This window comes from Ammospiza nelsoni, chromosome 3, assembly GCF_027579445.1.
Source record: "Ammospiza nelsoni isolate bAmmNel1 chromosome 3, bAmmNel1.pri, whole genome shotgun sequence".
In the NCBI taxonomy this organism is placed as follows: Eukaryota; Metazoa; Chordata; class Aves; order Passeriformes; family Passerellidae; genus Ammospiza; species Ammospiza nelsoni.
In genome coordinates, this window is record NC_080635.1 from 36,883,947 (window position 1) to 37,028,125 (window position 144,179).

Sequence of the window (144,179 nt, forward strand, 5' to 3'; positions counted from 1 at the left end):
GGTAATGAATACTTTTTAAAAGTTCAGATGAGATATGTTCTGATGTGACAAAAAAGGAGGAAAAAGAAGGAACAGAGCAACATATGCAAAATGGTCAGCAAATACTTATTTATGTACATCAGGAATGGCAATATATGTTCTACTAAATGGCTAAATTTTAGAAAAACTAACCTATTATGAGTGAGAAGACTGTACCTCAAATATTATAGCTGCATTTTACACATTTATTGGAGACCTACTTCCTCTTTTTCTACTCATTTATTCATCCTGGATACCATACAAAAAGAGATACAGTAATATTAATGTATAGTATTTTCCAAATGATTAATGAAGATTACTGTCAGCTTCTAGAAGAGCTGCCACAATACCAGAGAAGAGCTGTCCAGGGTTATTTGCCATTGGCCATGCTCTTCATTTTATATTCGCAAAGAGTGATTTGAATCACTCTTTCTTTTCCTGTGGTGCAGTGGCCTACACTTACTGTTACTGCTTCATAAAGTTGTGAGGAAGAGAAGAATTCCCTAGCCTCTGTTATCTTAGCACCTTTGAAATGTTGCTTTTTTTACCTCCACTTCACTGACTGCCCAGTGATTTTGTTCTTTGGGGTTTGGTGAAGCAAGAGCATAAGTTGGCCAAGTGGTCAGAGAGACCTGAGGGATGCAGAGCTGCTGGTGAGTGCAGAGAAGCAACCACAGTGCACACCAAGCATCGTGCCTGTGCCTGGATACCTGCTAGGAGCTGTGTAATCACTGCTGTTCTTTTGCCCTTCTCACCTGCAGACTGCAAGTCTGGTTTTAAATTGTAAACTGGAAAAGCTGTAAATATGCTGGGAGCCTTCTGAGGGACCCCCCTCCCGACAGTGAGGGCCTGTGCTTTAACTCAGCAAAATCCAAGAACAGAGTTTGAACATTTAGCTGGCATCTACCAGGGCCCCCCAAGCTTCCAAGGAGCTTGAAGTTTCTGGCACTGTAACTAAGGCGATGTAACCCTGAATATGATGGATCACAGAGACCAACTGGTTAGTGGGACATAACTTGGCTCAACTGACAGAGCCAAAGCAAGAAAAACTGATAGAATTCCTCAATATGAGCCTTGCATCTCCCCTCCTCTCACCCTTCGGTAGTCTTTTCTCATGACAATTGTGAGGCAAAAAATGAAGGATTTTCAGATGGACTTCTACACAGGTGCATCAAACGTGCTCCTTAGAATTGCAGAAGTTTGGTTGCACAGTCCTGCAAATTTTCATCCTGGTACACCAATGAGCCGGTTTTTCCTTGACAATTTCTCCCCTTTCCCCACTCCTCAAACAGCAAATCTGCTCCTGCTCAAAAATGGCACACAACACAATCGCTTCTCTCCCCAGCAGTACCAGAGACCTGGCACACAGAATTCAAGATCAGTTTGAAAATCCCGTAACAGCAGCTTTTACAAACAGCAGCTCACTGTTAAAAATATCATTATAATAAATCTATGCTAATATTAATTGCTTGGAGCTTACAAAATGTTTTTTTTACAGTAAGCAGGTTTTTTTGGTAGTCCACAAGATTATCTATAAAAGGCTTTAGGGAAAAAAATCCTGCAGCAGAAGATAAGTACTGCATCAATACAGCAGCATAGTTATCTTGTAAGGTGATATTAAATATGCTGGTTCAGATACCACAGTAGCACATTTCATATGGATAATTTTCTCACACTCTCAGAAAAAAGTTAAAGATGAAGGTTATTCTCTGAAAACTCCTGTGTCAGAAATTTTGATTATCTACTCACTATGCTAAAATCTTGAATCTGCACTACACAGCCCTGCAAAGACTTTCTTCCCCTTGAGCCATCTGGGAGAAGCTATCCTTAGATGCAAAGAAAGCGTATTGATTGTTCTTAGAGAAAAACACATGTATTCTTCAAATAATTCAGGGAAGCAAACTTAAGCACTAAATTTCAGTAAGTCTGTGGCAACTGATCTTTTACATAAGCAGTACCAATCAGCCCAGTGCCAGGGAGGAGCGCCCTAATTCCTGCCGGGGTACTCCTGCCCACATGCCTACTGCAGCTTCCAGATGTTTCCAGATGCTCCCAGAACTGAACTGTAAGGGTGAAACCCTACACGTGGGGGAACTGGCAGTGGTGAGGAATACAGCAAAATATTCCTTCTTTTTACTAAGGAATTATACTTAGCAACTATTTATTCACAGAAAATGTTACTTTAGTGGTTTTCCTTGAAAATAAAAAGCACAAAATCTCACAATAGGAATTTTAATTTTAATATTATCAAACTTGTGTTTGGACAGCTGCTGAAATTAACACGGGCATAGACCAAAGCACGATCCTGACCTGCTTGCCCTGAGCACCTCAGCCTGCACCTGCCCGGGATCCCAGAGGATTCTCCCCAGAGGATGTGCAGATATCTGAAGGGAGGGTGTCAAGAGAAGAAGCCAGGCTCTGCTCGGTGGGGTCCAGCAATGGGACAGGAGGCCGAGGGCAGAAACACAGAAGTTCGAGCTGAATGTGAGGAAGAACTTCTTTACTGTGTGACTGAGCACTGGAACAGATTGCCCAGAGAAGCTGTGGATTCTCCCCCACTGGAGATACTCCAGAACCGCCTGGATGCAATCCCGTGCCGTGTGCTCTGGGATGACCCTGCTTGAGCAGGGAGCTTGGACGATGGAGGCTGGACCACCTGACACCCCGTGTTCCCTTCTAACCTGACCCCTTCGGTGATTCTCCTCAGGGAACAGCCCAGGCAGATTCCATATGGATACGTACGCGTGCCTGCGCCCACCCCCGCTCCCTCACAAGCTGTGGCCGAGCGCTCAGTGCCAGCCCCGGGGGGCTCAGCGCCCTCCCAGGCCATGGCGGCGCCCGCGCTCCCCTCACGCCGACGGCTCGCGGCGGGGCGGGGCCAGCGCGCCCTCCCGGCGTGCCCCGCGCCGCTGTCATGGCGGCTCCCTGTGGCCGCTGCCCGCACATGGGCTGAGGGCTCGCACGGGCGGCGTGTGCGCTTCTGAGGGTGCCGGGGATCGCGGCCCCGAGCGCGGCGGTGCCGGGAAGCGGGGCGGGCCCGGGCGGCGGGACCATGCTGGCCCTGGAGCGCGCCCTGCTGAGGGGCTTCCTCAGCGCCGCGGAGTCCCTGGAGTGGAAGCAGGGCGAAGTCGCGGCCGCAGGTGAGGGGAGGTCCCGGCCCGGCCCGGGGAAGGTGCCCGCTCCTTGTGCTTGTCCGGAGCCACCGGACCGAGCCGGGGCTGCGGCTGGCGGTTCTCTCCCGCGGGCGTTTTCACCTGCGGCGCCTGTCAGAGCCTCGCCGAGCTCCCCGGGGCTCCTGCCCGCGCTGTGGCGGGGGGAGGCCGTGGGCTTGTCAGGCTGGAGGAGCTCCGGGCGCTGCGGGCAGGGCTGGGGCGGCAGCTGCGGCCGGGCCGCCGCACGGTTCCTTGGCCGCTCTCGGGGCCGCAGGCGCCCCGGCAGCCGCCTGATGCCGGCACTCGGGAGGCTTGGAAGCACGGAGGGGCTCCCTCCGGCCGCCTCCCGAGGGAAAGGCTCCTGCCTGCCTGCCTGTTGGAGCTTGGCAGTGAGGTGGAACACGCTCTTGGAGCAGAACGTGGGAAGGATAGTCTGGCACGAGCTGCCTTTTCTATATTTATTAGCTATTCGGTCACAGTTGCTTGAGGGATCAATGGAAAATAATCTGTCGAAGGGACTTGGTTAGACGCAGCTTTCCTGCGGGGGAGCGCAGCAGCTCTTAGAATGTAACCCTTGTCATGTAAAGGTGCTTCCATGTTTCAGGCAGACTGAAGTACTCAAGTCATGTGCCATGTTGTAGCATATTGAAAATCTCTTTTATCCTTACCTAAGCACTTACTGATTTTTGGAAAAGAGCCATACAGGACTAATTTCCTTATGTGACTTTTCAATTGACCTTTATTATTGTACTGTCCAGGCATGGTAGCTGATGTGACTGACATTTCTCACATCTGTCTTTTCAACAATGCTGTTTGTGGTATGGAGTTTTTCTGATTACTTTTTTTTTGGTCGGATTCTTTGTTAGCTTTGGTTTGTTTTGAGGAGCTTTTAAGTAGTATGCTGCTATAAGATGTGGGGAAAACTTGTTGAAGAAAGGCATCTTGCAGTGGAGATAGAAAATGGTGGGGTTTGTGATGATTCTTAGTCATCATTTACATGGACCTTTCCTATTGATGATCCTGAAAATGAATTTAAAAGTTGTGACCTTGAATTTGTATAGTGTCCTATAAAAAGCTGCACACAGAGTGAAAAGCAGATTTTACATGCGACAGTTATGTTACTGGAAAGAGAAGAACCTCAATATTCCTCATTCATCAACATGTCCTCACAGCCCATAGTTATTCTACAAACTACACCATTGCCTGTCTGGGCAACTATAATCCAATATAGAAAAGGTGTCATTTGGTGATAGAGTCTCTCCAAAGCACAGATTGGAGAAAAGCCTCTTGTTATTTCCATTCTCTGTGAGGGCATGATGTCAGCAGCATTGTGGTACCACTGTATATGTCCTTCCATGTACAGCTTAAAGTATTTTTAAATAATACACGACACACATTGTCTCTTACATCATTCAGTAGCTCATTGTGGAGAACTGAAGTAAGCTTCAGTCAGCAGCGTGGTGCAGGGACTTTAGAATGAGTGAGTCTCTGTCACCCATTACTACAGAGTCATCCATTGCTGTTATTGAAGGTGGTTCTGCCCTCTGTGTTCCTGTATTTGTAAAATTTAAAGTCCTTGTTTAGCTGGATGGGCTTGGGGTTGGTGTTCAATTCAGTTCTTTGCACAGCTGCTGCTTGTGTGGCTCCACAGCTGTGCCAGTGTTAAATTGGTTACCTGGCTGCTGATGTTAGTGCAGCTCAGGGAGCTGCAATCCCCAGCTGGAATCACGGATTGACAGTGAGGCACTTATCCTGTGCAGACCTCTGCATTTGCTCAGCTGAACCATCACCAACACCTACATCATCTGCTCAGAAACCAGTTAGTGCATCTGCATGAGCTGTGGCCACAGATGCAGGGTAGGCAGATAATGGTTTTGCTCAAGGATAGTAGGTTTTAACATAGCCAGGTTGTTCCAACAATTGCTGCATTGATTGCACTGTAGCATATCTGAAGATAACTTCTGTAAATAAAGTTGCAGCCTGGGTCAAGAACTTGATGAATCTGAAGCTGCTTAGAAATATATAGCATTTATTGACTTCCCTTTGTCTTGAAATCAGGCCTAAGAGACAGTCATGGGTCTAAATCCACCTTAGTAGTTACCCCTAAGGATCTGCTCCAAGTGCAGGCTTTTCGTTGAGGTAGTAGTGTTACCATAGGAGATAATTCTTTTGTAAAGATAAAATCTCTTTGCCCATTGCTTGTCAGTATTCCAAGCTTGTAAATGAAGGACTGAGCAGTGTCTGCAGTTTTGCATAAGGCTTTATTAACTGAACTCTGCAAATATTGAATCATTTTTATTTGTTGCATTTCCCCTAAGTAGATTCTCTGGTCTGTGACATTACTGTCTTATCTATAGCAGTTTACTGTTAATTTAAAATGTTTTGAAGGAAGAACATCCTACTGTTATAATTGAAGTATTTTAAAAGGCCATCCATTTGTTTTTCCTGAAATTTTGTTTTATCTTCATCTGCTCGTTTGTGTTTCACTGTAACTTTAATACAAATTATTTTGAATGAAGTGACACCTGCTAGTGCTGCTCTTGAGTTTCAGTGCAACTGCACTTTCCCTGCAATGGAAATGAAAATACATTCTTTAGTAGGGGAGTGGTAGATATTTTCATTTCAATATGTTCAATAGGTCTTGAAAGACAAAAATGTTTGAAAGTTTACACTGATTTCTGTGTTGTTTTTTTTTTTCTCTTCCAGAAAGTGGATCATTACTGCAGTTGATGTTTGATGGGAAATATGAGGCAATATTTTCAAATTCAGCCGTTCAGAATGTTTTCAGTGCATTTTCTGTGACAGAGGAGAACATTGACACTTACTTGGAGAAACAGATTCTGGCATACCTGGATTGTTCTGCAGAGGTTGATAACGTGGAAAGGTGGAAATTATTATTTATTATATGGAAGTCTAATAGAGGCTATGTTTGATTTTTACAAAAGGCATTTTAAAAATGTCGAATTTGTATAGGGCCTTCAAAATCCTTGTACTGACAGGAAAGCAGAAAACAAATTTCTTGTGTTATTCCCCCTGCTCCCTTGGGCATCTATTCATTACTGTCCAGTGAAAGAAACAATGATGTTGTGATACATTTTTTGTATCACAAATGATGTTTGTTGAAGACATTAGCTTTATTTACAGTGATTACCTCAGAAAGTTCTGATGTAAAGAAGTCACACATGTAAATTCATTTTGCCATATATCATCAAACAATTAACAATTTTCTCTCTGAAATGTTGTATTACATTTATGTGGTTCCCTGAAGTACTGTGTAATGTTACTGTGCAAGCAATGCCTGTATTTCTAAGTCTGACTTATATTGAGGTTGTCCTACTCTTCCTAATGTAAAAACCAGTAAGGTGTTACTCATGGATACTGTTCATCAATTAATTATTTTCTTCCCAAGACTTTCTCTGATACAGTCTCTCTTAATTGTACTCTATGTGTTAATTGTTGCTGTTAAAGAGTTTGCATTTACTGTTCACATTTTGCTATGTAAATAATGAACAGACTGAAATCTAGCATGCTAGGGATAGTAGAAGCAGAGAACTATACATGTGTTGTGTGTGTGTGTATATATATATATATGTACATATATAGTATTTTAAAAGGTGAAAAATTTCACCAAAAGATAAGAGAAGGTAAAGATTAAAGAATAAAAGTAAGAGGAAGGTAATTTTAACCAGTTAGTGTTGGCAGAATCCAAATATGTGTGTTTTGGTATGACACACATAAGCCTAAGAATTTTTGCTAAAATATCAGAGAAAAAAAAAGAGCTGGCATGTTTGAAAAACTGAGCTGAGATTTGTTCATGATCATGATGAGTTTTTGACACACTTTCTGGTGTGGTGCACAATACAATGCACTCCTGCTTTCTGAGTTAGTGTTCCGAGGTTTTTTCTGTGCGTGGTTTTTGTTGGGTGTTTCTTGTTTCTTTTTTTCACCTTACTTTGTTGTGCTGTTACTATTAAATATTAGCTGGATAATTTTTTTGATAATTCTAGATTCTGTTGTGGTAATTTGAATAATGTGATAAGGAGAGAAAAATAAGTCAGGACTTGAAACACACTCAATCCTGATCTTAATTATTGCTTCAAATATGTGTTGCTGCCTTTTCAAGCCATTCAGCTTCTTGAAAGTAATCACAATCTGTATCAGTGGAACTTTATAGTGCACTCCTGCTGCAGACAGCAAAGGAATTTGTTGCTTGGCTGCTTGCACTCTAGCTCTATGGTCTTTGTGGTTTTTCTTTGTTGCTCTACAGCTCTGGGCTATAATAGAAGCCCCCTTGCCAGAATATATGGAGGCAGATCTGCAATATTTAAGCATTTCAGAAGCAGACAGAGGATTTTCTGCCCAAAATGATAGCCTGAAGTTTTATTCAAAATGAAAGCAAAACCTGTCAGTGTCTGCCAGAAACACTACAAACTTTTGTTTGTAGCACCCAAGTGAATTTTTCTAGCTCCATTAGTAATAATTTAAGAGGTTTTGGGGGCTGAAGGAACTAAGTTGTGGCTTTCTCTTATACAAAAACTTCTACCGAAGTTGCTTGTCTGAAAGACAGGTAATTTCCTATTTTAGTGTACTATCTTGGTCCCGGGTGACTTTCTGCAGTGTGTTACATAGTTATTTTTCCTACCTGCAGACTCTGTGTCCTGTGAAGGCCTTATGGAAGGAACCTATGTAACCTTTGCATCCAGACTTTGCATTGCTTATGATGGAAAGGAGGGGGTTCTATATTTTTTAATGCCTAAAATATAATTTTCTTTTTCCACTGAGTGATTCAAAGGAAGTGCAGCAAACCTCTTAAGTTCTAGCCCAGAAAATTCAGTAAGACACTGTTTTTCTTGTGACTTTCTGTAGATGGGATAAGTAAAAATAATTTTTTTTCTTGAATTGAAAGTTATAATTCTGGGGATGTAAAAACATGGTAGGAGTCGAATTCAATCAGAAAGAGAAAGTTGGATAATGTGAATCTTACCCTTTTTTTGCACAATATAAACAGTGCAAAGTACAGTTTTGTAATAGTGTTAAAAGAACTCTTAAGGAGTTTTTTTTCTGAAGTTAAAACTGAGCAGCTTGAGGGCAAAACATCTCAAAATTTGTATCTAGATGGTAACTTCTTTGGAGAAGTTCTCTGTAACTTTTTCCACTTTCAAAGCCATGGTTCTAACGAAAATTACTTAGCAGCATTTTAAAAATTGGTGCAACTTTTCTACCCTTTTAACTGATTGCCTTCTTTTCCCTGCCCCAGACACATTGGCACTTTAATCCTTTATGTCCTAAAAAATAAGCATTCCTTGTAGTAAATGTGTTGAATAGGATTTTTTTTTTGTTTACTTTTTTCCTGCTATTGCTACTCACTTCAATGCTTAAAAGCTATTTTCTGCAGAAAATGTAGCTTCATGGCTGTGATTAATCAGCAAAATTTGGAGGATGAAGCCATAGGATATGTGTTAACCGTGCGGAAGGGGAATGTCTTTTTTGTTTTTTCCTGAGCTCCATAGGAGGAAGGTGCATTCCTTGCCTGGCATACAGTTTGGTTCAAAAGACTGGAAGGAAATAGTGTGTAGGTTCCAAAATCTAAAGGAACAAGGAAATGAGCTCTAACACTGTTTTTTGTTGAGCCTGTATTTGCTACTTCTACATATTCAACATATAAATGAATACTTGGAAAAAGAAGTCCATACTATAAAGCTTGTTATGGTTTCCCAAATTGAAGACTGAATGGTATTTCCCATGGAACATCTGATGGTTGGTTAACTGGTGTGCTGTATGGAATGAAAACTGAAAATGAAGACATCCTTGCTGTTTCTGCATCTTGCTTTGATGTTAATGAATTAAAAAATAGCAAAGTTAGACACTGACTACTTTTGGCTACTATTTTTCAATTTATGGCATCACTAAAAAGAGCAGAAACCTGTAACTTCTTAAGCAGAACCTGGCTATTGAATATTTTTTCTTTTATTTTGTTTGTAAATTCTAGCATTGTATGCACATCCATTTTTTTTTGGAAATACAAATGCACTATTGTTCTTTATTTTTGAACAGCATTTGATACAGCAATATGATTATTAAGCATGTGATTCTGTATCGTGAAGAATGATTTGACTCAGTGTAAACAGTGTTAAAAAAAGGCAGCACAACCCCCATTCACACAGAGAAAGGAAAAATGAGATGAATGTATACATATATCTAAAGATAAATGCAAAATAAATTATGTAGCTCGCCCTAGCAAGGGGGACATTGGCAGCAGTCTCTGTGTTGCTTTTCAGGCAGCCTTTGGGAGGTGAGCATCTGCATTGTGAGTGTGAAGGGCAGTTGGGGAGACAGAATGCATTCTCTAGGGAAAAAATACCAGGGGATAGGCAAGGGAGTTCAGCATTTGCAGGGATTACAGCTTGAAATTTGTTTTCTGATACAGAGTGAGTGATAAGGAGACTGGGAGTTGGTCACGAATCTGAAATGGGAAAAAAAATTAATTTGGTGATGACAAATTAAACAGTGGAAAAACGGTATCCCAGCCAAAGTGATGGATTTGGTTATCAGTTGTTCCAGAGGCATTCTGCATGGATAAAACTCTGTCTCTACAAGCAAGTTTGCTTTCCAGATAGATATCAGTAATGCTAAAATAAATAAATAAACTGTTACTAGTAGAAACAGTAAATTATAAAATAATGAAAATTATCTTCAAAAGACTGGAGTATCAAATCACAGTGCAGGGATGGTTGATTGTTCTGTGTTACCTTTCAGAAGCTTTGAAGTATAACTTATCATGGGAGAAAAATGAAGAAATTTATACCAGTGTTGATATTTCATGTGTAATGGTAATAATTTAGCATACAATAATTGTGAGTGCTTTGTATTCTTGATCTTGAGTTATTTGAAAGTTTAATGGTGATCTTGGTTATGTATTCATATATTCATATTTCCTAGCAGATAGTTACTGGCTGAATAATGACAGCCAGGAGATGTTACCTTGTCTTGTTCGACAGGAACTCTTTATGCCAGTCCTTTTTCTCTGAAATATGGTTTTGGGGTTTTTTTTTTGCTTTTTTTTGTTTTTTTTTAAATTTTCAGTTAAATGTTCCCCACCCCTGCTTTCCTATTGTTCTGCATCTTTTGTTGCATTCTTGCCCACAAGCTGCTTGTTTGTGTGTGGCTTTTCTATTTTACTTTTGTTTTTAAGGGGTTGTATAACACTTTATTTTTTTGCTTTGATTGGAGCACTCTTACATCTCTAAGTTTCTGTTCTTACAAAAAGAAAGGACTAGGTTTTTCTATTTCAATTATGCTCCTTAACATACCAGTGTTTATATCAAACCTGCACAATTAAAATGTAACTTTTTGTAGTTAGGAGACCCATTTTCTATGTGTTAATATAAGTCAATAAGGCTCTGAGCTATTAAGGTATCATAAAACAAACAAGAAGTTTGTGTATAAATCTCAAAAGTCTACACCTGTTAAATTAACCATTAAATTCAGAGAGATTGTGCCCTGCCTTCTGCAGACCACATAGATTATTTTCTAAAGAAATCATAGTAATGTAAAATGAGCTTAGTCTTGTAGTTAAAGAAAATTTTGCCATACCTAGTTTCAGAAATGAAGCAAAATCTCTTAATTTCATCTTTCAATAAATTATTATTATTTAAAATAAAGACCATTATGATGTTATTTACTGCCAAAGTATCTGAACCAACTTGGAGGGAGTATTCTAAATTTTTGATTTAATTTTTTTATTAGAGTGAGTGAAAATAAACAGTTATGACAAAACAAAAATAAATGTGCTCTTTTGGAACATATGCTAATGCAGTATTTTCTCTGTGAAAATGCTGGGAGTTAGATGTATAGTAAGAAACTATAACAACCATGCAATATGCAAATACTGGGTTATCTGCATCCTTTGCTAGTCTTCTGATCTCTGGTAGTTATGTACAGCCTTAAATTGTGAAATATATAAGCTCCACCTCCAAGATGTTGGGCATTAGTTTCAACCTTTATCAACAAACATGTTTCAAGGACTTTTAGTTTCCTATGTGCATTCTTGAATATTCCATTCATTGAACCCTCCTCATAGGAGAGTGATTTTTTTTGGGGGGGGGGGTTTGTTTATTTGTTGTTTTGGTTTTTTTTGTTTGTTTGTTTTGTTTTTTCGGTAAAGCTGAGGGTTTTGAGCTAGCACAAGATTTAATCAGGTCTTGTAGCTTTAAGTGAAAATGTAATATGTTGCTAATTGCTATTCTTATCTGTATTGCAGGCAGAGGCTGATGTTTCTGCTTGGTGTGGGGAGTTTGCAACTCTTCGTTCAAAGCAATTGGACTGGGCCTCCTGTTCAGTTAAAGCTTCAGGATTTTTTGCCACCTGCATTGTTACAGAAATTCTGTGAGGTGGGTTTGGATTTTTATAAGCTCTCCTTTTATTGTCACTGCTTTTCACAAGTAACCATAGCACTGTGTCAGAGAAGACACATCTGCAAGGTGGGGTGCTAGATGAATTGCCATAATCATCAATCCTACCAGCTGCTATTGCAGCATCTTCAGTTTTATCAGCAGTGTCCTAAAAGTAGTTACTGTTTCTGTACTTAGTTCCTGCTGGAAATGTTGGGTTTGGATGGAGAAGGTATCTTTAATATAGGCATTTACTCAAAGGGCATTTTCAATCAATAAACTTTTTTATGTGTTTATTTTGGGATACATTCTTAGCTGAATCGAAGAAAGATGTTTATAAATGGCTTAGAAATTTCCCCTCCTTAAGGAAAGGTAGAAGTTGCATATTTTGCAAATAGCAGAGTGTTTGGCAGATGGTAACAGTAGGTTTGTGCGCTCAGTATCCTGTTATGCTCCTGAATGCCAAGTGAGTGGAGATAATATTAGTACAAAAATGCTAATTTATATAGAGCTTTTGGAAAGAGAAGGGAATGTGGGAGATGAAACTGCAGCCTGTCAGTTTTATTTATTTTGTTATCGTTTTATGTGGATTACTAATCAACACCCTAACTTCTTTTAGTGAGATGTGTGTGTTATTCCTCATGGCAGTACCACAGTCCAGACTCTCCTCACATGGGATTTTAGCACTGCTTCTTGATTTTTCTCTTGGGGTTAAAGCTGTGGTAAAATACTGATTGCTGCATTGTGTCAGTGAAGAACATATCAGTAGTTTCTGTTAATGCTGAATCTATACATGAGTTTGAATTTAGAATTAGTGGGTTGGTTGGTTGAGGGGGAACTGGAGTTAGATGGCTACTGCAGGAAAAGGAAGAGTCAGTGATTAGAGGAGATGCCTTCAAGAAACATCAAGGAGATACAAAACTCTTGCAATAAGGGGGCAACAACATGGAACCTTTGCAATATAATGACAACAACAGTATGTATAGATAGGCTTATTTTTTGCATGATTTTTGATACTTGAAATTCAAATCTTGTCTTCTGACGACTAAATAAGTAACAGTGGAAACCAAGTGTACTAAACCTTTCGGGATGTGAAATGAGCAAAAGTTTTGAAGTGTGCTACCTCTGAAGGAAAAAGTAGTTCATTTTGCCTTTGTATATAGTAAAAATAATAAAACCTAATAATTTGTTCATTATATTAAATATTATGATATTCTTACAAATTTTGGTTTCTGTTTACTGGAGAACTCTGTATTCTATGTTAGTGTGTATGCACAGGTTGCAGTCTAATGCAGTCTGCAGCCCAAGATGATACTTATGGGATTGCTGTCACTGACAGAGTTCATAGACCTGGAAAATACAGTATTCATAATTTCTATTAACCATTTTATAGAATCATTAAATGTTTTGACTTGGATGGGACTTTAAAGATCACCCGGTTCCAAGCCCTTGGCCATGGGCAGGATTACCTTCCACTCGACCAGAGTTCCAGCCAATCTGGCCTTGCACACTTCCAGGGAAGGGGCATCCCCAGCTTCACTGGGCACCCTGTTCCAGTGCCACAGCACCCTCACAGCAAAGAATTTCCTTGCCTAAACCTACTCCCTGTGAGTTTTGAGCCACTCCCCCTTGTCCTGTCACTACATGCCCTCGTAAATAGTTGCTCCCTCTTGTAGGTCCCCTTCAGGTACTGGAGGGCCACAATTAGGTCACCCCAAATCCTTCCTTTTTTCCAGGCAATTTCATTTAATGTCTGGAAGAATGATATACAAATTCCCTGTTGAGTAAGGAAATACATGATCTCCTGTTTGGTTTCTGTTATGTTTCTGCAGTGGCTGGGAGTGTGATGCTTTGAAATGTGTTTGCTTATGCAGGGGTGGTATTGCAGAAACTACACTGGCAAGAGATTATAAGGGAAAATGGACTTTATTTCTAATGAGGGCTCCAGGAGACTTCCATATTGCTTCAAGGTTTAGCTATTTATGCATTCAGGCAGAAGTTTACCTTTATTTCTATTACTGTTATCTGTATTGTCTTCTGACTTGTTTGTGTTGATTTTTTTTTTCCTAAGGGCACTACACACTTACATGCTAAAATATAATATCCGGGTCTCTTCTTTATTAAAAGTCTTAATTCAGAAGGTTTTGAATTATGTTTTGAATTCTCTTTATGTACTTTTCATTCCAAGGATTCTTAGTATATGAGCACTCTGTAAAAATGAACATTCAATAGTGACATTTTTTGTTTCCTTTAATCCAACTTTCCTTTTGTGCATACACAGATGTTCAGAAAATGTGGGTTAAAAATGGAACTCTTAAGTTTCTCTGTCTGTTGTAACCTTCCATATTCTGTCATCAAGGCTGATACAATCCCTTTTTAAACAGATCATCAATTTTCTAGGTTTTCAAACTAAAATGATTTTTCCCGCATCAAGGTTAAAGAATTACATCTTCGTGTTACTTTTAGCGTGCTCTAAGTAATGTCACTAAATTTCACCTTTACAATGTCTCATTTATTTAATGAATATTTTAAAAACTCTTATTTTCAGAACACTTTATTGGATTAGTCTTTGTTTCCAGGGTATATAACTGCTGCCATTTCTGTCCTTGGAAATTTCACCTCTGGATCAGTGACATAGCTTCATTTTTGCTCCCAGATAACGTCTTTTCTTACAAGTGCAGTAAGGCTGCATGAGACTGCAGTTATTTTAGTGAAGAATAAATAAAATAACCTCTTTAAGATGAGTTGCTAGTGGGGCCTCTTGGATGTCTTCAATGAACAATATTAATGAGTATGTGTCTATTATTTCCCTTTCCTCCTTCAGTCTAGCCTTCTCTCTAAACTATGGTTATATTCATTTACTCTATTAAGATTTGGGTTCATGTCCTGCAGAACTCACTTGCAATTTTCAGAGTCCACACAAAAGTAGCATTTTACTTATTAGATGTATTTCAGTTTTCTAAAGTAACTGAGAGACTTTATCACACCACTGAATAGTCTGACCGATACCACGCTGCATTTTTTAATGAGTGAATGTGGTAAAAAAAGATGAAAAATACTGAATTCTAGTTAAGGTGGATTAGCAGTTCTTGTTTTGATCTTGTTGGGGTTAGACTACCACATTATTAATGAGCTCAGTGCTTAAAATAAGTGGCTTATAGTAATGGGCTCCTTGTGTCTTAAGAAAGTTTTCGCTGCCTCTGCGTGTAAGGGAATAAAAGATATGAAACTGTTGAAGTTGGAGCATCTTTATTCTGCCTTAGGTTTCCGAGCTTCTCTGTATTACCTCATACAGCTGAGCTCAGTATTTTTAGTGGATGAACTGGAAAATTATGTGTAGTAGTACTAATGAAGACCACTGATTAAGAATGTTGAGAGGACAAGCTGCTCGATGCTTTATTTGTTGTCTGATTTCACATTCACAAATAGAATATATCTGGTAACAGTGAGAAGCTCCATCTGGAAGATCTCAATCTGTTAATTGATAATACCTGTAAACAACTGGTAGGAGTTCTCCAAATACATCTATCAACAGTTCTTGCTCTTCTTTTTGTAGCTTCCAGGCTGATCCAAAGGATAAGTTTTGGAATACAGTTTAATGATTTATTTTTTTAAATGTTTTTACTACTCCTTCTTTTATGCATTATTTGATCCTTTTGCTGGAAGAGACTGAAATATTGCCATGCTTCGGTTGGAATCTCTAGTCATGGTCATAATTAATATGAAAAACACTAATGTACTGTGTGGCACTGCTGTCTCAAATCCAGTGTGATTCCTTGGTCTTGTTAATTCAGTCTGTTGCGAATTCCTTTTTCAGGCCCAGATGCTTGGCTTCTATTAGCATGCACTAGCTAGGAAGAAAAAAATCTGTGCTTGACCAGCAAGATATAGGCTTTGAAAGTTATGCAGATTTCTCCCTCTTGTGGGGAACGTAAGGATGCATGATAAAGGCTAAATCTGGAGGCAGGGTCTTGTAAGGAAAGATAGTCTGCTAAAATTGCCTACAGTTTTGCCCTGCATTCTCTTGGTATGAATATATAACAGAAGGGGGAATCTTAATGCAGAAATTAATTCTTAATGCAGTCACTTGAAAAATTCCCCCTTAATAGCAGAGCAAAGTCACCTCATGAACAAGAGAGGGTTTATGAACAAGAGCTTTCATAACCAGAGTACTTCTTTGACTTGTAGTGCTCTCAAGCAAGAGCTCACCATGATTATCTTTAATCTGGACTCAGCTTTCCCTAGGTTACCTGTTGGTGATTTGGCTTGTAAAACTGGGGACAGCCTCCTGTGTAATCTTGCCTCCTTTTCAGAAAGCTGAAGAGAAAAGTATAAACATAACAGAGAAAAGTTATATACAAAAGCAGTATTTCCATTGCATTAGAGTGTAAAGAGTGAATTCTGTTTTCAAGGACCAAACCTTTGGCAGGTAACCTCAGTACATCCTCTGTTAATCTGAAATGTAGATCACCTTAGCTTTGCCAAATGACAAATTGTTGTGGAGTAGTCTTTGTATTTTTAAAAATATGAGAAGCCCAGTATATATTGCTTAGTAGCCACAGGTAGAAGCTTCCTGATCTGATCATTTGTTTGTCTACACCCCACCTTTGCCTCCATTTAATCAAGTCTTCCCAAGCCTTTAGCCTGGCTTTGTCTCTTTCTTTATGTCTGCACTTACATTTTTATATACAGGGGAAGGATCCCCAAGACAGGAAGAGCTGATGAAATGTTACAAAGGCCAGAGTGGTTCTCAATATAGAAGTAAAAGCATTTTGAATGCTCACTTTGCTTCTAGTCTATCATTAGCAAGAAAAGAACACTAATTCCCTAAACTAAAATTCTCATACACTCTATTTTTAGAGCTATTGAATGTGAATGGCAGGAGCTTTCTTCTGATTTTTATCATTACTCAGGTGGCTCCAGTTGTGAAGGGAAATACTTTTTGAAATACTGTGAAAATTGAAATACACAGGAATGCAGTCCAGCTTGCAGTTGATTCAGGGCTTTAGTAGTACTAACTAAAAAGTAGCCATTAAGTTACTCTTTGTAAGTTGAGTATAAAACAAATAATCTCTGTGCTTCAGAGATTAAAAAATACTGATCTTGAATTGAGCTTAATTTGTATGTACTTTGTGTGTTGATTTGTGATGGTCAAACAGAACCACTTGCAGGTCCAGCAGAAGCTAGAGGACTACTCCAGTGATTTCTCTGCATATGTTATGAAGTAATTATCTAGTATAATGTGTCTGTGCTTTAAGAATTACTCCTGAATAAAATAATTATACCTTGTGATAAGTTTGATGAAGAATAGAAAGACTCAAAAATCTAATCCAGCTTTACTGGCTAAGGAGCATTATATTAGCAAATCTTGGGTTGTGTCTATTTTGAGATACATGAAATTTTGGAGCTACAAGATAGGTTCAATGCATTTTATGTTTAGGTGTTTAAACACAAGAACCCAAGCTCAGAATTTCCTTTTGCTCTTAGCCAATGTTTGAGATTTTGGTGGACTTCTATTCTTAACTTTACAGTCCTTGAAGCCATAACACCTTAAGTATCTTCTTACTTGTAGCTGTTCTCTCACCTTAAAGACTACATCAGGGCAGTGAATTCTGCATGGATAATACAGGCTGGAAAAATGAATGTTGGTTTAAACTTTGTCTGGTAGAGGATGCCTGCATTTCTGGATGGGATTTATTTCATGAAAAAGCATATAGATTTGTTAAAATAGAAGATAGCATTTCTTTGGCTCTGGGACTTGTTGGCTTATTGTCAAGGCTGTAATATGTCATCTCAACTTTCCCTTCTTCCTCCCTCATTCCTTGTTAACGTTACATTAGCAGGAATGAGGTTTGTGGTGAAAGGACCTGAAATGTGAATTTGAGATTAATTTATTACTACAGTGCTTAAACAAGTACTGATAACTCTAGCATTGCAAGGCTGTTTCTGAAAAAGGTTTTATAACAAATCTCCTTTGCTTTCCTGTTGGATATTTTAAGTGTGGTCTACTCTAATTATAGAAAGAATCAAAAACATGCAGATAGGAAAAAGTTTACATTAAACTGAAAACTGTATTGAGTGTCCCACTATGTGTGTATTTGAAAAATTAATATTTAGAAGTACTGATTGATGACTTTCCCCTCTCAAAATTACAGATGTTGATAAGGTTATTCCTTTCTGAATGGCCAGAGGTGCAACAGATCCAGTGTATTTCCAGTTGACAATTTTTTTCCTTTATTCTCAAGAGGTTTGTCTGACTGTTGTGATCATAATTTTCCACAGTGGGATTGAAATGACTGAAGTGATGTCATACAGGAATTCCCCTTTGTCCAAAATCATTGTCTGCAAAGTAAAAGTATTTTCAATGCTAATGCTAACTAAAAAACCCCATAGTAAATCAGTGTAAACTTAACAGAATAAACTTAAAGATTACTCTGTTATTAAACAGAATAAACTTAAAGATTACTCTGTTATTAAAAGGTGATGTTGGAGATTCATATAGCATAACAATTTTTGTCTTTGATAGAACCTGTTGATACAGGAATTGAGAAGAGTTTCAAATAACTCGGGAATTATTTGTTTAGTTTGAAAAGCTGAAATGTGATTCGAGTAACTTATAGCTTGGTTGTGTAGGCTGATTCAGAATCTTTCCCAGGCAAGTGACTTCAATGCAAGCTGTCATTGAACCTTCTGTTCTGCTTTCTCCTTTCCATTCCCCTTTGCTGCCCCTTTTATAACAACTGAAAACTAAAACCTTATTTTTTTGTTCATTAGGGAAATCTGTCGTATGAGAGCCAGGAATAGACTGATAAATGGATATCTCCCCGAGCCTGAAGATAAACTGCTCAAATGCTTTCATTGTGTCAAAAGTCAGGGGAGAATAGGTGACTGTCAGATGAGGTGACAGTCACCACTGAGAGTCCCTGGAGAGCCACCTCAGGGCCATTAAGTGAAAGTGTTACTGTAGAGAACATCATACAGGAATGCATCCAAAGCAGAGAGAGTTTTTTATTTATCAGACAAAGGGAGTAAGGGCTCTGATATTGCTGCTCTGATGCCATTCCAACAGGAAGCTCCCTCTGGGGATAGAAAACATAACATATACTGACAACACTGCAGGAATATCTAGTGTGTTTCAGTGCTGTAGGTTAATTTAATTATAAAATTTTGTTTCTGTGATTGCAAATTGAATGGCATGGATTTACCAAGCTTTTCTCCTTAGATCATGGGAATGAATGTATTACTGGAATGTGTTTGGGGTTAGTTGACTGGATGACATGGCGTTTCAGGTGGGAGGAAATCGGTGTCCTGCAGATTGCATTGATGTTATGTATCAGGACAGCAAGAAATAGTGTAGAATTTACCATGATTTGGTAAAAGGTTGAGACTCCTAGAGACAGCGTTTTAGGGTTTTTTTGTTTTGTTTTTTGGGTTTTTTTATGTTTTGAACAGACATTTTCCCTAAATACTTTAATAGTTTTTTTTTTCATTCTATGTTACATTATTTTTTTAATAAACTTAAGTTTCCTGAAACTTGTCTTTTTTTCCCCCCTTCTTTTAGCCAAAAATGCTGCATGTAGCTATTCTGAAGATGCTGGTTCTAGATGGTGAATCAGTTTATAGTTTGACTTCTCATCCTATTTTGCTGCTTATAGCCAGGATAATCCTTGTGAATTCAAGACACAAACTCACATCTCTCCAGGTAAGAAGTATGTGACTAATGACTATGACTACAAGCTACTGCTTAATTGGTTCTCTCATTCTTTTCTTTGTACCTCATTGAATCATTCTGACTTCTGTTTCTTTCCTTGTAGCCCTGAGGTTCTTCCCTCTAAGAAACAGTTAGGACAAAGTGATTTCAATTAATCACAAGTATCTTCTTCTTAAAGATAAGCTAGTTACTCACTGTCTTCCCTAAAAAAGAGGAAAGAGGTCTTCATTAGCTGGAAAATGAGAAAATTTAATACAGCAACTTTATCCAGACTTTATACTTTGTGATATTATTTGTCAGGAGGTTGCTGGGAATGCCCAGTAATGCAGCTTACATGTCCCTATACCCTTTTTAACAAGTTTTTTGATACTGTTAACCATTACTGTATGAATTCTAACTCTAAATCTGTGTTGTGTTTGTGTGTTAAAAACAAGCAGACATGATGAAGCACTCTTAGAGGCTCTGTACCTTTGTAGTTCAGCAGCAGCCTGGTTGGTAGCAGGGCTCTCTGGATGCAAGGGACCTTTAACAGCAGCAACTTCTTTTTATTGAATTCCAGCTGAACAGAATTTGGCTAGAGATCAAAATGGCCTCTCTTTATGCTTGGCTGACAACAACCATTCCCAGCTGGGTCTTTGTAAGAGTGATGAATTAAACTGTGTGGGAGATGTTGGCTGTACTGCGTTTCTGGAAGCCAAGTTCTTCCATCGTTTTCCCTCTTATTCACAGATGAGTGCTGTTGAATTTCAGCAACTGGGTCAGTCAGATAAACAGCAAATGTACCTGGTATAGAGAATTCCCCTGATGCCTCCCCTAAGAATAACATAATGGGGAGCTTTATTCTACAGGGTTGAGGTTCAGTTATTTTTGTCTACATTAAGTTTGAATACTAGTTCAAAGGCAACAGCTGATAGGAAGTACTTTCATCAACAGGTTGATGTAGCAATTAAAGCTTGCCCTTCTTGTTTTTTTCAGCTTGATTCAAAGGTGGCCTCTTAATACTTTTGCTGTTTTAATAGTAGTGCACATAAATTTAAAACAAAGTAAAATGCTTCAAAATGTATTATCTAGAGCATTAATAAACCCCTGTATGATACTTCACATGTAAGAGTAAATGCTTAAAAATAATCCGTAAGTTTTCAACTTGGTTCCCAGAAAACATTGCTGATAGAATACTGTACACAGCTCAGCTGGTTTATCTGAAACTTTAAAAATATATTCTCGCTGATTCTGTAATTTCTAAGTGGTGAGCATAAGGCCTCAGGACATTGTATCATTAAACTGGATACTCCATTGTGTGGGAAAGTTAATAGTTCATTGTATAAAGCTAAACTCAAGTAATTTGAAACTTGTTACTTAAATTGATTATATTTCTAAATAAATGATGAAATGTTGGGATTTGACCTCTTTCATGAAGCCTGTTTGTGTGCTTTACTCGGTCCAGTTTGATATCAAAAGTCATCTTTCATTGCTCTTGGAAAGAGATGCTATTATTCTTTTTGATAGTTCCGATCTAGGGACATTAGCATCAGCTCCATGTAATTAGTTTAGATGTTTGTGCTTGAATACTGCACAACCCTTAGGTCAGTCTGGAGCATAAGTATACCTGCATAAAAAGTCCAGAAGATGGGTGCCTCTGAAACAATCAAACATCTTTCATAGAAAATGTTTGGTGTGCTAGCTGCACCAGAACAAATAACAATCATAAGAGCCTCTGTAGAGGTGTACTCTACATTCACAGATTATAATCTTAAGTATAATTTTGAGACTAGAGTATTGAAATTAACTTTCCCATGCATTTTCTCCTGTGGCAACTAGAGAAGAGGTTAATAGACTGTGGGGAATTTATGGTTAGTGTACACAGCTTTCTAAAATCAGATATTTCCTGGGCTGTGGTTCAGCTCTGCATGCTGTGGAGTGATTGCTTAGTTCAGTAACATCTTTGCCCTTCTGAAGTTCACATACAGACATTAGAACTATCAATTGGGATTGTAATGTGTTCTCAAGAGCAATTCTGCTCCCATTCTGCCTCTCTCAGGCTAAATTATGCCACCTGAAGAAATAAAAAAAGGTGAAACAGAACAGGAAAAAATGCATAGAAGGGTGACAGTGGATTATCAGAAATACTGAATGGCTTCCATACAAACAGTAACTAAATAGTTAGGACTCTTCAGGCTGGAAGATTGCTGAAGAATGAGATCATGGCTTTCTATTAAAATAATCTATGTGACAGAAAAGAAGATAAGTAAGAAACAGCTGGATTTGGGGTTTTGGTTTTATTTTGGTCCTTTCCTTTTACAAGAGTCAGGAGCTATGAAATCAAAGTAGCAAGTGACTGCTCCAAAATAAGTGTATGCAAGTATTCCTTTTTTCTGCTGTTCACAGCATTTCTTACCAGATGGTGGTACTAAAGATTTGCAGGGTTCAAAGAGCAGTTAGAGGAATTAATAGAGGGAAAATCCATAAAACCCCTGGAGCACCACAGAACTGCCTGGATCTGTTCATCTTTATGCTAGGCTATGTTTTTTTTTTAATAATAAAACAGCTGTTTTAGACAGGTTTGATTTTTGAAAACTAGAATTGAATAGATCACAAAGTCTATATTTTAAAACCACTTTAGTTTTTTTATTTTATTTTCTTAAAGGGCTATACTTGTTATGAACTTGAAGTATCCATATTTTCTTTCAGACTTTACCTTGGTGGACTCTAAGATGTGTAAATATTCACCAGCAGTTGTTGGAGGAGAGATCACCTGAGCTATTTACTCTTGCCCAGGCCTGTATAAAACAAGGTATATTTCTAATTACTTATTTTATTGGCTTGCAGCATCTCTTTTAGGATATCACAGGGGAGGGGAATTTGTTGTCATAACTGTTAAAATGCTCATCAGACATTTAGGTAACTGCAATGACTAGAGAGGGAGCAGAATTTCACTTAAGTTGATATCAACTTGTAAGGCACATGCTATTTTTCAGTCTCTCAGATGAAAATGTGATTGTAGACAAAGGTTTTTTGACAGTGACTTGTTTTGAGACTCTTGGATATGGTTCTCAGAGATACATGATGTAAAATACACCTGAATATTCAGTGAGTTTCTTCCTGGTAGTTGTTGCTGACGAGTGGCTCTTACCCGTTTATTTTCTCACTGAAGCCATCTGTTATTTCAATCAAGTACCTTCATAGTCCATAAAATACATACTTTTAAACCTTTTATTGTCTTTGAGGAGTGAGTGTCTTGAATCACCTATTTGCTTGTCTATATCAAGTTCTCAAGAAAACTTTGTGTTACTAGAGAAAAAGACCTTCAATTTCTCAAGTGTTAGGTCAGTATCATCACCTGAATAGAAGACAGCTGCAAGGATTCCCTGCTGTTCTGAAGCAGCCATTAAGCAAAACCAGTGGGATTTGGTGCAGTTTCCCATTCCTTTGGCCATGTGCCAGACATGGTATGGGTGCCAGAAGGATGTCATAAATTTGGGACATCAGTGCTTCTGGGCCACTGCATCAGTACTAGTAATGATGTGAAGCTTTCCTCAAAGGTCCTTGAAGTCTCAAAGTACCTAAGCCTATCAAGCACTGTGAGTAAATGCGATTTAGGCTGTGACTGCTTCTCAATGTGCCACTTGAGCTCAACCTATGGCTTTAGCACAAGTAATCTTGTATTCACGTCATTGAACCTTGCTAGCTGTGGAAAATCTAGTTGTAATGCACAATTAAACACTATAACATGATTTTTTTCCTTTGAAATTATTTTGTGTCACTCCATTCAAAAGTTGAGGTTTTGTGTGGTTTCCACCTGTACTTGCATGTCCAATATTTTATAGGCTTGGAGTAATATTTTTAAATTACTACTTTGTGGTTTTTTTAAAAAAAAAAAGTAAATCTCATCTTTGAAAAAGCTGTTACTAAGCAGGATTTATCTATGCAAATTTTGATTTAGTGAATTAAAAAAGCTGTGTAAAAACTATATTCAGACTTAGCAGCTTTTTAAGTGAAAGGTTTTAAGGATTAACAGGTACTAACAAAAAAAAAGCCTAGGAGGTTTGAACAATAAAATCTCTTCATGCTAGATTTGACTGCCAATCTCTAAATTTAAAAAAAAATTTAAAAATTAGAGAAAATGTTTAAAAAATCCTTGATAATACTGTTTTTTATAGTAAGACTTTTTAACATCATTAATAAAGCTTATTTGAAAAATTAAGCATCAGAAGCCACCTCAGTGCTGTAACTGGGTAACCAGTCCTTTTTAAGTACTGTGATGCTATACGATTTTTTGGAATTCTTATTATCTAAATATTTTTGCAAAATGCAGAAATAAAGCATGAAGCACAAAACTCACTTCCATTTAAGACTAATCAGATGAATATTTTTCAACTTAATGTCTGTATTTACAGGAATATTCTCTTGTAACTTACTGTATTTTGATAGAACTTAAATATATAGGAAATGCAAATGCTTTTATGCTGAATGAAAAAATTCAAGTCTTCTTTCTCAAACACTTCAGATCTGTTCACAGATGTATTTTTTCCAGTTCAGATGAAGAACATGGTCTTTATCACTCAGGAAGTCAATAGTTATTTAAAAAACCAACCAACAAAAACTCAACACACAAAAAGCAGCCAAACAGAAAATGTCTTACAAATCCTAAGCCACCATTCAATGCTTGGTCTGCTGTTGAAACTTTAATTAGAAGCTTTGTATTTAAGGGGTGGGTATTAGCTCAATATTTTGTTCTTATGTTCTTTAGAAGGTCCAATACAATTGGAGTTGTTTATTTTCTGCAGAGGTGATATTTCCCACTTCAACTTTGCTGTTAAATATAAGCAAAGATTGGACTTTTTTCTGGTAATAATCCTTAGATATAAAACTTGAAAAATGCTTTAAATCACATATATTTTCTGTACACTGTTAGTGAATTTTTAAAGGTGTGAAGGTGTAAAGAGCAACAGACTTTCTCTCATGGTAGATTGCTAAAATGGTATTTTTAAAATACCATTCTCTGGAACTGCATTCTCATCTCTTTTCTTTTTCTTAATTTGCAGTGACAGAAGCAGAAGCTTTGTTCACAGGTGGTGAAAGCTGGCACTTAGCAGTTCAGTTCCATCTTGAGTCTGCCTATACCTTTTTGTTTTACTATGAATATAAAAAAGCTAAGCACTGTTTCAATATGGCTAAAGACATAACAAAACTGCAGATTAATCTTACAGGTAAGTTTTGCTTGTAAAGTCTAAGAGGATGATTGGTTGGACCAAACTAACCTATGGCTTGTTGTGGCTTTTTGTGACGTTTCCATGGAATAAATAACTGTACTTTGAAAAAGCTTGATGTTTAACAGGTAGGTCTTACTTGTTTTCCAAGAATTAGTATTGCTTGCAAGAGAAATAGGACATCTAGTTGAAAAATCATTCCTGAATGGTTATTTGAGGAGTTGGGGTATTATAAGCATTCTTCCTAGTGTTTCATGTCAAATTCTATGTCTCGTTGCATCTGCTGCTGTCATGATGAATATTTTTTGTTTTGTTTATTTGGAGACACTTACAAAGGTATCTGCATGATATTTGATGCAGTCTTTCACCTTTTGTGCCACTAGCCTAGATCTGCTCTGTGTAAATAGCTTTTAGAAGTCACTCCCAGGACTGGTATCATCATGGAAAATAAGTAGGGAAGTTAAATTTCTGATGAACAGAAATCACAAGGATTCAGTCACTATGGAGACTTTATAATTATCCTTTCAGAACCTATTCTTTGGTGTCAGGAGGATCAGAGTGTTGCACTTAAAACCTTCCATGTATAGATATTGATCTATGGTCTAGCTGGTCCTGCTAGGCAATCAAAATGACATAAAATCACACCTTTTCCTTGTGAGAACTTGTAATAATAACTGAGTAGAAATGCAGAAAATCTTTATCTGGTTTTTTTTTGTGGGAAGTGCTAAGGAGCTGAAACGTGCAACTTCCTTACTTGTTATATCACTGTATGTCACAAGGCTCATGCTCCTTCATATCTAGGTTGGAGATGCAGCTAATCCTATTTATATAATGAATAATTTTAATAATTTAATTTAAAATACCCGAAGCCATCAGCAACAAAAAAAAAATGCTAAAGCACACAAAACAACAAATAATAACCCAAAGAAACACAAGCTCTCAGAAATTACGTGGAACTCCATGCTAATTTATTCAAAAGTTTTAAAAGCTGACTTTGAAAGATGTGTAATGAAAATAAAACATAATAGTTTGTATCTGAAGGTCATCTATATATTTCAGTGGATCCTATCCTCTTTTCCCTGTATGCATGTGGTGTGTTCTAAGTATTTATTGCCAGCTTGGTATCATAAAGTACCTTTCTTTAAAACAAGTCAAAAATTTTCTTGGTTATTTTTTTATATTAAAAACATCACTACCTATGATGGTACTCTAGCTATAAAAATGCAATTAACTGCGAATAAGTAAAATCAATGAGACAGTCTTGGTGTTGGATTTTTTTTTTTCCCTATGAAGGAGATCGTCAGATTTTGGATGAATAATTTCCTTAAACCCAATTTAGAAAAAAACCTTCTTGTTTGGAGAAGGAGGAAAAAAGATTGGATGCAGTGGAATTATTTATATTTTTTATTACTTTACTAAGAGGTTATGATAGTCCCAGAGAAAGACTGTGGTGATACAGTATCTTGGAAAAATGTTGTGAAACTCCTAAATGTTCTGTGGTTTATCTCCATAAATCTATTAACATAGTTATGTCTAACCTGAAGGCAAATGAACTGAACTGAACATGTGGGAATTGTTGGCATTCTAGACAAATTCATTTGACATGCATGTTTGGGCTAAATGGGAGGAATGTTGCATCATCGAAAAAGACTTTGGTTTAATGTAAAAATCCAAGCTCTAGCAAAGACGCTTTTAAGGCTTTTGGGAGGGATTTCCTTTTTAGGAAAGGATTTGGAGAGTTTATATGCATTAATTGTTGTAATCCTTACTAGCTGAGTATTGTATTACAGCATGGAAATATATATTGTTCTAAGAACAGAGTTTTTCCAAAGTTATTTCAGTAATGTGTGAATAAATCATACTTGGTTTGTGTAAGTTTTTTAAGTCCCATTAATCCAAGTATGTATAGTGTTCATCTTTTATTGAAAAGCATCATTATGCTCCTCACAATGAGGCATAACCATCAATAACTCTAGAAAACAATTTCCAATATCCTTCTTGCATATAAATTTAGTGAAATGAAGAGTAGTAATCCAAAATAAATTTAAAATCAACAGATCTAGAGGATTAATAATTCTGAACTCTGAGATCTGTTTATTCTTTTCATACCCAGTAACACATCTCTGGGAATATGAACACATCACTTTAAATATGAAACAGAAAGTAAAGTTTCTGTGTAGGTTCCTTTTACTTTGGGAGGATATACCATAGAATGTTAAGGGTTGAAAGGGACCTTAAAGATCAAGGACAGGGGCACTTTCAGTACAGCAGGTTTCTCAAGGTGTTATCCAGCTGGCCTTGAGCACTGCTGTGGTGGTAGTGGTATAAACCAACCAAATGTTTTTTCAGCTTTAACACACGTGATAGATATTTTTCAAGTAAAAACCAGTATTTTGTCCCTGTAATAGCAAGAAATTCTTAGGTTTAAAAAATGGGGTGGGAGGTGTGAGAGCATAAATAAATCCCAGTTTCTGAGTGGTAGTAAGCAATTTTAGTGGTATCCAGAATAACTTTGCAAGTGTTTCCTTCAGCTGTTTAGGCAGTAAGACATAACAGGAAGTGAATTACAGCATAGTGATTTTCAAGCAATATTAAAATAGATGATTGAATGCAACTGTGTAAAATTAGTAGGAATCATTAGACAGTATTTTGCTCTCTGTGTCTCTCTGCAGTGTGCTGTGTGATTTTCAAAGTGATATTTTTAGAACCTTTTTCATTTCTTCATAAACTCTTAATACAGGGCTTTTCCACTAAAAGGGGTAATTGGCAGAAATGGAGAAATCAGTTTAATTTCTGGCTTCCCTGCTCATCTCTTTCCACTTCCAGGAAGACAAGTGTATGACTGCTATTTCAGTCCCTCTGCTGGATGAGGTTTATGGACTGTGGCCTCATCATCAGGCCTTTGTCACATGAGCAGTCAGTCATCTTTACCTCAAAGATTTTATATACTGAAAATTTTTCAAAATTATCACAAAAATAAGAACTTTATTTCATCTTAATTGTTTCTGCAAAAGCAGCAGATGGATTGCTAGCAGTGGATTAGCTTTCATTCCTCCATTTTACATTGTATTACAGTAATAATGAACAAGCAAACCTTCAAATTTTATAGAGTAATTTTTAGCTCCATTTTTGGCTCTGGTTATGAGCTAAAATTCTGTTATTTTAAGTTATTGTCCTGAAATTACTCTTTTATTTCTCTGCATTTTACAAGCAAGTTGCTATCAGAAGAGGAACAGATGTTTTTCCTTACAATTTGGTATCAGTGTCAATTACCACTTTAAAAACTAATAAAAATTGTCAGTGAGTCCAATAAGGAACTGAAGAAACAACTCTGGGTGGGGTCTCACGTTGTGCATTCTGAATCTTGGTTAATTCATTATAGAGCCTTCACTGTTTTGCTGTTTCACTCACTCCTGATATTACTTTTATGGTATCTTACGTGCTGTATTCTGGTAACATCATGTCTGTGATCCTTTTTCAAAGGATCTAACTCTTCAGGTGAAGACTTGAAATATTTAAAATGATGGCCTGTAAGATATTGTTAAGATATTATGGGATTTCCATTTGCATAAATATCTCCATGTAGTCACTAACTTCTAGCAGGCAAATTGAACAATTGTTTCTGGTTTATTGCTTGGAAATAAGCAGAGAAGTGGTGAAACTTGATGACTATGAGTTTTCAAAATGCTGAGTTATGGGGAATTTAATTAAAAGCAGCTTTGCTAGACTTATATAGCTGTGTTTGTAACGTGTATTACTTTGTGTGTTTGCTGGCAGTGAGAACACTGCAAAGAGATCAAGCAGAGGCTAACCACTGCTAAATTTTATAGGTTAATTCTCCATGTATTTCTCTATTTTGTCTGGGGTTATTTTGGTAGTAACTCTCTAGTATACTCTTAGATAACTGGTTTGTTGTGTTCATTAATATAAACATATTTTCTGTAGGTGCTTTGGGGAAGAGAACACGATTTCAGGAAAAATACGTTGCACAGCTTATTTTGGATGTCCAGAGAACAGATGGATTCTTCCTTCCTCACAGTGAACTAAGTCCAGCTGCAACACCTCTAGAAAGCTTGACAATAGTATGTATCTGAGAAGAATTGTTTTAATTTCTTAAAATGAAAATGTTCTGAGGCTTTTGTTGGGTGTCTACTAGGGAAAAGTGTGTTGTGCCTAGAGAAACTTAGCTGGGGTTTTTGAAAGTTCATGAAAGAACTGTGGCTCAGTAGTTTGCATAGTATTAAAGGACATGGGATAAAGCAACATATGAATGTCTGCAAGGCAGATGTGGGTACTCAGCTAAGAGCATGTTTGCAAATATGATCTTCTACAGTTCATGCATTAATTTTTAGTGACTAAGAATGATGGAGTTAGGAAAACAGGTGAGAAGCAGATTTTCAAAGTAGTCTGCAAGACATCACAGGATTTCAGAGATTCCTGTGGACTGACAGGCGTATTCAGTTACAGTGCAAAGATAGGAAATTGCTCTATTTATTCCTGTGGCATTCCTGAATTATGTGAGTTGGTTCTACTGATCTTAAGGGTGTACATGATGACTTCAATTATAAATTGCTTGAGAACCACAGTATTGATTTAGGATGACATTTTTCCCCATAAGGAGATTTAAATTTATTTGAACTTCCTAAAGAAGCCAGAGATGAATTGAGCCATTATGGTTCCAAGTTTATACTTCAAGTAGGAAAGCCTTTATTAATAAATACTGTGCCTTGGTAGACTTCCAGGTCAAGCAGGGATCTTAAGCAAAAAAAATTGTCAGTATTTCTCTATTTCAAAATTGAATGCATAAATATCTTAGGAGACTAATCTAGATTTTTCTTGTTTGTCCATTACCATATCCTTGGTGTTGCATTTGATTTGATGAAACAAGGTTGACTACACATATGACAACTTGGGCTTATGGTAGAGCTACATATGGCAACCCCTTATGGGATAGTGAGAGCTCAGGAGAGGTTGCCTGGTGAATGTTGCACTTAGTTATAGACTTCAATTACAACTTACCTAGAACAAAATGATAGGATGCATTGTTCTTAGAGTTCCTAACTGGGATATTGTTTGAGTGTTTTTTCCCAGTTACTCACAAATTTCTGAAGTATTTGCTCCCAGATCAGTTGCTGTGAAAGGAAAGCCTCAGGCTTGAGGTGATGAATAAGGACTCTTGATATGAAGTGGTATGTTAAAATAGTTTCATCAGTTTTAAACAATTCAGAGCTGTTTTTATGTTTTAAGGAATGGAAATCATGCTTTAAAGCTCTGGCATACAGTTACGGTTGAGTTCAGTTGATCAATATTTGTAGTGAAGCTAAAGTAATTAGGACCATTTATACAAGTTAGATTTTTTAAATGACTTAGGCCTGAAGGAGGAAATTGTAATTTATGTTACACCTGACGAAGTATCATTATACTAGTTCAAAAATAATTTTCCACTGGAAGTGTTAGATAATCCTTCTGTAGTTTAATACAGTAAGAGAAGAAAATGATGGTAATAAATTTGACTTTAAAACTGTGAATATCTTACTTATCCTCTTAAAATGAAAACTTATTTTCTTCATATTCTCTGTCAAATCACAATTTCCTTTCGTTTATATAGTGATAAAATACTGTTGATAAATGCATATAACTCACTTCAAAGCATTCCTGTTTGCTCTTTGTTCTTCTGTGGACCTTCATTTTGATCTTGCCAACGGAAGATATGAATGAGAAACAGCTACTACTGGGACACTGAAGGGAAATTAATAGGAAATTTGAAAAACTGTTAATATAAATCCATTATCTGTTTTTAATAGTTTGTAAAAACTACTACTGGTAACTAAAAACCAGTAGTATGATAATTGGTTTCAGGACCAGTTTTGGTTTGGGTTTGTTTTTCAAGGGGAGAAGGAAGAAGTATTATTACAGCTACTTCCTCTTTGCTTGCAGCCAAGGAAATCTTTCATTGTTTTCAAACAAACACCGATTCTATGAACATGTTAATTTGCACTTTTCAGACATAGATTAGATTATATTATTTTCTTCTTCAAGTTAAATAAATGGTAGATAGTGAACTACAGGTAGCTTTTTCTTTTTTTTTTTTGTAAAACTCAAGACTCTTTAAATAGAAAGTGTGTTCCGGAGGAAATTTTATGGAAAATCACAGGTAGTTGTCTAGGAGTAAAGGTTTTCAGAATGTGCTGGCTCAGTGAGGTCTTTTCAGTCTCTCCTGTTTTTTGGGTTTTTTTAATTTACCTTTACTGCCGGAAGTCATGGCTTATGTAGTTCGCTTTTACTGATACTTAAACAGGAATCCTTCAATTCCCAGATGGTTAGCCTGAAAACCCACATTAATGACCATAACATCAATTTGTTTCAGTTGTGTGTACATATATAGTAGAGGATGAAATTGTTGATAATTCTATGAGTAACAGCTTGAAAAAGGAAGCTGCCTTAAGGCTTATTTAAATAGAAAATTGATATTAGCTAACCTTAGAGTTGCTCTGAATGCTGTTCCTCATGCATAAGAAACAGTATATTTGTAGGAGAGATGTTTTGGGTGATAATTCCCTGTACTGGATTCATTACTTAGTTATTCTATCATAATGGTAAATTACTTTCCATTGTGTCATTCTTTAATGGTAGTATTATCCTTTTTCAAACAAGTCTATATTTTTTCATATTTTGAAGGCATAATTCTGTCTATTTTAAAATACTCTTTTTTTCTTCCGGCAGAATTATGATTTAAATGATGACACGCTGCTTAATGAGATCAAATTAGCAGATGCTGATCAGTACCAGGTACCTGATTTGTGTGCAGAAGAGCTTGCTGTAATCCTTGGAATATGGTAAGTTGGTTTATGGTTACTTTAAAACAAACCCAAAGAAACAACTGCATGAATCATTATTACAATGAAATAATGGAATGGTGAGTTGAGGGGACATTTTTTCCTTATTATATAGTCTGGCTAAAAGATTTGCATTATAGATGGATAACATTTTCAGTTTTCTCACAGTGAGCTGTAGTGTCCCATTGAGAATTTTAGCAATATTTCATTAATAGCTATATTGTGATTTTATCTTTAAAAAGCTCTATATTCTTTGTGCTTCAGGTTAGTTACATTTCAGATTTCAGCTGGCATTAGCTACCATACAGCGATAGCACTTCAGTACTTCAGTGAATTTTGAAAACATATTTCAGATTCTGCAGTTGGCAGCTTCCTGTGAGGATCAACCATCAAGCAAATGCCCTACTACTCACTGAAATGGGAATACTTGTATAAATTCAGTGTCTTTTACTAGTTAAAAACTATAGTATAAAGTCCTTGTGATTCTGCACCTTTGTTTTTTTCACCTTTTAGAAATTATATGCTACATGGGTTTTGTAAATAGCATAGGAGAGCAAAAGGCAGGCCTGAGGTCTGAGGATCAGAAGTCAGGGCATGTAGAAGCATAATATAGTCAGTCAGTGACTCTGGTGCAGTGTTCACCATCGCTGACTCTCAGAGTGCTTTTCTGATCTATGAGTTGCAAAATGACGGAATCTGTTCGATCCACTTTGAGGACCATGTAGTGAACAGTGGGTTGACATAAATTCTTAGCCCACTCACTTTTAGTCTTCCACACTGTGACTCAAGTCAAGGTGAAGCTTTTCCCTTGCTGAGGACCATTTTCACGAGCACTGTGTTTTTTAACATATTTTTGTTTTATGTTCAGGTTATATAATCCTTCCTGTTCCCTCCCTTCTGAAGGAAATTTTAATTTACCTATTGCTCTTTTTTGTTTTATTTCCCTTTTTTTAAGGGTACACTTTCAGTTTTACATTGGCGTGGTGCACAGTAGGTTTTTTGATCACAGTGTTTGAGTTTGAAACCATCATTGTCATGTTCTGAGCAGTGGCTAGGAACAATATTGCCTGCCAGTTGTGTTTGGCAAGACAAAACTAAAGACAACCAACCAAATCAGTGTTGCTTCCCTGAAGGATTGGCAAACCCCATTTAGTGGGTAGGGTGATGTTAAGTGACTGAAGCTGTCTCAGTCAGAGATGGAGACAAGATTTGAGATCCAACCATGTTGCAGAAAGGGTGTTGTAATAGGATGTCAGCTTTGAGAATTCTTCTTGTAACAGGGGAGAGTTTAGGCTTGGATTGCTGGCTCTACCCTTGGTGTCCATATTAGCTATTGTATGTCACTTTGTGAGGAAGCATAGACATGTTAAAGCATTTAACAGCATTGGCTTTTAAGCAAAACATTCTTCTCAAGCCTCCTTCTATAGCAAGTTCTGGGCTTTAATGCATGAGGACTTCAATTCTGGAGGGTAAATGCTTCATTTAATAATTAATAAGTTAGCTTTAGAATTCCTGTAAGCTGTTTCATTTTTAATAGCTTTAGCAATGTTCATTAATGTTTTTCATCTTTCAAAATCAGTTTTTGAAACAAGTAGTCATAATCCAGAAAGTGATGCTTTGATGACTCTTAATTCCACTGTTTCAAATATGGGTCATTAAGTCCCAAAGTTTGTAACTCATTAGTTAAGCTGAGTACTTTATCCATTAGGTTGTCAAGGTAGACCTGATTAATCAGATTTAAGAATTGGTTGTAAGCTGCTGACAATTAGCTTTTGTGGTTATACTAGAAAGTTCCTTTTTCTGCTGCACAGTGCATCTTACTCCAAGGTTCTGTTTAATCTATCTAAAGAATGTCTGTTTCTCATTGTTGTCTTTCCCCCTTTTATTTCAATAAACTCCTTAAGACAAGACTCAAGAGCGGTGAGAAAATAGCTTACAAAACTGAATGATGTGATGATTAGTGACTTCTCTTCATATTGCTATGAAAAGATCCCTCATCTTACATCTTACATAGTAGATCCTAAGTTCCACTCAGATTTCAACTCCTGAAATTCTCTGGGATGAACTGGTTTATCTGTCCTTGAACCAGAACAAATACAGGCCGTAGAAATTAAATGTTCATAAAGCAGTCTGACAAGAACTAACAGAGTCATTAGAAATGCTTAAAACTAAGGTACAATTCTATTCCAGATTCAGATTCACATTATAGCTTTAAATTTGACTTGATTCAGTACGGAAAAATAATTAAAACAATGTAGTTGTTCTTCTGTCTTTCAATACTTACATTTTTGCACTTACTTGTCTTCAGGCTTTGTAAATGCATGTGGCAGAAATGGAAATCAGAGATCTATTTTAGCACTGTTTTTATCTGGAAGAGCTGCATCTATTAGCTTCAAAAAGGAGTGACAAAAATTGATCTAGAATAAGAAGAGGATTAATCCTTCCTGCTTGAAACAATTTATTTTTAGGATGATGAAAAATAAGTTCTACTTTTGTCGCAATTTAACTGTCCCTTGGTTTACCTGTGCTTTTCAAAGGCTGTGGTCATGTCATTTAACGTTCTGGTTGCCTAAGTGCTGTTGAGTTGCTATAATCCTTGAACTTTTCTTGCTGCCTTTTTTTCCTCTTTTTTTTGTGGTTGTCTCCCTCCCCCCATGCATAGAGAAACTTGCTGTTGTTTACCTGAAGTCAGTTGGCTTGAGTTGACTACGTCCAGCCAACTAGAAGTCTGTCTGCTAGCAGCTGACATTGAATATGATAAAAATGTTTAACTGGAGCAGTGAAATTCTTTACGACTTTCCTGTTTGCATGAAATTCTGCACAAGGCAGGGAAAAACTAGTGAGATAGATATCTATATGTAGTTATAGGTATTTATCAGAATTTCTTTCCTGGATGTTACCTAAAAATTTCAAAACAGTGCACCAACAGCATATGCTTCTTTTTTTTTAATATAGGGAGATGAGGGAAAATATACTGAAGCAATAGTTAATAAACTTTCCTTTGTGTCTTGTGGCCACAGTCAAATAGCTTGCTGAAGCTGATGGTGTTGTGAAACATCAGCATAAATGGTATGAAGTGTGTGGAACCTCCATCATGGGAAGCCAGGGGAACAGACTAGGTAACAACCTGTCTGGAGAGGTTGCAGGAAGAAGAGCTGGAAGAGCTCTCAAGCTCTTCTAGAAATTGTTCTTAGTAGTCTGTGTGCATTTAAGGAGAAGAAATCATGCCTGAATAACCAGGCAAAGTAATCCCAAAGTAAGTTAAGTAATGTAAGTTAAGTTAAGTAATAGGTTACAGACGTAATTTCAGTCTGTAACCTATTATTACAATAAGTATCTTTGCAATTTTAGCCTAGAATGTGAAGCCTGCTGCAGAATTTAGTGTGATAAATTTGGGCTTATGTATATAGCCATTATATGGGTTTGGTGATGATCCATCATCTGTGTTACAGTTTGGGATATGTTTTCACTTGGTATCTTTGGTTTTAACAGGGAACTTGAATTATAGCTTTTGTTGGTTTTTGTGCAATTTGGTAATATCTCTTGTAGTATGTTTGTAAATGTTGGGGAGCTGTTGTATATGGAAAACATTCACCCACACAGAGTTGTAAGCCAGATTTCTTTATCATCTCTGTAAGCATATCCAACTCTGAATAAAATAATCTTAATTCTCACCTCTGTTTTCTTCTGATTTCCCCCCTGTGAATAGTTCAAGGTAATGGTAATGTAGGTTAGTGAGGGATGGACTCCTGTGCTCATGTATTTTGAGTGACTAGGAGGGTGTTTGGCTGAGATAACCCTTCAGCACTACTTTAACATTAGTACTTTCTAATGAATCTGCATTCAGTTAGTTATAGGATTTTAACTTGAAACAGATCTCTGTAAAAGCAAGCAATAGATTTTAAACTTTTTTTAGGATTAGTGAAATTGTTATTCCCATAAGCTTAAACCAAGGAAGACATTTCACTTGACGATGGTGTTGGGAAGGTGCTTATAAAATATCTTAGTCCCCTAAATGGTTCTTTATTTCTGTGTTCTAGGTCATTTTTTGCACATACCATACTCCCATTTTTCATTTCCAGAATGTCCTTCAGATTTCTGCAAGTTTGAAAAATGTGTTCTGAATAATGTTATTCTAAAGATGCAATCCGTGTTGTTTTATTTTTCTTTTTTCTTTACAGTATAGACTTCCAAAAGAACAATCCAATACACAAATTGACTGAAGAGGAACTTCTGGCTTTTACTTCAGTAAGTAACTTACCTGGTACTTAATAAACATTTTTTTACTTAATGTTTAAGTACCAAGCAATAATCTATCAGTCACCCTGATCAGGAAACTGTTTGGAAACCAAATTGGTGTTAGTAGTCAGATGTTTCATTAATTTTTTCTTATTTCAAGAAATTAAACTATGCTGAATTTTAATATTATTCTCAGCCATCATCATGCTGGAAAAACTTGTCATCTAAAAATTTAATTTCACCTCAAAACACATACAAGACATTTTCATGTGTTTAAGTTTTATTCGCTATATGAATTATAGCGTAATATGTGACTAAATAATTTTACAGCAAACTCTTCTTGTAACATTAGTGTTGAAGGTGCTTTTCTTTAAACACTGTTCAAGAAGAGTCCTAAAGCAGATTTGGCTTTATTCTGTCAGATTTATTCAGTCTGTATCCGATGTTTTGCTTTGACATGTTTCTTCCCAATTCAGTGGCTGATTTGCTGCAGAACAAATCTGTAACTTCCAGTGAAGCTTTGAAAATTCTCAGTATTTTTTATATAATCATTTTTTATTATTTTTTTACTTAAGGCACAGTTTGCTTCTGCCTTGATCTTTTCTGCTTTTGTGAGGTTTTCAACATTAGTTTAGGTGGGAGGTTGTAGAGGGAAAGACTTGTCATTATGTTGTCTTTTTTGCCTACTTTCCACAATGTTAGACTTAGTTTGGGCGCAGGAAAGAGGACTTTCTCTCCTACTTAAGACTTTCTCTCCTTGTAGTAAGAGACTGTATTGCTGTAGTAGTGTCATCTGAAAAAGTAAATTGTGGGATCTCAGCAAAAACCCCTTGGATTTCACTTGAGCTAGAATCTTACCACTGACAGTTGTAGTTATGTGAAAGGATCAAGGACAGTAATCTAAGGTTAACTATGGTAATGTTTGGCTGAGGGTTTTATGTAAAAGGAGGTTGTGTCTGTGAGAAAAGATAATCCTAATCTTGCTAGATACATGTAAAATAGGTTGGTTTAGAAGTACTGTGTGTTTAGGTCCCTCTGCTAGTGCAGTATGTGTAAGAGGGGATGCATGAGGGAATTCAGTGAATTGCTGTAAAACAGTTTGGGTTTTGTAGGTTTTTTCTTTGTTGGTACAATGAATGTAGTGCTATAATTCCTCCTTATATAATTTCTGAAGTAGTTTGTTTTCAATTACACTTTTGTTCTGGGTTTAGTGCGCTTTGTTTTATTTTTGTTGATTTTTTTTTTTCCCAAAAGGTAGGAACAGAGAACAGGAAAAAGTTGAAATGTAGAAAAAATGAGACTGTCTGCTCTCCTCTTGTAGTAATTGAAGTATCCAATAAGAATATTTGAGAATGATGACCATTAAAGGGGAACAAAAGATTACAGAAATAACAAACATGTATAAAGTAAGGAAATGTACACACAAAGGAAGCCTGTAGGAGTGACACCAAACTGGTGGACTGAGTACTGTAAGCTTTTTTTCAAAAATGGTGAAACTATTACAATACAGTTTTCCCCACAAAAGTAATGTTAATACAAATGTATGAACTTTTAAGACACGCATGTAATTTCATTAGGACAAACCCTGCCATTTTTGTTGTTAAAATAATGTAAAAACAGTATATAAAACAATAGAAGTAGGGTTTTCTCTGAGGACTCAGAACCTTGCTTCTCATATTTTATTTCCTAACTCTGTGCACTATTTTTTGTATACCCTTAGCTTCTGTCTCCTCACTACCACTATTGTTCACATCATTATTGGGTGGAAAACCAGCCATTATATACCTGAATCTTGAGATAACTTCTCCATTTATTCTGTCATTTTTATATTAAATGGAGTGATATTGTGATAATAGAATATCTTTAACTAAATTGACCCTACTCCTGTAGTGGTCTACTTCCAGAATATAGCAAGTATATACTTTAAATATTTTTAAAGTTTTACAGCAGAGTAGAAAGAGTCAAGGTAGGCTGTGCACTAGGGAAGAGATAATCAGCCTTCCTGTCATCCTTTATCTGACATTGCTTGACAGATAACCTGTTAGAGCAGGTGTAAGAAATCTGTTGGGTGAATTCTTCATCATGATGGGAAAATCAAACTGCATTTTTCTGCCATCTAGTGGCTGATCTCTCAAAAATCACAGGACAGCTGATTAACTTACTCTTTAATTATTTTATTACAATGATTATGGGGAGATAAGTTTTCATTTATTTACTTATAGTTTTTACAGAGCTGCTAAGTCAGCTATGGCTTGCCTCACACTTGTAAGATCAGCAGCCACTATCATGTTAGATCTCCAGAGAAACAGCTGAGAGATCTGTGTAGGCTTCCCTGTCACCTTGTACTCAGAGTAGCAAAAAAGCAGGATCTATGGCAGTAGATGAAGAGGAATGGAGATCATACCAGTAAGGCAAAATTCAGTCAACAGCAGTGACATAAAGAAGTAGCTGGTAGTCTAAATATTAGAGTAAATAGTGATTTACTGAGGAGTAATAATTCTCGGTATCAGAATAGTGTTCCTTTAAACTTTTTTAAACCTTTTACTTAATGTTTCCATTAATTGGATGTAGGGACACAATTGAATCTTAGAATTATTTCCTCTTTTCATCTTGACCTATGATCCCAAGACACAAAAAGAACAAGTATGAATTGTAGTAACACCATCCCAGATCCTTCCTGGAAGCCAAAAGCAGGAATCAGATATTAGCTTATAATAGTTCTTTTCAGTAAATGTACCTTTTGTGGCTCTTGCATCTGAGCCTGTAATTGTGAATAGTCACTACAGAATTTCATAATGAAATCTCTGAGCTCTTCTGTGTCTCAGATCTGTCATTGATGCAAATCCATCCCTGTGTTCCCTGGCAGTAGGGATGTTCTGTGTCGATGTTAACACAGCCTTGGTTCCTACAGTGTCTGTGAGCTGAGTAAATTAAATGGCACCTAGCTCTTAGTACTTGTATTGAAGGTATTTTCAAGCTTTGGTACTGCCAAAACAGGCAAATGAGCACTGTATCAATGCTGCTCTAGTAATTTCTTTAGCATCAAACTGCTCTGTGTGTGTGTGTGAGCAGGCATCTTCTCAGCCTACATGTGGATTCCTAAATCTGCAGGCTGGTTAGATGGTTGTCATGCATTCATCTGATATCTACTGAAATTCATGTTTCCTCAGGAAAGCAAGGCATTTCAAGTTATCTTAGGAAACTTGAAAAATTACAAGGCATTTTTAATTGATCAGTATATCATCAAAAGATCCTCTTGCTTTAGGCACTGAAAAACAAGTGCATGTGACCTGAAAATTCACTCAAGCAGAGAGAATTAAGATCTAGGTAGTACAGGAGGGAAAGGATGATCATGTGGATCTCAAGTAGATGATATTATCCTGCCTTGTACTAGGCGCAGTTTGGAAAATTGTCATTCTAGACTCCATTTTATATGTGTAAAAGTTGAAAATTACTGGATCTGGAAGAGCTATCTATATCTATGAAACAACATAACTTGTAATGCTAAAAATACCACTTTTAATTCACTGCTTGGCAACTGCAGTCAACTACAAAAGGATTGCTGCATTTAATTTACTGGAGTCACTTGGAAATAGTTGCTGTTGTCCTAAAAGCACTGTCTTTTGTAAAAAAGAATTGCTTTCAGTGTTGCTCATTTTTGAAGCAACTTGTGAGGGTGTATGTAGTCTCATTGACTGGGATAGCAGCTCTCATAACAAGAATTTGGACTTGAATTTTGAGATGTTCTAGTCAAATCTCAACCCATCGGTATAATACTTCAACTTTCAAGATGGTAATCCAGAAGTGAAATTAGATGCACTAGATTTTTTTTTTACTTATAGTTCAATTGTTGATAGAGTATCTTTACATAAGAAGTAATGAAGCTTGCATTCTACATGTCAGCATAAGACTGAACACAAAATTAAACATTTTTTTGAGGGGGATTGAATATTATTTTTTTCACACTTAATAGCTTAGGGTAACAAGTATAAATTTTTAAAATTAAGTCTATTATGTTAAGCACTTGGCCTTCTAAGAAAGCTAAGATGTATTTTAGAAATCAAATATCACACAAGCCGCTTCAGAGACACAGTTAAGTAGCTGGTGAACTTTCTGATTACCTAACTGACTATTGCATTCAGAAGCCATTTTAAGAGAGGGATGGTGGGACAGTAAAGCAGTAGTGACACTCAGTGCTTCTCTGGTAGAATTACTGGTTTCTTCTTTTTAATAAAATTTTTGCTGGAGCTTTCTGTGTAGGATGTAGGAAGTAGACTATGCAAGAAACCAAAGAACTAAATCAATGCTGCTTACATGCTTTTACATTAGGATTGTGTAGATTAGTTTACTCCCAGGTCCCTAAATCAGTTTTTCAATGCTTAAATATGCTTAATTGCCTTTAATTTTAGTGGATTATTTTTAATGGGAAAATACAATAGTGAAGTTCTGCTGCATTTTATATTGGTCAGCAGGTTTTCCCTAGAATTACACAAGTACATCACTGAGCTGTAAATCAGTGGCCAAAACACATTTTTAAGGAAAAAAAATCCTTTTAGGAAATGAGCAAAAGTAAGCCTTAAAATAATTTCTGTTAAATATTTGTTGTTTGCATTATTTCAAATAGGTAATGCAGGTCAGACAGTATACCAAAGAGGAGATGAAATGAACAACAGTGCTATGTAAGTGTGCATGGTATTAAAAAAATAAATCAAGATTGTATTTAAGCCTTTATAGAAATGTTTTTGATGTGAACATAAGTTTTACAACTGGGGACTGCAAACTATTTCTGAAATGTAAAAAAGTTCCAGGAACATATGAAACATACATTTAAGAACTGATAAATATTCCTTTGTTATAATTTTAATATTATGCAATTCTTGCAGAGAAATATAGAAAATATTAAATACTGGATGGTGTTGCATTTTTCTTCTGCAAAAGAGAAAAATGTTTTCTTTAAAAAAAAAGGCTAATAAGATTAGACTCTGCAATACAAGTTCTTGGAGCTTCATAGAAAGCTTACACTATAGCTTATAGTTTACATATCGGGAAAACAATGTTTCGTAGTCTAATATGATGGTCCAACAAATATCCAAGATTAAGGAGCTGCAGCTGGTCCTTAAAATTACCCGTTCCAACTGTTGAAGCCCTTGAACAGTCCAGGAGAAATGGTTTTTGTGGTAAATGTGATGAGCACTTAGCCCAGTGTGGGAGAATATTACTTTTCCCCCTTATTAGTGTATTACGATCAGGGGACATTGAGTGGCAGCAGAATTAACCTGTAGGGGACTGAGAAGAGAAAGTAACCAGTAACTGTGAGGGAGAAGTCTTGCTTTGTGCATCCCACATCTTAGACCTGTGTTTGTATCCTTTGGAACCCATGAAAGATAGAAGGAAGAGAAATGGAACCAAATGAAAACTTAGTTGCTTTGGTTTCTTAAAATTCTGAGCCTTCTCAGGATTTATGGAGAGCTGAGCAGTCTTTTTTTAATCAAGTGGTGAGAGAGGGAAAAGGAAGCTCTGGCTATTCTTCTCTCTGTGGACATTTTGAACAGGTGAGGATAACTTTCTAAAGAGGGAAAAAAAACACAGGGTAATAACTTGTATCTTGTTTGGACTACAGAATTGAAATTATTTACCAGCTTCCTACGAAAACAATGTATCGTGCTGAAATTGTTCCTGTAATACTGAGAGGGATACTAACGTCTGGTGGAGGATTTGGAGAATGTGGAACGAGTCTGCAAACTCCAAGGAATACTATGAATTCCAAAGATAGACCGGATGGGAATGTTTTTCCTCAGTGTTGAGCTACTGATTCCATAAGAGACTGTTTTTACTAAGGAATTTTAGAATGGTTGGATTTTTTTTTTTTCCAGAGGTGGGCATTTATTGAGTGTAATAGAAGCTCATGTTGTATGGTACCTTTGAAAATCACAGTGAAGGATTACAGTGCACTTTTTATTGAGTGTGTGTGTGTATGAATATGCATATATGATTACTTTTTCTGCTTTTCACTGTAGAAGGGGGCATTGGGAGGAGGGAGTGGAAGGTGGAAATGGAAATGCTTTGTTTTTCTCATCTTTTCTATGGCATTTGCAATATTAATGTGGAACTAGGGAGCAATCAAATCACAGCATACGATATTTTTAATGTTAAGCCTTCCTATCAAAACTCTATAAAACTAACATGCCAATTTGGTTTCTAAAGAGAAGTTGTTTATATAGCTTAAATAAAAGCAGTGCATTTTTCTCGGCTGAGAAAATGGCTGCAGTTTTTTTATGTTTTATATGCAGCAAGAGTATTGAAAAGCTCATTAAGAGTGCCATGTGTCTCTGCTGCTGTAACTTTTGTGGCTTTATAAAAAGTTTCTTTCACTTCTTTTCTAAGCTGTGTTGCCCATTTTGAATAGCCTCTGTTGGTTACAAGATTATAACACTGCAAAGGCTTTCTCTCAACAAAGCCCTGCTAGTTAACAAGTGAGACTTTAAGTAAATGAATTCAAAGCTAGTCCATTCTTTTTTTTTTTCTTTTTTTTTTCTTTTCTTCTAAAGGCTTTATTCAAAAGTCTGAATCATTTTACAGGAATGTCAGGATCTAAACACTTGCTAATTTAGTGCATGTATGCCTTCTGGCCCATCACACAGTACTGGGAAATCAGATTGAGTGTAGCAGAAGAGAAGCTGCCTCTTTCTGCTGCATGTGCAAGGACTCTGCTGGATCTCTTGGAAGCTTGTTCACAAAGCATCTGGTACTTGGGTGTGCAGTGTTTTGTGGGTAGGAGACTGGCCTGCTGTTGTCAGTTATGTTTGCTGCATTTAGATGTTTCAGGGTAAAGTAACTGGGTGCTGTAGTACATGTGTTGCAGGGCAGGGGTGAAGCTTGCATTCCATTCCAAAACTGGGATTAAGTAACAGTCTGTCTGAAGTTGGTTTATTTTACAAAGTATCAGATTTCAGCATAATTGACACTTTTATCCCTTTCAACTTTCTTCTCCTCTGTGGTCTGCATTCTTCCCTCAGTCCATGGGATCCACAGCTCTGCTTGAATTATATCTTGCAAGAGATGATTCCTGATTTATTGTGTGCCTTTCTGAGCAAGAAATTTGGGATAGCCTTTCCTTTCTAGCATGGTGTGCTCTTTTGTATAACCCGTACAGAATTACTCAAGCAATAGATTTTAGTGGGCTCACTGTAACTGCACTGGTAAAAGAACACGGAAATAATGTTTATATATTAATAGATTTTTTGCCTGTCTAAGGGTTTGAGAAGTTAAGCAGACAAATTTGATGACAATAACATTTTTTCCCACAGCAGCCCTTTCTTTTCCCTCTCCTCCTTTATCTATCAGCAGCTCACTTATTTTTTCTATCAGCCTCTCTGACAGCCAGTTGACATGTCCCAGGCTTCCCTTCCCCCTCTCATGTCCTTCACCAGTTACAACTATTATAATTTACTTCAGCAAGAAAATTCTCATTGCAACAAGAAGGTGAAATAAAACCCCCTATTCAACAGAATGCTGTCTGAGATATCATCTGAAGGAAATAAGACATTCTCACTGTTCTGTCTGATGCTTAGTAACCCCTTTTTGGTGATATTATGATCATCACTTCGTGTGTTATCAGTACTAGCAGTCACTTTTGTTAGTGACTTATATTCTGTGTATAATTCATTATATTTAGTGACTGTTTTGCTGGAGAGGGCACAGATGAACTAAACAAGGTATAAATGCAATCCTCCCTTTTTTCAAAGTAAATTTTTTATTGTTTTACTACTGTGTGAGGAAGAATTATTCTTAAAATTTATATAGCTATCATAATGTCTTGCTCTCTTCTTCTCTACCTACCTAAATATCATCCTTTCATTTTTTTTTCTTCCTAACCCAATACTTCAAATATTACTCTAATCTTGCTTGTTCCATAGCATCTGAAAAAAATAAAGGTGATTGAATTCTTGTTGCTAGTGTCTAAACAAGTTGAGTTTAATTTTCTCTGATGATATAATGTCTGTGTTTCAATTGGAAGTAGAATATTTTTCATATCAGTTCACCAGACAATCTTTATGGTCTATGTTAAAGATGAAATATAGAGCAAGTGCCATATTTTTTGTGACTTAATACACTTTAGGATAAGTTTGATTACAATGTCATAGTCTTTGATTGCAGTCATGAAGATGTGCAAATCTGATACTCATTGATTCATTTGTCATCAGTAAAATGTCACTGTCCTGTTGTTCTTGGTTCTATTGGATTCAGTCAGAGCTATTCTATTCTAGCTACTTTGGGAACTTGATAAGTAATAAAATTACTTTACCCTATTTCTGCATGACTTTCTTTTTCTGTTCCCCCAAAATTTGGGATGAAAAACTGAAATGGCTCCAAATTCTTCCTTTCCTTAATTCTTTTTTTCCTTTGGTCTTTTTTCATATTGAAGTCAGGTAGCCAAGCTACTGGGAAGGATTTCTAATTGGTATTTTCTTTTGTACATTTATTGACAGACAGCTCAATATTTTTGAGGAAAAAAAAAGTTTAATCAAGTTCTAAGTCTATAAACCAATGGGCTTTTGAAAGAAGATGTCATGGAGAAAGAGTTGGTGTAACTATTTTTGAAAACCTATTTTGAAAAACTATTTTAAAAAACTCAAAGAAACACACCTTTTATTCATGGAAATACTGCTTTACTTGCTTAGCTGTCCTTGTTTGAGTAAATCCTGTTCTGTTCAGCAGTGATCTTGGTTATGGTTTTGGGCATTGTCCTGCCCTTGTATGAGGAGTTTGTTGGCTTCTGTATGTTGTGGAAAACCATGGTGCCCTCTGGGTTACAGAAGGACAAAGATGCTCTCAAAGGAGCTCTGATTCTGGTATTTCTACAGTATTTTCTTTGTTTTATCAGAAGCAGCACATTTAAATAGAAGAATGGAATTTTGAAGTGCTGTTGGCCAGAAAGTAAGGTGTTATGGGTAAATTAACTTGTGAAACATTTAAATACATTTATATAGAGGGTATATGCACATGTATTTTACACATATTTAAAAAATGCTTGAATTCAAGTACTGATCACATATTATATGACTAAAGAGGAAGCTTTTATTCTTTCCAGTAGAATCCCATTGCTCAGCTGGATTTTTTTTTTTTCTTACAGAAATAGATTTTTACTGGTATAATTTACAGACCAATAAAGCAAAGTATTATTTTTTAGGACTTATTTGTAACATCAAATATGCAGGAAAGCTTCATAATGTAATTCACATGCAGTGTTTGTGAGCCTTATGAAAGGTACTTTCCAGTTATGCAAATTCATGAATAAGAAAGGTTTATATTCTATTGATGAAGGTTAGCCCATTGCATCAGGAAATAGAACCAATGCCAGCTCATTTAGTGGACTGTTCAAGCAATGTCTATCATAAATTGTATAAATGATGATTACTGTGAGAAATTTCTGACTTTTTTCTGGTATAACTTATATGCCTAGAATATAGTATGTATATGTGATAATATGGTGTAACATAAATAGTTTTGACATGTTTGCATTGGCTGCATTAATCATAGCAAGTAGAGCAGTTAGTTATGAAGACTATTCAAATAAAGGCCAATAAAATGCTTTTAAGCATCATGTTCTGCATGTTTGAATTTGCAAAAATGTTTTAAAATATTTGCACTAATGCTTTTCTATCTGGGAAGCTGAGATTTGGGGCCTTTTCTGAACAGAAATAAAAATCATGACACTAGGTATTAGTTGATATATTTTGACATATTTGAGATTTTACTGTCTTGTCTAGATTATCCTCATGCATGTCTTGCATTAATTAAATTGGAGCTTGGGCTTTTTTCTTCTTCTTGAAGACTTCATGTCTTGTGTCAGCTAGATTTTTCTTAAGTACATTTGTCAGAATTCATTGGGCAACACATTCTCCAATGAATTCTGTCTAGTCTAGGCGAAAGATGAAAGAGAAAATATTTTTACAGATTTCTATAAATAGACTGTGAAAGATTTTTCTGTGCTGTAAGATTAGTTGTTTGATTTCATAGTTGCAGCATTAGGAGAGGGAAAGCCTATGTCTTGGGTATTGTACCTAATTTGGTTTTTTGTTTGCTAGAAATGACGTTTTCTTTGGTTTTTAGTTTAATGCCTATCTGTCAAAGCATTACTGTGTGAGAATAAAGGAATGAAATATGTTTAGAAATCTGTTTATGTTTTTATTTTGAACAGCTTGCATGATCTGAAGCAGTTAGTAGCTTAGTAGTAAGAGTCAGAAAGCAAGCAGGACATTTAGAGGCTGGAGTAAGGACACAGTTCTCATCTTACAGCTTATTGTGCAAGAGCTGCAGTGTGTGTCTCTATGTGTCTGTATATTGTGTGTCTTTTCCTGATCTATAATAGGCAAGTGTTCATTTCTGTGTGTTGTAGCTGTAATAAAGCTGGCAAGTTGCAAACCATAGGGGTAGATAACTAACAAGATTGCCTCTTTTGTTTTTCCAAGTAAAATGTCTATGTAGCTTCTTCAGACTAGACAGAAGGTGGACATTTCTTATGAAGATGGTAGCGAGGCACCAGAACAAGTTGCCCAGAGATGTGGTATATGCCCCATCCCTGGAAACATTCAAGGTCAAATTGCACGAGGCTCTGACCAACCTGTTCTAGTTCAAGATGCCCCTGATCATTGCAGGGAGATTGGACTAGATGGCTTTAAGGGTCACTGCCAACCCAACCCAACTCATTCTGTGATTCCTTGTCCCAATTTTCATAGTGATTTTAGTAACTGCTGTGGTTTGTGTGCTTAATACACTGGTCAGACACTAGACTGCTGTGTTTGAATCTTAATCCATTACAGCTCATGCTTGTAGCTTCTTTCCAGTCAAAGCACAACCCAGACACTGCCGTTTGTCCCTGATAAATATATTCAGATTATAGCTTCTCTCTTCACAACTCTCTCAGATTTAGGAATGCTATTCACTTTGCCCACCAAGAGAGGATTTTCTTTCCTGCTCTCCAGCAATCTCTCACTCTTTCCCCCACTAGTATTAGTCACTTGTGCTTGTGTCAGCTTCCCTTTTTGTTTACTCATCCATGCCATGTTCCTCTCAGCCCTTCTTTGTCAGTGCTTGCCTTTGTTTATCTTTCACTCTTGCTGTCTTCCCTAATTTCTTTCTTGCCAATGTATTGCTGACTACTTTTACTCCATTCCTTCCTCACTTTTGGTTGCTGCTAAAGGAGTTACTCTTCTTTCAGGACTACTGTGTCTTCAGGCTCTGAAAGGAAGGTGGTGGGGTTTTTTGCTCCTGGGAACGAAACTTTTGCACATTAGGTTAAAAGCCAGAGTGCTGGTGGCCTCCAGCAGCTTGATGCTCTTGCATGTGAGAGCAGTAGCTCTTTAAAGAGACAAAAATGTTTCTGCTGGTGAAGTTAGGAAGGAACTGAGTGAAATTGAAATCAAGTAGCTTCTAATGGACGTTGAGACTTGCTAATGCACTCTTTCTGGGGAAACCGTTGAGGACAATCTGGAAATCTCACTGAAACTGTCATCTCTAGCTATCTCCTATCCCCTTAGCCCACCAAGCAGTAAGTGAGGCATGCTTCTTGCATAAACATGTCACATTACTTGTGCACACCAGGTATTGCAGTGTGTAGACTGCTGAACCATAGAGACCATTGTAGGCAGAATTCCTGTGGCGGATGCTGGCATTCAAAACAGGGAAAAGCCAGGTAAACACACTCCCTGCAGAGCCCTGTCTGGCATTGTGTGGTTTTTCTTTTGCTCTGTCTCACTGTTCTACAGACAGCTGTTCTTACAGACTGAAGTTTGGGAGAGTGTTTTATGGAACTTCTGTAATTTGTTCTGACATAGATGAATAATAAAGTCAGTGGCAGCCTCACTATAAATCACTGGTCAGGCATGTAATTATTTCTGAATTTTTTTGGCTGTGCCTGTTACAGAAAAAAATGTGGTAGCTGATTTTTACTGGTTAACATCATTATTGGATTGGTTCACGAATGGGACATGTGTATTTTATAATGTAAAAGTTGTATGCAACTGTTATTCTTCTTGTGCCATTGACTGATGTTAAATTTAAGAAATTATGAAAACATTGAAATTAGTTGTTTTCAAGAAGATAATTTAATGCCTTCTAGTGAGTCTGTGAAGGGAATTTTTAATGCTTCATTGTTCTGTGTAATTTTTCTGGTTGTGCTCCAAATCGGTCTGAGAACAAGTATTTTTGCTGCCCTATATTCTCTTCTTGCAGAAGATTCTCAGTTAAGAAATTTTAAGGATAGTTATTGTAAATGGATATTTGTGCTGAAGTTATCATTGTAGAATTAAAGATAAAAGTTGCTGTTAGAGTACAAATCTATGCAGCATCAGATAACAAAAGTATATAAAGCAGCATTCTTCCAGAGGCTGTTGATAGGCCAAATAAACAGGAAGTATCACTGGCAGTCTGTGGAAAAAAACGTAGTGGTGAGCTCATAAATGTGAGTAGGCAGGCAGAACAGACTAATCCCACCACCCTGGGTCAGTTGCATAAGGATGCAGGATCTGTCAGACCTAAAGAATTTTTCCAGTGATCTGGAGTTTTGAAAGCAGTGAGTTTGCCCTGAAAAGTTCAGGCAAGTAAAGCAGAAAAAAGGGAATGGGAACCTTAATGTGTAGGTTTACCCAGATTTTGCTGAGTAAGAAGTACTTCTTTAAAAAAAAAAATTACCAACCCAAAGAAAATATTGAGAAATGATGGGTTTTGTCTGTATCTGCAGGCAGTAGTAACAAATCGAAAGATTAACAGTCATAACTGTCTCCCTGAAGAAAAAATTTCTATCAGCAGAGGATGAGTTAACCTGTAGCACTGTGTGTTTGAAAAATGCTTTTGTCAGAGGAGAGGCAAGGCTGAGGGGGAGTAGAGCTTGAAAGGCAGAGGATTTAGGAGCCTGCTGTGGTAGTTTGCAAGAGGAGTAGGGATTTACTTTGCTCCCACATGATCAATTCTAACACATTAGAAAATATCCTCCAGTGACACAGTTTTTCTAAATTTCAGCCCTTTTGTCAGTCATTTGCTTTGTTTGTCTTAAGACTAAATAGATTGCAAGTCTGCAGATAGCCTGTACCATTGCATGCAGTCCTGAAATTATCTATTTTTAAAGTATGATATCTAGCCATTGTCAAACCAGATTCACTATTTTACTACCTGTGCACAGGAAAAAAAATGCTCTTCTGGTTTTCAGGTTATAACCTTGAGATCACATGATGTATTGAGAATCTTGGCACAGATGGTGAAATTACAGAGGCTGAGCAGTTAAAACGAGAAATTTGCTCTTGTTAAATAACTAGGGAAATCCCTATCGTTGGTTCCAAAGAGTTAAATTCTAGTCTTTTGTATCCAAAATTGTGATTTATTTCTGTTGAGATTGGGCCCTAGGAAATAAATGCAGTACTGTGATGTGGTATGGAAGTCTGTACTTATGCTGTTTCAGGAGTAAGTCCAAACCACAGACCTGAAAAAAACAATGCTACTACAGTCAAATCTGGCTGAAGTTGTTTGCAGCATAACACAGAATAAGTGATGTATTTAGCACAACGGAACAAGTGTCAGTCATATGGCTGGACTCCATTCTAAGTGAAAATAGGAGCCATATCTTATGTGTTTTACCCTTCACTAGTCATTGAAAGCTGATGCCTTTAAATAAAACAGTGCCTTCTATTTTTCATGACATTTCCTTTTCTCTAGTTTTTCTTCTCCTAAAAAAAATAAGTTTAGAATCTCCAAGGAGAGCTTACTTCTGAACTTGTCTCTTGAAATGAAAATAAAAATGCAAACTGAAATACAACGCAAAAACCAGATTAGGCAATAGCATAAAGAAATTCTTTTATGTCTTAAAAGAGGACACAAAAACTTAGTATCATAAGAGAGTGTCAAGCTCTTAAAAACCTGCTAAATATCAGCCCACCAATGCCTGGTAATCTAGAAGAAAATGTACCTAATTCTGAACATCCAGGAGACATCTGCAGTTTGGTTGTATAAGTAGAACTGAACAACTAATTTGATTGATAATGTCTTTGTACTGTTATTAGAAAGTAGGAAATCCTAAAGAGGAAAAGCATTGAAACATTTTCTTAACCAATCCTGATCTGAGTTGATTATTTCATTGTGTCTAAAATTACTTTGAATTGTGGTATTTGTTTCTTCCATAGCAAGTTATGTACCTGCATGCATGCAAGTGAAGTCACAGACTGCGTTATATGGAAGCAAAGAATCATGTTTATAACTCACTATAAGTCTCCATACTTTTTATTATATTTTTGTTCCATGCAGGCTAATATGAGCTTGCTTTTTTGTGTTTCTGTTACATTTGAATCCATACAAAGCTTTCTTTGAGTCTTTTGTTTCCAATGAAAACTCTCCATTGAGCATAGATCTTTGTATTCCTTTCACACAGCTCTTTTTGTGGAACATAGGAGACTTCCTCTGAAAGGGAAGATTTCTCTAGGGCTCATTTTCTCTGACCTTTTTCCCTGTGCATTGTATCATGTAGGGGACACTGTGCTGTCATTTCACTTTTATCTGCAGAGCTACATTCAGGGCTAGCTGGAAAGACAGTCATCATGTGCTTGTGTTTCTTCTATTTCTGACCAGAGATCTGTTTCCACTACCCCCGTGTTCATGTCAAAGAACACATTTTATTTAATTTTTAAAATACACACAATATTTAGGTGTTTCTGAGTTGCAGGGTTATGGCATGAGACAGATTTTTTCCAAGAGAAAACATAGGAATATCCAACTTAAAAGCTGAGGAAATTTTTGATGTGTAGTCAGAAGATGTGAAGAGTATAACGGGGGAAGGAACAGCTATGGCATTTCATATGTTTGGTTATGAACCTTGTTCTAAGAGTGCTTAACCATTTCCCTTTAGACTTCTGAACAGTGTGGCTGTGGAGAAGGAGAGTGAGTTGTTTTGACTGGTGTTCTGCATGTGAGGAAGTGTACATGGAATCAGAAAGAGATAAAAATAACAGAACAACATATTTAGATCTGTTAGTAAAAGCAGCACATCTAGACCTTTTCTGTGATTCTCTTTGCTCCGTGTTCTTCAAAAAAATTCACTGAAGAGGCAAAAAGGACTTGAGATTATTCAGGTTTCAGATGAGATGGTAATGGAGAATGGAAAGAGAAGTTGGATGTTCTCCTGACTAATGTGTTTTAGAAGGACCAAGACCAGGGTAAGGCAGCCTCACTTTACTTGAATATTGCCTATGTTTCCTTTGCTAATGCAAACAAATGGAACAAAGAAGCTGTAAAGTCTGAGGGTATTTTCTTTTGGAAAGTCATCCTTTATCCCAATCAAGACTGTCAGCTTGCTATGCCGACTCTGAGTATTGACTAACAAAGCAAAAGGTTGCTGGTGAATAATGTTGATCTATGAGAAGAGAAGAGAAGCCTCTGAGAAGAGGCTGTGTTGAGTTTTCTCAACCACAATTTTAAGACGAGGTAGAAGAGATGGCAATGACGTGTCTTGCTAGTTCTAATAACTTTGGTAACAATATATTTGAGCAGATAGTAGAACTAACGTCCAAGATTTCCTGCCTGATTTTTTTTTTTTTAATTCCTGGAAATTCTAGGTACTACGGAAGTGGTACACAAGCCAGCACAGTTTCCAAGCTGATCTAGCATACGTTGTTGCCTAGAAGCAAGAATTGTCCCTTTGCAAGGTAGATACCAGAAGGAGTAAGAGTTACTGCTTAAAACAAGTGTCATAGAGGGAAATATATTTAGAATGATAAGCAGGATAGAATCTGAGGCCACCGGTGGGTGGATGTTTTCAAATGTTAGCCATTTTCAAATGTTACCCATTTGCTACAGAACACTAGTTAAGTAGGGTATAGAAAGCTGTGGAAAATGCAGTTGAAGTGAAATTACATTAGCCTTCATGTATTGGGATATTTTTTATATCTTCTGAGTAGAAAATTTATTCCAGAATTGTCTTAGAACTTTTTAATTGATTGAGTGAACTACGAAATAACTCTTATATTGTATTTAATGTACCTTCAGATGTGATAAATTCCAGATACAATAAATTTCAGAGAGAGAGTCAGTCACATGAGGACTAAAATTGAATGAGGCACTTGAGAACATTAAATTGCCTTTAGGTAAGTGTGATATAATTGCTGCTTTATTGAGTCTAGCATTCATTTCTAGATCAGTTTAGTATAGTGTAAGTAAGTAATTGTTTACCTAATAGGTTTCTAACGTTTTGCCTTATAAAGTGTGTATGGACAAAAAGAAAACTGAAAAAAGTAATCAGTATGCATGTGTACATGTAGGTTTCCTTTTAAAACACTCATAATTAATATTTTACTCCAAATCCATTAAATTATCCAAGCTTCTGAAATTATGTATATGAAAAAATCTCATTCAATTTGCATTGCGGTAAACACTGAAGTATATAGCAATGCAAAAAAAAAATAAAAAATCAGATAGTGTATTCTTGTTTTAGTGGTAGGAATCAACAAAAGGTACTCTGTATTTACAATGATGTAATGTTATAATTTGAGTGCTGAGGCTACCAGACAAGACTAGACAAAGTGAATTTTAAAAATGCCATTCTAATTCAACTAGTCCCTTGATGCAGATCACTGATGGTGTTTTGGCCTCACTCTTGACTTTTTAACACCAAGAAGTATTTCTAATGGCTGTGGTTAAGAGCTTTAAGCCCAGCTCTGTTAATGATCAGCTAACACCTGTTGTGGTGAAAAGCTATTTTAGTTCAACAGTCCCAGGATTAGTTTTATGGACCAGAATAAGCCCTTGTCATACAATTGAGTGAATAGCTTTAGATTTTGGGGAAATATATGCTGAATGTGTGGTCTAAACCTACTGAAATAGATGGAATATTAAAGCAGTACTGGAAAATGGCACTGTGCAAATGCTGATGTTTCAGCCAGTGCAGGAAAGTAAATCTTCTCCTCTGTACTTTAATACTTTCAGGATTTCTGCCTCTCATTTGCCGAACATACAGTCAGAGAATTTTTTTAATCATGGTAATTCAAGAGGCCTTAAAAAAACCACAGATGATCATGATTGACTCTGTAGCATGATGTAACAACTCAGTGAAACACCAAGAGACCTAATAAACAAAAATACAGAACTTCTGCTAATGCACTTCATACAGACTCAAGTATTGCTTTATTTTTTGTTTTGTTATTACAGTGCAAAGGTCTTGGCATAATGCTCTAAAGGTGCCGTGTAGAATTTATATTAGATGCTGCTAGGCAAGAAAGTATTTAAGACCTAACCAAGTAATAACACATTTTTCTCATGCAGCATTGAAAAAGAAACACTAACACAGGACTTGGAATAATGCCTGAAATATTACTAATTAGAAGTGTATAATGCAAGTTGTTGTGTTTGCAAAGAAAAAAATGTAAATTAGCCTTGTCTTGCTAGTTTTGCCCTAAGACTGTTAAATCAATTAGTAATCTGTAACTCCAAAGACTTTGCATATTGTTGGTTTTTAAGTTCTAGTTGTTAAAGCCATATGAAAAATGATGCTTTTGGTTGCTACCTAAAATTGCAGTCCATTTCACTGAAAAAGACAGAAATTGTCAAGACAGTTGCTCACATGACTTCTAATGTGCAGGATTAGTTGATAATATTTTGATTTTTTTTCTGGTCCAAAACTGTTCGAATGACTGATAGTGTAGGACAGATTTCCATGTTTAGTGAAAGTGTGAAATTTAAGAGATGTATCAAAGCATATACAGCACAGGGTTTGATAACTGTTAAACATACCAACAGGGCCTTTGATCTTTGTTACCTGAGCAGTGCTTTTGGCCTTGAGGAGGAAAGATGTAGTAGACTACAATGCACACTGGTGTGAGTATTCCTTCTGTTTAGATATTTTTTTAATAGGAAAAAAGCAACCAAAGATCAATCTGCAAAATCTCTTGGCTAGTCCATGCTAGGAACAATTTTCTGCATAAATTTGACTGTCTTTTCTTCTCTTCCTTCCTGCTAGCCACTAAACATATCCACTGTCATAGTATTTATGGAAGCCTTGCATTCTCAAGGTATAAAAATATTACTGTCCTTGTTTGTGTCCCGTATCTTCTTTGTGTTGCTTTCCAAGGACATAATTATTCCAAATAGGTTAGAATTTGTCCATTTGAAACAAGAATCATCTGGAGTGAAATCCTAATGTAATTTTTTTGGTGTTGGACCTTAGAGAATATGAAGGTGTTTGTAGATAATAAAATGTGACTGGAGAATGTACAGCTTGATTGTTCATGTCTAAAGCAATGTCAATGATTATGGATGACAGAAGCTGGAAAGAGTGGATGGTTTGAAATAATTTGCTTCATCATCCTATTTGTTTGTTCCCAAGTTAATCACTGTTGACTGTTTAGAACTGTCACATACTTAAGATGTTTTATATAAATTGGGGATTGTACTGTGGATTCCATGAGTAGTTGTTCTCCTGTAGAAGCAGTAAAGGCAATAGGCTTGAATTTGATGTGTTGTGTTTTGTTGCTACCTCTTCCAATTTACTGTCCAAGAGGAAATCTTTATTGGCTGTCAGGTTTTGTTTGAATTTTGAACCTAAAGTGAAGTTGTCATGTGTTAAGGTGATACCCTCAAAGAAATGAAAAGTATTTTATATATATATTTAAGTATAGAAGAATGGAGTTGTTTCTGTCTGAACTTCAGATTATTCAATTTCAATAAAATGATGATTTATGAAGACACTGGAGGAGCTTCCCTGTTAGTAAGAAAAAATAACCTCTCTGAAATTGTAGCATTAAGTCTTTGTCTGAGATTAATCAGATGGGCATTTACAGATACACATTTTAGTTTATGGCTCCGTTTCAATTTTTACATAAAAATACATTTAGAGATTAACATGCAGTAATTATGTATCATTACACATAACAACAGAGAGGATTTGTGTATAACAACAATGGAAAATAAAAAGGAAAAGTCTTGGGGTAGCATTGCACTAAGGATAACGGTGTATCAAACACAAAAAACTTTTTATTGTAATTGTTATTGAGTATTCTGCAATTCTGAATGCATTTTTATTAGAAATTTAATTTCTGTGTATAAAGAGCATATGTTCTATAATAATTGCAAAAGAGAAACTTTAAATTAAAATATAGATAAAAGGAGAAATACTCCTTAAACTGGTTGCTAAGCAATTTTTTGCATTAAACTATTTATATACACCAGCACAACAGCATTCTGTGCTGAAAAGCAATCCTTAGTCACACACATTATATCAGCTTAAATATCAAATACTATTCCTTGACCATTCAAATATGCCTGTTTAGAAAACAGTAATGAATTTTAGTTGTTTATTGAGTTGAGGGTTTGTGTATATGTGCAGCTATTACAGTTTCCACTTAATTTGCAGTCACTGAAGGATTGGTAAACTGCTGAGTGTTGTGATAAGAATAAAAATGCTAGGAGGAATTGGAGCTCTGTGAAACCTCAGCATGGTACTTTTGTTAGTGATGCCATATAGTCAAATCTCCTGTTGATTCCTCTTTATTTTGAAATCTTTGGGGTGGGCATGTACAGCAGAAAAGTTATGTATACATGATTTGAACATACTTGATCTGTTTGAGCCAACAGGAAACTTTTACATGTTCCTACACTAAGCAGAAAAGCTAAAAGTGCTCATACTGACTGGCTTGTTCTGTTGCCAAGCCATGGTTCTGCTGCTTAATTGTAACTAGAAATTTAGTATTTTTCTTGCCCTCTTGATACTTGTGCTTTTCACTAAAACATAAAAAGTGCGCTGGTATTGGAAACCACTTAGTCACAAATGTGCTTTATTTTAACTTACAGGGTTCTAACAGAATTATTGTTTAAAGTTCCAAATCTCATTTCAACCAGATGCTGTCAGTACTACTGCAGATCATTTGTGTTTGAGCTTGGTTAGTAAAGGAGTTAATATTTTAAGGACTTTTCTCAAAATTTCTATTATTTTTGCATCCCTCTGGACCTTGGATTGCATTAATCTTTCTTAGGCAATTAAAAATAGTTCCATAAAGTTCATTTAGCTACTTTCCAGGGCAGTACATACTTTTTTTCAGAAATGCAAGGAGTACCTTTTATTAAACACTATTCTGTTGAAAAAACATGGATTTAATGAAAGGAAGTCTTTCCACAATAATGTGGCATCTTTCAGGTTTTTCTCTAAGTTGATTATTTTTAATTGTATTTCATTTGCTTTTTTGGTCACCAGTTTAGTGCTAGGAGAAATTTCCAAAAAATTTGATATTAACTAAGTGTCATTTGAACATGACTTTTCAGAAGAAAAACTTACATTAGTTGTACAGAAACTTAAGTGTCAGATTTTTTGGGTAAGAATAACATGTGGAAAGCAAATCACATTCCTCCCTAATATCATACTGTTTTCTTCCTCTTGATCTTAGTCATGAATTCCGTAGAAGTTTTTGCTAATTCTTTGCTGTGTACATAAAAACAAATGAAAAACTTTAAAGTTAGCTTTCAGTAATAAAGTCATTCAGCAGAGATTAACAGATATATATACAAGCCAATGCACATTTTCCCTATTCATGCCTCAGTCATATTAGTGGGTTTTTAATGTACTCACCTGATAATTGTGCAGGATATAGAATGTGGGAAAGAAGCCATAGTAGTGTCTCATTTTACAGCAAAGCACAGAATGAGTTAAAAGCTTGCCATTTTGCCTTGGGATGTGTTGAAGAAATAAGGGTTTCATGTTGATTATCTGAATGAATTACTGAAAATCATTAAATAAGGATGTAATAGTTATATGAAACAAGGCTATTGACTCTTGACTATTGACAAGACTATTGGACTGTGGATGAAGTAGTGCACATGAGTAATCTGAAAATATTAATGTGTGGTTTTTTTTGAAAAGTAAACACCAAAACTCCTGAAGTATGTTAACTGAAATGGATAATATAAGGAACTGAAAAGGAATATTTTTCTTTTTTTTTTTTTCTCTGAATTGTCCCCAGTGTTTTGTGCTTGTCTGTAACTTAAAATAAGTCAGTAAATAACCTGGGCTGAATCTGAATTAAGGGTCATGTCTTTGGAGGCATGACAGAGGACCAGAGCTATCCTCAGGGTGCCTCATGCCTGTGACTTCAGTGAAATAATTTCACCACATCCTGGCAATTTGGCCAACGAGCAGAATATTTTTGGTTCACTGATGTGCAAATTCTTAGGAATTCCACAAGTGGTTGCAATTTAAATTTCTTTGTTTGCAAGTCCATTTTCAGATGATAGCTCCATCATAGCAATCACAGTACTTTGCTAGGCTACTGGTAGTTTATCAGTGAGCAAGCTTCAGGAGTAAAACAATAACCTTACTGCTTAGATTTATCATAAGGAAAAATTAGCAACCATTAAAATTAATTAGCACTGCAGTTAATAACAATCATCTTTACCTGTTCCAGGTTTTTTAGCCTGTCTTATATACCCAAGTAAGCTCTTCCTGACTTGGATGACAGGAAGAATTCCTATAGGAACTCCAGCTTTTTATAATAGTAGATGCAGGAAGGCAAAAGAGTTGCTTTGACCAATCTTTACCTTCTCTAAGTTGTGACTGACTGATGCAGTTCTTTGTCTGTTTCTCTGACAGAAAGTTTTAAGAGTGATCAGGGAGTGCTTCACACCTAGGTTAAATTCTGAATACTGAGGCTGAAATGGTTTGTTCATGGTATTTTTGGTTTGACAGAAATCTGTGGCTGGGTTTGATCTGGGTGTCATTACTAATGTCACCCATCTCACAATTCAGGTATTACTTGGAATCACAATGTGGTTTGGGTTGATAGGGACCTTCAAGGCCATCCTGTTCCAACTCCCCTGCCGTGGGTAGGGACACCTTCCACTAGACCAGTTTGCTCAAAGCCTCTCTCTCCAGCCTGGCCTTGGACACATCCAGGGATAGGGCATCAATAACTTCCTTGAGCAATCTGGAAGAGGTTGCCAGGCGAAGTTTACGTTGCCTTTTGTTCTTACATACTTATAAGCGTTGTTCAGTAATGGACTGCTTTGCTATTAAGACTTGCGGCATCTTGTCTCATTTGAATGTCATATAAGAAGTTATATTGAATTAAATATTCTGGTTTGTGTAATTCTTTGGTCATCTCCTTTTTTACATTCTGATATGATGGGAGAGGATGATATTGTTTGTAGGAAAAAAATGTGTGAAAGAATTGGAAAACTGCTTTTCCCATGTGAAAATATCCTATTCTGTGCAGAAAAATGTTGCATAACCTTATTTCCTTTCATTTCTTCTCAGCTTGTCTAATCTTTCTGTGTTTCTCTTTCTTTATTGTTCTCTCCCTAAAGTAAGAACAATGATAACTTGTGAATATTCTCAATAGTGCAATAGTGGTTTTGCTTCAGAATTATTATTTTGTTAATTTTCTTAGCTGCCCTTGGTGCAGTATAATGAACTTCCAAGTATGTTGACAAAACCTGCATGTTTTTAGGTTGTTCCCCCTCCAATGTTTTATTTTAACCTATAATCCTATTAGCAGAGCCTAGATTTAATTTCAGGTGAAAACATAAAGCTTTGGATCTTATGAGAAAGTATTTATTATCTGGAATATTTGGACATTTAAGGTATAAGATTAAAGCTTGCCAATGGTTATAGTTAGATGTTCTGAAACTATTCTTTACAGTCTTTGAGTATAAACATTTGTGCCCTTTATGCATGTATTATTTTGATTTTTTGTGGTGCTTTAAACCTAATTAGGCAATGAAAAGGTGAACATTTGAATTCTGGCGCAGGATTGTGAGCTCTGTATCAGTATAAAAGTACAAGTGCTTCTTAATGCAAACAAGGTCTGCTTCTCATTGTCTTGTGCAGTTTCAGTGGTTTTTTGTATCAATAAAATTGTTGGAAAAATTCAATTTTTCTTCTGTAATTTTACAGCAGATATACCTTTCATTTTATTTCATGAATACCTTTAAAAAGCAGGATTGTTATTCAAAATACGACTCGTCATTGCTCCTGCAAAGGAGCGAAATGTAATTATCTCTGCTTGTATTCCACCCTTTTTCTCTTCAGATTTCCTCCCTCCCTGTTTGACTTTATGCACAGCTCATGCAGCATGCTTGCTTAAATCACTGCTTAGGTGGTGGTGTGGGAGGTGCATGCAGAGAGAGGGGAGGCTCTCCTGGGCTGCCGGTTCTCCTGCAGAGCTGGATGCTGTGGACCAGAAACTTTGTGCTCTGCCCTTCGTGGGCCACTTGCTTGAAGCAGTGAGAGAACAAGGACTCTGCTGCTGGACAAGGACAGCAATCAGACCTGAAAATATCTTTAGGAGTGTTATTAGCCAAGACTTTTACTTGTCATTGTTCTTTTGCAAAGTTAATACTGATGTCTACCACTAGGTAGCACAGAAAAAAATCTCTTGTAAGTAAAAAATTAAATAGTATGACACAATAATAATAGTGGAGAAAATAGGGAAAAGGGTGACCTTCCCCACAAAATAAGCTTTTAAGGTAAAAGAAACATTGTTCAAGTGTTTGCCCAAGCAATTCCTTAAGGCGTTTGATTTAGCAAGCTACCTGGTATGGCTACTAAAAAATAAACTCAGACACCAATGTCCTGTGCTAGGAATGCCTTGCTTGTGTTTGTCTTAAGATGAAACTAAAATAGGTGTTTGAAGTTTGATGAAACAGAGGAGAGATACCTCTCAGAACTAGGACATCCAGCAGTTACCAGATTTGGTGATTATAGTTTGTAAAAGGGCACTTGACAATCTACAGAATAGAGAATGTTGTGATTGTGTTCCCTTAATTAATTCCAGATCTTGAGAACATAGAGGACAGTATAGAAGCCTTTGGGTGCCTCTTAATCTAAGACTGAGGAAAAGTCCTGAAAGAGTCAGTGCAGAGATTCTTGCTCACAAAGGGTAGGATTAGTTGAGTGATTGGTTGTTGCACAACAGGCAAGCCTTCACACTGCCTTCATTTTTGCTTTTCTTGTTGCCTCTCTTCCTATTGTAGTTTTGTTTGGAGGATATTTTTTTAGATTGTTTCTTTCTGCCTCCTTTCTTTTGAAATCATTAGGGAAAACAAAACCAGATTACAACATGACAGAAATTTGTCAGACATTAAACACAAACCATGAGCAAATTATGCTTTTTAATGCTTTGGGAGATCTCTGAGAGGAAAGAATAAAACCACTGGAGCTTTTTCTCCACTCTTCAAATATCTATAGACAAATATATTTTCTCAGAGAAGATGGATCATATTTGCAGTGTCAATAAAATTAGCAAGGGAGCTTTCCTGCTGTCTCACTTTTCAGAAATGGTATATTCTGTCTAAAATCATACTGGAAAGAGTCCAGGCAGTCTGTAAATTATTAAGAGATACCAGAATTGTATTGGCTGCATGTCTTCTATTGGACTTTCCTGAAAATCAGTGGTTGGAGACTGGCACTAAGTTCCTGGCATCAGTGCAGTGTGTTCTAAGCGATAACTTAAAATTATTTTTTGAAAACTGCTTGCATAGGTTATTCCATAGTCCCTATACATCTACTAAAGGCAAAAATTCTTCCTATCATTCTCAAGTCATGGCAAGTTCTAGATTAAATAACGTTCTTCAGGTTCTTAGCAAATTTAACATTTTTCATGTGGAAATGCTCTTAACCTGGGCATCAGGGCACCTTGCATACGAGAAGAGGCCAAGAGAGAGTTGGATTTGTTCAGCCTTGAGAAATAGGATCCCTGCAGCTGCCTATAGCTACCCAGTGTGCAGGTGTGGAAAAGGCTGAGCCAGTCAGCGCAGGATCAATTCTTCATTTTTCCTTTGATTCTAAGTAGCCATTTTAATTTCTGCAGTTTGGCCTATGCACCATATGGGTACATGTAAAACAAAGCACAGCATAGCTGAGAATGAGGAAGTGGTTTTGAAGGCCACTTTTTACATTGAAAATAGATTAAGGTAATTTGTGTAGCCCTCAGTTCATGAAATAAGTCCTCCAGCCACATATTTGACTTTCAGAATAGAAAACAACATTCATGCTTGAGACCACCTTAAAAAATTTTACTGTCTTCAATGTCTTTAAGTAATGACAAAATGTTCTTATTGTCTGCAGTGCTTGCTCTCCCAGCCAAAGTTCTGGGCCATTCAGACATCAGCCTTACTCCTTCGGACCAAACTGGAGAAAGGAAGCACTCGCAGGATGGAACGGGCAATGAAGCAGACTCAGGTAAGACTTCTGAGCTGCCTTATTCTAATGTATGTGTATAAATATAGAGTGTACATATATATATATAATCAAATTCAAATAGGCAGGAGTTAGGAGATTTTGCAGTTCCTCCCTGCAAACTGTACGAGATAATTTTCTAATTATGTCTCTAAATTAGATGCATAAACCACAAATCCTTCTGTGTCTGCTAGTCTTGCGATAAGCTTATATGTACAGGTAATGAATCATCACTTTCAACAACATGACAAGTTTTGGAAGACTGAAATTAAAATCTATTTTTGTACCTGTAGTTTCTGACTTAGGATCTGAAGAGTACATGTAGATGTTCTTGAACATCAAGCTGCTTTTGCTATCAAATTTTTCAATATTTTTTTTCTCAAGTAAATCAGCTCTGTAAAGCACTGAAACTTTTAAATAGTCATTGGTATTGTGAGAACAAGAAAACACATTCATGAATAATGCGGCAATTTCAGTTTACCATTTTGATGTGATAGTTGGTGATTAGTATTTTTATTGCAAGTTTGAGGCAGTGATTATTTAAATAATCTCAGTCCAAACAAAAAGAAGATTGTTTTTCCAATACAAAAAAAGAAATGTTAAAATTCTGAAATGTTCCATCTAGTAGATTTATTTAATTTTTTTTCAAAAGAAGGGTCTATAGGCTTTATCAAGATTTTTTTAGATTCTTTTTTTTCTTCATATTACAGTTTTGTTAGCCCTTTGTCATCTTTATATAGCTAAGTCTTGTTGTCACACGTGAACAGCAGGCACTTGTCTGTGTCCATCACACTCCTGCTTGCTAAAACAGACAGGAATGTAAAAAATTATCATTATGGTGCTATGTATTTAAATCCTGAAAAGCTGATGTTTCCTTTAAAATCATTATGATGTATGAGTCTTTGAAGGAGGGCATTTTGGATGTGCTGCTGCATTTTTCTTTTGCTGATGAAGACATGGAGTTGCTGTAGAGGAATTTCCTGTGGTCATTCATTAGGAGACTGTCAGAGAAGCCAGGATTCCAAATCTGGGAGATGTAGAATCTGACAGCACTTGGGAAGTGATCTCAGGATCCTTGATGCCCTAAGCCATAAAACAGTTGGAGTGCCTCCAACATTTTTGTCTAGCTCGATTAAACCTGAGTACTGGAAATTGTTATGTTAGACAGTTTGACAGTCTCATGACAGAAGCCTTCATGAAGGGGTTCTCTTAGCAAGTACATTTGTCTGACTTCTTGTGCTGCAACTGCAGTAATGCAAAGGATTTGATTAGTATGGGCTGTGACATTTTGGGAGATGACCCCACAGTAGACAGAGAATCTGTGGTTTTAAGTATTTCCTTTAATCTTAATGCATTTATGTTTTCTTCCATTAAGCATTCTTGTCATGTGGATATAATTGCGTATTTGTATGTATTTGTGCTTGATAGTAACAAGCTCAGTTTCCAAAAATAGTTAAAAGTTGTTTAATGATTTATATGTGCTAAATTAATCAAATAACTTGAATAACTTTCCAGCTAAGGTTTTCATTCCTGAGTTCCATCAGGATCATAATTTTTTAAATATCAGTGTTTCTAACAGTGCTAAGAAGGAATCGGAGAAGATACCATGAATGGTGTTATTTTCATACGTAGCATAAGTAATTTTTGATCTATCATCTTCATGAAGACACTATGCTGGTGTATAATTTTCATTTAGATGCCAAAGAACGAGTGACTTCTACAGCTATTTATCAGTAGAAAATGGATTTCGAACCCACAGAATTTTCATACAAATTGATTTCATGGGTTCTCGTTTTGCCAGTTCATTATTTACTAGTTCAGAGTGCTGTAGAAAGATTAATTATGCTAGATTAAGGGAGGAGGTGTAAATGCGATTCTTTGCAATATCAGTCTTTTAAAGGGATTATAAAAATTCTTATAGAACAGCTTGAATAAGACGTGGTAAACCTTCTACATTCCTTTAGGGTTGTCTGAAAAGTGCATGAGCCTTTATAGGCTGTAGCTTAGTGATGCTGGGACTCTTCTGTCTTATTGTACTCTAATTTTTCTTCCTTTCCCCATTTCCACCCTCACCTGCTCCTGTGCTGCGTCTGCAGCTGATAAACATATTTTTAAATGAATATTGCTTAGTAGGCATATGCTGCTTTTCAGCCCTTAAACAAACCTGGCTACATTGTTGGTTTGTAAGAGAAAGCATTTTTCAACTACCTTTTAGGCCCTACCATTGTAGGACTGGCTATGTCTTGTTTACATTATTTTAATTACTTGAAAATATTTGATTGCAGCTCTTTTTGAAATGAGGGCATATTGGTTAAAAATTACTGCCAACCTCCAAATATTAAATATATCCCTTCTTTATAACAAACAGTTTTCATAAATTTAAGGGTTTTTTCCTAATAGGAAAGCTTCAAGAGGAATTGGAATGATCATTTTCAAAACCTTTTTCTGATTATTTTAGAAATCTGAACAACTAATAATGCAGTCCTTGGAATGATTTTTGAAATGATCATTCTGGGTACTCTGGAATGTGCTTCAGCTAGTAGCTAGTGAGGAGGAGATACTTTTTCTGGATACTGCGGATTTTCTCTGTCCAGTTTTTGCTTAAATGGGGTTTGGATCTGCAAAACTAAGGTTAAAGATTTCTAAAGCCAGTAATTCTTTCAACCATTTTTCTCAGAAAAGGAAGCAGCATTTGAAAGCAAAACCAGTTATTTTACATTCCACTGGAATATTTAGTCATGACTGTGTAACATACAGAGAAATGCAGGTGAAGGTACTGCCAACTAAAATGTGTCTCTGGATGCAGTATGATATTTTTTAAGGTTGTCTGATTGTTTTTCTTCCATTTGGGTGAATGTTCAGGAGGGTGAGAAGTATTAGGTTGGAAAGAAAAATGGGAGGGAGAAAACAGGAACAAATGGGGGTAGGTTTTTGATAAAACCAGAAACCTGCTATTGCTCTATCAGTTGGGGGATCTTTACCTACCTTTTATTGTAAGAAAGTAAATCAGAAACTATTAATAGTGGAAGATGGGTTGAACTAAGCTGTTAAGCCACAAATTACTGCTGAAAGTGCAGTCAGAGCTCAAGTAACAGGATGGGAAAGAAAAAAATGGATTTTTTGCCTAGAAGCTAGGCAAAAATGGGAAAAGTGAGGGATGATCTAAAAAAAACACCAAAGGAAAAAAAAACCACCCACAACCAAACCAGTTCAAAACACATAGAGTATCATCCCACTGTAGCTTCTTGATATATGAAATAGGTTTACTCTTCCATTTCAGTGAATTTGAAAGTATGAAGCAAAATGAATTAAAATGGTGGGCTAGAAACATCATTTATTTAGTGCTGTATTATGCCAGCAGTGAAAGAGGTGAAGCTGCCATGTGCCTGGTACTCCAGCAGCCTGCTCAGGTTTATCCTACCTGGGATATCCCAGGTGTATCCTACCCTAACCTGACTGCCTACACTGGCTACCTCTACCTTTGCAGCTTTTGTCAGCTTGCTATGGGCCCCTTTTCTGCCTGGGTTTTCTGCTGCTGGTTACACCTGGTGACAGCATGCCTGCAAGCTGGTGGATTGGCTTTCCTAGCACGTTGTACAGCATACGCAGGATTTCATACACTTCCCTCCTGCTTGCTTTTCTTGGCAGTAAAGGAATATGCCTGTTGGGGCAGAGAAATGTGTCTTGAAAAGGGTGTTTTAATAAGACTTCAGGAGAGCTGGGAGCAGACTAGCAATATTATAGGCTAATCATTATGCCTAAGATTGAAAGGTCACATGGGATCTTGTTTTATATCCTTAGTCATACATAGATGTATGTGGTTGGGAATTCTGTCAACTGCCCTTTAATTTGCACTTAAATAATACTTCAGAGTGTCATTTTCGCCAGCAACTAATGTTTTCTGTGTGTATAAAAAAAGGGAATTTTTTTTGTTTAAATTGTTCTTACTAAAGAAGCATGCTAGTTAGTGTTCAGTTCTTTCAAATCTGAAAAATTATGTGCCTCTGTAAAATGGAAAAGCTGATAGAGATTGAACAGGAAGCTGATAGAGATTAACAGAATTGGTGTCTTGAGCTTTATGAGATTGAACACAACTTTGCTGTTTTGTTAATTTCACATTGATAGGCTTTAAATGGTTATGCAAGAAGTTATATCATTTATCATAGAAATATATTCTTTTTATTTTCAAAAGTAAACGGCCACTTCCTTGCCAAATTGCTTGCTCTGCCTTTTTTTTATTTGATGGTGGTTCTACATTGGACAAATTCAGCATTTAAGGGAAGAGTTCAAAAAGGAGAGGGAGCAGTCTTCCTCCCAAAAGGCTCATCTAGACAGGTTTGAAGCAAACATTTTTCCTTATTCTTTTGCTTCTCAAGTCATATATCTTCCTGATCAGACCTCTCAAACCACAGTTGGAGTAATAGAGAGAGACATGTAGCATAACCAGGGGAATGACAGCACCTGTATGTTCAGCAAAACTATTAGATCTCTGTACTAGGAGTTCCTGTTTCTGTCTTTAACCCCTTCTTGAATTCTAGGGGTACATTAAATAAGATTTTGATAGTTGCTTTTAGTTGTGGGTGGAATGGAGGAGGGGATTAAGGAGGAGGAAAATTCATTTTAATAAATTTGTTTCACATCATGTTGAAAGTTTTAGTGAAAGTTGTTGGGATCTGGGATGTACTGGAGAGCTGAGGGAGATATAAATCACTTCCTTCAGGAGGGTAATAAATGGATCACAGCCCTCTTCTATCCTGTGGAGATCCTTCACTGATATCCCAATAGTTCTTAACTACTATGAATTGTATTTATTATTAGAACACATGTTCCAAAAAGTGCTTTAGAAGATGAGAAAAGCCAGGTGTCTTATAAAACCAATCCTTAATGAATTCTATACAAGATCACAAGGTCGCCAGAACACTAGAAATAAACCTTATTACCTCAGAAAGCAATCTCACAAGAGTGACCTCTTGGTGATGGTTATGATTTCAGTCTCAAGGCACACATTTTCAGAACATATTTAATTTTGCTTAAACAGATGACATATTTGACAGAAGATGTTACATGACACAAATGCGTCTGAGGATACACCAAACTCATTAACATGCTTCAAAATAATTAATGTGGTGGTGCTTCAAAATAATTAATGTGGTGGTGCTTGACTCCTGTTTTCTTCTCCTGTGTTATTATGGGGGTTGGAAGGGACAGGGAGGAGGGGGAATCAGAGATCCAGTCTGCCAAGAATTACTCAGGAATAACTAAAGTGGTTTTGTACCACTATCAAAAAGACAATATTGAGTCATTTCATTTTCTAGCTAATGATTTCTGCCTAGAAGTTTTCTACTGCACTCTTGGTTTTGCCAGTTTGGGTCAGTGCTATTACTGGTATGGGGGAAAGAATGAAACCGTTCTTTCTGTGCTAAAGTTTCTTCATATTTTCTCAACTATTCTTGACAATTATGTTCAACACCTGAGCTGTTCCACTGTCCAGTGTCAACGCACTTTCTAAAATAAGCCAAAAATATGAAGCCTCCAGTTTTTTCCCAAATGTTTCCCATTGAGCTTTAGTTCTGAAGACTTTTCTCCCCTTAGATTCTCTTCACTCAGTGTTGTGACATTTTGAAAGGTAGTGATAGGACAATCCTTAAGCCATATTGAGCAGTAACACTGCATTTCTTTTATGAAGTGATGACAGGAAGTTGCAAAGAGAAATATGAGCACCAGCACACAACATTTGCATCGCTCCGCCTAAGCTTTGCTCTGGAAGGCATAAATGTTATAAGCTCCACTTCAGCAAATTAAGCAATTAAAATAATTAGTTCCACAGACCAGATGGCATGGAGGAGACACTAATCTTGTCTATTGCTAAATTGAATAGATGAAGACATACAGCTGTTGCTACATTTGAATAGATGAATTTACAGTTTTATGGCATAAGTCTCATTACAGACCTGGAGATAGGTACCTCAGGGTGAGCTAACAAATCATATTTTGAAACAGCCCTGTGCTGCTAGACAGTCACACTGTCCAGCACACATGCCAGGTACTACAAACCAGACTCTGCCTTATCTCGAGGTAGTTGTCTGCTTCTCCTACATTGTAATTTAACTTGAATTTGACAGAGATAGTTGTTCTTCCTTTCTTCATTCTCGTCCTTCCCCTTCAGTGAAAAGCAGAAGACAGAGGTGATGCAAGAGATCTTTGGATCTCTTTTTCAGCGCTGATTACTCTTGTGTCTTCTCCCAGATCAAATTATTTGGGAGCTTTTATAGTAGTGTAACCACAACAGCTTGGAACTTACCACAGGCATACTATTTTGAATCATATGCAGTTCCTCTGTGGGTTTTGCATTCTTTGTGAAGTGTTTTATACCTGCTGTTCACCAGTGCCAGTACAACAAGTGGTTTGGTTTTAAATCTACCCTTCATCAAGTAAACTTTTAAATTTAGCTTTTTCTACAGACTTCAGAGGAAATTCTGCTTACATCTTTTGATAAATCATAAAAGTAACATAGTCAACACGTGGAACAGCTTTTACTTTGGAAACAAAAACATTCAAGAAGGTATACTTGCTTGATAAGCATAATGAAATAACTATAAAATGATATTTCATGTGAGTAACATAAAAAAATAAGTGTAAATGGCATAAAGAAGATAAAATACACCTTGTACTTTTCTGAAGATTTTGTGCTGGAAGTGGAGGCTTAAGCCATTAATAGGTTTTAACATTGAAACCCATATCCTAAACACTGGCACTCAGTAACTTTGTGTTCAGTATTTGTATAGAAATAACAGTAAGCTCACCGTTTTGAAAGTCAGTAATGCTGTTGTGCTGTTGGGGACCTCATGTTTTGCCAGGCTTCTTTAGGTGGTAGTGTTTGACTACAGCAAAACATTGCCAAGGGCAGTTGCATTGGGGTGCTCTAAATTGCCTGGTACGCTGCTTGGCTCTGGGTTTCAAACAGAAAGGAAATCTTACGTCAGATGGTCATGAATCCAGTTATCTCCTACTCATGACCTTGACCTCTTTTGTGCTAATTTTGATATCAAAATGCTTTGAATTTCATTTGGGATTGTTCGACTCATTTCCTCTTATGTGCTTTTCTTCCCCACCCACTGCAAGAGCCCTATTATAAAGAAATTGAAGCTTTTTTTAGTAAAATGTCTGTGAAGAACTGAAGTGAATATTGTTTCTCAGTTGGCTAGTATTGTTTTCAAAGTGAAATGCATATTTGCAGGACCTGATATAATGAACCAAAACATGCACATTAAGAATCTGCTATGTGACTTGCTTTAGAGAAAATACTGATATACACAGTTCCAGCATGCTAATTAACTCCTGCCCCAGCATGCTTCCTTAAAACTATCAACATCATTTTGCATCTTAGAAGTTCACCTTGAGTTAGGCAAAAACTAAGTACTATTGGTTGTCCAGTGCCTGAAGTTCTTCTGTGTAGATGCCTTACAAATTTTTGGCCTTCTCTTTTTCCTGACATTAAAGTGATTGTATAGGTGAAATGGATACATTTTGTTCAAGAGGTAGTCTCTTCCTCAATAATTTTTAAATTCTAAGTAATTGTGATATGAATAACTTCAGATGTTGAGGTTGCTTAAACATGTAGGGGATATTTAAGGAACAAGCTGAAGTAAATTAATTTGTTTACCTGGAGACAAAGTAATCATGGGTGGGAAATAATGAGTTACCAGAATATAATAAAAAAACATTTGGGAAATGTTGTATAGGCAGTAGCTTTCCAGTCTTTCACCATATAAAATAGAAAAATTAAGCAGTTTTAACTGGTATATCAAAGAATTAGACTGAAAGACCTCTTAGATAAAAGGTCCACTAGAGATAGGCAGTTAAGCAAGCGTTATTTTTCTAAGTGTTTTAAGTGCTTTTTGAAAGAAGATTAACAAGAAGTGATAAATGATTTTTTTATTATAGACTAAGAAGTGTAGAATAATTGTAAAAAATTGGTAATTTAGTGGAATTGTTAAATGTTGAATGCTTAAATATGTTAATATCTTTATACATTCAATATCTCTATTGATTATACAGGCACCACCTGTAGAACAACAAAGTTTAAAGTCCAAGTGATAATATGGTTATAACTAGGTTAAGAAACAGTGGTCTTTCAATTAATGTTTATATATTTCATTACTAAATGTTTTAAATTACACTTATAATCAGTAATCTCTACTAATATCCAGCAGGACATGTTGTGATGCTGAGGTTAAAGGACAATAGTATGTATGATCTGGTAAAAATTACTAACCAAGTATCTGAAATTGAGAGTGTGTTGAAAGGGCAAACCAGAAGCCACCAGGCAGGTGCAAAGGTGTGTTTTCTTTCATAGCTTAACACCTAATTTATTCAGAATCGAGAAACTCCTTGGAAACTGTTAGGACAAAAAGGTATGTTTTTCATGTTTGTCCTATACAATTAGGACTGAAACCTTACTATATATTAATTTTAATGCACAATCAGAACCCATGCATTTCTAAGATATTTATAAGAAAAGAGAAAATTTGAAATGCAAAACTCATTTTGATAGTTGTCTTTTCGTTACAAGGCATGTAATTTTGTTTAATTTGGATCATTATGCACATTTGTTTTATTTGCTAATCACATTTCCATTTCCATTTAAGAGTTAAAAAATTCTTAAAACAGGGGCAAGTTAACTTATTATTTTAGGACATGAAAAATGCTATTAATCATACTCCAACATTTAAATTTAAAAAACCAAACAGGAATTTTCTACTAAAGATAGAGTTGTCTTAAACATGTTTACATCATTGAAGGACAGTCTGATTCTCACTGCTGATGAAAATTCACCTTTTAAAGGAACAGAAGAAAAGATGCAAATTAAAAAAAAAAAAACAAATTGGCAAAACCCAGATAAATGAAACAAACAAAACCCCAGCATAATTATATGCTGACCACAATAGTAGTGACGCTTATTAATTCAAAATGCGTAAATTTGTGATAGTTCTCTCTGACTCAGTCATTCTTGACCTTCAATGACACAAATCTGTAGGCTTATTTTGTTTGATTAGGGTAGTACTCTTATTAAAAATATGGAAGCTATTGCATGAAACAGCTTTTAAAAATCAAATTAAGACAGAATTAATTTCGCATTCTTTTCAGTTTTTAACAATTTTCCAGAACAATAAAAATATAAGCAATCAACATATAAAATGCCCTCATTATGATAGTTTTGGAGTTCCAATTCAGTAATGCTAATCAGCTTATTACAAAGAAGAAGTTAAATCAGGTAAATAAATTAAAGCTGTTCTCTTTGTCCTCTCTGTTTTCTGTGCGGAATCTTGCTGTGCAAAGGCTGCCAAATGCATGAGTTTTTCAATGTAATGAAAGGTGCTGAATGCACTGGTTATTATAGTTCCAGAAGTTCCAGGACCATGGTGAACAGTACTGAAAGACAGAGAATGAATTCAGTCTTTAATTCAGTCATGCATATAGTAGATAGTGCCTTCTTCTTTAATGAAATGAAGATGTACAAAAACAATTGCTGGGAAATAACATTATAACATTGAGGTAAATGTTATTGATAGAAGTGCTTGTGTCTGTGTCTTTTAATATTTTGAAAGTGATCCAGCATTGTTCTGAAAAATTCTTTCATTAGAAGTTATTTTAGTGCTGCTTTACCCTTTGCAAGAAATGAGACTGAAGACTGCTTTTAGTTGTAGAAGTATCAATAGTGAATGAATATGGAAATACTGGTTCTCTAATATTTGCAAAAGTTGTAATAGGTAATCAGTCAAAGACAACTTAGTAAGTCCCAATAACTAGTGGTCCTTGGTCTTGGCATATATATTCACTCAGAAAAAAAGCCTGAGTGGTCTGTCAGTAGGGCTTTTCTTTTCTCCTGATACAAAATAAATATTTTACTTCCTCGGGTCAGCATACAAGCGGTGATTTTAAGGGAAGCCAATGCATTTATTGCCAAAGGAGATTTTCAGTGGGAAGTCTGATAAAAACTGAAAAGAATTACTCTCAGGTGTTTAGGGGTAAGAAAGTGTTTGTAGAGTCAAATAGGGATAGAGTTTCAGCACAGTACATTGGAAATATTTTACTTTTATTATGGAGGTCAACACCAAGGATAATCAAGGAGAATACTTTGGAAAATTTGTTTCTTGTACACTATTAAGAGTAAGATTTCAGCAGATCAGTTTTCTACAGCCAAACTTTGAAGTATAAGCTGTAGAGATTTGTAATCTTTGACCTAGAGAATATGAATTCACAGAAAGGGTGAAGAAGGAATTTGTAAAAAAGGCCATTACATTTGTGACAAATCCCTGTGAGATAAGTATAGAAATAGGAATGGAAAATAATGCTTGAGGAAAAGACGAAATAGAAAAGAATGAACTATTGTGTAATCAACAAGGGGAAATGTTATTTTTCTTAGATTTTTAGATTAAATTATTGTACCATTTACAGAAATAAGAACTAGTTTTATGTGAAATTAAGATGCTGATGCATTTAAATGAGTTTGTAACTGTGATGGAGTAGTGGAGATTGAGCACTGCTTTTTCTAAAAGATGTTTCCATTGAAAGAATTTCCATCATGCTGAGGGCTTCACTTTCCGGTAAGTTTCAAGGAGGGGTTGGGTTATTAAAACATCCTACTTAATGTGGTGACTGCTGTGGTTTCTAAATGTTTGGAGATAGACAGTTTGGAGAATCTAGTATGTAAAGAATCAATTGATTGGAGAGACAGACTTTGCAATAGTATGTGTTTGGTGTAGCTTCTAACCAGAGAACTGATTTTTCTGGCCTAATTCAACTCATTTAGTTCCTCTTATGGCTTTAGTTATGAATTGAGGAATATATTTGGATTCTGAACTTTCCAAACTGATTTCATGATGATCGATTCAAATAATCACTGGGACTGGTGTATGGAGAGTTTTATAATCACAGAATCATGAAATATGCTGAGTTGGAAGGGACCCACAAGGATCATCAGGTCCCACTCCTGGCCATGCACAGAACAATCCCCAAGAGTCACACCATGTGCCCAACAGCATTGTGCAGATGCTTCTTGAACTCTGCCAGGCTTGGTGCCGAGACCACTTCCCTGGAGGGCCCAGTCTGGTGTCCAGAGTATATGATATGATAATGATTCTTTTCAATATTTCCATTTACTTTTGCAGTTAGCCAGTTTTTTTATAGTATTGGTTTCTGACTGAATATTGTAAATGATGGCACTGTGGTTTTGTGGTAAGACTGAGGCATTTTGACAAATATGGAGATGTTTTTGTAAGCAATATGACCTTCCATGCCAGAACTGGATTTTTAAATGACATAAATATTTTTGTTTGTAGCTGTTATGCACGTTGCTGTGCTATACCTGCCCATTTTTCCAGATACAGATCTGGGAAAACATTGAAGTTGCCTAGAAATAGAAATGTGTAGTAAATGATTGTACCACAGAACACTTCTGCTTTCTTTCTGTTTTCCCCTATGTGAAATGCACATGAGCCAAGGTCATTAATAATGTTGCAGGTTCAGATACTTAAAAGGTCAAAAATGCCAAATTATAGTGCCATCTTTAACTATTTCAGGAGCTCCCAAGCTCCACTTTGCCTTTTCTCTGGTGTGAAATCCGCCTTATTTCCTCAGTCTCTCAATTAAGGCTGAGGGTTGAATGAATGACCAGAAGCCCAGCAGGCTCCTGGGCTCCTGTTCTTCTCTCCCCTAGAAAAAAATGGTATCAGCAAGTAGGTGGTGGTGGCAGCTGCTGGTGAAAGAGTTCATTTGTCCTTCAGTACTCTCCCTCTGGCTCAGGGACAGTATCTTAGTATACTTAGAGTATCTCAAGTAAAACAGGGTTAGCTGAAAGCAAAGTGCTGAAGTGTTCCTTTGGCAGCAGCATGATACCCCTTCCTGCAGATCTGCAAGAAAATTGCCTCCAGTGCAGGAGTGGTACCATTAGGACTTGCAGCTGATGGTCCTCAAGCAATTGAAGGCTGTTAACAGAGTTAAAGGATGTACATGTTATCCTGGCTGTCCCTTAGTGTCTATAGTACATGGTTTTGGTGGACAAGGTTTTTGGGATGGTCAGTCCAGGGAAGTAGCAGAAGATTGTCTGTTGTCTTGTCTCTGTCGATCAACCAGTTTGGTGTGAGTGACCAGCACAGACCATAAAACTTTGTCCAGCTGACTGAAAATTTTTCATTTGGGCTGGTTTTTTTGATTGGTTGTATGCCAAACTGGCTATATGATTGTGGAAAGAACTGTGGTTTTGTGGATTCCTCCTTCTTTAATAAAGAGCTGAGTCTTCAGGGGAGCTTGATACACTTTTATTTGAATATGTCATACAATCAGGCATGGAACATTTAATGCATTTAGAATGTTTTTATTTTCACTGGAAATTGAACTGATTTCAAACCTGTTGTTACTGAAGATGTTTATTTTTTTCTTTGGTGAGTAGATCAATGACTAACAGAGATTGATAGGGAGTTTGTTTGTTTTTCCCTGATGTATGGAGAGCTCTCCAGGAACATGTGAAGAACTGGATTGGATGTCTTTCAAAAAAATACATTTATTGAAAACAGATTTCTTTACGTGTGATTGCTTTCTTTTGGTATAGCTAAAGTTTAAATGCTTTGCCCGTGTGTCATATTTCTAATGTACTTACCATCATACACTGTATGGTTTCTGGGTCAGGCTCAGCTACTGGAAGAATGTTTATTTCCTGCCAAGTAGTTTTTCAACAGAAACTACTGGGTATTAGTCAAGGGTTCATTGTATAGGGCAGTTATTCTTAGGAAAAATTTCTTCTTGTAAGGAGTGAAAACAATGGGTGTCCCAAGATGTTATCTGAGATATTGTGGCTGGATTCAGGAAAAAAGAGACTGAACTTGTTTGTCTTTTCCCTTTATACTCCTGTCCCCTTCACCAAATGAGTAAAGATGTTCTTGAAGTTTTCAAATGCATGAAAATAGTTGAAAAACACGTAACAGCAAAAGAGCACTTTGCAGTTGAAAAACCCCCATGAAAAATTGACTCTATTACTGAAAAAAGAGCTGCTGGCAATTAAAGGAGCAGAATTTTTGTGATTTCAGGTTATGGATATCTAGATAAGACTAGACATGATTTTATTTCCTTTTCCCAGGTATCTTAGTAGCATGAGAGAATTATGCTTGATGTGACTGCACCAAAACCAAATGTGCTTGCACCAAAACAGTTATGTGAATACATGGCATTTTGTTTTGTGCTGTGTTTTTTTCTTTGATATTTCTTTTGTATAATGGAATACCATCCAGTCTCTGCCCTAGGTAGTAAGCTGTAAATGTTTGCATGCTTGCAATTAGTGACAAGTCTTAAGTACTTTTTCTCTGGAATTCTTTTTTTTATTTAAAGTATTTGTTGTTTCAGAAATGACTATCTAATTCTGAATTATTTTTTTTTTTGCCATGCATAAAGTTTCTTTTGAATATTTATTCCTATTATATTTACTTATGCTTTTTATTAAAGCTTGAGTGAGGCTTTTTTTGCTATTTACAGATACTTTGACTTTTTTTAAAATTGCTTGTGTATATATACATTATGGCATAAGTTCCTATCTGCAAAATGCAAATGTGTGCCCTGTGGTAGGTAAACCCAAGTCTACCAGCAACAGAAAAGGTACATGTTATTTCTGATAGATTAGTCTTTGTAAGCAGGGTGTTCCAGTTGGAATACAGGATAGATCAAATGGGTCATAGTTATGAAAGTTGATGACTATACCCAAGCTAACAATTATATAATGCATAGAAAAATTATTAAAGGGTTTAGATTGACTATCCCCTTCCCTTCTTGGCTTTTCTGAGGAAGAACTGGATCTCTCAAAGAATATGTCTGTTATATATTACAAAACACAAATGTTTGATGTAACTTACTCTCTATAACAATTTATTGTAATGCCTGATGGGGCTGGGGAGGAAAGATTGCACCAACACAGAGGCGTCTGGTGCAAGAACAGTCAGACCTTTATTAAAGGCTATAAGCAAGATCCTTGGCGCAAAATTGACACAACCTTTGTTTTAAAAATATAATTTATTTGCTTATGCTTTTAAAGGGAATAACAACTTTAAATGCACCAAACTTGAACCATGTTAGGAAATTATCTAGTTGTAATCTGTCTTGGAGAGAATACTGCATTATTCTCAGGTTCAACTTGAGTGCTGACAGTGAGATCAAACCTGTGTGCAAATGCCACAGAGAAAACTGTCCTGAAAAAGCCTGTGTTAGCAGTCCTCTCAGCCTAAAAACTTTAGGTTTTTCAGTATTTGGTGAGGAGTTGTTGGTGCCAAGCAGTTTCTTTGACTGTTTAGTGGGGAGAAGAAAAAGGGAGATAGAGAAGAATCCATGTTCCTTGTGTGTCCTCGGTACTATTGCTACTTCTAGCCTTGAGAAGTAAAGCATCTTAAGTGAAGAATTCATCAAAGTTAGCTACTAGAGCATTGCTTTGGGGTGGACAGTGCTGAATCCAGCACCAGCAGACCTCCTGTTTTAAGAGATCAGAGAGATTTCTCCATTGACTCTGTGGTGGGAGGGAAAAATAAGCAAAGTATTAGTTGGGGATTAGTATGCTGTTTAACAAGGGATTACTCTAATTTGAGAGAATATGCATAGAAAATTTTTGTTTTCATTTCAGTTTAAGGAAATCAGCATTTTTTCCTTCTGTGTGTAAAGCTGCTAGAAACTGGGTCCATTTTCCATTCGTGGTTCCAGGAGTAACCTGGGTCAGTGAACGTTGTGTTTTCTGTCAGAGTAATGACTACATACGATCAAGAAGTTTTTACCCAAGCATTGAACAAAGTGGGTAAAACACTGCTTTTAATGCAAACAGACTTAGGTTTGAAAATGTGCATCCTAAAGTCTTCTACTTGAATGTTTCACTTATTTTTGTTTCAAGTTGCATTATCTTGTTAGTAGTTTTTCTCTGTGAAGCATCCTGAAATCTTGTCAGTTTCTGTGTTCCAGACACCCTGTACACTTTTATTTGCCATACAAAGTAGGCAGTCAGTGCTATACAAAATGGTAAAGTTAGTTTTCATAAATTTTAGAGCAGTTTTTAGTTCCTGGGGAGCAATGTGATACACAGTCCTAGTTGGTTTAAATAAACACACCAATTGAGGTAAATCCTAACAAGCAGTAATTTGATTGGAAAAATGACTGAGAGGATGAATTTGCAAAATAAGCAAAAACATGGGTCTTCAAGGCTACAAGATTTTAATGAAACTTAGACTTGTATTTTAATGAGGTGTAAAAAAGAGGCAATATTTTTCTGCTTTTAAGCATTTAACTTTTGCAGAGTTCTCACAGAACGTTTTTATCCTCCTGAGAATGTGAATAATGTGAAATCTCCAGTAAGTAGTGGTCTTCAGCTTGGCATCTTTGCACAGAGCAAGAAATGGTCTGTTTAAGCTTCAATGATTTACAAATTACAATTTACAATAGTGATCGTTGTCATAAATTTTCCTCAAGTATCTAGTGTCAAAATTCCACTTTGAAAATTAGATAAATGAGTGGAAGGATTCTTCTTGATGTTGAAATGCATCCTTGCTTAATGGTTTTTTCTGTGTGTTTTGATGCCTTAGTTCTTAACTATTCAGAGATGGTTTCATTGTTTAACAGAAATATATAATTGTGAGCTCTATGAGCTTTTTCAAGGATAGCTTGTTATTTCCTTAAAGTCATTTTAGTTTCCAAGCAACCAAGTTCAGTCTGAACTGTCAAAATGCTGTTTTGAATAATGGTTGAATATAAAACCCAATGAACTGGTTTTGAATCTATTCTTCTAGTGATAAAATTGGCAATCAATGAAGTAATCACTATTTTGTCATAATCTCTGTAATGAAGTTTGGACCAGGCCAGAAATGACTATCTCCCATTTAGCAAAACTTTACTGCATTGTTATATGAAAGCATTTAATAGTTTTATCATTTCTGGCGTTGCTTCACTGGTAGTTTACATGTGACCGTTGGATTTTAGAAGGCTGCATATGTCTCAGTTTGTCCTGGTGGTCTTGGTTTCAGGTGCTCTTGGGTTGACAAAGAGCTGTTGAATTAAGTGTGTTGTTTGAAATGTAAATGTGGTGTTTAATGTTTTTTTTTAAAGTAAGATTATCAAAGGAGTGTAACTCAGGATTTAATTACATATCCACAAAGTACTAAAATAGTTATAGTACTAGCAAAGATTGGAATACCCAATACATATTTCAGAGGAAAGAAATGTAAAAATTCTGCATATTTAATTATCTCTACTTATCACCTGTTTTCTAATAGGCATACAGTTTCCGACTTTTAGACACTGGTTATGTATACGTTCTTCAGGAAGAATGAAGGTTTTGTTCGTACTTTTCTGTGTTTATGAATTATTTTGTACACTGTTGCGGAACAAGGTTGCAACAGTTACTGTTGTAATACATCCCTAATTAACTTGGACTTTAGTTCTTTCTTCTGCAGCGTTTTTCAGACTTCATTGTTAGAAAATGTAACTTGGCAGAAGACAACTTGCAAAATAATAAAGCCAATAAATGTTTTGAAACATCAAGAATTATGTAGATTTTTCTATTAAACAAGTATTTTAATATCAGTGCCTCAAAAAAAAATATAGCATTTAGAATCAAGTCTTAAAAAGTGTGAAAGTTTGAATTAATTTATCAATGAATCTTTTAAAGTTTTATAGAAGTCTGTACGTATTACAGGATCCACAAGAACTTAATGTTCCATAAGCTTAAAAAAATTCCCACTTAATAGAAACTGTCTGTGAGACAAACTTCTGTGGAAGGAAATCAAAGGAGCTTTTTGATGATAAATTTTCCTGTTCATTCATAATTTTTGAAGTAAGCTTATGAATAAAATAAAAACTATGTACTTCCACAACCAGTGTTACACATATAGTTGCTGTTATTTTTGCAAAGCTTTCCTCTACTTTGTTTTTGAGTAAATAACGTAGGTGAGCTCAGTTCAGTTTGAGCAGTACACCTGCTAAGTTCTCAGGAACCATAGAATGGGTGAGATAGCAGGTTTATTTTCCCTACAGATGTATTTTTACCTTTTTCCCCCCTTTGTCTCCAAACACCTTTCTTGCAAGCAGCTGAACAATTCCAGCTATGTGTTGGTGCCCTGAGGCACCTCTGTGCCTGACACAAAGCCATGACCCACCAAGCAGTCCTGCGGCTGGTGTCCATACTTTGATACTTTAATAGGTGTGTAAATAGCTATGGGAACAGTTAGAATACAAGAGCTGGACAGTTGTGACACCAGCTTGCTGCTTATACGTCATCCAGAGGTAATGTACAGAAATGGAAGAAGCACAAGGAAAATGGAAGTGATTTTATAGGCAGAGCGTGGAGAGGTCAAGGTGATTTGTGGGATTTTCAGGAGTCTTCAGGCTTGGGAGAAATTGAAGAAAAAGAACCCTAGAATTACAAGAATTTAATGAAAAGTCTGTCTGGGGTTTCTGTGTTAGAAAAGACCGAAAGGCATTTTCCATTCATTGAATCAAGCTAAATCTGTCAAATATGGTAAAAACATGTGAGAAGCAGGCAGCTTTGACATGCTAGAGAAGGGTAAAAGCAGGACAAGATAATGCCACAGACACCATGTCAGCTGGGATTAGGTGATGGATTAACACAGTGGTTTATGGCTGGTGTGAGCATTCATGTAGGGAGGACTTCATGGGTGGACCATCACCACTGGAGTCCCAGAGGTATTAACTAGGGATTGATTCTGGCAGCTTGACAAGATTTCTAGACTGAGAAGCAGAAAAAAGTCTAGAAAAAAAACTTATCTAATCTTTCTGTTTATAAAATCATAAATAAAGAGAAATATCAAGGGTACCAGGATAAATCAAAGTGTATGAGGAAATAAAAGAAGGATGGAGATAGCAGCACTGGTAAATGCACAGCACATGGTCAGGTAATAACGTGGTAAAGACTAGCATTTTAAAATAGGTGTGGTTGGTTGAAAACAGCTGGATGCCTGGTTAGCAGTAGGACAAGGCAGGAAAACAATAAACAAGCTATGATGATTAACACTGTCTGTGAAGCAAGCTGTCGCATGGGGGAAGGAAATCGAGTGGAACAGTTGTGACTGGAACACTAAAACTGGAAAATGCTTGTTGGAAAAGATAGGTAAAGGAAAAAGTGATGCAGCCACGCTGTTACTGATAGGAAAACTTGGGAAGAAGTGAGATCAAATCGCATGGATAAAATGGAGGTTTTATTTGGGCCAGCAATGTTAAATTTGGATAGAAGTAGTTGTATCTTCAGTGTTTTTGAGATGGGAGATCCAGATGGAATTAGGTAGTTGCTGCACAAGCAAGGTGCTATGCTGTTTCCAGTAAGTTTTTGACAAGTATTAAATATTCTGCTCTCTTCAAAAGATAGGAATTTGGGGGTTTTTTGTTTGGCTGTGGGGGGATTTTTCCCTTAAGTAAGCTTGCATCAGGACATCCTTCAGGTGAAATAGATGGGAAAAAATGTTTACATATAGTTAGTATTACATGTGAGGGGTATTTTTAAAGCAGGTAAACTATTTAATCTGGGAAGAAATTAAGAATAGAAAGAAACATGTGAAATCGCCATTTATTTACCTTAGATGCAAAAAGCAATCTAAGGATTATATTTTAACTAAAAGAACAATCTCTGGGAGAGGGATTTCAGACCAGTTGGATGAATAACAAATTTAAAAACTGTACTGTAATAGGTTGAGAAATCAAACAGCATAATGTTGTGGGAAAATGACAACTCAGAAACTGCAAGGCTGTAATAGTATTTCCAGAGATTAAGCACAGAGATAAGGTCTGGCTAAAAAGAAAAAAAAAAGTTCTAACTCAGTCAGCTGCTGACGATAAGGATGGTAAAACATGCCGAGGGGATGAAGAGATTGAAATTGGGTCAGGCTCAAAGATCAAAGCTGATATTTTATCTTGAAGACCTTAGTGGTGTTACACATATGTTGAACATAGAAGCAAAGCAAGAATATACAATTGAATGAACATACAAAAATTATGTGCAAGGTGGGGAAGTCCTTTACAAGCTCCATATACTTCAGTTGTGGATAATTACCAGCTGAGATTGATTGGAAAAGTGATTAGACTGAGATTGATAAGTAATTAAAGCCCTACTTGTGATCATTTCAAATTAGCATGGTAAGCTTGTCCCAAACAGGCAGTCTACTGAACTGCTTCATCTCAGAGCAGACGCTGGAGCATGTGGTGGGGAAACACATTGTAGTTTCTAGAGCTGTCTTTTCCTGTGTTCATGTGGCAATGGTGTAGTCTTTGCTCATGATATAGAATTCCATCAAAACTATCTGGTTTTGTTGTGTCCAGACTGGATTATTGTGTCTCTGTATTGTGGTTTTTGACTTTAGAACTCACTGCTGTGACAGTTTAAGCCTTGGGAAGAGGGTGTGTTACATGGTGGGGGAGCAAGCTGTTAATGTTTTTAAATGTTGCCTGTGGTAGAACTTATATAATTTAGAATTGTGAATTTTAATTGGTTTCTGCTCTGTTTCTAAGTAAAAACTTGCAAGGCAGCAATCTGAGTCTCGAGTTAAACTAAGTCACAAAATCTTATATCTGACTGTGTTGCAAGTATTCTGTGTTTACATACTTTTTTTATTACAGTGTATTTATGTTGAAGGTTATTAATGAAAATGTCTGCTCACTTGATAGTGCTCACTTGTTGAATTTATTGATTTATTGTTCTATGATCTCATATCTGTTAGATATTAGCTGTGCAATAATGGTAGAATTCTCATTTTCTTGCCATTATACAGCCCAAATGTTATTTCTTCAAGCATTATTGAGAAACACGGAATTCAAAATTTGAGTAACTTATTTTCTATACTTCAATAGTAGGCAGAATTGTCAAAGCTAATTTTTTCAATGTATTAAAGAGTGCATTAACCACAGATTTTTAGGACTTCTAAATTCATTGCTCTTTACTCTTCCTAAGGAATGTATAATATTCAGAAATTCTACCTTCATTTTCAGTTTTCTTAGAACTCCAAACAGAGTACAGTACTGGTTTTGGGAAGGGAGAGAATTCTGCTTGTTAACAATCATACTCTCTTCTAACACATGACTTACATTTGGTTTTTCTGCTTGAGAAGTATAGAAAGATATGGCCACACATTTTAAAATAAAATATGTTGTTCTGAAAAAATGTTTTTCTTTGTATTTCTTTTGTATTTGTATTTCTGTTGGAACGGTAGAAAATAGAAAAGGGGAAGACAAAAAGTTAAAAAAAAACCCCAGAACTATTTTGATTCAATTAGAATATTTCTTGTCTTTCATTTCCTGTACTCCTCAAAAAAATTATTTTGCAGGACATATTTAGGAGTTTCCTGCTTTTCTAAGGCCTAGAGCAATTGTTGGTTTTAAATTTTTCAACTGTATTTTACTACATTGTTTAGTCTCATAAAATGGATACCCAAGGAATTGGACAATTTTTTTGTTTAATTTTTGTTGCAACAGAGTATAGAAAAATGTGCTTCTGCATTGCATTAGAACACTTCAGCAGAACTAAAACAGAGAAATGTAATGTATTATACAGCTTGTATTCAAATAACTTCTAAAATTAAATGATATTACTTTAAAAGTTTTATTTTAATCTAACTCTTTTGGTTTGCCTGAAACTGTGTAAAGAATGCAATTTTATTAGTGTGTCGTTTTCCTTACTGCAAAAATACAGCTCAGCCATTTGCTTGGCATAGGCTTCTGGATAATCTGTAGGAATAGGCCTCTGGAGATAATTTTATGAAAAAGAATGTGAATTAGATGAAATATGTGAAATATTAGTATTTAAAATTAGGAGGTTAAGCATCAATTTAGACCGTAAATTATTGCTCCATGTTGTGATTTCTTTTCTTATTAAAAGAATGAAGCCGCTTAGTAAATCCCATTAACATCAATAACAGTTACAAGATGATTAGCAGTTTGAATCACAGAACTGATTTTATGCAGCTGTCAGTGGCATTATTGATATCAACAGTTTGGTTTAGAAAGAGAGGGAAAGAAGTGGTCCTATCAATTTTTTCCTTTACCTTGGTAAATCTTTGCATTCATTTTCAGAAAGCTGAGAAAATTCTGACCTGTGTAGCACCACGTGTAAGTCTTTGAGTTACTAAAGAGAGTTTGATAGGTGAATCATGTGAACACAAGTAACGTAATATTCCCTTATTTATACACTGTCCTTGAATTTGCTACTTGATGGTGACTGACATTTGAAGAGTGTTTCTCCCTTACCTTAAAATTTCTAATCACCTTTCTGGCTATAGCCTCCTTTATTATTGTGGGGTTTTTGCTATTGAATTTTGATTTAAGTAACTTGGTAGTGGATTTTCAGAGAAAAAAATAGTGGTGCAGTTTTTCTCTGTGAAAGTTGCCATTCTCTTTCAAAGGGCTTCAGAAGAAAATATTTCAACAATCCAAAGCTCCACCAAAAGAAAGAAAATAGCCTGAATTTAATTGTATGCCAAGTCACAATAATTTATTCTGTATTAGAACTGTTTCCAAAACCATGGTCCACTTTAATATGTTTGTCTTTCTTTTTTAAACAAGAAATGTCATGCCTAAAGCACATCAATTCTGTCTTAGGGGAAAACTAGCTTAAGAACTGAAATGCATTAGGCAGAGTCACTACAATAGTTGATGCAGTTTGACTCTGCAAGTGTTTACTTGGGATTTTAAATTTGATTCTTATTCCTGGTATTGATTATAGTTGATTATAATTTCTCCAGTATGTCAAAAATGCCTAGAATTCTGAATACTTTGAATTTATGGGGGGTTTAGGTTGATTAAATCTGAGTAAATACTAAATCAGGATATACTTTGCATTTACAGGCACTTGCAGACCAGTTTGAAAATACAAATACATCGGTGTCTGAACGCATGAAGATTTTCTACTGTTGTCAGGTGCCTCCACATTGGGCCATACAGGTGTGAAACAATCCCATTTCAGTCTTTACTTAAGAGTCAGTGGTGGTTATCTTTGTTGCTGCATCACCCCAAAGTCAAATGAGTGTGATGCGACTTTGAGTTGAAACTCTGTAGAAATAAAGACATAACCAAACATAGACAACCAAACATACACCAGGTATTCCTGGAGAGAAGTGAAGCTCTACAGTGCTCTGCTTTCAGATGTCTTCTTCTGACAAGCACAGGGGTCATTGCTTTTTAGTGCAATTCTTCTTTACTTTCCTTTGTCCTGCAGTACAAAGTAGACTAAAACTTGCAAACTTCAACTTCTCAACACTTGAGACAAGAAGTGGTATAAGATTAAAAGACTTTACTTGTTAAGTCTATGTTGATGTTTTCCTGAGCTTCTCCATCACTTCTTTAGCACTGTTATTACTGTGTGTGATTAGCTCCAAAGACAATTAAAAGACATCACCTAACTCTGCATATCAGTGATGTAATTCTTTAAAATTGCTGGTGACAGGCTATATTTTATTTCCTATTAAAATAAACTTGCCATTGTCTTACCTTTTATTACTGATTTATTTATGCTGCTGTTACTGCATCTTTCTTGTCTTCTAAAGTGCACTTTGGGAAGTTATCATGGTGAAATCAGACAGGTTGGGCGTCAATAGTACACTGAAGAACTTGACCTGAGAAAGCTGTTCTTTTGAGATAGTCCCCTCTTTTACCAGTACTGACAGGATTTTTTTATACCCATAACTACACTGTTAATCTTCATTTTCTAGAACAGAAATCTACACACTAAAGTCTTATCTGATGATGCTATATTTAACAAACTCAAGAAAATTGTTAACATTGCATACCTCCAAAGGTATTCATGTTGGTTTACTTTTAATGGTGTTTTATTCCTTTTTGATTTCTAATCTCACTGGATGTTGTTTTAAGCAATCATATCTTCTCCGAGCATTCTCAGGATTTTCTACATAACCTTTTCACAGGCACAGGCACTTGCAATATAACCATCAAATATGGCTTTCATTTCCAGTTGTCAGTGGCATTTTCAATCCAAGCCAGTTTTCTAAGCCAAAGATAGAAATGCTAAAATAAGGATTTATAATGAAAGATGACTCAATCTTCTAGTCATACTAATGAAGACGCATTGCATATATAAATTTTACCAAATATAACTGAGCAAATTTAATTAAGCATTAATGAGATTTAGTTTTAGACAATGACAAAACTTTTTTCCTAAGTGATTAATATCAAGCTAACAAAGAGGTTTTCAGAGTTTGTTACATATTTATATCAAAGAATTGTAGCCAGATGTAATTTTTTTTTTTTACTACTGGTCTGTTCCCCTCTAGTAACTCCTTGGATTTGCAACAGATACTGAACCCAAACCAATAAAGATAGATTCATAATATATGTAGAGAATTTCAGGGAGTCCATTCAAAATCACAAAGTCCCCTGCAGAGGTTAACTGTGTGGTGCATAAGTAGCTGACCATACACAGAATGCTCCCATTTATTTTTCAAACCTATTTATCTGTCACACATAGTGCATGTTACCCTTATTTCAAAGGTTAAAACCCATTTGCAGTTCTAATCTTCTCTTAAAAAATAAAGACCAAAGATGACTTTTCAAAGTCATGGAAACATACCATGTTTGTTTTTGAATTGAAAGCATTACTCATTTATTTTCATTAGTACACTGAAATAATAGCTGAATTTGAAATAACAAAGAGGCTGACTGAACTGTGAGGAAGACTCAGCTAGGGAGTTGAACCTAAACTCAAATTCAGTATTGGTTTATGTAAAAACCGACACCCTTTGGCAGTGGCTGTTTGGGACAGTGATTTCTCACAGCTACTGGACAGAATTGTATCAGAGCCTTTCTCTCCATCTTTGTTTCTCCACAGGTGCAGATTACTGTGACAAAGCATTGCTAGAAGGGGCTTTAATTCCCGTCTTTGGCCTCTGTTTCCCACTCGGCATTCCCAACTTCCTGCTGCAGCTGCTCTCCAGCCACATGGGCCTCATTTAAGGGCTGGAAGTTCATCTCTGTCAATTCATTCTTGCCATGTCCATTTCTATTTTTGCATTATATTGTTAAATTGTTCAAAGCACAACAATTTTTATTCAGTTGGTGGGGGGGGTTTGAGGTATATACACTGTTTGAGGCTCCAACCTGAGAGCCTCAGGTTGAATAATTCTCCTGAGAGCCTCAGGAGAATAATTCTGTATTATCTGTCTGCTTCTTGTTGATGTCAGAAATGCCTCTAACATCTTTTTAAATTGTGTCAGCATTATTTGCTACTTTCAGTACCTGGAATTTCTTATCTTTGCAGCGCCAGCTTGCAAGCTTACTCTTTGAACTGGGATGCACCAGCTCTGCCTTACAAATATTCGAGGAGCTGGAAATGTGGGAAGATGCAGTAATCTGCTATGAAAGAGCAGGACAACATGGAAAGGTAAGAAAAATGTTTCATGTAGCTGAGATCCCATCTTGAAACAGCATCTGAAAGGTGAAGGACTGTCTGGCAAAACACTAATGACACTCATTTCTACAGTGGGGAGTCATCAAAGGAAAATCTGCTAGGAAAAATAGACACATAAGAGCTTGTCATAACTTGTGAATGCTAAAAGAATTGAGTTGGAGTAATAGCCACATGAAATAGAAGTTGGTAAATAAGAAGCAACTTGAGATGCAAAGAAGATTGTGATAGCAATACTTGAAAATATTCAAGGATAATTGAATTAACTACTTTGGATAAACAGCAGTGTGGGCACTTCAGGAAAGCTGTAGCAGTCATTCATGATGGAGTCTTGAAACTTTGTCTGGAGGAGATATTAATTTTCTTTCCCACTTGATTTCAAACTATTAGCTGTAGTTTTTAAAACACTTTAAATAGAGTAACATCAGTGTTTGATATATGTAATTGCTTAATGTTAACATATTCAAATTACAGAATCAAACACTTGAGACAAGAAGTGGTATAAGATTAAAAGACTTGTTAAGTCTGTGTTGATGTTTTCCTGAGCTTCTCCATCACTTCTTTAGCACTGTTACTACTGTGTGTGATTAGCTCCAAAGACAATTAAAAGCCATCACCTAACTCTGCATATCAGTGACATGACTCCTTAAAATTGCTGGTAACAGGCTTTATTAGCCTTCCTATTGTTGATTATTTTGCTTTTACTGTTAGAGCAATGGTAGGAAGATTTTGGAAAATCATGCCTGGAAGCAATGCCTACTTGTATTTAACTTTAACTGCGTTCTCTTTTGGATGCAAACTCTCACACAGGCTCTATCAGGAACTTAGGCTATCAAGCAGTGTTTTCAGAATTTATATAGAATTTATATAGAATTTATATAGGTATTCAGAAATGTATATAGATATTCAGAAATATCCAATTTCAGACAAAAATAAGGTTTTTTCTTTCTTTCCCTTCCTTTCCCTCTGTTTGGTGTATGGTAGCATTAAATGTATGGATGTACATGTGTCTTTACGATACCACAAGCACAAAGACTGTGCTCTGATATAATTTAAGCTTAATGGAGATACATAATTTCAATTGATAGAAAAAAAAACAGAATGCCTTATACTTACATGGTTTTTTTCCTAATAGTCATGCACCAAAGCCTAGATTTTGTTCATTATAAACTGACAGATATGCCTTGCTGGCAAATTCTGTGCCACATTATGCATGCCTTGGGGATAGCACGCTAATATCACAGTCTTCTCAGTAAAGTGGAGAAATAGAGGTCAGTATTTTCCATTTCCTGGAAATGCATTCTGTCCTAGTTACATTCACAAACTGCCCTTAGGGAGTTATGAAAATGGCACTCAGAGAATAGGACAGGATATCTGACACAGGAAACTGCTTAGAAATGCTTTCAGAATGAGGGATTGTGCTGTGCTTTGAAAAAGAGAAAATGCTGTGTAAGTATGAAATAACAGAATTGCTGGAAGAAAGCTAGTTTCGGACCAAAAAAGACAGAAAATTAGAAACATGTAGCTGTGCACCGAGGGGAATGAATATCTGTGCTCTTTATTGCAAAGTGTTCAGAGTGTGAACTGCTCATATTTACCAAAAGTGTTTTGATGTTCTTAAACCTGGTAGTTATTTTTGTAGAAATGCACAAAAATCTACTGGAGTAGTATGTTGGCCACTAGATGTTCAGATCATTAATGGGCTTAGCATATATCTGTGCAAAAGAACAAAATCTTTTTAATAAACTTCTGAATGTTTTTCATTCCGAAATGCTTTTATATAGAAAACCAGAATTTAAGTCCTGAAAAATTTAATTAAACTGCTAAATATCATCAATACCAATGTGATGAGTACTTACACATTAAAGTAAGCTTCCTCCTGTTTTGGTATTACCTGCTGTTAAGGAAACAGAGCATGTAGATAAGGCCATGTGAAGCTCCACATTGTGCTGTTAGAAAATGTATAATTCATTTGGTTATAACAGGGCCATCATGTAGCAGTACAAGTTTTGCAGAGTAAGATGTCACTAACATTTAGCAAACTTTGTTGAGGATTTGTTACTGTTACTAGATATGGCTCTAGATTCATTTGTTTTATAACCTGAACAAAAGTAGTAGAAACTAATATTATTGCATGAGTCAACAGAAAAGTAAGAGTGGAAGCAATGTTCAAAATGGCACATAAGAAGGAGAAAAAACCAATATAAAACCTGAATGCACAGTATATTGATAGTTGTTGTGAAGTGTAGCCTGTTTAATTCCCATACCACTGATAGTAGCTAGAAGGCAAGATAAGAACCTAAATCTTTCTTGTGTTTAAATCAACTGACTTTGGAGATTAGTATTGAATTCCATCCACTCTGGTGCAGACTGTCCTGTGAAAAACCAGTGTTGTTATAAATGCACCTGATTCAGTCAGTGAGGATTATGCAGCTTCTTTTTTTTTAGAGTTATATTTTAATTGATAATTTTCATATTATATCTTTCTAAATTTAGTTATAACTTTTAGTTATAAACACACTTATTCATAATTAGTATCCCTTTAATGAGTAAGAATAAATGTCTAGTGGCTGCATTTCTTTTACTTATGTTACATGCACTGTTGAAAGATATTTTTTTATAATATTTGTTATTAAGGAAATATTTTTTTTTGCAGAAGCAGGGTTCCTAGCAAAGATTAAATTGGATTTTTTGAAAACATTTTACCACAAGGTTAGGAGAAAGGATTTTTCTTTCTTTTTTCCACCCCCAAAAATCCTAAACAAAATGAGAAATCCAGTTTTAGAGTTTTATCTGGTTTTGTAGAAGGCAAATATTTTGATAACACAGGGGTTTTCTTTTAGTTTGATCTTTGTACTAGCCTTTAAATATTTAAGTAATAAAAATATTTGCAACATGCCAGAGAGGTGATCAGATAGCTAATCAGATGAAGAAAAAGTCAGACCTCTGCTTATTTAATTCTCTGTTGTATCTATGTGCTGAAGTATTTATGTTGGCAATGAATTCTTGTAAGCTTAGACCAGAACATGATGTTTTTATGCTCTTAAATGTGAAGCACCATTAGTGAGTGGTTGTCTTTCCAGTCTAGGCACTGCCACATGATAGCAATCTGAGCTTGGCAGTGCCCTGCAGAGGAAGTGGTGAAGATGCATCTTGCAGTGCACTTTTCACCTCTTATCTCCTCATAGAGCAACATTTCCATCTTGTTTTTCAATGTGAATGGGAAAAAAAACCCACCTTATCTTTTGGTGTCTAATGTGGGTACTGCAAAAAATCAGCTCTCTCTGCTCTAGAAGAGAAAAATCCTCTGTAATGTCTGTTATTAATATGCTATAGCAGCTAATGGAAGCAGTTAAGAGGAAGTAAACTGCACTTTATCAAATCCCTGGAAGCCAGGCTGAATGGGGCTTGGATTAACCTGGTCTCATGGAAAGTGTCCCTGTTCATGGCAAGGGGGCTGCAATTAGATGATACTCAAATTCCCTTCCAAACTAAACCACTCTAGGATTCTGTAAGTACAGACTTCTGGTTAGGCAAGATTTTTCTACTACTTTGGCTGGGCTAATTCTAAATGTTAAATAATAGTTTCTTTGGCTTTTTTTAGAGAGCTGCTTCACAGGCACTTAAACACTTGCCATCAAGTTATTTTCCTAATAATTTGCCACCAATTTTCTTTCTAATGGAATTCTATTTTTGCTAATTTTAATATTCTTCTAGCAATCTAAACTTTTCTTCACACTTGTGCTCTTCAAATATTTGTAGACTTTACTGTTACTTTACAAAAATAATAGAAAGAATGAGGTGCTAAAATTGCTATGCATTAAATATTTCAAAACAAGGTAAGCCAAGCATTTTTCTAAAGGTGATTTTCATATAGGTTTGATGAATTCTACTGATTGGAGTAAAAAATTTCGCTTCTCTAAAGATCATCTGAAGGTCAAAGATAGCAAATCTTACGCAAGAAAAGCAATCATAATTTAGATGCAGAGATGATAGCAGGTTTCCTTTTAGGTAAAGGAGTTATGGTAGAAGAATGACTGGAGTTGCAATGTTGAACTTTAATTCTGTGGCAGGCAGTGTTGGATCTTTCTTGGTATAGATGGTTCAAGTAGATCTTTTCTAAGAGAAAAATTACACTGATCTGCATTGTGTGTGTTGCATTTTTGCAGTGGGGGACTAAGGTAAGAGTTCCATCTGAACAACAGATCATCTGTCCAGTGTATTTATCTTTTCAAAGAGCCACAGAAAGCAGACTATCTCTTGTTTAAAAGTGAAACAATAATTTTGTTGTTAGAGCAAAGATAGTGGCCCTGAGAAAAATAGCTGTTGAAAGTTTCTTACAGCCCATAATAGATGTCTGGAAGACACAGCCTGTGTCTTCTTTTTCATAAAGCTGTATATATTTCAAATATATTTTATTTCAAAGATTTAGATAAATTTAGAATCTATGCATCTTACATAAAAGCATGGCATTTCTACAGCCAACAGTATGAGAGTCAATGTGAGACATAATAGAATGGAAATCATTATTTTCAGAAAAGAGCAGTTTGAGAAAAGGGAAGGAGAGTCGTTGCAGGAGTACTTACTCTGACATGTAAAAAAATGATAAACTTCTAGAATTGCAGATACTTTGTTGCTGTGAATTAGGTGTAGGTTTGATGTCGAGGACTGGTATTTGTTCTTGGGACAGAATGCATAGCTAAGATGTAAAGAAAGGTGTAAGCTCTTTCTTGTTTTTATGGTTTAATTTTCCTTGGCGTGTTAAACCAAAAGCCACCATATTATGTTGAAGTGTTTCTTAAACATCAGTTTGGAGCCAGATTCTTTCTAGAGTTTATCTTTGGTGCTGTGTTGGCTAAAGATACCGTTTCCTAGCTTGTCATACTTCTTAATCTTCAGCTGATAAAGATTAAGATGATTGCAAGGTGCTAAAGCAGTGTTTGTTCAGGCAGGTAATTAACTGAAAACAAATTGTCTCATTATGTGTTGATTTCTCTTTGCTCTTTAACAGGCAGAAGAAATACTCAGGCGGGAGTTGGAGAAGAAGGAAACCCCAGGATTGTATTGTTTGCTTGGTGATGTTCTCAAGGACCACCAGTATTACGACAAGGCCTGGGAGCTTTCCAGGCACCGCAGCGCCCGCGCCCAGCGCTCCAAAGGCCTCCTGCATCTCCGCAACCGGGAATTCAGGGAGTGTGTGCAGTGCTTTGAACGTTCAGTGCAGATCAACCCTATGCAGGTTGGGAAATTATGCACATACAGCTTTGGTTTTAGTTTGTATGTTCAGTTTTGAATGATGACAGTTCTTTAAAAGACAGTTCTGGGCAGTTACCAAAATAAGAGTTTATTACTATTCTTAGCAAAATTTTCACCATGTACTTGGAAGACTGGCTAAAAATGGTAGTATGAAATGAAGACATCCTTTTGCATCCAGGTCTTTGCATGCAGATAAATCTGTGCCTGTAGAGCTCTTTCAAAGAAATTTCAAAGAGATGAAGCCACTGCAAATTAATAATTACCATGAAATAAATTATGAACAAATCATAAAGCAAAACAGTTATAAGAGGAATGCAGATTTAAATGAGAGTTTCCCTTCACCCTCTCTGAGTTTGCCCTGGCTTTGAGACAAATTCTCATCTCTGTATTTCACAGAAATGTTTTTCGAGTGTTCCAGTCTGTCTTATTCTGGAGTCACTGAGAAGCACTGTGTTATGCTTGTGATGACAGTAGCTTTTAGTACAACAATGCAACAAAATTGAAACCACAGTGGAAAGAGTTCTCTTGATGAGGCTGGTTTCTCTTGCTGATCTTTGCAAGCTATTCTGCAGACAACTTTTGTAATCTTGTTTCAGTTTCTCAGCCACTAGATCCCATCCCAGTAAGGTTCACCCTGTGGAAGGTCTTCAGAAGTTAAAAAAGCTTTGTGGTTGTTTATGTGTATAAATTGTGCTCCTCATAGCCATTTCTAGGTCCATGCAAAAGCAGGGTATTTCTCCTTCTGTTCTTTGCCCCTCAAAGAGCACTGCTGAAGCTGCTGTTTTAAGTTCCATGTCACTAACTGGACATTTGCTTTAGAAAAAATTTTAAATGCCTCCAGCCTTTCAAGTAATTTTCATGAAGCTTTTGTATTTCCCTGACGTATTTTATTCCAATAAATCAGAGTCTTATTCAGATGAACTCCAGATAACTTATAAACATCTTTAGAATAGAAAGTAAAATGAACAAAAATGTCAGCAAAATATATATTACTCAGATAGGAATTTTATTTAGATCTAGAGGACTTCCAGATAATAAAGGTCTTCAGGAGATGGCCTAGAGGGCTCAAAACTGAGAAATATTCTGCTGAAATGCTTTTTTATTTTGTATCCTTTCCAAAGGAAGTTTAGAATGAAAGGAAATCCAAGAAAAATAGGCCTGTCCATATAGGAAAGTGAACATTTCCTCCTCTTGTTGCTTAGGGAAGCTCTTTTTAAGATTCAGTTGAATTGTTTCAAACAAAGAGATTGAGCAGCTAGATAGTGCAGATTGACATAACCGTCTCCTAAATTCTGTCTGTATTCTGTGACTGCAGAAATGAATTGTTTCCTATTCTAGAGCATCTTGTGGATCAAAAGTGGAGTGGAAATCGATTCTAAATTCAAGAACTTTACCACAAGGAAAATAAGAATTAATTAACTTATTAACTTGTTCCCAGAATTGTGTATAATTTATCAGGTAAACAAAGACTCCCTGTTACAAAAAATGGTAAATTTTTTGTGGTTATTAGAAACTTTCTGAAGAAAGAGATTTTTAGACTGCACCAAGTGATTCCCCAAAATATGTAATGGATAAAATCATTCTCTCTCAACCCTCCTTGAATCTTGTGTACTTTTTAGCCAGCCGGTCAAGTGTGCTTGAGATCTTTGAGCTATATAAGCCAATCTCTCTATCAGTCTTTGGGCAATCCACAAAGAAATGAAAACCTTGCAGTTCACATATACCTGAAACTTGTGTTCATTAGCACTGCTGCTCACAGAATTGCTTGTTCCAGTACACAGACACATTTCTGTTAATGACAGACACATTTCCCTTCTACTTTTACTGTGAGCATCTTGCAAGGCTTGACAAACAATTCCAGAGGTCAAAGAGCTCACACAGTCGGTTCTCAGTGGTGAAAGCCTGTGCAGTTCAGAAATGCGACTGTGCTACTATGGCTCATTAGATTTATAAGACATGCAGTGACTGTTTTTCCTCTCAGCCTTTACAAAAGCACTGTTTAACTTGTATCCTGAGCTGTAAAGTTGGAACTAACCTTCAATTTCATACTTGATTGCTGCAGTCTCTGCCCCCACTTTTCCTGTCCAGAAGTTACTAACCTAAAAAGAATATAAAGGGGAGTTAATGAGATAGCAGCCATGTGGGAGTGCTGGTGGACAAAAGAGCCTTAAAAAATTGGATTGACTGTATGGTTATTTACTATTAGGATTGCCCTCTGAAATTTGAGTAACATAATTTTCGCTTCATGTGGAGTTTCTTCCTTGACTGATGAGTTTATGAATCATGGAAGTGACAGGTGTACGATGCTGAAAAGTAGGTTTTCATGTTTGCCCAGGCCAAATGTAGCTGCTCATTCCATCTTCACCTATTTATCCACATGCTCCAGGGATGGGCCATCCACTTACACCCTCATAAGCAAAAGTTTGTTAATTTCTTTTCTCAGTATTGTGAAGCTTGCCCACCATGCTGCCAGGTCTGACAAAGATCAATGTCATGTGTTTGTGTTCTGGGATCTAAGGTTTGAAGCAGATTAACTATAAATTTTATTGCAGTTAAGTTAGAAGCAGATATAAGTTGAGTTTTAGAGACAGGAAAATGAGTTTAAAGTGGAGAGAACTGTAAGAATGTTTGCTACACCTTGCAATTAGTCTGTAGAGGTAAAAGCTGCTTGTGTATGAGCCAACAGTGTTATCTTCAACCGTGTAAAATCCCTGATTTGAAAAAAACTTTAAGGTAATGTTTCTGTGTTTAAATATTTGTTATGATTTCCTCAAGAGAACCTGAATTATCAGTTAGTTGCTTTAGAACTTGTACCCAAAACACAAGAGAATATAAATATTAAACAGACACCTCAAGAAGTAATATGGTGTTGTGCAATACGGAGTTAATGTAACCTGTTTTTCCATCTTCCTCTTCCCCACCTCTTTCCCTTTCAAAAAAACTTCCCAAGAAAAACTGGGATTTTTTTGACCTTGTCATATAGAGTGGAGAAATGGCTGAATTTATTGCAGTGGAGTAGTAGAACCTGGACTGATTTTGCAACACCTTATAAAATGTCCTGTTTTGTTTTGATTGCATTCATTTAAAAAGCATAATGCTCTCAGAAAATGTTCTGTTAATGTATTTAGGGTTTAATCATTTTCTGAATAACGAAACTTTTATAAAAGGTAATACTGGTTAGCTTGCAGCTCTTTGAGAATAAACCATGTGGCAAATCAGGAACTTGCTGTTAAAGAGGTATGAAAATTTATTTTGCTGTAATTTATGCCATTTTCTGATACTATTTAGAGTAGAACAGACTATTTCAACTGGAAGGGACCTACAATGATCACCTGGTCCAACTGCTGACCAGTTCAGGGCTGACCAAGTTAAAGCACATTTTTAAAGGCATTGACCACATGCCTGTTGAACACTTGACAGCCTTGGGGCATCAGCCACCTCTAGGAAGATTTGTTCCACTGCCTAACCACCCTCTAGGTAAAGAAATGCTTCCTAATGTCCAGACTAAACCTCCCCTAGTGTAGCTTTGTACCATTCCCATGCATGTTACCACTGGACAGCAGTTCTGTTTGAGCCAGCAGTGAGCCCTGGCAGCCAAGAGGGCAGCAAATCCTGGGATGCATCAAACACAGCACAACCAGCAGGTCAAAAGGAGAGACTATCCTGCTATCTGCTGTTCTCAATTGAGTGCTGTGTGGAGTTCTGAGCCCCACAGTTTCAGAAAGATGTGAAGGTCCTTGAAAGCATCCAAAGGAAGTCTACAAAGCTGGAAGAAGGGCTGATTGGAAGGAACATCCTGAGAGGAGCAGGCTTGTCTAATTTGGAGAAAAGGAAGTTGAGACATGACCTCATTGTTCTCTACAGGTCCCTGAGAAGGGGAATGGAGAAGGGAGATGCTGAGTTCTCCTCCATTATTATCATTATTGATGAGAGACATTTGGTTGTAACAAGTAAAGACTTTAAATGCGAGATTACTAAACTGGTCAAGTTCTGTTCTCTGTGCAAAGCGTTAAGTACATTTCTATCTCTAAACATTGTGATAGAAACTTGAGAAGGTCGATGTTCTGACAAGAGAAGGAACTGTAATTTTGAACTGTTCCTGTTTGGTCATTTGAGATGTTTCTTGTAAAATGTGATTATCTTGAAAAACATTTCCTAGTGTATCATTTGACCTAATTGTAATAGTATAAAGTGAATGTGGATTTTTCACAAATAAAAGCAAAATATGCAGACCTCTAAGTAGCTATCACTTTGTTCTGTAAATGAAAATGGACTGTTAAAGAGCGCTTCACAAATGGTCAAGTGATCTTCATGCAGTCAACACCTTTGCTTATCCATATTTATTAAAACTTTGAACCTAAAGTTTTTCTCTAATCAGCGTACAGGATACTGTTTTTTCCAGCACAATACTGTCATAGGTGAAGATGGGTAAAAATCAACAAGAGTTGTGTGTTCTCCCAGGGCAAATGATTTCTCTTGTGCTGAAATATCCATGTATGTAGGTAACTGTTAATTTTTTTCTCTCCAGCTAGGTGTATGGTTTTCCTTGGGCTGTGCATACATTGCTTTGGAAGGCTACGAAGGTGCTGCCAAAGCATTTCAGCGCTGTGTCACATTGGAACCAGATGTATGTACTTTTGAACAAACTCTTCCGATGGTTTATCTAAAAGCAGCAAGGATGTTTTCATTATAAACAAGCAAAGCAATAATGAAAAACTTGTTTAAACCTTAGCCCTTTGAATAAATGAAGCTTCTTCATGAAGGATATATTTTTGTTGTAAGGCATCATAGAATACTTACCCAGTACTAACTTTGTCCAAGTCGGTGTGTGAATGTTAAAATATATTTGAAAAAATCTTTTATGCTTGCACACATCGCTAAAACAGACAAATGGGAATGACTAAATTGTGAGGAGAGATAAAAAGAGATAAAACAAAAATTATATTAAAATATTTAGTCCTCTAAGTAATCAAATTCTCCTGAAAAAAAGTCAGGTTTACATGTGGCAAGTGAATTTGTAACTGTGTATTTCAGGAGCACAGGGAGAATGGAGCTCAGCCGTTTTTTCAGGATGCAGGGCATGCATGTGTACAGTGCTGTCGTTTGAATGTGCACTGAGACAGTGAAGGTGCCAGCTGAATTACCTGAGAAATACACTGACAGTTCTTTTGCCAGAAGGCCTGACTGTCAGCTTGTTGCTTGCTTAGAGTTAATGCCATCTACTCAATAGAAACTGTTGTTATTCATTCTTTTCTCTTGGAGAAAAGAATGAGAAAGCAATGAGAGGTGACAGAGTATTCTTTTTTCTTTATTATAAAATGCAGTAACTTCCTTAGGGGAAAAATGTACAGACAGACATCAATGGAATTCTTACTTTATATATTGTTTTTTTGTTGTTGTTCAGTGCAGTAAATTTACTTCCAAGTAGATATTAAAACTGGGTTCACTTATCTCTCATGGGCCTGTATTTAATTGTATTCATATGACGAAGCCAGCTGACTTCTCAATGGGTTAAATGGTGGGGTTTTTATAAGTAAAAGGTGCTGGACTGGCTCTCAGTTGGAGGCAAAACCTGTCTTTATACGTCTGCAGCTGGAGCCATGTAGTGATCATTTTCATGAGTTAAGTCTAAGAAAGGTTTCCCAGCATGAGTAAAATGCTCTTTAAGCCTCAGGATAGATTTCAGTACAAAGTACATTTCATTGCAGTGCTCAGACTCTATTCTTCAAATAATTTCTAGTTGTCACTTTGTTAAATCCAATGATGGGGCTTCACATTTCCTGTCAGGCAAAGGGCAGGAATCATCTCTGCTCATCTCTGCTGGTTTTACCTGAGGTGTGTTAGAGGACATCAGATCACTTCTGTCCAGTAGCAGAGAGTGGTGCAGTTGAAGTAGCTTCCAGCTAGTGAGAAGTGAGGAGGTGCTGGGAGCACTGACCTTTCCAGCCATCCCAGCTGGATTCCAGAAGAGCATGCCTGTTTACAGCTGAGACTGAAGGCAAGAGCTGACTTAATGTATTGCAACCCCAAGGCAGTTAATTCATATTTATTGTTGCTGATGTAGTCAAATATTTATGTATTTCAGTTTTAATATAATAATTTATACTTCAATGCAGTATTTTAACTGCCATTAGGAGGTTTGTGTCAATGTGTGATTAGCAAAATCAATTATATGTTTGGTAGTAGTTTCACTTACGTATTTTTACAAAGTAAGCACAATGTAAGTGAATAAACTTTTTGGTCCTTCTCCTTTTATCATTCCAGAATGCTGAGGCCTGGAACAATTTATCAACTGCTTATATCAGATTAAAACAGAAGTAAGTACTTCAAAAGAATTAGAAGACCCTGTTTCCAAAACAAGTAATTGTAGTTTCCTTTTTTTGACATGGAGTTTTTTTATTATTATAAGGTGCTTAACTCATATTTTGCAATTCTTAGCCCTTCAATTCTCTCTCAAGCTGGATCACTGGTAACTATTTTATTTTAGAGGAAATAATTTTGTAACTTTTATACAAGTAACAGCCTCTCTCTACACTTTTTTCTTGTTGGAGGTATGATATAGGAGGTACAACCAGTGCAAAATATTCATAATAAAGATGAATAATAAAAACGACTTGGAGCATGAAGTTAAGGAGATAGACCCATTTCAAGCAAACAATATATTCAGACCTATGTAATTTCATAGGATGTTTTCATCAGTAGATTTAAGAGAAACCCTGACAGTTTGGTTTTTATGTACAAAAGGAGATGGTATTCTGCACACCTGCTAGCTGGCTTATTCTTCTCCCTCAATACTAATGATTCCTACAAGAAGCTTTGACCTAAATGGACTGCCACTCTTATTTTGTATTTTTTATTTCAATGCAATGTAATAAAAGTTTACATGGAAGAATTTGATATTTAAGAATTTTCACATTATAACTTGTTACCAAAGAATGAAACAAAAGAATACGATAAATTATTTTTAAAAACCTTACTTGAAATCTGACATCAATTTATATGGTTATGTAGTCAGGAGGCAAAGTAACAAAAGAGAGAAAGAATAGTAAGCTTACATTAAAGTGTAAATTTATAAATGTACATAGGAAAAGTGAGAAGTAATATGGACTTAGGAGATAGATATGTCAATGGGAACAGGAGGGAGGAGAAAATGAAGTGTTAGAATAACTACACAAGGCTAAAAAGTAACAGAAAGCAAGAGCTTGTTTTAACTTTTCAGTAGTTGCTTTTGTCTTCAGCAGTGCCTTGAGTATGTGCAATTCATGTGGTAGTTGCTCCTTTTTCACACAATTCAAAATGTCAGATGCTCAGTGTACTGGCTTATGCTTGTTTCATAAAAATATTTTAAATCAAAATAATTTTCTGTCTCTTATTCTGCTACAAGGCTGAGAAACTACTGAGTGATGAATTTCATTTTACTGGTTTTATTATTCTTAATCTATTCTTGTCATCTAATATGCTAAGCACATACAAAGCTTGTAACCTATTTGATAGAGTAGCGAAATTAATAAAGGGGGGCATGTTACTGAGCTTTTCTTCCCACAGAATCATGTGAGATAGGACTCAATGTACAGTAAATTTTAAGTGAGTATTACGTGTTGATAGCTGAGCGTGGCCTGTACTTGCTGTGGAATAGAAACTTCTTTGATTATTTGTGTAGTCACTTACAGGTCAAGACTGTGTGTGAGCTAGTTTAACTTTCTCTCAAAACAAAGAATATCTGTAGTAGCACACTTAAATAATTTGTGTGGATACATAAATTCTTATTTTTCAAGCCTGCCAAAAGAAAAAAAAAACCAAAAACTGGAGTGAGGATTTAAAAAGAAGGGAAACAAAAGTAAGATATTTAAGTTAGTAGCTTTCTTTTACTCCCTGAAAACAAATCCGGCTTTACTCCAAACAGGCTTTTAATTCAGGCCCACTCATAGGGCCTGAATTAATTGTGAATTTGGCCAAGGCTTGGCAGAGTCTCACTCACAGGCAAATATAACATAAGTACGTTTTTTTGAAAAGTGTATGCAAGCAAGTTGCTGACACCCAAAGGACAGGGGTCTTGTTGATTTTTGAGGTTGTTTGCTTTTTAGGACTCCACAAGTTTTGTGTATTCTGAATTTCCTCCAGAAAAATTAATTGTGATGAAAACAGACTCCATGCTTTGGTTTACCAGAAAAACTACTCTGTGTGCCAAGGGGTCTTTGAAATCTAGGTCTCACATTTTTCAGAATAAACTGGGACTGGCCCTCTGTCCTTTGCATGAAAGATTGCTGGTTTCCAAGACCAGATAATGCATTTGTACTGCCTACTGTTTCCTGTCTGGGTATGAATTTACTTAACTGGTTAAGGATATGCCATCATTATGTGATTGGTTAAATACACAGGGGGTTTGTTTTGAGAATCTAGAGGATTTTATTACATAGCAAGCATGATGATTTGTGGAATACTATTTCCATCCCATCTCTTCGGTATCTTGACTACATTTCCATCTTACTGGCATCTGCCCTCCTGATAGCTTATTAATTTTCAGGAAGGTAGGGGAAATGATACAGACTAACCCTACAGATGGTGGAGAGCAGTTGCAGAAACAATACTGTCAGAGAGCTGTGGCAGATCCCAACTTCCATTGTAGCAAAATCCACAGAAGGAACAGGACTGTGTTTTTTTTCTAATTTAATCTAGTAAAATCAGGGTCTGAAATTCCTTAGTGAGATTGTTAACAGGAGAAAACTCAACTCTTTGCGCATTTATTCATCAGCATCACATCTATCAATATATCAGAAGAGAGAGAAAACATGGGAAGATCCTGCCTGTGGGCTCTTCTGCTCTAAGTATGCCAAATGACCTGTTCTCCTTGAATAATTTTGCTCTATCAGTCCACTCTCTTTGTGTGTATTTGATAACTCTTAATATCATAGCATTAGATTGGCAGTTATTTACATTTTTCCCTGACCAAGCTATTTCAAACTTGTAATGGCCTAATCAACTACTTAGATATTACATTGTCTTGGCTTGTGTTTACACTCTCTTGGACCCTCTTTTTGAAACTCAACCAACAGTTTCTTTGGGCTGTCTTTCTTTAGAGAAAACACTTTTAACAACTTAGTCAAGCAATATAGAGCAAGTGAACTGCATATTTTGATAACAGGTCATCTTTATATGGTATTTATTAAAAAGAGATGTATTGTTATGCCTTACCAAAGAAGCTTAGGAAAGCTCCATTTCAAGTCTTAATTTAAAGGAATGCCTTCTTTTGTGGTTTTTTACGTATCATGACTGTCAAACTGAGAGTGTGACTGTCCAACTTCAGTTTCTTAGAAAGAAATATATCATTCAAGTTCTCTAGCAGGGTTATTTTAAAGTTTCAAATTTATTGCAACTTTTTGTAGTATGTTTAAGGCTTTAAGCAGTAAACTCGCAAACCTCACCAACACAGGCGTCAGATGGCATGTTGTTATCTGAGGATGGCATTACTGCTCTCCTGAGAAAATGGTCAAGAGCTGACTGCAGTGGATGCATATGAAAAACTAAAGATGCTTTGTAACTTGATGATGATTTTATAGGTATTGTGCTGTCCAGCTTTATTTCATAACACTTTCTCCTGTCAATATGAGATGGGTTAGATTGGAGAAGGACCTTAGTAGTGTTTGGGGCCATTCTGACACATTTGTACTGAGCAGCACAGCATTAGGGATCAGAAGGTGTAAGTAAACCTTCCAGCTGACCTAAGGATAAAAATGTTTGAAAATGATGGGCTTCTGTGCAATGGATATGCATGTTTACTATGTGCAAATGTTTAAAATAAATGTGATTAAAAAGTGTATGATTAAATAAGTCAATACCATTCTGCATAAATCATGAACCCAGTGATTTTTAATTTTTTAATGTGTGTTACAACTGCAGCATGAGTAAGATTGTATTCTCATGGTTCCAGTTAAAAATTTGGAAAGGAAAATATTGACATAGATGGCAAAATTATGATACATTTTTGTAAAAAAATATTAAAATTACAAGAGCTGAGAGATGTTACCTAGTTTGAATTACAGAGTGTACTGTTGTGTATGAACTAATATAAAATAGTTTGCAAAAGAGATCAAGGAATTATCAGTATTGTAAATTGCAAGAAATAGCTTTTGCATGGCACTGTGTTCTAAATGGGATTTTTTAGATGAGCAGTTTTTTAGTTAGACACAGCTGTGCCAACTGATTTAATGTAGAAATCTTCTGTAATAATGTATATTATTCTTTTATTATTGATCAGGATCAAAGCATTTCGAACCCTCCAAGAAGCTCTCAAGTGCAACTATGAGCACTGGCAAATATGGGAGAACTATCTTCTCACCAGTACAGACATTGGAGAGTTTTCAGAAGCAATTAAAGCTTATCACCGGCTCATGGACTTGAAAGAAAAGTACAAGGATACACAGGTGGGGAAATTTTCATATTTAGTCATCCTGTATGTTCACTAATTTTTGTTCAGAGACAGAGAGATTGATGATAGCTGCTGATATCTGTGCTGTCAGTAATGACAGTGCACGTGCCAATGAAGTTATGTAGGCAAGTGATTTAAGTTTTGGAGAGTTGGACTCTAAGAATAAATATTTAAAATTAATCTGGACAAAACTGAAAACCTTTGCATCCAGATTGCATCAACTTTGTGAAAGCACATGTGTGAGCCTTGCAGTTTCAAGACCTATTTTTATATAAAACACAGTGCATAATCCCATCTTTCCATATTGTTCCTGCATATCTCGGTGTCAGAAATAATGTCAATTATTTAGTTGCAAGAAAGGGAAGCTTTTCCCATGTATTGGAAAATTCCACAAATCAGCCTTTGAAAATGAACTGAATGCATTACAGTCATAATATTGATTCTTAATAAACAGAACAAAGAAAACTAAGAGGTATTTTGCTCATCTTTCACTGTAGTTCAGTTAAATTTTGTGTTTGTAAATGTATGCTCTGGACAAAATCCAGAAAACAGCTGGATTAAGCTGTTAAGCTACCTTAACAGCTTCAGCTGGGATGCTGCCTTGCCTGAAACCCAGTCCTGAACCTAGCCGGGTTTTGCACACTCAGTGAAAATAGCAAGGTGAAGCTGAAAGGCAAGCCAAAGAATCTCTCAAGGAGAATAATAAAACACCTTCAAGAGCCTTTGCAAAATTACCAGATCTGGTTGAAGAGCTTATAAGCTCTTAGTGAGATTGTGTAGTACCAGGGTAAGAGGAACCAGCTGCTGCTGCTCATGGATCCGAAGAATGTTTTGTTTCTTGTCCCATAAAAAGAGAAAAAGTAGCTTTCCTGGGAATTTGAGTCCAGTGATGAGGAGAGAGAGCAGATAGAACTGGTTAAAATTGTGGAAACATCTCATTTGGTCACGGGGGACAGGGATGTTAAATACTTTTTTCACATTACTTTTTAATAACAAATTGTACATGAGTGCAATGCTTATTACTAGTAAAGCCAGTCATGCACAGGACAACATTCTGTATTAATAAAATCTTTCAGGTTTGGTATAGCTAAACATCAAACATTAGCACTAAAGAGTGTCAGTGGAAAACTGTGTTATATGTGGTAAAGATTAGTGTGTTTGGCAGCTAGAGTAGTACCATAGTACTGGTGGGGCCTGTCATGGAGCATCTTGTAGATGGTTGACTTTTTTCAACTAATTTTTTTCTCATTTGCTGCTTAAAATAGCATTTTTAGGGGTGGTCTACTGTATTATTTAAAACAGACTGACAGCTGACTAGGAGTAGAGGTTTCTACATCTCTTTGCCCATTTGAGATATTTTGAGATGATACAAATGCCTATTACTGTTATTTGTCAAATTTTATGCAATATATTTTATTAAAGAATTTGAGGATATTGCTTGCATTAAATTTCTATTTTTGTTGCATAACTTTTTAAATCTTGTTCTCATACAACTTTTATAACTTTTAAAGAAGTATATATGGTATCTTTCGTAAATTATTTTTGCATCTTAATTTTAACTTTGGCTTCTCATATGTGAAGTGTTATATGGGTTTCATTGTAACTTCTAATACAGTTGCCTAAATTAGGAGGATTTTACTAGTTGCCAAGAAAAACCTCAGGGCCTGATTAGAGAATTTCAGGCTTGAAACAATTATCTTACAAGAGGAGAGTATTTCTGTAGCAAAACAAAAAAGCAGATAAAAATAAAAGCTTCTACTGAAATTGTTTACAAAGTTCACCATTAATTGGTGAGCCTCTCCTTTTTTCCAACTGGACTGTTTGGAATAGGGATGATCTATAACCATCTTGTGCAATTGTATTTTGACAATCTGAAATAATGAACATGAGTAAATGAAAACATACTCCATTGTTTCCATTCAACATAGTATGATCTTCTCTCAAGTTATATTTATTATTTGTAGTCATCATAGATTTTAATTCATAGACTACTAAGCTACACGACATAATCATGAGAAACAAGGTAGGAATTTTTAAAAAAATAAATATGCACAGGACTGGCAGAAACAAGTTGAGTCATGGATTCCAGTTCTTTTTGAAAACCAACTGCTTTTAGCATAATCAATGCTGCAGAATAGCCTTTGTGAGACTGAATGTATAGATTACAAGTGTGCAATTGAATATGCAATTTGAAATGCCCTTGATTTCTGTAGCTACATCAGACTTTTTAATTTTATTTCAAAATAGCATGAAGTCATATTTTTATATCACTGATTTCTTCTAATAATAGTAAAGCATTCAGATTCCTGTTGGTGATTTCTGTTAGGCCATTGTTATCCTTTGTGCCAGTCTTCTGAGTACAGCACACAGATTTGGGAAATTTTTCTTCTGTGCTGTTCTAGTTATTTAACAATGCCATCCTTGTGGCAAAGGTTCTGAGATCATGATATCGTGAAGCTTGAAGATAGGTATGCACAGATTCTACAGATAGGATTGGACAAGGAAGAGGTAAAGGGCTCTTTATAAATGAGCAACAATGCAGTAAGATTACAGCAAATGGCAGTTTCAAAAGTCTCAGTTTGCTAGCATTGTGTATAAATGTTAAAAGCACACTTTCTTACCTTCCCTCCTTACTGGTTCTTAAAATTCTTCACATTTTCATGTATCTTTTCATGTTCACAAAGCTTAGAAATACACCTGGAAAACCTTCAATATGTGTGTTATGTAATAAAATAGAAAGGCTAACTGAATTATCCGTAGTTTCCACTAGTAAATCAGTCACTAAAAAGTACCCAAGGAGAAAGCCTTACCTATTATAATCATCAGTTTGGTCTCTGAATTATTGATATGAGCTAGTAAATGTACCTGGAAGGTTTCTGCACTTCCTGATTATACTAATTTCCATCACATGTGTGCTTATGGAGGCAATCAACCTTTTTTACTTGGAATGTTGCAGTTTTGTGAATCACAAAGTTATTTTGTGGTTGGAAAAACTGTTTCAATACAGTGTTTCAGAAACCATATCTTCATTACATGCTGTCAAAGATTATGAATAGAGAAGTATGGACAAAGGATTCCACTTTGCTATTCTGTGCTATTGAGATTCTAGCAAAGTTTTTCTGGTACCCTTTCCATCAAGTCCCATCCTCATTTCAGCAGTTCATGTTGCCAAACCATTTCTGGCTAAAGGCCACAAGAGCATGTTCCAAGGGGATATTGAAAAGCGAGGGTAGGAATTAATAACTTCTGGAGCTCTACTTCTTTTAAGTAGCTCACTAATTTCAATTGTCTTTATTATAAAATCCTTCATTTGGAAGGGAAATAGGGAGAGCTCGCAGACTGCAGATTTGTCGTTTTGGATCTGTTATCTGAGGGTTCTCATCTTTCTTGTGCACTGTCAAGTTTGATTAGTATTAGTGAAGCATCTGAAAATGGTTTGACCAAGAGAATTTTTATATGAAAGGAGTTGTTTGGAGAACAATTGTGAAATGAGAGTAACTGACGAAAATCCCTGCATTTGTAAATTACTTGGTTTATTTCTAAGGTTTTGTCTCGCAGTATCTTTTGTTCAATTTGTAGTAAACACATTATTCACAAAAGCAAAGGAGAAGGAGGCATGCAGATGGTGTGATGTCATACTAAACGTGAACTCTCTGGTCATATGGAGCCCAGTTCATTAAAATAGTCATGAAGGAAACCAACCAACCAAAAAATCCTCTACTGCGTGTTTGGGATCTTGGACCAACAGAGCATTGCTGTAGTAGTTTAGTGTGTATGGCAGTCTAAAATCTCTCAAAGATACAAATTTTAACTTTTTTGGCTACCTAAATTGCAAAACTCTGCTACACTGCTAATACTTCTGGATGATTAGTACAATTCACTTGCAGTTTGAAATAACTTTATTTAACAAGTGTGGACAACCAAGCATTAATGATTCATTACTGTTTAATGGACCCTTTAATCTGGGTCTTGACACTAGTTTCATTTTAACTGCTGTAGTGCCAAAGCTTACATGATGGATTACAAAAAAAGGAAATGGATCATTGTGATAGAAGTGTAAGTAAAATCAAGACTCTGTGGGAATAGGGCTAATTTTACAGTTGCTACATCCTACTGATTAAGGAAACTCTTTTTTTAATGTACAAACAAAATAAAGCTTTTTTTAAAAAAGCTTTAAAACTTTTGATGATTATATATGATATTCAAATTAACTAACATTTGGACTTTGATTAACAGTTTTGTTAAACTGAGAAATTGATTAAGAAGTCATATATCTGTGTGTGAATCCTCAGGACCAGTTCTGGTTTCTTGTCAAATGAAAACATAGTTTAGTGTTTTCTTGCACCTATGTTTTTTTATTACAGTGCTTTAGTAATGGAAATATCAGCAGTTGCTGGTGCCTTTCTAGCAACTCATTATAGAAGACCTGGTTAATGGTGGGATTTGGTGCCCTATATTCCAAATTATGAATATAAATTGGACTGTTAATAGTTGATCATATTTTCTGTTTTCTTAAGTGAATTTTAAGAGGTCTTGAAGAAACTGCCAGTTTGTCATATCATTTTATAAGGAATATGAGTGACTGCTGTGGTTTTGGGGGGACAAGAGGGGAGCTGTTTAACTCATGTTCATTTGTTACTGTGATGCCATCAGTTCTGAAAAGACACCAGGTAGATGTTTATTTAATATAATTATCAGCCATTTTGATTTATTTGGGTTGTTCTACCAAGAATTTTCTGTATCTGATAAAACTCTTTTTTTTGGGGGGGATGTGTTGTAATTGAGTCATTCTACAGAAGAAAAGTTATTTTAGGAAAATGACATATCACAACTGCTACACTGGGTGTGTTTTTATTCTGAGTGTCATATACTTTGATATTGTCGTAATTTTTGCATTGCTTTCTGCCAGTGAACTGCATCTTGATTTGTGAGGTGTTTTTGTAAGGTTTGCAGCTATTCACAGGTCATCTTTGAAGTTAGTTTTATTACTGTCTTGATATTAATACTGCTGTGTATGAGATTTCATGTTGTTAGTGTCACATGGACAAAAATGATGAAGCATTAAAGTTGCCAAATTACAGGCTTACAAGTCAGGAAGTACCAGCATGAAGGTGTTTGTGCAGCTCTTACTTGCCTAGCTTGAATGCAAGCCTGATGAAACTTCCATTTGTTTTCATCCTTATTTCTTCCCCAGTCCTTGTGTCTCCTGCACTGCACAGGACAGGTATTACTCACTTGATAATCCACAGCTTTTCTGGGGTTTATTTTCTTCTAATTCATCATAGGATCTACTGCCTTAATTTACATTTGCTGTTTCCTATTTTGCTGAGGAGAAACTAAGGCAAGCAAAGTGACTCTGTTTTCTAGTTTTTTGAGTCCAGTTTGGGACAAAAAGACTGGTATGATGTTACATTTTTTACATGGAAAACCAATCTCCCACCAGCAGCTGCATGTTCTCAGTATTTCTGCAGGTCAGATCCCACATTCTCAAGCCAGTGATTCAAAAAGTATGGCCACTAATGAGTATTTGTGGAAGAGTTTGATGGAGCAGATTTGTCTAGTAAATCACCAGGAGTGCATTAACAACAGATTCCCAAGGTGGTATTCCATTGCCTTCCTGTTTCCATCTTATCCACTGTACATCTTTCACTTTCTGCAGGTTGTTAAATAGAGGTCCTGTAAAAAAGTGTCTTCCATTACCTGAATTAATTTGGCTCAGCCTATTTACTGATCTTTTTATAACTGTATTAGAAGGTGAAAATACCTATAAGATATTTTCTGCCTCGGTTTCCTTTACCCAAATTTCTGTCTTGTATTTTTGACCTCTTCACCTGCACCAACATAGAATCTTACAGATGAGGTTTAAATCAGTTGAATTAGTCCATGTATTTCTTAGTAAATTCTGTACTTGCCATATGGCGCAATCATTAATAGAGACCAAACATTACAGATAACAGTATATATACTGATGTTGATTTGATTTGACATAACAACTCTCTCCTGCTGCTTTTTTAAGGTGCTGGCTATTCTGGTCAGAGCGGTGGTGAATGGTCTGGCAGATCGTGCTGGAGAGGTATCAAGTGGACTGAAGGGGAAACTGCAAGAACTCTTGGGCAGAGTCACTTCACGAGTGACAAATGATGGGGAAATCTGGAGACTTTATGCCCAACTTTATGGAAATGGAGAGAATGACATTAGTGAAGATATTGAAAAGGTAAGAACTATAGTGCTATAGTAGAACATGCTCTTGTTCCAGACCTGTTTTGCTTTAGTGTTTTATAGGCTAATTATCTTTTCTTTGTGTTCCTACAGCACACATTTTTGTTACAACAGAAGCAAGATGTTTTACATCCGTTTTCTTGGACTTGAAAAAAAAAAATCTATTTTTTACCAGTGTTTAATTTCAAAACATCCTATCACATCCTACACAGCATATGTGTATGGTCCTGAATTTGTATTCTGAAACTTTTCTTAGCAACACTCTAACATCTATAATCAAATAGTGGTGTGAGCTTTGGCTTTTTTAAAATTGAAATATTTGATTCAGAAGATAGAATATTACAGCTTCTGGAAAAAAAGTATCTTAAAGGCATGATCCAGTACTAGCATAAGCCATCTGTGCTGTTTGTAATCACTAAGGGAAAATGCACATAAAATAATCTACACCACAGTTAAGAGTACCCAGAGTAGAAATGTTTTGTCCTTATTTAGCTTAAAATGGAATTAAATAATAATATTTAATCCTTAGTCTGTTGAACCATTGGTTTCTCTTTACCCATCACTGATTTTGCTATGTTAACTTCCATTTCTTGTCCTTATCACTTCCCAAGGAATTAAGTTGATAGCATTTCCAGAATAACCACTCTGCACTGCTAGAAGTGTTTACTTTGTTGTATACTGGAGTGTGCTTTGCATTTGATATTAAATTTCAAAAAGTTCAAATAGCCTTGCACAGTTCATAAATAATTAAGGGTCATCAGATCTTCACTGAAGTTGAAAATACACAAGGTCAACATTCAGTATATGTTCACCAATGGGGATGTGCCTTTGGCCTGGGCAAAAAATGCCTCTCTGGAGGATTGCTTAATATCAAGCAGGGAAGATGGTTAGGTGTATGAATTGTATTCCTGTGGGCTTAAATTTATAATCATTTGTGCCTTGCTCATTGTCTCTTTGTGCTCTGCCCTGTGAAGAGCCTTGTTTAATCATTGTTGGTGTCTGTTATACCTCCGATTCCTCCCTTTGTCTACTCTATTTTTCTTTACAGCCGAAGAGTAAAAGGGATTTGGCCTATTTAGAATGCAGAAATACAGACACTGCAATATCCTGTAATATATCCTCAAATTCTTACTCAGACATGCAAAGCAGCAGAGGCCCTGTCTATACTATGAATGTAATCATTTCAGAATCTGGTTACATCATGGTATTTTTAACTAACCCAGTTGAAAACGTGGTTTCAATTTGTAGACTATAGACAGTACTTTAACTGTGTTTCCTAATCAGGCTGGTTGTGGAACACACAGTCTGTCTTGCCGGCGAGATGGAATGACGTTTATAAAGACTTAAGGTATGCTTACATGTGTATCCAAATATCCTGGTATGACAGTACCACAGATCCAGATCACAAAAGAACAAAACTGCCTAAAGCCACAGCATATGTTAATTTACATGTAAAAATTAATTTGCAATGCACCAAATAATCACTGATTTCTGATATCATGTAATGAAGTAAAAATTATAAAACCTGTATTTATTGGCTTCACAAGCACCATCACGGGTCAGTCAGATATTCAGTGAATATAACCGTATTTGTGGAAAAATTCTAGATATATAGTCAGTTTGCCACCCACATTTATTAGGTAAAAGGTCAATGAATTCTAAAAGGGCATTATTTACTATACTGTGGCATCAAAGGACAAAGAGATGGGAACGAACCTTTTAATGTGTCGTGGACATCCTTACAAATGTAGAGTTTGACCTTTACTCTATACCTTCCCATTCTGCACCTTATCTAGTGCAGGTTTGATTATATTTAACCAATTTTGTTCCTAACATTGAATTTGAAAGAGCAATCTTGTATGTGTGGCTATTTTAAAAGAGTGTCTTGGTTGCTGGGGGTTTTTACTTTTCTGTTCTGCTGATACATCTGATGCCACATTAGTCACTGGGGTCTACAGTCAAAATTCACAGCAGTGCTTTGTAAATTGAATCAAAGTTGGTCAAGGTTTGCAAGTTATGTTTGTGGTTCTGTTTTGGAATTTTTTTCTTTAGCTTAGCATAAATTTACTCTCACACCTCAGTGTATCTGAACTGCCACCTCATTCAGTACTTCTTTCTTCCCTACACTGGGATGCAGTCCAGTCCACACCTTTCCCACTGAGGAATCTTTCCAGCCTTCAAGTTTCCTGCTGATCCATCCCAGGCTATGAATCCCTTCTGTTCCTTGAACTTTCCCCAGCTCATAACTGTTTCCTTTCAGGATAAATCTAGGTTCCAGAAGTGCAAATAAACAGTCCACAAGACTTTGAATTCTTTCCCCTCCTTCACATCTGTCAGCAACCCCCCCCTAATTTGCTGCTCTGGCTCAGACACATGTAGCCTGAAATCAGACTGCTGTAAAAACTGTTGTTCCTTCTCTTGGAAATTCTTGCCTCTGCTTGCCAGAACTACTACCAGTTATAACCTAGGTTATTATGAAAAAAAAAAGTAATTCACTCTGATTTGACTTACTATCCCTTTATTGCCATTTACAGCAGCATGAGCAGTTCAGTCACCTGTGCCATTGTGAGAGAAGGTGGAAGCTTCTGGCGTGACAACCCTCACAATCAGAAGTCTTTACTGTGCTCACGTATATGTCCCACACTGAAACTTTTTTATTCTTTTATATTAAATTCTTTAAAAAGATAACTGGAGAGTTGTCACTGGACTAAGCCATGTAACTTCTGTTTTTGATGCTGTAGAAAGAAAACAAAATTCAAAAGCAAAAATCAATTTCTTCTGTTAAAATTATTTTATTCACCTTAATGGGATCCTCCTTCCACATTGTTAACATTTTTTTCCTGTTCACACTGAGAACCAGAGCAGTATGGCAACTAACAGCTACATCTATAAAATGCATATTTCCCGAGATTACATATACAGGAAGAAAGCTTTGATGTATTCACTTAAAATTTTTTATATAGGAATTTGCTGTTTGAAGTGTGAATGCGAGTATTTTTCTGTTTTTCATGTGCATTTAATTATGATGACTTGGCAAACATGGGTCACATCCATCAGTCTAGACAGATTTTTAAAAGATAAAAATTAGACAGATGTTACTTTATATGCTTCTCATACTTGTGCTGCAGTAGTGGTGAAGCACATCTGTGTTACAGCTGGCGCTTACTGCTGCAGAGGAGGACGCTACTACAACTCACAGGAAATCAAGTACAGTAAAGATAGATTCATTTTCATACCACTAATTTGGTAGAAACTTAAAACTAATTAAGTTTCCTAGTTAATTTTCTGACATACTAATAATTTTTTTCCTCTTCGCAGTCACTGCAGTATCTCACTAAGGCACATAAATGTGAAATTCAATCAAGTGATTGGGAGAAAGATGTTTCTTCTTTTAAGGAAGTGGTGAAAGGAGCCATTGAGATTGCACATGGTATGTTCTCCCTTTTATTTTTCATGAAGAGTGTAACAAATATTTATTAAGCTTAGTAGCAAAATAATACTGTACCTATTGTATTTATTCCTACTACTAGGAGTCCTGTAGCAGAGAGTATCATCCTGATACTGCATACAAAATATACTTGGAATGAGGCAGAAATTGTGTAGGATGAGTCAGTAAACATGAGACTGGTAAATATGGAATCAATTAATTTCATGATCTAGCAACTTCATAAAACAAGTGAAAATGCATCTGCAGTTCATCTCAGTCCTCAGATCATCACATAAATTGTTTAATTGAGTATGCTAGTCAGGAAATGAATGAAACTTACTAAGATTATTCCCTGTTCTATGGTACTTAGGTTTAAGAAGGATACAGATACCTGTGGTGTTTAGAGTTATCTTCTCATAATTCCTTGGCTTTTTTTTTTACTTTTTTTTGGGGGGGGGAGATATGACATTTAAAATTATCTGTGGAGGGCATCAAGATCTTTAATTAAATGTTTTTTGTTTAAAGATTATTACTAGAGTGGTAATGCTTTTTTTGTTTTGGGGTCTTTCTGTGTTTGGATTCTAGTGGCTATAAAATGCAGCAAGAACAAATCTAATAATCAGGAAGCTTTGCAGATACTTTCTTCAGCTCGACTCAACTTACGTGGCTTGTCATCCAAGGCAAAGGTAGGAATGTTTGAAAGGTAGGAATTTTGTTTGAAAGCTAGAAGTCTTTGTTCTGTTGCCAGAATTTCTCTGTTTTGAATCAATTATAGATCAAATAATACCTGCCTGTTGCAGTGCATCATCAGGTGATGTTCATCTCCATGCTGTTGAGGATTCCAGTTTTAAGTAAACTTCTATTTCCCTTCTTCCTGCTAGGCTTCGACTGCAATACTAGTCTAAGAGACAGCACTGACATTTTAGAGTAAGGTAGAACTTGACTTAAAATGTTGGGCAAACAGATTTGAATGTTTGAAAGTAATCAGTCATTTCAAAGACCTGTTTTTAGTGTAAGTAGTCATGGGATCAACTGGGCAGTCTCAGAAAAAATGGATCTAAACCTGCAGAAAGGACCCAGATGTATCAAGATTCCTTTGCATCACTTGGGGTGTTTTAAAAAGAGTTTTTTATTAAAAGACAGAACTAATTTTTAATCTGGTTTTTGTGGATACCCTACCAATTCAGATGTCAATTACTTGAAAAAGTCATCATATTTGAATGTACATTTTCTGTTAAAATACACATCTTGTCCTAAAGAGGAAATCCTCCTGCTTGTGGAGTTAGCAACTGTGAATCACAGAGCTGAAGTTTTATAATCTGTGCTTGTGCTACAAAGTGTTGATTTGTCATCAGCATGCTAAACTTGGCTCGTTTTCTCTTAAGTTCTTTAATTTTAAGGATAAAAGCCTAGGAAAGTTGCATAAGTGAACACAAGCTGGATCTGTTACTCAGCTTTTAGATACAGGTATAGGTAAGACTTTCAAGTGTGTTGAAAAAAGAGACACATATTTTTGCTCTTACTCACAAAATATGATTGTGTTTTCTTTAAAAAAGGTGCATAGACTGAATATTACTGTAGAGAAAGCACTAAATGACATGCATTATATGAATGCATTATATTATGAAAGATCATGTATTATCTGAAAGATTAATTATATGAGTCTAGTAAACTCTATGTCAAATTCCAAAGGCACTAATTAAATGAACCTCTATATTATTGGCAGCTAATGATTTTCTGTTACTTCTGAAAAAACTGTCATATTAGAAATGAAGCATTTTATGTGAACTCACTGGTTTTGCATCCCATCCAAGATGCCATCCTACTTGAATTTGAAGTAATATTGAATGTTCAAAGTATGTTGTAATTTAAAAACTCAGTCATTTTCTGTCAGATCCTATGCACAAACAGTTTAGCACTGTTTGTCTGTCCAAGCTTACTGCATCTCATTTTGCTGCCCTGGGGGTCAATATTAGTGTGAAGATTTTTTTTAATTTTTAAATTCAGCTGAATAAAGCACTTTAAAAATGGACTAAGAACAGACTCACTAGTTAATATTTCAGGAGGAATAAAAGAACAGTGAAAATAACTGATAAAATTCCAAAATTTTGTAGCCAGGACATGCAATTGGAACAAATAAGTAGAACAGGTGAAACAATGTCACTGCTTCCAGGATCTCCATCTTTTGATGTTTGAGCTCCTGGGTGTGTCGAACTCATGAAGCACCCACAATCTGTCAAAGGCTGCAGATCAGAAATGTGCTGTTTCTGGGCTCTTTTCTGCACAGAGCCTGCTAGACAGTCACATGCTGTGGCAAATAGCACAGTGGGCACTCTTCTGGTCCTGTCCCAATGCACGCTTTGGATCTGACATCATTTGTAAATGCATGAAAGGTGGGCACTGTGCTGGGGAGACATAGGGCACAGAGCATGATGGTGGTTGAAATGTCCCCAGGCTGTCTCTAGCTGAATAAATCTCACTAATTGTGTAGAAAAAAAAAATAAAAAGAGAAAATAATTTTATCATTCTGATTTATTTACCTGTCTTACCAGAAATAGCCACATTTTTCTGTCATACTCCCAGTGTGAAGTTTTTTGGGCTGAAAATCAAAGTTTCTGTAGTTGTAGCATGAATACGTTCCTATTGTTGTGTAAGACGTTCCTTATTTCAGTGACAACATTATTTTGAGGCACAGTGAATACCTTAGTTCAAGCCTTTTAAGTACAGTTTTGTTTATATACATATCTGTATTATCCCATTATGTTTTGATGATATACTGATGTACAGATGTATTCCAGAGCAACTTTTCTTTTCTTGGTTTGTTTTTGTCTCTAAATGTAGGCTTTGTGATTGTGTCAAATGAAGTGTGAATCACTCTCCCTTTACATAATGAAGGGAATAAATATGTTTGGGTGTCTCCCCTTCCCCATATTTCTGTGTAGCAGTACCTCACATAGCCTCAGTATTAAATATATGAAGATTATGATTGCTCATGAGTTAGCTGCTTTTTTTTTTGTTGTTGTTGTTGTTGTTTCTATTAATGTCTTAAGGTATTTAAGAACAATTTTTATTACTCTGTAGTGTTTTGTTTTCTCTGGCATAACTAGTTACACACAGGTGAATGCCTCCACCCATGCATGTCTTGACATCAAATGTGAAAAAATATTTACTTGAAGTTTTGCAGAAAATGAAGCAACAGAATATGAAACTGGGGAAAATGGTCATTAAAATTCACAACCAATTCGTCAATAGGTGGGCTTATAAACTGCAGTGGCAAAATATGAGATGCTCTTCTAATTTGACTTTCATGAAAAAGTCCTTTACTTTCAAGGGAATCAGGAGTCAGTGTAGGCAGTCAGGTCAGAGCAGAAACCCCTCGTCCACAGGAGAATTTGACCCTTTTGGCACAATATCAGGTGTGGCACAGATTTCAGGTCTATATGCAAGATGTGTCAATATGCGTGTGTGTATAATTTCTGTTTATTAGCCACAAAATGGCCTTTTATTTGAGTAAGATACCATCATAGTTTCCAAAATTATGAAAAGCAGTATAGAGTTTATGAGTTTCCTGTATTTTGTCTCTCCCCTGAAGGAGACAAACTGTATCTGTCTTTTAAAGGTATTTCTTTATCAAGTACTTACAAGTATTTCTTTTTGTTGTGCAGCAACTTTTCATAGATGTAACAAGTAATGAAGTTCACAGTGAAATAGCTGATGAGGTGACAGCTATGGACAACATGATTGCTGAACTTCAGGAGCTGAGCAACCAGCTGAGAAATCAGTGCTGACATATGGACCAAATTCTGGGACAGGATAATTACAATGACATGTTTCTTTTGCCACCACTTTTGCTGATGAAATGGCAACAACACTTTCAATAAATACATTTCTGTATGGTGCTGTTCTTGTGGTCAGCTTTTTTCTAAGTTCCTGCTGCCTTTTAAGATTCTTTGTTACCTGGTCCCACTGTCTTACAAAGTTGCATATTTTGGTTCTTCAGCCCCAGATTTCCTGGAAGAGAGCTGCTGATGTTTGTAAGGTGATTATGGAGGATTAGTTCTGCCAGCTTCATCCACCTAGGTGCTGGGATGCTGGAGGATGCCCCACCCAAGGGAGGGGAGCAGGGGAGGTGCTGGTCTGGAGGAGATGAAGAAGCAAGCAGCAGAGGTGGGAGCTGAGCCCAGCCAATTTCCCATTTTAATTCAGTGTTAATTGTTACAGGGTGGGAGTGGGGTCCTGAGAGCAAGAATTGAGTCTTTTTTGTTCTTCAGGTAATACAGTTAAAATAGAAGGCTGTTTGTTGCATTAGGATTTGCAAACAGTTATTACTTAAAGCAGTATTAGTTTGTTCAATATATATAACCTGTATCCTGTGGGCAATATACTGGTACTTCATTTGGGCCTTTTATAGGCAGGGGGATTTCCCCCACTGAGGCAGCAATAAAACTGCAGTCTAACCTAAAATACTTCCATCTGACTAGACCCAAGTGTCTTATTTTCATCTGGAATATTTTGCATGGTTTCATTTTTCAGCATCTTTGCTACTGCTCTTCTTAAAATAAGATTTTTTTCAGGGTTTTCTAGAAACCTGTGTGAAATAATCCCCTCACATATATGGTTTTGGCTTGCTCCTCCATATCAGAATGGTGAGGTTATCTATCTTTTGGCTTTGTAGAGTCTGTGGTAAGAATTTTCTCCCTGAAGAGAGAGCCAGAACATACAAGTAAACCAAATAATTATTTTGCATTTGAAGCAGCAGTACATGCATGTCCTTTTGGTTCATGAACAGGTAAACCATCTTGACACAATTGTAAAGCTGCACATCTTTGTAAGGCTCTTAGAATGGAGAATAATTTATTTTTTGAGAGTGTTTAAACATGAGGTTCCCACATCTTAGTAATAGGCTTACCTGCTAGTGAAGGACAGCTGCCTCCAAAACACCTCTTTGTTGAAATTGCCCAGAAGGAGAGGAGATATGATAAGTTTTTACAGAGGGAATTTGCCTTAGCTCCTTCTATTTTGCTCATACATATAATGAGAAGTCCACCTGACTGCAAAAAAAAGGGGCTGAGAGTTTTGTGACAGACTGGCACCACTACCATCTTTTTGATATGTCATTGTGTTTTGATGTGACTTAACCTTATTCACTAAGGAAAAGAAAGTATCTTTAAAACTATTATTTTGTTCCCAGCACTAAGTTTTTTAAGAAGGGATTTAGTGGAATAGTTCAGTGGCAGAAAAATCTTCAATTTTTGTAGTAATCTTATGGCAAATTTTAAACTGGAATTATATCCCATGATTAGCTTGAAAACATGAGATTTGAATTCTGTTGTCTTGATTTAAAGGACAATAATTCTGTTGAGTCTACTGGAGACACTTTTATAGCTGCAGTTTGGTGGTGCAGAGCATGAAGCCAGATTCTTTTTTGTGTAGTGGTTTCTGCCTACCATTTAAAAAAGATAGATGGGAAGTTAACACTTCATGTGGAATATTAGAAGAGTCTGTGAAAAAGCCTTCAAGTCCTTTTCCTTTTGATTTTGTTCCTTTGAACATTCTTCCTGTTTCTTTGCCTAAGGTGGTCAAATGAAAAAGTAATTTTGCTCTTTGAGTAGTTTCTACTCTTACAGTACCTCACATGTTTTCTCTGCACAGATCTTTTCCCCATTTGTGCCTCCCTGTCTTAGTAGATGCATGGAATGCAAGCAGCTTTGTCTTTCCCCTAATACAGGAAAAGCCTGGTGACAGCAGACAGGGTGTTCCTGTTTGTAGAGGGGGATGACTAGTGTTGTGACAGCACATCAGTTTTCCTGTCACAATTAATGTAGTAAAGAGGAGATGTCTGCAGAGACTTATAAATACACAACTGGAATATGTACAGACAATATACATGGTGTGAAAGATGGCAAGGCAGGAGCTGACTCATCATGGAGGAGTCTGGCTTTTCAGGGCCGATGATGCCAGAAGACCTCAGCCACTTCATCCATGAGACTGAAGACCTGATGTAAATAAATCTCTCTACCAGGTATGTACTTGCTACCTCTTCCTTTGAATTGGTGGTGTTTTCATCTTCCTCAGATACAAGGTGAGCCCATACTTTGAGTTTCTTTGGAGATCGTCACAAGCCTTTTTAAACTTTCCAGACACAAAAAACCGTGTCACTTATGTGTGGTGCTGATTTTCTGTGTTCATGCCAGCAGTATTTGGTTCAGAATAGCTTTAGGAGACCATTGTCATAAATACAATGTCTCTATAAAAGCTCTGGCTGTCAAAACAAATCTGGCTAGTATTGAAAGAGGAAGAATCATTTCCTAAACAGACTTCAGACTTTTCAGCTCTCCATCTTACGGGAAGCATCTGTCTTCTTACTTAGATCACTCTCATGACAGCTGCAGAATCCTTGAGAGTTTAGCAAAACTGTGCAGTCCTTTCCTAATATAGTTGTCACATTTGCAAATACCTCTATAACCCCTCTGTTATTTTCAAAGCTCTATGTACAGCACATGCTGCCTATTATTAATTAGTGTGGCATGGACTTGATTAAGAAGTACATTGCAGGAATGGCTTACAGTTAACTTTGGGTAGAACTTTGGATACTTTCCCTTCTTTTTTGTCTTTCTGATTTTAGAAGTATTGAGGTTTCCCCCTTTGATGTCAGTCTGCCATTAATGTGATGTGACATGGAGGTAAAACAGATGAGTCTAGATCTTTCAACTTCTACCAACCCAGACAGGGAAAGCAAATGTCTCAGAGTTTGGAAGATGAGTATAAGCCAGGAAGTATGATGTATGAAAAAGAATTAATTTTTGTGGTCTAAAAGGGTTTGTTATTATGTCTTTGACCTAAATGGTTCAACACATGATGTATTTTCAGCCCCTGGTGGTTAGAACCTAGGGAAGATCATCTGATTCACCCACAGGGCTGTGTCAGGCTGGGTGTGGCAGTAGAAGTTTTGTTGGGTTTGGGACATTACTCATGAGCTGAAGTGGACGTTCTTAGGGTTGGTGGGGCCACACTGACTCAGGCAGGTCATCCCAAGTACAGGCCAGTAAATGTTGTGTTCCATGTCACATTGTCCTTGGTGTTCTTCCACCATGCTGACCGGTACATTCAGAAAGGCAAGCAGCTTTCATCCCATCATTCATGCAGAGCTCTGTACTAAAACTATGGAAAGAAATAAAGCTTTAAATAATTTTTCAGTTCTAAAAATAGTGCATGTTTTATATCAAATACAGAGGATGCATTTACATGATCAGCTTTTGCAAGTGTACATACATTGGTTAAAACTATGCCCCTTCAAAATAAATATACAGGAAAAAATCCAGGTATGAATTTTACCATACTTTGGAGAAGCTGTAAAGCCTCTTTGAAATTATTTTGATTTGGCTCTACTGTTCAGTATTTCTGTCTCAATATCAGTGATTGATTGACAGTACAGATGGACATAATTTCAGGAGATAAAAGGAAGCTAAACAAACTCATTCTATTTTCAGAGGAATACAAATTAAAATAATATACCAAGTACCAAATTTTTCTTCTTCTGCATTCAGGCAGAGCTCTATACCAGAAGTGCATACAAAATAGAGAAAAGGTAACAGCTGATAGGGTACAACTTGGGTTCTCTGAAATTAAAAATAACCTGGAATTTGGTAGGAAATACATTACTGTAAAGAAGAAAAGACTGCCATCAATGGTATGGAGTTGGTTTTGGTGTGATTACTGAAACTAAATGCTTTTTGTTTCAAAAATTATTTCCAAAAATAATTTTAATTTTTTGTTTACATTGTGTCTATATATTTGTAAGCTTATTTGTGTATGTGTATAAACAAACACATACACACATGTGTAGAATCTTGTGTCTGTTACAGAAACAGTTACAATTCTGAAGAGATAAGAGGTACATTTACAGAAAGGTACAACTCATGAAAGCTGTGTGCATTAGAGACTGGAAATCAGGCCAGATGTAAGCAAGTCATTCCTGTACATTTTGCATTATGTGTTTCAGGCATAAGACTTGCAGATAAGGTGAATTTCACAAGTTACTGGCAATAAAATGTGTACATTTATACAAAATCCAGTGTAATACTGCAGTAGGGTAAGTTTTTGCAGCATTCAGAAGTACTTAAAAATAGATAGGTTTCAATCAACCAGTAGCTTATTCAGGCATGTGCTCAAATATAGTAGCTGCATTCATTAGACAAACATTCCTACTAACCCTTCAGCTACAGCAATAAAAGAGTTATCCTTTATGGGCTGAGTGTAGTAGCAGAGGGTTCTCTTTTTAGCTATTAGCATCCTTCAAAGACCAAGGTCTAATCATTATTAGTGATAGTATTTGGTTTCCAGCAAATTAGTTGAAAATTGGTAACTTAACAGCATGTTAAGTTGTTAGAATTCCTTACTCAAAATGGAGACAGACTTGCTTTTGGGAGCAGCTTATATGGTGTAGCTGAAGTGAATTTATTTCTGCTCTTTAAACAAAGAAAGCTCTCAGACAGCAGCAGCTATCTTGATGGACATTTTAGTTTGGTTTGTTTTACTATTTTTATAGCATTTGTCCTTTCACTCACGCTTTTTCTTTTGCACTTTTGATTCCCTTGTTAAGGCAAGAAAAGTGAGTTTGTGGATTCAGGCTCTCTTCACTGAGCGAGACAAGGATGCTGAGTCAAGTAATTGCTGCTCTTCTCTGCTGAGTTAGATGAAAGACATTTAATCCACTAATACAGATACAAAGCTAAAATGATCCTCTGCAACAACAGAATGGTTTAAGATTAAAAAATCTATGTCAAATAACTGCTTTCTTTATAGAACTGTTTTCCAAGTTAACCTAAGTATGAATGTCCATTTTTCTGTCCAGTTTACTCTGACCTGCATGTTTTCTCAGAACACACTAAGAACCTTTTCATCACAGTGATGTCATATGTCCCTTCGCAATCTTTTTCCTATTTATTTTACACCTCAGTAACCTGTGAGTCAACTACAAGAGTTCTTGGCCAAAAATCAGTGTAACAAACCAGACAAAGAAGTACCAGCCAAGAGCCATGCAATGGAAAACTGGGATTAACAGCATGAATATCTTCAAAACTGCAAGTTAGCCTGTTAATGACATCACTGCTGCAGTGAAGCAGCTACATTTTTCAAGTTGCTTTTAGAAGTTAACCCCTGCAATTCATCTTTGTTCCACTGTCATCTCTAGGTGAGCGTCATATTCTTTCTGTCTTAAGTGCAATCATTACATCCACTTCCAAGGATTTTTCCTGCTTAGGATCTACTTTTCAGTTTCTGCTCACTAGAATGGTGATCCTTTGTGTTTCTTTCTCCACCCTCTCTGGCACAGACTTGACTTGCCCATCTTTGTGATCTCTTAGCCCTCTGCCAGTTTTGTGACCTTTAGTCCCTGGAAAAGCACTCCTAATTTTATAGTTCTTTGTGTGCTTCTGCCTCACAGCAATCTCATTTTGTCCCTTTCCAGCAGTACTATCTCACCATCCCCTCCCTGTAAGAGCTCTTCCCTGCTTCTTTAACATTTGTCTATGAGGTCTTAATAGGAAAGATGATAGCAAGGACCCTAAGACTGCAATTATTGTAGAGAGTAGCTGGCAGCAGCATAAAAAATTTAATTTGTAGTGAGGTGACAGTTACTTGAAGGAGTGGGAAAAGGGCATTTTCCCCCTCTGTCTTAGTAAGGCCCCTTGGGGATGAGGCAGAGGGCAAGGACCTCTATGTTTTAGGGGAGTTAAGAGCACCATGAGTGTTTACCAGAAAACTCTGACTGTGGAGGAAAAACAGCAGCCCAGAGATGGTGATGGTGGTCCCTGTAGAACTGCTGAAACAAGGAAAACAAGATTAGCGCTCTTCATCAGACAGGAAAGCACAAGTCTTTCCTTAGTGAAAGTTGGAGCAGTGAATAAGCAGACCAAACACTGCCAGAGGGAGATGGCAGACCAACCAGAAGTAACAGATGCAGCTGGAGAGAAAACTCAGTCACGGTTTGGCAATAGCCCGAAGTCAAAAGAAACAACTTCAGGCACAAACACCAGCATACTGCAGGACTTGGAACAGCACATGTGCTCTGAGGGATTGCCTGTCAGGGAATGCTCCAGAGGTACCTGCAACTTTTTTACTTGTTTTATTTGTAGCAGTCCATCTTCCTTGGTTTTGCTATTGTCAATGCTATTGCCTCCTGTTAGAGAGATTTTTTTTAAATTTGACTGTAAATTCTATGCAGTCCTAAAACCAGGCATAGTGAACACAGTGTCAATCAGTCTGCATCTTCTGTTTGCAAGTGAAAAACAGGCAAGTAATTCATAAGCTTGGCAAACTACTAAATCAGATAATTTTTGTAATCTTAATTTATTGTTTAGCGAGGCAGAGAATGGTTTTTTGTAGCTGAGGTATGTCTTGCATTTGGTCTGTACTTCACAAGGGGTTGTACTGCCCTTTTTTACCTCTAAGAGAGCTGATAGGTGGATAAAGCCAGTTGAAAAGAATTGCTGTAGAATAACTTACACAGCTCCAAACAGAACTTTAAATTGAGTCCTGTCTAATTTATAAATAATTGGAGGAAGGAGAAAAAAGTAACTGGCCATGGAAATAGCATGACAAGTGAAGTCCATAAAATGAAATGAAGCGGTGATAGTGTCAAGGACACCACTGAGAGGTGGCACTGGCAGTGAGATGCTCGCTGCTCCCTGCACATGCTGTTTCACTACAGAAAGAGTTGTCAGATACAGATTCTGATATGTTCCAAATCAGAACTGTAGCAAACTTCTGGCAAGCTCTTAATCAGGAAGATAGGCACTGAGGATTTTTCCATGCTTTCTGAACATCTTGGATGAAGATTCAGTCTGATGTTAAGCCTTTGCTTGTCCTTTTTCCTCAGTATCTTGTGTCTGTTATACTCTTAAATGTGTAATGCTCTTGGATAAAGCCAAGACTTTTCTGCTTTGATTGGGTTACACCAACTGCCTAACTTACTGCAGATATTGCAGACCACTCTTAGAACACACAGGCACACATGTCTCTTGTTTGTAGTGATCCTCCCTCCACCTCGAGGCAAAGCAATCTGGAATGTTCTGCTTCACAAGGTGACATGTCTGAAACTGGGGTTTTTTCCTAGTTTATCATTCCTGCAGTGAATGCTTCCACCTGCTACTGCAGTGTTTGAGTGCCTGCTGCATAATATCACTGGCTATAACCAAGTCTCTGGTGGATATCATGGGAGCTTTTGATTTATGCTCTTTCAAGCATTCTGCCTGAGGCTAAATTTTAGAGTTTCTGGTTAAGGTTTTATTATTTCCATGAGGTTTAAGTGAGTGGAAAATATACCATTTGGTGAATACTGTGGTGGGATGATTTGTTTGTTGGTTTGGTTTCTAAAAGGAAAGTTTTGCAATTTTTTTTTTAAAGCAGTTGAATCCTGTGTTGTTTTGCAATGCCTTTAGCTGAGTGATCAGTTTGATGCTACATGTGGAAGCTTGGGGAGCTGATCCAAAAAACTTCAGAAGATATGAAGGTATCTTTTCTGGATATTTTCTCATACATTTGTACTAGAAGTTATTTTGCACATTGCAAATTGTTTTTATTTTTCATACAAGTCTACTTCTTGTGAAAGTATTGAGAAAGCAATGAAGGTAGCTTACTGTGACAACAGTGAACACAACTGGGATATGTTGTCACATTCTGCCTGCATATGTTTTGGATGCAGTGCAGATACACTTACCTTCCAAGGCATAAATCCAAAGGAAAACCTGATATCCTCCCTTATGCTGCTTCTTGCTGTAATGACATTTCTATAACAAGGTTCTGCATCAGTGAAAACAAATGGGGTTTGTATTATGGGATGGCAAGTAGTAGTATCTGTGCAGACAAGCAATTGCATTTGAGTTGTTTCAAGCATTCATGCCTTGATTTATTGTCACTGAAATTTAATCTAGGGTGTTTTGGTTTTTTTCTTCGGACTTTCTCTCTGAGAGTTCTAGTGAAAATATTGCATCACCACTTCAGGAATGGAGCAGCAGTGTTATTTTGATCTGTCAAATGCAGAGGCCATGAACTTCCCCTGAGAAACTCGGTGGAACAGCCTTTCTGTTCACTTGAGGATTTGCAGTGTAAAGAATGCTTCCTAAAACTGAGGCCTCACAGTTTAAAACAGTAGCTCTCATTACTTGTTCTTTATGTGAGCCTGATTTGTTTGTGCATTCTCGTTGGATGCAGTGGAGAAAAGTTACCTCTGTGTGTGTGTAGGTTTATCAATCCGAAACCCAGCACTATAATAAGAACAGTATCCTTGAAAAAGTAGTGATCCTTCAAGCTTACTTAAACATAGTCTTGTCAGACCTTAAACGTGCCTTTCTGCAAGCTTAAATGTGTTTAGGCTTTGTGCGTATTTCAAAACCTGTTTCGAAAATTTTTTTTTTTTTTTGGAAAGTAGAGATTTAAGAGAAAAATATCTGAAATAATTTTAAACATAAAATCCCTACAGCAGTCGTGCATCTATTTGACAGAAGCTTAAAAATAACATTGGTTGTAATGCTTGGCAAAATTGTGTGTGTTCGAGGGCACGTAAGTGTGTGGGTTTGTGCCTTTTAAAGGCGAACAATGCTAACATGTCTTTACAAATTACTGTCCCATTTGCTCTTGATACCATCAGTGATCTCAGAACAGCTCTGGAGATGGTGTTTAATTGTGGCAGAATGAGGGCATATAAAATTGTTTTATAAATCTCACTCATAAATATTGACTGCAGTGCAGCCATGGGAACCCACAGGTTTCACAGGCAGAGTTTGGACAGAAAGTCCCTGTAAACCCTCGAGTTGGCAGAGGTAATGCAGGTGGCTCAAGGAGGAGAATGGGAGTGCAGAGACTTCTGATCCTTTTTCTTGGCTTCTCTCAAATGAAAGGGAGATTGGAACTGGGTTTTCTCATTCAAGTGTTGAGTGAAGTGACTCTGTGCCTTAAGAAAGGGATACTCAAGTAATGTGAGGGGGGAAAAAAAGACAAATCTTTTCTTATGCACTCATAAAATCTTAGGAATGGAAAAATAAAGGTGTTGTTTAGTCACTGAGGTTCAGACAGCAAGCTGAGATCTCAGTCATGGCTGAGATCCCCCAGGCATGGGCACTGCACCCATCCCAAGCAGTCCCTGTTGCAGGAGCTGGGAATTGCAGGAACATCTGGTTAGGATGTCAGCCTGCTCTGGGATGGCATGGCAGGGCTCACATCCACACAGAGACACACATCTCTTCCCCACACATGGGACTCAGCTGGGAATGGTCCATGGCCCATCTTAATGTCCAAACTTGAACTGTGCCCACATAATGCTTGGAAGAGAGTTAGCTGGCCTCAGCCAAAACCATGCCAGAGGCCATTCTCCAAATTGAGCTGGGTGGGTGACTGGGGTGGGTCTGTGCTCAGACACTGTTAGTTTGGCCAGTCTAAACATAGCTGAAGAATACAGTTCCTACTCCAGGAAAACCACAGCCCAAGGATTGCCAAATAGGCAGAGGAAATGTCAGTTTCTAGTACATTATTTTATGTTCAAATTACTGTGAACTCCCGTGAGCAGCTGGAGGAGATATGAGGTAAGGCCTTGTAAAAAGCAAAGGGCTTTGCAGGTGACCTTAGACCCACTGGTTTTACGTGGAGTTACACATATGGAAGATGTCCCAGAAGTGACCTTGGGGAGTGACAAAGAGAAGCTTGTTGCCCTGACAGAAAAATAAGCCACAGATGGAAGAAGTAGTAGATAACAGCAGTCTTGACAAGAAAACATAAAAGAGGACAAGACTGAATGAAGCCAGGCTTGAAGGTTTTAGTCTTCAAATGACTGATAAGGGAGAATAATTAAACAGGAAGGGGTAAAGAGATGGGAACCATAAAGTAATCAAATTTGCTAGTGAATAGTAACCACTAAAATTAACTACTTTCTTCTGCCCTGAAGAAGGATTTTAATCTTCTGCATTCATTTAGTCAGCTCCTACCTCCACCCTAATGGTTTTTTTTTTATAAACTACACTTTTCTGGCAATACAGTAGATGTAACTTCTAAATGCAGTAAAAGAACATGCATATATATGCAGCAGCACAGAACATATAGTAATGGCTCAAATATCTTTAGAGAAATATAACTGTAAAAGGGTTTAATTTGTAGGAAGAAATAGAAATCCAAAATTCATGCATGCCTGCAGGCCCCCATGTGCTATATTCCAGCTACAGCTGACAGCACTGGTGGGACAGCCAGGCCATAGCTGTCTGCTTTGTAAAGAACCTGTAAATTTGACAGCAGATGAACTCATCCTATGGCTGACTGGCAAAGGAAGGCGTTGCTGTTGTCTTCTGTAACCCCATTTTATGTGTCCCTGGTCATGGAGCACAACCTGGTGATGGACACACTGCCACCATTCCTGTCAGTCTGTCCACATGTCTACACAGAAAGGAGGAAAGATGCAAGATCTGACCCTCTAGAATATTTCCCTGTCTCCCCCTTGACATTGGCATAGTACTGACTGAGCTATATGAAAGGTGTTGGGAAATAAATCCCAGTCCTTACTCTTAGCTGCATCTAGTGGGGAACTTTTAACCCCGTTTGGAAGATTTCAATTTAATTGACCTTCAGGCATGACTTATTTTTGTGCTTTGAGTATTTTTAAGGTGAACCCAGAGGAACTAATTCCTAAATAACTCTCTGATGAGAGTGGAGGAGGACACGTGGTGTTGCCATTTCCAATAGCTTTGAAGGGTCTGGAAAGTCCCTGAGTGGTGTTTTCAGCTTGGGAGAGAATTTTCTAAATGTAGAAAGCATGACCCATGAAGCAGTCTTTGTTGCCAGAACTCTGAGTGAGAGAAAGAGATTGGTTTTTGGCATGTCAAACCTTCCCTGTCCAGCCTGGTGCAGCTGATGGCACCCTGCAAGGATCACTGGTGTGGTGCACTCTGGCTTCCAGGGCCTCAGGGAGTTTGTGTGTGTTGTTTGTGGGAGAACACCTGTATGGAAAGATAGAAAACCTCCCACTTTAAGTGTGGGATACTTGCAAATAATGTCGAGTGGAGAGAAACACTGTAGGCTGGGGACACTGCAACAGGTTTTTTGGTGGCACCAGGGTCCTTCCATCTCAGCTGGGAAGTGTCATCTCCATGCTGGAAGTGTGACCAAGCAGGTCACACTCTCTGCCATGGCTGTGTGTGCCACTGGGCACCTGCCCTGGATCTTTGCTCATCCAAAACAGCCAGGCTGAGGAAGCTGCTCCTCTCCTCTTCCCAGATGGTGTCTCTGGTGCTCCTGTGTGCTTGGCCAGCCATGCCACACATAGAAAGGATGCAGCAGCTCTCAAGTGCTGCATGTCTTCCGGCAGCCTGCTCCCAGTGGGATTCTGCTTGGAGCAATTGCATTGAGGGAAGGCTACAAGAGTGGATAGTTTGGATAGTCTCCAAATAGTCTCAAGCTAGTAAGCAAAATAAATATATTCCAGAAGGCACCCTCTTGGTTTTTTTTTTTCTTTCTGGGAGTAAGGAAAGGATCTGAATTAGGGCTCTGCATGGGCAGGGTATTTAAACAATATTTCTCCTCTCAGTTAGGATTGCAGGGGGTTTGCTTTCTTAGAGAGAAAGCAGCAGAAGAATAAAGGCACAGACTGCTGGGTAAATTGATAACTGGTAGTGGCTACAACCTAATTACTGTGTCTACATATCTGATTAACTTTTTTTCATCTTTTTTTTCTGAGATTGTTTTGAGTAATCGCTGCTATTACTTGTAAACAAAAGTTTTATAAGGTGTGAAATTCCTATACTGCTGTGTTTATCATGATTCCTGACCTTATTCCCCAGGGGAAGGGTGTAGTTCAGCTTGGTATAAGAAATCCTGTGCCAGATGTGGGGTTGTTCATAATAAGAAATGTTATTTACAGAGATGGGAGGAGAGGGAGGAATCAGAGGATCAAGGTCCCAGATAGGCTGGAATGTGCAGGATCAGATGTCTGCATTGGAGCACTTACTGCCTTAATTTGTGTTTTGCAGGATGCCGGACTCTTGTGGATCAGTTCTCTTTTCAATCAGCACATGCCTACATATAGCTTATTGCCATTCCAGTCATAGCCCTTGTTTATGTCACTAACAGACCTCACCACATTTGACTGTGTTATTTTTACATAACAACTAAATCAGTAGGGGACCATGGAATATGCAGTGTACAAATTCTGAAATCAGCTTGAATATATGCATCAATATGATTTAAAAAAATGGTGAAGGGACTTAAAGTAGTGATGCTTAATTGCCACAGAGTTTAGGAGGTGAGGGTTCTGGTGTTAGTTAACCATTTACAAGCACAGAAGCATTTAGGCTCAAAAAGACCTTTAAGATGATCAAATCCAACCATTAACCCAGCACTGCCAAGTCCACAACTAAATCATGGCCCTAATAAATGCCCTGTCTACACATCTATTAAATATCTCCAGGGTTGGTGACTCAACCACTGAGTTACAGACAAAGATTGATTAGGGAATATATCAATGCAATTCACTGAAGGTACTGAAAAAAAGGAAACAATGTAAAAAAAATTGCAAAATTGCGTGATGGATAATCTGTAAACACTGAAGAGAGGCATGTATATATCATCTAAGAATCTGTAATTATCTGGGATTCAAGAGACCCATGGTAAAATCCCTTATCTAAACATCTCCATTCAATGGAAAATTGCATTTAATTGAAGCAGTACCAGTCAGCTCTGCACAGGACATGGAAACTTGCTTATGGAGCAGAGCATTCTGTGAGGCACAGAGTAGTTATGGCATGCCAAGCTAGAAATAATCAGCAGGTATTTCTTTCATTGGAGAATTCTCAGTGTTTTCCCACTATCAGCGTTTCTTGTAGCTCATCTGGTCCTCGTCTGTTACATCCTGCATTCTATTCTTCCTCCTTAAAACTGGGTGGAGAGAACTGAAAATTGGACATGGAGAAGTTGTGAGAAGATATAAAGCAGTTCTCATGGTAAGGAAATAAACTGGAAATTATGGAGGTAGCAAACTGAATCAACTTTTAAGGTGCAAAGAGAAAGATCATGGGGATTTTACTTTAAAAGGGCTAGGAGAAACAAAGAGGATTTAAAAGAGTAAAGATAAAGATTTGGTTTAAGTGAGGCTTAAGAAAGGTAAGGAAAACATTACAGCAGTATTAATCTGGCTACAGCCATGAAGTGTTTTCATGTCAACTTACTAAGTGGGAACAATAAACTAGCGACTAAACTGAGGAACTTTTGATTTGTGCGACTGCAGACCTTCACAGACTGTACTTTCTTTGTGAAGAAAAATGAAAAAAAATGTAAGAAAAGGATGAAAAAATAAGAGGCGTGGGACAATTAGTATATCTTTCAAGCAATTGCTCTCCAGACCCAGTGAATGGATTTCTGTCCATACCAATGTGAGTATTTCATATGTGGGACTGTGGTCACATTCACCCTCTCCGTTTTCTGAGGCTTTTGAGGTAGAGTCTGGTGAGGTTTATGGTCGTTGTCCACTAGGTTGGAGGTGAATTTGGGTTGTTTTTCTTTAAAGTCTGTAGCCTGCTTCCTGAAACAGACCTGAAAAATGTAAACCAGTATGTATCCATACTAACACACCACCAGGGAAGAAGGCTGCTGAGCCTTACTTTTTCAGACTGGTAATACTGGAGAGCAGAAAAGATCCAATTCTTTGACCCTGGCCCAAGTCTCCAGGCTGTTTTTGTGATTGTTGATGTAATCACAATAGCAGAAGCTTTCCAGCATGTTGAGGGTATTTTGTGTGTGTATGTGTGAAATCCAGAATTTGAAGGAGAGATTATTACAGTTTTGTAACTTGGTTCAGTGTTTGAAGAATGCTAATCATCAAGAGCACAGAGGGACTTTTGTGACTAAATTTCCTTCTCTCCCAAACAAAGTGGGAATCCAAGAAGTGAAAAAGTATACTCACAATACTTGATTAGAAATAAAAGTTAAAGATTTTGTGTACTGCATTTCTGAGTTGACCAGCTATGAGACATCAAAATAGGCTTGGGGGTTTTTATTTATGTTTTCAAAGTTTGCTCTCTGATAATTAATCTTGTTTCAGATGTTTTCGCATGCAAAACCACTGCTGAAAATTTAGGACACTATATTCTGCTGAAAAGAAAATTCTGAACAGCTTGCTTTCAGGCTTTTTTTGTTGTTTTTTTCCCCTCCATGTTCTGCTAAAGATTTACTTGTTAAAAATCAGGCATCATGTGTTGGCAAAGTAGGCAAGTAGTTTAAATTGTTCATTCTTTGTTGTTCTCAGCGGATTTGTGTCATGGTTTGTTTGTGCAAACCTTTGCTCAACTCTCAATGTTTCATAGGTCACCAGTTTGTCTTGCTACGGGTGGCAGTGAGAGTGTACATTTTGGTGAGTTAGGCACACAACTTGCAGCTTATGAAACAGAAGTACTTAGTGAAAATTAATAAAAATCCAGACTTCCACATGCCTACAGTACAGTGCTATTCTTTAGAAATCCTGGAATAGCCATTTTGTTTAACAAGTAAATTTTGTGGCAGCAGAACTAATGAAGCCTGGTTTCCTATAGTTTTTTGTCTCATGGGTGATTGACTTTCACTATCTAAGAGGATGTGAGCCCCAGGCAAAGCTTTTCCCATCAGTGGGGTGTTTATATAAGGGATTTCTCCCATGAGGCTTCTCTCATATCTTGAACTCACAACTGCAAGTTTTCTCAGAGCCAGGATTCTGATAGCATCTCTATGCATCTGTCTATTTTCAGGAAGAAAAAGGAGGAATTTGGCTGTCTTTCACAAGTCTACCAGTGTTAGAAGCTAGTTGGAAATATCGTTGAGAAATTGATGGAATGGATGCACAGGTGAACACAAAATGAATGATCACATAGGCTCCAATTTTGTAGGAAATTCTAGTGAAAATAACAGGACATAACAGAATGCAGTACTGCAGCGACTATCAGAGCTATTTTGTGTGCTTGAAAACCCTGATTCAAAGTTTTTCCCATAAGAGAAAGCAGATCTGATGATTTATTTCCAGGTTTTCGGTGTTGTGTGCACAAGAGCAGATTTGTAATGTGCCCTAAAAATAGTGCTTCTGTCTTTTTATTTTGGTGAGACCATAGAACTACCACCATCAGCAGTTGATTATCTATGCCCTTTAATCCAGATTTCATAGTTTTTCACCTCAGAACAGAAGATTTTCATTTCAGCCCTACTACAAAAGCCTGTGCTGGCAAATGTTAAGTCTAATCTTTTCGTTTTCACAATTGCACACTCATTCATAATTGCATCGATAATTATCCAGTCAAATGCAAAGTATGCACTATTATTTTTTTAAGAATTATGTTCTTCAGTGCAGTCCACTGAAACAACTTCTAGCACTTCATGTATATATTTGGATGGTAAAGACAAAGTCATAAAGAGATAGTCCTAGTGCAGCCAGGATATAGCAATGCCTATATTAAAGCCAGTGAAGTAAAAAATCTAATGTGTATCCTTTGATGCTCTGCCTCAGTGATGCAATACAAATGTACATTTTAATGGTGCTTTTATAGTACCTGAACTCTTGGCTGTATTGAAATGCAATTTTTCAATCTTGATGTTTTTGGAACTTGTTGAGAGTGTAATATGCATGGTTTTTATAGATCCCAGAGAGACCTCCCTCAAACTTTTCTTTTACCTACTCACAGAAAATCCTCCCTTGTTTGGGTGCTAGTGAATCCTTGTGAATTAGTCACAGGCAGTGAGGTAAGAAGTGGAGTTTGAGCTAGCTGTCTGTATTTTAATTAAATGAGAAACTCTGGATTCTCACTAGGCAGATTTTTAGGTTTGGACTTTACGCCTTCTCCTTAGAGTCTGAACTGCTGGAAGTTTCCTGACTTCTTTTAAATTACTTGTATTTTTGTGAAAGTGTCCCATGCAATTTTTAAGAACTACTGGGGAAATAAACTGCTTACAGTATCTAGAACTTTTCAGTTATCCATTTCCAGAGATTTTGGAGAGGTTTTAGTAGCATCAGTTCACATATGGGGAACTTGAGCCACAGAAGATTGAAGTGACTTGCCCCAGCCCATCCAGCAAGTAAGAAAAAGAACAAGAGTAAGTTTGTACTTTTTCTTTGTGCCACATCCATTCAGACACATGCTGCAGCCATCAGGAAACGAGAAGACATTTCACATGCTAGCAGTGAATACCAGAGATTTTGACCTTCAGAAATGGGAATCACTTCACCTCTGTGGTTCATAAAACAGAGTGTCTGAAGAGTAGAGAGAGCTGGCGATTGGCACCTTCTGAAGTTCAGATGGCTTGCGCCAGTGTGCTGGCAAGGAGAAGCTCATGTGTCTGCCTGTGTTAGGAGGAGGCATGCATCCATGGCTGAGTCCATCTTTATGTGGTTTTTTTCTCTCACTCAATGAAAAAATGCTTTTGAGGGTACAAAATGTGTTTGTACTGTTTTCTTCTGTGTTCAGCTGTGATGGAAGCTCTCATGGGAGAATGAATCTTCTGTGCAGACACCTCATATTCCTTTAGATACTGTCTAGTCTCATTTTACTAGATGAGCCATCTCATCATCTTAATCATAACCTAAACAAGCTAGTTTTGTCTGTGTGTACCACAGTAGGAAACGGGGCATAACAGACCAAATTTTGAACTTTTGCCCTGGATTGTGCTGTCTTACCTTTGTAACCAGAGGTGGAGGAGTATTTGTGAGTATTTCCTACATCCAGTGCCTCAAATCACAGCTTTTCAGCAACCAGAGGATGAACATAGCTCATAGGTTTTTTTTTTTTGCTTCTCTCACAGGCTTCCTCAAACAGAGAGGCAGGCAAAATAACAGCTGTACATATTCTTCTGCAAAAGTGGAGGAACAGCAAGAAACTATAGTGGGACTTGATGAGAAACTCAGTTCTGATGTATTTTTAAGCGATTCTTTTTTGCTTATGGCATTCAGAATGCCAGTGGCACCCATTATATAACACAGTCACAGCATAGGAACTGAAATGTGAACTCCAAACAAACAGTAGGGAAGGAGGGGATCTGTTTACATCTGTTTTAAAGGAGAGCACTGTAAACATAACACTGAAATCTTCCAGTGGAATTTTCTTAACAGCAGTGAATGGTAAGTCTGTATAAGGAACATTTCCCAACAACAGCTCCTACTTTAACATGTCCCCAAGTCCTAAAGCTGTGTACTGTTGTTTTGTGCTGGTAAACTATCTTGTGTGTGTACTCAATTCTTTTTTCCACTTAAAACCCAAACTGTGGGCCAGCGGAGCTCAAGATGAGGTTTTCATTTCATTCAGAGCTCTGGAATCCAGCCCACTGGAACTTGTATCTTTTGAAGCTCTAATAATTAACATTCCTACATTCCTTAAACTGCAGCACTCACCAAAATGTGCTTCCTGCAGAGCTGAATGAGGGCAAGGACATCGTTCCACCAGCAGGCAGAAAAGCATGGCAGCCCTTCCTGGAAGGATTCCTGGTGGTGTGGGGTTGATTGAAGAAGGGGATTCACCTGAGCTGGGAGTGGCCAGAAGGCTCCTGACCCCTTTACAAATACAGGAGGTACATGTGATATGGCTCTCTTTAGTCCTCTTTTTTTGACTTATCTAAGAAATTGTTTATTTCTCATCCCAGGCCTCTGCTTACTGTAGACATGTTCAGTGTCCCTGTTAATATAAATTTGGAAGCAGCTTTAAGAGACTTGTCTCGACCCTGCAAAAAAGCTGTGATTTCTAACAACTACTCTGAGGATATGACTTATTTTTTCCCAGACCAATTCCTCCCTCCTGGGAAAGGAGGCCAAGTGAGGCCCTAACAGTGACCTAACAAAGACTGTCCTCTGAATCAGCTCCCAGATAAGCAGAAATTACTTGGAAATTGCAAAGGGAAGGTAGTATCAGTAGGTAATGTTTCACACACATTAGAAGAATATGGCCTAAAGCAGTACCCCCAGTATTCCACTGAAGTGCCAAGGAATCCATTGGCCTTTTGGTATGGCACAGTCCTTCTGACTTTGATTCACACGTGATGTCTCGGGGTCTGTAGTGTGACATGACACAGTTTACCTCATTTAGAGTTTTCTCAAGCTATGATCTCAGAAAAGTTGTGAAGTCCACTCCCTGTCCCAAGGAAGGATCCATTAAACCAACATCACTTTGTCATACGGATCTGTCTGCTCTGTTCCTAAATTCCACCCATAATGAGCTCTCCAGACAAACTCACCAGTGTTTAGTTTTCTTTTTTGTTAGAGGACTCCTTTCCCCAGATTTCTCATACTGCAAATGAAGCATATTACTTCTTGTCCTGTCTACACTGGACCTGGAAAATAGTTTGTTCCTCTCCTTTTATTTTTGCAACCTTATACACCAAAGATTGTTCTCAAGTCTCTTCTTGGCCTTTTTCTGTAAACAACTTGTTTATTCTGTTTTTCTTTGTATATCAGGTTTTCTGAACCTCAGATTAGTTTCCATCACTCCCCTCAGAGCTATCTCCATTTGGCTCCATCTGTGAAGTGTGGAGTCCAAACGGGGCAGAGTACTTCAGCTGAGCTCTTTCCCATGCTGAGAAAGGAAAGCATCTAACCTTTCTATGTGTTTCACAGTCCTACCAGCATTTGCCATTTCAGCACTTAGGCTAACAACTATTCCCCAATTTGAGGGGGAAGCAGAAATCTCTAACTCATAAGCAAAGCAAAGCAGGTACTCAAACATCACATTGCAGATACTGCTGGCTCCAGGTGGACTGGTGGCTGAACTCACAGAGGGATCTCACTTGGCTCCCCTTCTTTCTTTTCTGCCTGCTCAGAAAGGGTGACAAGGTGTGGCTTGCCAAGGCAGGCTGCCAACAGCTGAAATTTCCTGTACAGCTGTAGAAATAAATAACTATTGAGCATGCCTGGTTCCCATCACTCCCTTTCCCTGGCTCTGCTTTGCCCTTTCTAGCTGAAGTATCCTGCTTTGCCAGCTTGTGGAGGGAGGCACCTCGGATCTCAGAGTGCACGCCCAATCTCTTACATCTCTCTTCTAATGCCCACCTTTGTTTTTGGTAGGACACAGATGAGATTTGTGAGATGTTTGGTGCTGCATGTCTAGTGCCCAGCTCTTGATATGCTGGGCTTTTTCTGGTATGACCTGCTTAGAATTGCAGAATCTGTGACATATCTAGGGCTTCACAATACCAGAGATGACTTTTCCTGTGTCATCTTAACTAATTAAGAACAAAAGGAAAGTGATGGAATGATTAATGCTTTGACTGTCCATGCTCTAGATGCTATTAGAGACTTTAGTTCCATAGCAATTGAGAGCAAATATCCAGTGACTATTGATGCAAATATGCCATCATTTACTCTCACCATGGGCTTCATTCAGGTACCTAATGGCAGTCTGTGGTACCATACACAGTCTTTGAAATGCAGCTTTTATAACTTTCTTTGCTGTAATGAAAACCAGAATTCTTTCAAGAACTGAACAATAAAATAGGCATTTGTTTTTCTAGCTAAACTTCCAGTGACAAAATACTTAAGGCATATAGTGCAATTGGTTTTCATCTGAGAGATGGGATGGATGATAGATATCAGGGTAGAAAATGTACATTATTCTTTGTACGTACAATTTTGTATTATGTGAGTAAACATATTTTTAAAAATATAGTGGGAAATCTTTCAGTCAAAACAAATATGTTCTATGTGTTTACAGAATCTAAGGATCTGCTCTTTCTGCCTTTTTATTTTAAATCTCTGTGGCTTGAACTTGATTTTCTAAGTTTCCATAAGACTGTCCAAACTGGTTTGCTCTTTGAGCTGTATTTTAAAGTTTATTTTCAATTTTTCTTGCAGTCTATCTAGTATTTATCAGTTCCAGGAAAAATCTTGACAGAGAGACTGTCATTTTTCAATTCAGTGTGCTTTTAGTGGCTTTATAGTTCTTATAGATAGAGCATAATTGTATGTTGTTTAGCTGGCAGATGAGAACTTCACTTACAAGAAAAGAAGGCAAAGATACAGAATTCCAACAGCAAACCAAAGCTATAACAATGGCATGAAATAATGCAAATATAATTGTGGTGAAATTACTGCATGAGATTTTATGGCTCATGTGATTAGCTGTCCAGCTGTTTTTAGGAGGCAGGGCTGGAGACCAGTTGTGGGACCTGCTCACAGAACAGGGGTGACATAGGGATAGAAGTTTCAACCAATGGTTTATGGGTTGAAGTGCCTCACAGTAGTAGAACTCCTGGTCCTCTCCTTAATAAGCAGGGGCGAGGGAATTCTGCAGTGATTCTCAGGAGGCAGAGGCAATATTTTCTATGGAATTAGCAGGCAGCCTGGATGGCAGATGTAGACACCTATTTGATGTGCAGCAGATTGAGACTACTCAAACATTTTTGTCTTTAAAAAAATGTAAAAATGTATCAGTCACTCTACAGAAAACAGTTTTATGGGCAGCAACATTACTGAGGTCCAATCCATAGCTTTGTATCTTTTGGGTAGATCTCATCTGATCTACACTGCAACTGCCAACAAAACCTGTCCCAGACCTAGGATTCCCACAATATTTCACAGTCTGAAACTGTTGCCATTTTCCAGTGGAGCTTCTCCTCATTTCAGTTTAGCAGCCGTGTGGAACTGAATACATTTGACATCTGTGTTCCTCTTAAAAGGTGATTGAGGTTGGCCATGTCCATAGAAGTTATTAGGGGAAGACACATGCAATGATTACACTTTTTCAATATCTTAGGAAACTAGGCCAAGAATAATAATGGTATGAGTTTGCTGGATAAAATCACATCAGGATGTTTTTAGATACAAACTCTCCAGTTCTGGCAGGATCTTGTTTGGAAAATAAATTATGCATTTTAGGGGTTTTCTGTAAAGTCAATTGTCTGCAGGTTCCTTGGTAGGACAGATCTTTATGTTCTGCTCTTCCCCATATGAAGAACAGGTGATGAAAAAGATATGAATGTATTGCTTTAGATTATAGGAAGTCAAAGATATGCATTTACTTTTTTAGATTATAGGGAGTCAAAGAGGAAATTAGTTCAGATGGTTTATCTATTTTGAACATTATATACAGAATGTTATATGTCCCATGTCAGAGGGAGCTGATTCACTATTTGTAAAATTAAGAATAAAAAAGGTAAAAAGTAGAATAGGAGTCTACTTTTTCAATTATTGAGTAAATCCTTAACACAGTAAGCAATGGCTGCAGAGATGTTTAGCACATGCTCCCCTTGAAGTATCTTTTAACTGCTGAAATTAGTCACCTAAATATCTTTGAAACAAGATACTTAATTGCCTTTCAGAACAAAATCAAAGTTAAGCAATAGTAAGAAATTCTTTGTACTATCTTCTAATGAATGCATAAAACCCAGGGTTGCATCCAAAGTAGACAAAGTAAGGTGGTATTTGAAGCAGATCTTTTGGGGAAGGTTGGGGTTTTTTAATTTCATTTCATGTCCTTCCCTCTTCCTTCCCTGACCCTCCCCAACCCCCACACCCTCCCTCAAAAAAAAACAAAAAAGAAGGAAAGGAAAAGTGGAGCAAATACTAAAAAACAGGCGCGTGTTTTCAAAATTACAAAATTTTAATTGTCTGAAAACAATAGATTGGAGAACTCTTCCAAAACACTTGCTGGCAGTCTGATCACAGGTCAAAGAACTGGTAGATTTTAAAACCAAGGGAGGTTATAAATATTCATCTCTTTCAGCTTTCCTTATAGAACAAACCATAGAATTTCACCCTGCAGTTCTTGGTTTGTGCCTAGAACATTTGAGCTGAGCCAGCTGTAAAAAAATTCAGTATTCACCTAGACTTGAAGTAAATGCTTCATTTCCTCACAGTAGAAATATGCATGCCTTACAATTTGAACTTACCTAAATTTCTTTCGTAGCCATGGGATCTTGTTATGTCATTATGTCCAGCAATAAGCATCTGTCTTTATAATGTGAACACCAGTGCCTGCACTGAGGTGAGGACATGAGCTCAGCAAAATGAGATTAACACCAAAATGTGCGTCACAAGCTCAGAGTGCATGAACATTGTCCAAAAGCTGAAGTATCTCATGAAGCCCGGAAATGGGGGATCTGTTGAGTTACCAGCAATAGAGGTGAAAGATCAAGTTTTAGTGCCAATTACTGGTTTCCCATGTGCCTCTCCTTAATGATAATATCCTATGAGAGACTGTGATTTAACATAGCCACCACGCTGACACATGAGAACTACATCTAAGGAGAGAGAAAACAGTGGTTCAACTGCTTGTCTCTTCTTTCCAGAGCTGACAGAAACCAAGTGTGTCTGGTCACTTCTATCACCAGAAACACGATCTGCCATTTTTGTTGGGGTTATAAAGGTAACTAATGTGATTCTTTATCTTACATGGTTGAAAATACTGTTTGAAAAATATGTTTGATATCTCTCATCTCCTTTCTAGCATACAGAGTCAGCATAAATATGAAGTCTTAGGTAAGCAATATTTTTTTGATGAAAATTCTCCATCTAGAAAGAGGGAAAAGGCAGAAAAGTATTCAAGAAATAGTTATAGTGACATTTTGATTTTGAAGCTCAGGATATCAGAGGACTTCAATCATCTTCAGACACTTCAAGTAAAAACTTTGGGCACACAGAATTCATTAATATTTTCTCTATGAAGCCTCCAATTGATTGGTCTTTAGTACTTTGCCATTTTAATTTACATGGTGTGCTTCCTGTCTGGTAATACATGTAAGATTTACTGTGAGCTTTGAGCTTCAGGTTCAGCCCCACGAAGGGCATAGGTGTTCAAACTGGAAATACCAAAATGCAAAGCCACAAGGAGTAGCACTTTGCTTCTCCCTGTTCTATAGTCATCAAGTCCATCTCTTTTTGAGGTGTCTGGAATTCTATTCTGCACACCTCTGATTGGAGCCTCAGAAGCATTTACTTTTCTGACAGTGCCTGGCATGGTCCTGCAGCCCTCAGAAGGGCCCAGTGCAGTCAGCAAGCTGAGCACCTTTACCACAAAGCCAGTTGGGTCAGGCTGGTGCAAACATGGATTTGGCTCCCTCAAATGGTGCTCATTTGGGACCATGTGCCACTTCTCACGTTAAACTGAGGATACCCACCCTCAGCAGATATTAGACCAAAGCTCAGGCAGTTAAGTGGACATCTGTGCGGATATGGGTGTATGCATGTATCTGTTGTTTATTAAAAAGAAGCTACAAATGATCTCTGACACAGATACCAAGACCAGAACTCTCCTCCCAAATGACTGCCCTGACCACCTAGGCACAGGTAAGCTCTGTCCTGCACTTACTGTATATAGCTTGACCTGAGGAAAAGCCTGAGCTTGTGTCTGGCCTCTTTGGCCAGTGCTCCCAGTGGAATCCTGGCAGGAGGTGTGTGTCAGTGCAGCACTCCATGGGCAACTGATGTCCTGTTCCCCCAAGTTCACGGGGAAAAGCCTCTGGGAGCCAGGATAGCTGCAGGATGCTCTGGGACACGTGGCTCTGAAGAGACCAGGTCAAGTCATGCTGGGGTTGACAGCTGTCCTAGCAGGCTGGTCCATAGGGCAGCTCTGGTCACTGCCTGGACCTCAGCAGTGACTCCCTGGATGTGTTAGCTGGGGCATCTTGCTGTCCAGGGTCTAAATGTGGTCAAGCATTCCATTCCAAAAAGGAGAGGTCAAATTGTGCAGTTTCATCATCTGAAAGTAGGGAAGAAAGGGAATGTAATGAAAATTGGGGAAATTAGTCTTGTTGCATGTGTGGGTCAGTCTGCTTGTTTGTTTTCAAGCACTTAATTAGAAAAGAACACATTAAAATTGTTTAATGATTCCAAGACAATGTGGTCTTCTGTGTTCAGGGGAAGTTTGGAAAAGTTCAGGTGACAAGTAAAATTCGAGTTGTACCCATGTGGCTGTGACTGAAATGGGAGGGTTCTGCCTCCTACAAGGTAAGTTAACACACACAGCACAGTGTCATCATTTCTCTGGTGCAGATGGGGCCATTCACCTGGGGAGCTCAGCTCTGTGTCTGTGTTTGCCCTGTCACACAGCCGATGTTTGTCACTACAATTGCTTTTCACTAGTTTTGGTTTGTCAGTAGTTTGGGTTTAAGCCATCTACTGACAGCTATGGTGTCCTCTATCCTGGAGCAGGAAAACAGGGAATGCTTTTCAGTTTGCTGGATCTGTCTCCTCCTGTATACATTACTGCTTGCTTTGTTGATCCTTTGGTGCAGCAGCAGTCATGTCAGTAAAAAAGAGGAAAGCACCAAAATTTCCTCCTGCAGGCAGAGACTCGCACACAGTGACTAAACTGGATTTGTCCAAACTTCTGCCTTTTCATTCTTTCTCAGATGTTTTGTGGGGAAGTTGTTTGTGTTCTGACAAGCAAACTATTGTGTTTGTTTGTTTGTTTGTTTGTTTGCTTTTTAAGCGTTAGGTATTTTAAAAAGTTCATTTTTTATGCTTCAATGACTACCCAAATTGCTACAATCCGTTAGTATTTGCCTGGAGGATTAGGACTAACATTTAGAATAAAGTGCCTGGAGTGTCTCTTTGATTATTACAGAACTACCACATGAAGTATTATTTGGTGGCAATTTTATGATGTGCCTAAGTGGAATAAAATGTCAATTTTATTAAAAAAGGAATGCACCCAAGGATACTGCAATGGGACCCTGATACAAATGTTTTGCAATAGGATACATTCTCATGAAGTGATTTAGTGTCTCAGCTGGGACTTAACTCCCAAGGAGAATTCCAGAATTGTCACTTACTGACACTGGTTTATTTTCAGTGGAGAATGCTGACTTCTCAGAAAAGGAGGAGGGGCAAGAACCATCTCATTTGTTTTATCCTTGTGTTTGGTGGGTCAGGGCAAAGTTATTTGGGGGCAATTGTGCTGCATTCCTTGTCAGATACTCATTCCTCAAGTGCTGAGCAGGGAATTTTAGTGCTTTCGCTTGGGCTAGTTAAAAATAAATTGTGTCAGAGGCTAGGAGATGCATTTTATATGTCTCTTGTAAACCTTACAGTCAAAAATCTCCATGAGCTGTGCAAATGTGCTGCAGTCCTGTTAACATCTGGCAAGAAACAAACGGGAAAATAACCCCAGTTTAAAAAAAAAATCTTTACCATTATATTGCAAGGCAAGTTTTTAATTAGTGGGGGTTGTTTTTTCCCCCTTATTTTGGTGTAGGCCTGAAGTGATCAGCAATTTCTTAGTCAGAAAATATGCTGCTTCCACTGACAGTTCTGGTTACAGTGCAAGTCCAGCTGCTGGACTGTCTTGTTTGAAATGCATTGTTATTGCTGCATTTTGGAAAACAGTTCTTGAGACTGATGGGAGTGGTGCAAGCTTGCAGGACTGTGTCTGCAGTCAGCACATGCAAATGTGATGCAAAGATGAATGACTCCTTGAATTTCAAGTGACATAGAATGTAAATCAGGTAAGTCACAGGCAGAAACACTCATTTCTGAAGAGCTATGTCAAAATTAGAAACCATTTGAGTTCTAATTAATTAAATGAGAAAGGCCATTTTCCCCATTATTTTCCCAGAGAAGGATGCTTTAAATGATAAAACATGTGTTATAGCTGCTGATCTTGTATGTAGGTGTGTGCATGTATACACAGACCTAAGCACAGAGGAAACTGATCAATTTCTTCTGGTTTTAACTCATGCCTAAGAAAAAGCCGAATTCTAATTTATAAACCAGAGATGTTTCTTTATGATAAATCCAACTTAGAGTTAAAACATGCTTGAAATTTTTCAGTATTTGTATCTTTTTGAGAGATGCTTCATGCTCAGAAAATTCAGATATCATTTAAGTGCACTTTTTCATATGATAGAAAAGACTTTCCAGGTGGATGCTCCTTTGCACCTCAGGAGCTCTGAAGACTATTTTACTTAACATGTGTGTGTCTCCTTGGTACCCAGAGCTGCCCATTCTCTTCTTTTCAGTGAATGAATGTTTAATTTCAAGCCCAGCATGAGTCTAGCAGGGCTCAGGCTGGACACTTCCTGAGCGCTGTGCACACCCCTGTGTGAGGTAGCACACTGACTCCAGCAGGAGTCGCTGCCTGGGATGTGCAGGTGGGCGTTTCTGGCAATCCTGACTCTGTATCAGTGCGTAAAGTCTGTGACAATTTCTCTCTGTGACAATTTCTCTTTATGTAGCAGTACTTTCTCATTTTTAAATCTTTAAAAGAATTTACTGGCAACATGGAGCTCAGTCAGTAGCATTTAAAAGTAATAAGCTTGCTAAAAGTGATGGATAAGATGTTTCTTGCATTGTTAGCTGAAGGGGTTCACAGAAGAGGATGATTTTGGTTTCCCCAAGTGCATTGCCTTCCCTTTCCTGCCCTGCAGACAGACTCTCTTGCTGCACAGGGATGGCAGAACTCGTGATTGTGAGGGGAAGTGCAGAAAAGTTTGGGCAGAAGGGCAAAAGAAGAAGGGGTGGAGATTGAAAGGTAGTGAGCACTATTTCCACTGCCTTCAGTCTTCCATGAGACAGCAAGAGTTTTGAGAGGATCCCAGCTCCGAAAAGGAGAAATAGAGAGGACATGCACGTCCTTACCTAATGGATGTCTGACCCTGATGCTGGGGGAGTGTCTCAGTTTTGAGTCTCCCTTAAGCAGCTTAAAAATACTGGAAACTCCAGTTGAGGGCATTAGGGTTTATGGCTTTTGGGTTTTGGAGCAAGTAAACTCCAAACTAAACTCCAACTAAGTAAGCCACTTGGGTATGTAAATGAGATCCTTCTTTCTTGAAGGTGAACTGTGTAACTAAACACTGATGAATCAGGGGCTGAATTATCACAAAATTAGTCATTGATGCTCTTGTTTCACTGGAATGGAATGTGGTGTGACCTGAATGATGTATAGTGTGATACACTGAGTGACTGAGGGACTGGAACTGCCTAAAGTCCAAAGAGTCAACTGCAGAGCTAAAGTAGCAAAATGCAACAAAAGTATTTGGGAGCTGCAGTTCTTGAAAGAAAGCACTCTCCAGTGTGTCTCTGCTTAGGCAATTTCTTCTTTCTTTTCCCTCACTGTCTTCAAGGTTCTGCTGGGATAACTGTGAGGCATCGCTGTCCTCCATTGTCCGCTGCCTCTGCAGAGCCTTCTGAGCATGGGGATCAGGCAGGTGTATCTGTGTCAAGTCACAAAATATGGGGGAGTTAAATCAGGACATTCTAAAGGTCTTAGCAGATGCCAAGCAGCCATATTCAGAATTACCAACACCTTTATTTTTATCTTACTCAGTTTGTTTTCAAGCTTGAACATGTGTGTACACTAAGATTAGAACTATTTGCATGCCAGGTTCTAGAGTTCAGTTATTTTTGAGCTAACTCTATAAAAATAAATATTTTTTTTAAAGTGTTTGGCATTTGATCAGGAGAAGAAAGATGATTTTATTTAAAGCAGAAATAAAAGAGACTTTTTCTTTCAAATTGGTTAATTAAACAAAGAAAAAGCAAAGCTATGCATGGACATCAAGCACAAAAAAGAGGGCGGTATTCTCTGTTGCCTTCCTCCCTTCTCCAAAGATAAAAATTAATCTAATTTCTGGGTCCATGAGAGGTCCATTCTGGTCCTCATAGTCATTATGGGATGTGCAGCGCTTCAAGGGAAGTTATGGCCCAATGCACTAGTGCCCCATGCTTCTATACCAACATTTATCTATTTTATTTTTTTCTAATTTTCTAGTTCCCAGATAAATGGAAGCACACTTGAATCAAATATCTAACCAAACTTTTCTGATATGTAAGATCTTTAAGGGGTAGATTCCATATGTCTTGCAGTTAGCATCTACTTGCAGATGTAGCTCATGTGTTTGTGCATGTAAAAACAGGGCTTTCCACTCAACTAATAGATTTCTTAATAAGACTGCTGATGGCATAATCTATCTTTATAAAGTCCAGTGGCTATGAATTCTTCTTAGGGCTAACCCTGAATTTACAGCATTTTTATAGATGAAGGTCAGAAACAGGAAGAAATGGTCTGTAGATTCAGGGAATGGTACAGCCACTCACCGTGGCTGCTGCTGTGTTGGGCTGGCTGCAGCTACAGCCAACCCCAGCACAAGAGGGTCTCTATTTCTATTTGATTATTAAAAACAGGGATCCAGATGCAACATCTGGCTCAGGAAATCCCTAAACTCCTGATTGTTGGAAACACAGAGGATATTAAGAGAGGGGAGTATGTGGAGAGGGAATCACTCTGAATGCACCCTGTTCTTATATTCTTCTCCTAAGCATCTGCCTTTGTCTGCTGTCTAAGGCAGGATATTGGGCTGGATGGACCTTTCATCTACCCTGGGGTGGCAGCGTTCTGTGTCTGGGGGTGGAGTGGGCTGTGCCTGTGAAACCCCATCACCCAGGATCTGACAATCCCAAATGTGACTTTCCTTTCCTGCCTAAACCTTTATGGCTGTAGTGCTTCATCTGCTTTCCCCAAATCCTGCTTACAGTGCAGCATTGGGGGAGGGAAAGAGTTGGCCCCCTCCTCAAGGGCTGTGTATTTTTATGTATTTATTTTGGCTTGGATGGAGATTTTTTTTTCTTTTCCCCTCTGAATAGGAAATTCAGAAAAGTGACATCATTTTTAATCCCTGACAGTTTATGGGCTTTGAAAAAGAATCTGGATAATACTGAGCAATTAAGATGCCATTTTAATAGTTCTTTCAAGTGAAATCAAGTGAGTAATTAAATAAAATTGAATGAGGACCATGTCAGGCCACCCACAAGGTCTCATATCCGCTACAAATAGATGAATAAGTTAGAGTGTGGGACAAATGCTGTGTTTAAGTGGTCCTATTTATGTGTTACTGGATGACTCTAGGAATGAGGCTTTCAGCTGGAAGATTTGTTTCCTTTGAACAATGTTTCCAAGAAAGAACATGCAAGATTGTCAATTCCTATTCAAACAGCAGTAACTTTCCCATCTTTTTAAATTGTGTGTGGTAGTGTTAATGCCATTGTTTTGTACAGATGGTCTGCTGTAAAAGTCACAGAACATAAACAGGATTATTTGCATTAATTGCTGGATTAGAATTTCTGCTGCCTAGTTATTAGTATGATGATATATGAGTGAGTTTTGAAAGTTGCTTTGGACTGCAAGCACGGGGTATGGCATTACACAAGGTATGTATTCATTCTACACAGATAAAAAAAGCAAAATGGAGACAAAGGGAAAACAAATACTTTTGAGATATACAGTACAATAACTAAGTAGGTACTGGAAAATGGTATCTCTCGGTTGTAGATCAGTTCATTCTCTTAGGGTGAAAAAAATCTTCTTTTAGGCTTTTCCAATCTTACATGTTAAATTTTGTGCTAGAATTTCTCACTATAATTAGAAGTATTTACTGGAAACTGCATTTCTGAAGTCTGTTGTTTGTACTTTGACTGGGATATCTAACCCTGTTTTATATCTATGCAAAATATTGATAAAATATCGATGTTTCAAAAATGTCCCATTTGAAGTTAAGACAGAGATATTAATACCATGACATATGGTAAGAACCTTGAATGCTTGACTTGCATCTACAGCATTGTTTGTACTGAAATGCACATGGAGGAGGCAGCAGCTAAAAGCAATGGCCAAAATAATCTCATTGTATTTCACATACAGGTACACAGGAAAACTCATGTTTTCACAGAAAAACTCAGAATTTCCTATGTAGGATA

At 37.0% G+C, this 144,179-nt stretch overlaps 1 protein-coding gene across 3 annotated transcripts; it reads left to right on the forward strand.

The window, feature by feature from the left end:
- The first annotated feature begins 2,934 nt into the window (after nt 1-2,934).
- On the forward strand, nt 2,935-114,409 carry TTC27 (tetratricopeptide repeat domain 27). 3 transcript variants are annotated; one of them, XM_059468298.1, is made up of 20 exons: nt 2,935-3,158; nt 5,877-6,054; nt 11,431-11,560; nt 19,122-19,262; nt 21,960-22,062; nt 24,314-24,478; nt 28,424-28,560; nt 31,202-31,314; nt 35,496-35,562; nt 60,641-60,754; nt 82,616-82,711; nt 85,041-85,163; nt 90,199-90,426; nt 94,972-95,070; nt 96,708-96,760; nt 100,699-100,864; nt 106,886-107,083; nt 110,407-110,518; nt 111,101-111,201; nt 114,181-114,409. In XM_059468298.1, exons 1-20 carry the CDS (start codon nt 3,071-3,073, stop codon nt 114,301-114,303), a joined length of 2,535 nt encoding a protein of 844 aa, XP_059324281.1. In that variant the 5' UTR covers nt 2,935-3,070; the 3' UTR covers nt 114,304-114,409. The 3 variants fall into 3 exon arrangements, with proteins under 3 accessions (XP_059324281.1, XP_059324282.1, XP_059324283.1); XM_059468299.1 differs by lacking the exon at nt 82,616-82,711; XM_059468300.1 differs by lacking the exons at nt 2,935-3,158; nt 5,877-6,054; nt 11,431-11,560 and adding an exon at nt 12,427-12,536.
- Nucleotides 114,410-144,179: the final 29,770 nt, after the last annotated feature.

Bases quoted from the DNA above. Each gene is read 5' to 3' on its own strand.
- TTC27 (XM_059468298.1), top strand. From the start codon at position 3,071: ATGCTGGCCCTGGAGCGCGCCCTGCTGAGGGGCTTCCTCAGCGCCGCG. The intron at 85,164-90,198 runs GTAAGAAAAATG...GCTCTTTAACAG, and splicing joins GAGCAGGACAACATGGAAAG to GCAGAAGAAATACTCAGGCG. The intron at 110,519-111,100 runs GTATGTTCTCCC...TTTGGATTCTAG, and splicing joins AGCCATTGAGATTGCACATG to TGGCTATAAAATGCAGCAAG.